General features: G+C 45.2%; 1 long non-coding RNA gene across 1 annotated transcript; it reads right to left on the reverse strand.

The window, feature by feature from the left end:
* Nucleotides 1–1015: 1015 nt before the first annotated feature.
* On the reverse strand, nucleotides 1016–88455 carry LOC142008046 (uncharacterized). Its single transcript, XR_012644064.1, has 3 exons — nucleotides 88346–88455; nucleotides 1689–3926; nucleotides 1016–1414 (listed from the first exon to the last, which is right to left on the reverse strand). It is a non-coding gene; the product is annotated as an uncharacterized LOC142008046 (long non-coding RNA).
* Nucleotides 88456–101781: the final 13326 nt, after the last annotated feature.

Below are 101781 nucleotides of genomic sequence, written 5' to 3' on the forward strand. Positions count from 1 at the left end.
CTGGGCCTGCAACACGGTGGAGCGGGCATTTGGCTGCTTGAAAGGGCGCTTCAGATGCTTCCTCAAGAGGCTGGAAGTGGGCCTCTCCAGTGTTCTGGCAGTGGGTGGGGCCTGCTGTGCCCTGCACAACCTCGTGGAGGCAAAGCACGAGCCATTCGTGCACGGGGGGGCCATTGAAGCAGGGTGCAGGAATGAGCAGCCCCCTGCTGCTCCACGCCACCAGACCCAGCGGGATGGGGTGCGGGTACAGGAGGCCATGCACCAGGCCTTTGAGCAGGGACCACAGTAACCACCCCACCCCCATGCAAGCAACCCCACCTGTACCCCCATGAACACACACCCCCCCCACACACACATACCACCACACACACACACACCACCACCACCACACTTGCACAGGGGACCCGGATGGAAACACAAAATAAACACTTTACTTAACTGCTACTACTGCTTTGCCACCTGTGTACAGGAAGGGGTATCACAAAAAAGGGGACTGGGGAGGAACTATATACAGGGACATTGCGGCCCCAGGTGGTCATCCTCTGGGCCCTGGGAGGGCCGAAGGTGAGGGCGGAAGGCCCTATTCATTTACACGGGTCAAGGGATGGGATCCCCATTGCCCACATCCACACCTTCCCCCCCAGGTCCGGGTGGTTTATTGCAGCTGGGCTGGGGAGGGTGGCACGGGGAGGTAGGGGTGCTGCTGGGGTGGGGCCCCTGTGGGCTCCCTGGGGTTGGCATGGGAGGAGTTGGGGGCAGGGGAATAGCCTCACCCTGGCCAGCCCTGGCCATCAACATATGGGCCAGCTGCATCAGGGCAGCTGGGGGCAGGTGGGTTGGGACAAGGGCAGAGAGGTTGGGCTCGTGGGGTGTGGGGGTTCGCTGCAGGGGGTGGGGTGGGGGGAAGACCGGCGAGGCAGGGGATGTTGGGGATGGGGAGGCTGACCAGGGGACTAGAGAGGTGGTCAAGGTCAGGGATGGGGAGGCTGACCAGGGAATTGGGGAAGTGGTTGAGGTCGGGGGTGGGGAGGCTGACCAAGGGACTGGGGAGGTGGGGGGGCAGCTGGGTGATGGGGGGATGAGGGATGGTGGGGTGGGGGCAGGGGGGATGGGTGCAGGAGTGGCTTGCAATGGGGCAGCAGCTGGGTCTAGGTGGCCCACCATGGCCCGGGTCAGGGCGTACATGTTCTCCGCGACCCGGTCCCAGGCCTGCCGCTCCATGGCAAGCCACTCCCGCAGCACACCAGTAAGGTCCCACAGAGCTGCAGTATGGGCAGCTCCCCCCACCTCCTTATCGCCGCCCTGGTGGTGCTGGCAGATGGCCCGGCAGCGGCCCCGCACGGTCCCTGCTCAGGATCCGGGCCACTCCCCTCGACCACTGTGGTGGGGCTCATCCAGCCTCTGGCTGCAGGAGCTGTGGAGGCAGAAGGGGAGGGGGGAAATGGGCCATTAGTCCCAGGTGCCACCCCCATGCTGTTCCCTGGTCCCTCCAAGTCTCGCCAGCCCCTGGTGCTGTCCAATCTATGTGGTGCTGAGTGCCACACATCATCCCCCTGAGAGGCCGGGGAGCATAGCCATTCAGGGCCCACATGCACCTGGGCTGGTGGCCGTGTGGGATGCCTGTGGCCACCCCAGGTGGGACCTGACACTCCCTCCCTGGGCACTAGGGAGGCTGGTGTGCACATCACCTAGCTAGGGGTCCCTCCAGGAAGGCAGGCGAGGTACGGTGAGATGGGGCCTGGCTGGATGGCCCTGATGGGAGGTCGATGATGAGGGTCCCCTTGCTTGAGCCCTTGTCATCGCTGGTGGGGTTGAGTCACCATGCTGTCCACTGTCGCCTGGAGCTGCCTGACGGTCCCGGGTGTTCCTCACCCTCGGTCGCCATCTCTGGTTCAATGTCATCCACAGATGTGTCGAGGAAGGGGGTCCAGCCTCCTTCGGCCTCAGGAAGGCCTTTGTAGTAGGGGCAGCTTGTGGGGGCCGCCCCCAACTGCCTGGCTGCGTCCCGGGCCCTGCGATACTCCTGCTGCAGTTCTTTCACCTTCGACCAGACCTGGTCCGGTGTGCAGGTGGGATGGCCGCAGCCAAGCAGCTGCTTTGCCAGCCACTCGAAGGCGACCGCATTGCGGTGATGGACCCCCGTTTGTTGGAGGACCTCCTCATTCTCCCAGAGGGAGAGGAGGTCCTGGATCTCGGCCTCTGTCCAGGAGAGGGCTCAACACTTCAGGGCCTGGCCCGCCTCCTGGGAGGATTCCCTGCTGTCTTTGGAGGGCCCCTGGGGTGGAAGAGGGTCCGGGCGGCTGGCCATGGGTCCGGGTGGTGTGGGGGACTGGCTGGCTGTCGCAGTGGCTGGCGAGCTGGAGAGCAGTGTGGCCTCACTCCTGGCTGCATGCTCTCAGCTTCCTGCCTGGGGGTTTCTGGGAGCCTGCGTCCTCTTAAGCACAGCCAGATGCTGGAACCATAGAGCTCCGTCTGTGCTGTGAGTGGCGCTGATGCCTGCCAGCTGATCGCCGCCATGGAGGACTCCCTCTTTCGAATGAGCAGGCCGCGGAGCATCTACATTTGCTCTCTTTCAAAATTATCTTTCAAAGGAAGGTGCTCTTCCCATCCCGGGAACGGAGGACCGACTTCGAAAGAACGTGGGAGTGGTGTGTATATGGATGCTCCACAGGTTCTTTTGAAAGAGCTCGGTTTTCCAATGCTAATTTCGAATGTACTTGCTAATGTAGAAGCAGCCTCAGGGCTTTGTCCCTAAATAGTCTTGTCAGATAACTGCTATACTTTGTTTCTAGTAAAAAAACAAAAAAAAAAAACCCACAAATGTTGAAGTGCTTTTACTGAATGCAGTAGTTCATTTACTGAACACGTGGCCAGATCCTCAGCTGGGGTGAATCAGCACTGCCCTCAGACACCAGGAAAGCTACGCAGATTTACACCAAGTTACAAGTCGGAGCTGTTGTTTTTATGTACTTTGTCAGTGAAGGATTTGCTTGACTAGGCTATTAGTGATTTACTGGGTAAATTCTGCTTCTGAAATACATCTGCAGCTTTCATATAGGCTGATATTTTCCTTCTTCATTGTGATATGTTGTCTTATCCTGGGTTTGTCTTGAAAATTCAATACATCACATTTGGCAGCAGCTATAAAACAGAATTTTTTTTTCAATACGTTACTTTTCCTTATTTGAATGAGTATTTTGGAGATGAAGCAAAAGTACTGCTGACCAGTCCTGTTTCATGACCTGATCCTGCAAATTGCCAAGTTCCCCCTACAAGGTGCTCGGCACACTTAATCTTGACTCAAGAAAGGGAGATGTCATTACAGGACTCTCTTATCAAAGCACTGGTTGCCACCTAACCATATCAGTTCCATAGGATAAAATAATAATGTTAAAGTTCCATGAAGTTGTATTCATCACACCATTTGATCATTAGGTCAAATGTGAAAAACTAGGCTTGAAGGATATGATGGGTGTTTACCCTAACTCTGCCAGGAATAGGGTTACACTGAAATGCAGACATGTTCCTCTTACTCAGCTTGGGTGGATAAAAGGCATAAGGTTGGAGGATTTAGATTCTTTATTGTTCATTTGCCAACATATATCTCCAAATATATATTACAGTTGGTAACTCTCTGGTCTGGCACTCTCGAGACCTGACCAGTCCCGACTGAGGGAATTTGCTGGAACAGGGGAGGTCCCCTATCACTGGGCTGCTGGACACTCGATGCCAGCCCTATTGCTGGTCAGCTGGATTCGGGCCCCAGCCCCACTGCCACCAGGTCTGTCCTGGTCCAGCCTGCCACTTGCTGGCCCCACTGGCACTGGGCTCCTGGCCCTGAGGTTCTCTGCTTCAGGAACATCTTGTGGTCCTGCCTGACCGAGGATGTTGAAGGAGCACAGAGTCCTGGTTTAGGGAGGTACAACCTGTAATATACATTAATTAACATATATTAATTAGTTCCAGTCAGTGTTTCAGTACAGGGATTCTGTACTTGGGTAGGATAAGGGATAAACACGACTTGTTTAACAAATGCATTAATCAAAGCTAACAATAGGACAGGAGGGGAAGAGCAAAGGAAAAGCAAAAATTAATTTTTATTACAACAGTGTCAGTCACAGCACTTTAATTCTTGCTGTTTCTTCATTTTCTTTGTACATGACTGTCAAGGTTCTACAACTCAGCTATCACATTTCTTTCTGTGCTGAGATTTACTGTCCAAGGAGGTCAAACTTTTTGTCTACACAAACAGTTAATGGAAAAAATAACACACTTAGTAGGATTTCTTCAGTGAAATTACCACAAGAGTGTGGAAGATAATTTACATTAAATGCAATGCTTCTTAATGTATAAAATTTAACAAAGTTATTCCATTTAAACGAAATGATCCTGCCATGTGTTGTCGAGTCATATTTCTCAGTGGTTTGGAAACAAGGAACTAGCAGCTGCCTTCCTAAGCGGAGTGAGAATCTCTGTTTTAAAGTAAGCACACACTTGAATTAGACGCTGGAGACTAGACAGGGTCAGCTGGCTCAGGCTGTGTCTACAGTTGTATTGCACCCATGTAGCTGCGACATTGTAAGCTCTCTTGAATGACCAGTCTCTGCCAACAGGCGAGAGCTCTGCTATCACCATAATTAATCCACCCAATGAGCACTGGTAGCTGCAGCTCTCTCACCAACATAGAGCTGCACACTCTACTGCTTATGCCAGTGTAATTTATGTTGTTCAGGGCCATCGAATATTCACACTTCTGAGCAATTGTGCTGACATAAGTCTCATGGGACCTGGTCTAAGGGACTGCTTAATTGTCATGGAGACATTCTGGCTTGAGCTGCAGGCTGAGCTCTGGGACCCTCCCAGTGCGCAGGGTCCTAAGAGCCGGGGCTCTAGCCCAGGCCTAGAAATCAGTACGGCAATTAAAAAGCCCTTTAGCCTGAGTTAGCTGACAGCAGGCCCACCAATGGGGAAGTAAAGGAGCCAATCGCCCCCAGGCCTGGCATTTCAAAGGGGCCTGGAGTTCCAGTCCCCATTGCTGCCAAAGTAGCAGATGCAGGGGTGGGAGTCCAGGCCCCTATGAAGTACTGCAGCAGCACTGCTGCACACAGCTGTGAGGGAGGGCAGGGCCCAGCACTGTGGTCAGGGCAGCACTGAGGGTCAAATGCCCCAGGCCCTGACCTTTCTGCCCTTGGCTGTGCCCCTTCCAGGGTATGGAGCCTAACTCCACTCCCACCTAGCCCTGGGACCTGTGGCACCTCTCAGCACCACTAGCTGGCCTGGCTGCAGTGTGCATTTGCAATGTAGACCTACCCTTAGTTGCTTATGAAAGCTTAAATGAACCCAACTTTTATTTCATTTCAAGGTGAGTTTAGCCTGCATAAAGGCATGTGGGATCATGCCCTGTGTGAATGAAATCTGTAAAAGCCTTGGTTTAATCGAGCCCCTTTCAGGAGCACCATCCAGATGAGAAATGATGGCTGAGAGTTGACTTCTGCAGATGATAACTGCCACACTAACCATCTTCACCAGAGTCACTGGTGCTGCACCCTGACACTGCCCTGCCCTTTCAATATTAGTCTGATGCCATCAGTGTCCGGGTGATCGTCTATGTGTAACATCACAGCAGCATTTTTGAAAACAACCATTGGTTCTTAAATTTATGTCATATGTTTTTGGCACTTTGCCCTCTTTCAGAGCTAATTTTACATTTCCTGGCCTTCTTTTCCTGCTGTATGACATTTTTGATTTACTAGCCCAAGATATAATTACACAATTGAGCTAGTCAATATTTTTGTGCTCTGATTCATTGAATAGCCATTTTCTTTGGTTATTAAAAGTACCCTATTTGTTTAGTTTACAGGGTTCGGAAACAATATCTTAGAGTTTTTGAGGCACTGTTTAAATTTATCATATGTGTTATATTTTAATAACAGTATACAGTAAAACAGGTGTGGACTGCAGCTCAGCTGAGAAAATAAAAACCTGGGGTTACATGCAGAGGTAAGTTTAGTACAGCCAAGATGGAACAAAAGGGCAAGTCCACACTAGACTGGAAAGTCAGTCTTATGATGCCTACATAGCTGGAATTGAAGTGTCAAAGATCGATTTATCTGGTAATCTACACAGAGGGAGGTTGATGTAGAAATGTGAGAATGAGGAGTAGCAGGGCCGACCATCTAGCACTGACGGTTCTATTTAGCATGTCCCCATAAGCACCTTAAATTGAACCCCAGAAGATTGACCCTGAATGAGTCAGTCTTCTGGTAAGTATAGACATACCTTTAGCAAGCAGTACCTCACTCCTTCTACCTGTCCCCTCAATAGTTACAGAGTATTAAAGATCAGAAAGGATCATTAGACCATCTACTATCACAGTTCATTAAATCTCACCCCATTGCCCCCATTATGAGCCCAATAACTTGGGTTAGACTAAAATATTTCAGTCCTTAGGAGATTAAATTACACACACAACTGTTTATTTTTCCGACAACCCCACGTGATGTGTGCTTGGTGTGGGGGGCAGTGGGGAGCGGCAGAGGTGGCAACAGGGGTGCACAGGGTGGAGAGGATTGTGCAGTGGATCTGCTGGGGGTGGCTGTGGTGCCACTCAATGGACCCCATAGGCAAAGTACTCGCTCAGTGCTTCCCGTATGTGAACCACCTCGTCGTGGGCCTGGCGGCTATGGGAGGCAGCTGGCTGCGGGTAGCCTAGGCTGGACTCGACCACCCACCCCCATATAAAGGCCTCCCCCTTTCTCTACACAATATTATGGAGTGTACAGCAGGTGCCTTTGACCTGGGGGACATTGAGGACTCTCACCTCCAGGCATGCCAGGAGACAGCGCCACCGGCCCGTGAGGTGCCCCAAGGTACACTCAACCATGTTGCCGGTGTGGTTGATCTGGGTGCTGAAGAACTCCTGGCTGGGGGTGGGATGGGGTGGGGTGGCCTGTATAGGGGCACATGAGCCAGGGCTGGAGTGGATATACCACATCAGCCACCAGGCACAGGCACACCAGGGTATCCCCCTGTGGGATCTCCCTCTGGGGGATGTAGGTCCCTGCCTCCAGCTGGCAGCACAGGCCTGAATTTCAGAACACTCACGCATCATGGGTGCAGCCAGGCCAGCCCACACAGATGTCCAGGAACCAGCCCTGGCCGTTCCCCAAGGCCTGCAAGACCACAGGGTGATAGCCTTTTCAGCTGATGTACTGTCCTCTGCTGTGCTCCAGGGTGCAGATGGGTTAATGGATCCTGTTGAGGGCCCTGAAGCAATCTGGGGATCCAAGCACCACGAAGCCCACAATGGCTGTGTCCAGGTCCTCCATGCAGATCACCCTCTGGAGAGCATTGCATTGAGGGCATGCAGCACCTGCCCTGGGGGGTGGGGAGGCATGCACACCCAGGAGGGTGTGCGGGGCATTCCAGGCCCCTTGTCCTGGGCCCACCTCAGCTCCACCCAGGTCCCCTGATCCAGGCCGCAATCCAGCCCCACCCTGCCCCCCTGGCCTGGGCTCCCTGCCTTCATGGGTTCATGTTCTGGGCCTCCTTACCTCCATCATCATGGCCGTGACTATGGCCTTGCCGACACCAAATTGGTGTCCCATGGAGCAGTAGCTGTCTGGAGTGGCCAGCTTCACGGGGAGGGTGCACCACATCTGGGTGTCCTGATAGCTCAAGGTGGGGGTCAGCCACTGGCAGAGCTTGAGGAAGGTCTGCCATTGCACCCAGAAATTCTGGAGCCACTGGTCACCATCCCACTCCGCAATGATTAGGTGGTCCCACCACTCTGAGCTGGTGGAGTAGCTCCAGGGCTGGTATTCTTAGGTTAAGTGATGTTCAAACACTCAGGAAAGGTGGTTGCTGCTCCAAGGAGCTCACAGTTATAATGGCAGGAAGCACCAGACATGAGGTAGGGGAAAGTGAATCATAAGAGGTAATTTATACACAAGTCAACATGAATCATTGTAAGCAGGTAAGTAGTACAGCACAAGTCAGACTTTACGAGGAACTTATATATGACCAAGAACGGTGCCTTACCACCAGTCATAAAATGAATCTCTTCCAACTCTGAATCAAAAGCACTGTGGGATAAATGCTGTATCAAGCTTGTTGGTATTAGTCTAACTGATAAAGAGTACCTTCCTCCCCAGTTCAGAGCTTTAATTTAGCTTCATGTAAATTTGATACAGCCACTCTTCCTGCACCTTCAAGTCACAGGAAGTGCATTATGCAGCTGTGTGTAGTGGATCTGCTACCTCAGGAAAAAGATGAATTTCTTGAGCTTACGGCTTTGTTTCTCTTACTGCAGGCAAAACAGACACATAATCACAAACAGAAACATCAGACTGATCTCTTAAATGCAAGCAGACTTTTCAGAGGAATTTGGAAAACAGAGTTAATTGCTTGGGTTCTTCATTTTAACATTTTTCATTCCTTACCCTCCCTCCCCGCCACCCACACACTTTATTACACTTTCTTTTTTTCTTTTTCTCTTTTTCTTTTTCTTTTTCTTTTTTTCTTTGGCAAAGAAAAGGAAAAAATAGAAAGGAAGGTAAGGGATAAAAAGGTAAATGTGGACTCACAATCTAAATAACAAATTGAAAAGAATTTTCTATAAGTATTTCTGCAAATAAATTAAAGTAAATTCTATTAAGTAAAGTAAGCCTCATTTATAGTCAATGTTCATAGGCTTATTCATACCTTTGAAAGCTTTACCTTATATATTTGTCCTATATAAAGAAAGAAAATAAAGAGAAAGCATAGATATTCATTCTCTGATTATTTCAGCATAGGATTTACATGATATTTTACGCTATTGATACAGAAGATAAACTGGCCTCACACAGAATGTGTTCTGGGCTATTACTTCAATACTTGTAACACTGACATCTACTTTCCAAACTGTTGATAACTGATACCAAATTACCAGCTAGTTGGTTTGTTTTCTTTTGCAGGTTCCTAGGGTGATGTTCTATATTAATATCCAGAGACACTACCAGTAACAAAAATTTGTGAAGCTCCCTATTCTTATTTATCTCAGTTAGGCTCATGGATGGCATCTCCTGAAAGGCTCCTCGCTCACCATTTTTCTTAAGCCAGGTGATTTAAAAGTCTGCAGCAGAAAAGTATTCCTGGCATCACTAGACATATTCTTTCCCCTCTGTGTTAGATCTCAGACACTATTCCTGTTTGACAGGCAGCACAGCTTCTGGGTGCTAATACAAATAATAATCCATATTTCAGTTAGTTTAAAAAATAAGGTAAAATAATTAAAAGTTTCCAATCAGCAGTCAAATTAGGCCTAAGAAAAAGATTTCAAGATGCAGGATATGTCTACATTTGGAGATTAGGTCAAGGTTAGTAAGGTCGATATTTTTAGCATCAGATTTTGTAAAGTTGAGGGTGCATGTCCACATTGGCATATCAAGTCAAAGGAGTGTATCCCCATTAGGGTGGGCAGCTCTGACTTTGTCAGTAATGCTCTGTGGGTACCTATCCAACCATTCCTGATGCCTCATTTCCATTTTTTCCTCTTGCATTGTGGTTAAGTTCCCAGTGTATGACAGAATAAAAAAGTGCTGCCAGTGATTCTTGGTGAGTGTCATCCACCCCCGACAGTGCACTTCTCTACTGCCCCTCCTTTTGAAAAACAACGTCAGAAAGTATTTCCATGTTTTTTTCCACTGCGTATTTGTGCAGATGCTGTCGCAAGGCTACATGGAACCAGTCCAGCTTCAAATTGCTGTGGCAGGTATTGTGAGCACCTCACATATTGTGCTATGTGCAGAGCCTAAGCAGACATCAACATCAATGAAGACTCTGAGGTGAACACAGACTTACATGAATGTAAACACTGGAGAGGAGGAACAGGAAGATGCTGTATGTGCACCCAATGCTTTCAAAACAGTGGCGCACCAGTTCTGTTGCTGTGAAATCAGTTCAGTTTGGTGGGACTGAACTGTTCTACAGGTATGGGATGACCAGCACTGGCTACAAAACTTCAGCATGCATAAGGCCACTTCCATGGAACTTTACAAATTGCTTTTCCCTGTCCTGACGCGTACCAATTCGAGAATGAGATCTGCTCTGACAGTTCAGAGGTGAAGGCAATAGGTCTGCGGAAGCTTGCAAAATCATGCAGCTATTGGTCATTGGCCACTTTGGAGGATGCAAATCTGCTGTGATCCAGGTAGCTAAGGCAATCAATGCCCTTCTGCTGTGAAGAAGAGTTACTCTGGGACATGTGCAGGATATCATGGATGATTTTGCCACAATGGGGTTCCCTAACTGCAGTGGGGTGATATCCCTGTCTTTGCACCAGATCACCTTGCCACAGAACACGTAAACCGCAAGGGGTGTTCTCCATGGTGTTGCAGGCATTGGTGGATCACAAGGGCCATTTCACTGACATCAACATGGGATGATCAAGAAAGGTGTGTGATGAACAGCTCTATAGAAACTGGAGTCTGTTCAGAAAGCTGAAGAATGGAATTTACTTCCCAGACCAGAAAATTACCATTGTAGATATGGAGAAGCCAGTAGTGACGCTGAGAGACCCAGCTTACCCTTGATCCGTTTCTTCATGAAGCCACACACGGGCAGCCTGGACCTCAGTGAGGAGCAGTTCAACTACTGGCTGGGCAAGTGTAGAATGATAGTCAAATGTGCATTTGGACATTTAAAGCCAAGGTTTAGGAACCTTCTAACTCAGTTAGACCTCAGTGAAAGCCCCTCTGGTAGCAGTTTGCTGTCTTCTCCATAACTTAAGTGAATGTAAGGGAGAAAATTTCATGCCAGCTTGGAGGGCCAAGTCAAATCACCTGTCCAGTAATTATGAGCAGCCAGACACCAGATCAATAAGGTGAACACAGTCACTGCTAATCAGGAAGGTTTTGAAAAACAGCTTTATGAATGAACAAACAGTGACATGACAGTCATGTCTGTTGCTGTTAAGAAGGTGGCCTATAAATCCCTGCCCCCTGCAACCCTGGTGCAACACAAGCAGTAAAGACACTTCTTGGGAGCACATGCATTTTTACTTAGGGAACAAAATGAAGCACACACTAAAGGAGTTCATGGCAGGGGCTTTGAAGGTGAGTAAGCAAGAGCAAGAGGTGTTTTGCAATCACAGGCGGGGGGTATGTCAGTCTTGTGCTCTGAGAAACATCCTTTGGAGTTGAACGGAAGGCTGAGCTAGACTGCTGCATTCTGCGACACCATGGGGGGGTCGAGGCAGGGCAGAGGTGACAGGAGAGAGGCTATGGAACATGGTGAGGAGGACATATGGTGCAGCATGGGCTGTGTTTGCTCTGTGCTCCTCTACCAGGCATCTCAGGAGCACTGTCTGTTGCATCATCTCCTCCTGGGTCTGGACTTCATGTTCTCTGAGCGCTCTCCTCTCCACCTGATCATCCCTACTGTCCTCCTGTTCCATCCTCCTGTCATCCAGCATGGTTCTCCTCCATGCATTTAACTGTGCCCTATCAGTGCAGGCAGCTTGCATGGGCTCCAGGAACGTATGTTCATTTTGGCATTCTCATCTGTGCCAGTCTAACAGTTGGAGGTGGAGGGTGGGGGTCATCAAAGCGTCCACTGTTGCATGCACAGCAACAAAACAGAAGTGAAGGTCAGACATTAGGGAGATACATTTACCGTAGATGAGATAAATTTTACAACACATAAAGTAATTTCATGAAAGAGCATATATGGGGAAAAGGTTTGCTTTTAGTGCCTTCCATGCAGGCGGTACTACACAGAGATCTTAAGGGAGCTGTTGACTTGGTTCACATCCAGTCATGGTAAGGCACAGATTGGAGCATGCTTTCAACCCATGTGCTGCAAGGTGGGGAAACATAGTGGCTTTCAGGACAGTGGCAGTTGCAACTGCTGCAAGTCTCCCCCTCTCTTCCCCACCCCAGGCTGGGTCATTAAAGGTTTTCCTGCCCCCAAAATCTCAATGAATTGCAGGGCAGGGGGGCAAGACTTGGCATTGCAGCCTGTGCTATTGGGGCTGTGCAGCTCTCGCAGTCACTGTGTGCCTCCCCTCTCCACTTTGCTGGGACAGTGAAAGTTTCCCTTCCCCCAGAAGCCCAGGGAAGTGAAGGGCGGGAGGTGGGCCAAGAATTGTGGTGTAGCTTGTGCTATCATAGCTTAATACCCTTAAGTTACATATACCTTCTTCTAGGTTGCAGTGTGAGATATCAGCCTCCTTAGAATAACACACATGGGCTACGTCTACACATGCAGCCAACATCGAAATAGCTTATTTTGATGTTGTGACATCGAAATAGTCTATTTCGATGAATAATGTCTACACGTCCTCCAGGGCCGGCAACGTCGATGTTCAACTTCGACGTTGCTCAGCCCAACATCGAAATAGGTGCAGCGAGGGAACGTCTACACGTCAAAGTAGCACACATCGAAATAGGGATGCCAGGCACAGCTGCAGACAGGGTCACAGGGCGGACTCAACAGCCAGCCGCTCCCTTAAAGGGCCCCTCCCAGACACAGTTGCACTAAACAACACAAGATACACAGAGCTGACAACTGGTTGCAGACCCTGTGCCTGCAGCATAGATCCCCAGCTGCCGCAGAAGCAGCCAGAAGCCCTGGGCTAAGGGCTGCTGCCCACGGTGACCATAGAGCCCCGCAGGGGCTGGAGAGAGAGCATCTCTCAACCCCCCAGCTGATGGCCGCCATGGAGGACCCAGCAATTTTGACGTTGCGGGACGCGGATTGTCTACACGGTCCCTACTTCGACGTTGAACGTCGAAGTAGGGCGCTATTCCTATCTCCTCATGAGGTTAGCGACTTCGACGTCTCGCCGCCTAAGGTCGAAGTTGGTGCCGCTACTTCGAAGTAGCGTGCACGTGTAGACGCAGCTTTTGATATGGAACAGATGTTGACTGAAAGTGGACAGAAATCTGCACTACTCTGTCATGCAATGAAACCAGATTGCTTACTGCTGACTTTGCATGGAGAAGGGTCCTGTGGTGGATGCTGGAATAAGACAGGCCTCCTGAGAAACCTCATGAGAAGGATAAAGAGTACCTTCCTGAGAGCTTTATGGAGATGTGCAAGGAGGCCCAGCACTCCATCCCCAGATATAGTAACAAGTTTTTCAGGGGACCCCAGTCTGTGTAAGTACAGAGCTCACTACAGATCACACCCAATCGCCTTAACCCACTAGTAGCATGATTAAAAAAGAGACCTCACCAGAGGTGCCCTTCCTGCCATCAGGCTCTGGCAGTGAAATGACTTGGGAGGAGTGGGACAAGATTCAAATTTTAAGAAAGTGCCTGGCTGTGGGTAAGATCAGCAGCTCCATTCACCTGCTCACCCTTGTCCTCCTCCTCTACCATGTCTTCCCTGCTGTTGCCAGAGGTGGCCTGAGGAATCTCTTCAGAGGTATACACAGACTATCTGGAGACAGTGGTTGAGTGTCTACCTAGAATCCCCACGCAGCTGATCATAGAAGCAGAGGACCCAGAACATCTGTTTTCTTCCTTGGTCTTCTGGTATATGTGCCTGGACTCCTTTATTTTGACACAGCACTGTTGGGCATCCTTTTTCCACCCTGCCCTGTGAGATCTTGGCATAGCTGTCTGCATTTCCTTTGCTTCTTCCTGGTTCTGCCAGCACAGCTTCATCCCCACCTCCACGCCCTTCCACCCACCCACATGAATAAGGTCCCTGGGAATTCATGGCCAGATGTGCTGCTGAGGTGTGCCGTCTGCTCCGCTCACCATGCTGGTCAAACAGGAAATTAAATTCAAACTTTCCTGGGCTATTTCCTTAGCCCCTGGAGAGCAGAAGAGCTGAAAGTGGTGGCCAGAGTGGTCACATTAGGGCACTGTGGGATACCTTTAAGAGGCCAAGAACATCAAATTTCAGAGCGCTCTGTCTTTACTATGCTAAAGTTGACCACGCAATGCCAAATTTGCCATTACTCTTTGTGAAAAGCAGGAGTACCAAAGTTGACCTTAAGAGCCCTTGAAGTCAGCACAACAGATCACATTGTGTGGACTGATCTTTTAGAAGCTCGACCTATGTCAGCTAAGTTTGACCTAACATCCTAACACAGACCAAGCCTCAGACTTGATTCCTACTCCTATCTCTCATCCCTTCCTTCTAACCCTAAAAAAAGCACCACCTCTCTGTCCTCAGTCCTCCACAAGGCCTGCCGCATTCCAGCTACTGTTATTTTGCTATTCTTACACTCATTCCCTTTAACAAAAATGTTCACTTGGAATGTTTTGTAAGATTAGCAGAATTTAGCTAAGATGACATGGATGAAATCATGATTCTATTGAAGTCATGGGAGTTTTGCTATTGACTTCCGTGTCATCAGGATTTCATGTCCTGTTTCTATAAAACCCCTATGAGAGTGACTTTAAATATGTGACAGGTTTTAGAGGTAGTCAGGTTAATGTGTCACATAAAAAAACAACAAAGAGTCCAGTAGAACCTTAAAGACTAAAAAAATGTATTATAGCATAAGTTTTTGTGAGTTATAATTCATGACATCAGATGCATAAAAAGGAAAGGAAAAGAAACAGGAGTGGCACACAGATTGGAGTGGTATGTCTAAACTAGCTCAATTAACATGAATGTGGATAAGAAGGTGAGAAATAACTAAAATGGAAAATAACTTATGGTAACGAGTGAGCTATCCTGAATCCTTATTCAGACCAATTCGGTTGGTGTCAAATTTACATATGAATTCCAGCTCAGCAGTTTCATGTTGCAACCTGGTTTTGAAGATTAATTTGCTTGAGGATGACAAAAAATATCCAAGACCAGTGGGAGAACATTTTAATCTACCTTCAAAAGCAGACTATATACCTCAGTCCTCCAAACCCTCAGAAAATATATATACAGCCTGTCAAGTCTTGTTGTTGATATATCTGTATGGCAAGTACATAATGAAACCTCAAGTTGCACTGGAATTTTGATATTGTGGTATCTTACACCTCTTGCTGACAATTAACAGCAGGCTCAGCAAAGGAAACTGCATTACATATAAAGCTATAATTTTTCCAAAATCATTTTCAGAGAACTGCAATCTTCCATTTTTAAGATATTTTTTCCCACACAAAAAGCATGCTGGTTCAGTTAGGGATTTAGTTAAATTGAATCTGGACAGCTCTGATGCAATACACATTTTTGAACTTAGATATATTTTTTCTTTTTATAAAATATTGTTACATCTTCAGAGACATTTTACTATTCAAAGGATTTCATTTGAGACATCTTGTTTTTATTTATATATTAATTGCCAGTGTTTCACTTTATCATTTGAAATTCATTTAATATTAATTTAAAGGGTTTTTTTTCTAATTTCTTCTTCATTAAGCTTCTTCTTTTCAGCAGTAGTATTTACTTCAGTCCCCCACCCCACAGCAGCAGAGACTTAGAGCTCATCTAAACAGGACATAAGGTCGTTATCTTCTCCACCAAGTGTTAAAAGAATTGGTTTGGACTTCTTTAAAAAAATACCTTGAGTTTGTATTTATTAAAATCCTTTATTTCTCCCACATCTTCATTTCTACTTTCTCAAGACTTCTTTATCATCTCTGGTTACATATTCAGACTAATATTAAACCTTTCTCCAGCCTTTTGAAAAATGTATTCTGATTTTAGTAGGTTTGAAAGTTTATAGTTAAGTTCCAAAAGTACACTAAAGCTTATTTTACATTGAATGTTTTCTATTCCCAAAGTGGGACTGCTCAATATTCCATATTCTAATCTTTCCAGCTTCCAATGTGTAAACTCACTGGAGTTATTCTGGATTCGGTTTCTGTAAGTGAGATCAGAATCTGACCTAGCTTGTGCTGTTGGTTGGAAAGAGAGGGAAGAAATGCATATGCTGTACCAACTATATCCAAAGTTTACCACCTAACATTTACTATTCAGCTCTTAAATATTTAGCATCAGGTAATGCTATAAATTGCAAAGGGCAACTCATATTGATCATCACTTATTTACACGAGTAGACCCAGTGAAGACTGTAGGACTACTCATTAGCTTAAGAATTGTCCAATCTAGCTCAAAGGAAGACATAATGTAGAAATGTAGCTCCTATTAAGAGTGAAATCAAGTAAACACGTTTTCTAAGAAATTAGGTTATTTTTGTTGATGACAACAACTGAAACCAGGCCGACAATAAATGGGCAACTTTTGAGCCACATGGGATTCATAGACCTATTTGAAAATGTAGAGGTGGCACAGTCTCAGGGTCCCCGACACTGATTTCCTCTCTGCAAACAGTCCTCCCAAATACCAGTAGCAATTTCAACACCACATGCTTTCTGTACAAGTCCTTGTCTCTGCCCATCCCTCCTCAACTTTTACCTTCTCTACTGGCACAGGGCAAAGAGAGGAGCAATACCTCCCTAATACCTCTTACTAGTCAAAAGATTTCATTTGAGACATCTTGTTTTTATTCATATATTAATTGCCAGTGTTTCACTTTATCATTTGAGATTCATTTAATATTAATTTAAAGGGTTTTTTTTTCTAATTTCTTCTTCATTAAGCTTCTTCTTTTCAGCAGCAGTATTTACATCAGTCCCCCACCCCACAGCAGCAGAGACTTAGAGCTCATTTAAACAGGATTTTTTATTTATATATTCTCTAGCCTTCATTCTGACTTTCCCATTTCTCCTTCTTTCTCTTCTTATCTCTTAACTGTCCTCAGCTAACGAGTTGAATTACTTGTTAATCAGTCAGTCCTTAACCAATTCTCAACTCACATTGGCCCACGTGGGGATGCTTGCCAAATACATGGAGTGGTGAGTCTGGTTGAAGCTACTTACATGCTGTCATAAGAAACATTCAGTTTAGGGCCTATTCTCTTCCTATAGTAGTCAGTTTCAAAATATCCATCAACTAGAATAGGTGCCAGCCTTGGGCTATGTCAATGCTTCTGCTGTATAGTAGATCACTGTACAGATTACTTTGAATGCTGCTTCTCTAGCCAGGACCCATTGAAAAGTCCCCTGTGCACCACTTCCACAAGTCCAGTCAGGCCTTCAGATCAAGTCAGTTCTGCACCAGTGCCCCTACAGTCTAATTCCACAGTTCTACTTTACCTCACAGGATAAAGAATCCTCGTATGTGAAACACAAAGTCCCTACTCCATGGGACAGAGTTCCTAATCACTCAACCAAAACCTTCTCCTGTATTCTCTGTTGACCTAGAGCTTTGTTATCAAGCCAGTGACTATTACTTGTACTGCCAGGGTGAGCCACTCACTCCTGTGGATACCCTGCACAATTTTCTGCCCTTTTGTGAGTTCACCAGTAATAATCTGTTATCACTGGTCTAATTAAAACAAACAAATTGCAGCTAAAGTAAAAATTCAGTGGGCAGCATTAAGGGTAAGAAATACTATAACTGCAGTAAATAAAGCTAGCCAGCGGTGGCTTTCCTCATTCTCTCCAGAAAGGGAGCCCTTTAGAGCCTATGAGCCCAGAGTTCCAAATTGTTCATGAAGTTGTTGTTATCTGAGGAATTCTAGTCTTTAGGGTTTGCTGTCTCAGTGTTGTTCATTGTCAAGCTTTGTTTAATTAGATATGTTTCTAAAAGCCCACTCTGTGATGTACAAATCCAAGAAGGGGATGACCAGAGTCTATGAAGACTTGAATAGGTCAAGCGAAGAGCTGACACCTGAGTCATTACTACGTGAATATAAGCAGGTTTATTTCTATTATTTATTTTCTTTTGATGTTCCAATTAGATGTGGGCTGCCAAGGTGGGTTGTAAAAATGCCTTGTGCCCCTTATCCCTCTAAGCAGCTGCGCTAACTGAGCCACAGTTTGGCTACTAATTTTCAAAACTTCTGTTATCAAAATGTAGCTACTCAGACCTCTTTCTTTATCTATATTTACCATTAAGTTTGCCCTGTATCTATTTAGCCACCTGTTATACACTGTAAGGTCTTTGGGCTAGAATATGTCCTTGTTTTATGTGCCTGTATAGTTCTGATCTTATTGTGGATGCTACCAGAAAAAAATGTGCATTCTTCTGTTTGTTTGTTTTTCATAAGTCATTAGATAAACTAGTGTGTATAGTCACGGCCATTTTTATTTGCTAATAGATAACTGCAGTATAGCCATGAAATGATAAGTTGCACAATGAACTAAGAATGATGCATTTGTCATGCAAACTCAATATTCATAATCACACATATTGCAAGCATGATTACACATTTGGTGATAATGGATATCTGGAAATCATATCTGATTGTAAGGGATGTGATAATTATGTGCTTCATCTAATAACAAGGATCTGAATTGGAGTTTCCAAAGAGTAGGGCCTCATGAAGCTGGTCAGTTTGGGATTTATTCCAGGACTGAGCTATAAGAGCTGGAGCTGGGATGGCAGAGCAGTCAAATCAAAAAGATTTTCTCTCTCCCTATCATTCAATGGAATTCCAAAAACTAGTTCATGATTAACATTGTGAATACAAATGGCAGAAGAGAGAATGGCTATACAGGTCAGATCAAAGGTCCATCTAGCCCAGTATCCTGTTTTCCAACAGGGGCCAGTGCCTAGTGTCCCAGAGGGAATGAACAGAACAGGCAATCAAAATGATCTTTCTCCAGTCATCTGTTCCCAACTTCTGACAAAGAGAGGCTAGGGTTACCTCCTCCCGCCCATCTTGGCTAATTACCATTGATGGATCTATCCTCCATGAATCTAGGTTTGTTTTTTTTAGCCCTGTTATAGTCTTGGCCTTCACATCATCTTCTGACAAATAGTTACCCAGGTTGACTGTGTGTTGTGTGAAAAAATACTTCCTTTTGTTTTAAACCAGTGGCCTATTAATTTAATTTGATTATGAGAAGTAAATAGTTCTTCCTTATCTATTTTCTCTACCCTGTTATGATTTTATAGATCTCAACCACATCAGTGCTTAGTCTTCTCTTTTCCAAGCTAAAATGTCCAAGTTTTATTAACAGATGACATATGTCTTCTCATATGACAGCCAGTCCATGCCCTTAATCACTTTTGCTGCCCTTTTCTGAACCCTTTTCAATTCTAATATATGTTTTTGAGCTGGGGAGACTACATCTGCATGCAGTTTTCAAGGTGTGGGCACACCATGGATTTATACAGAGGTTTGGTAAATCTGCAGATGGACCGTTTAGACAGGAGAATAAAAAAAAAAAAGAATGCTGATATCACAGCTTTGTTTCTTCTTGGGTTTGACTCTAACTAGAGAATTTACTTCTGCTACACTGAGACTTCTGTTATTGTGCCAAATTCTTTAGCAGGATACTGTTTGCAGGGAAGTACTACTGTTGATGTTTTCTGGTGCACTGGTTCCGTTAAAGAGACTTGAATATTTTGAGTTATGAAAACCCAGCAGTGTTTGCTACTTGCTAAAGATAACATGCAGCTACAGGAGCATTCCTTTCGGCACTGCAGCCTCTTTATTACAAGTAGTCTTAATAAGACAATTGTTTGTGTTACTACAGTACATCATGAACAATGGAATATGCAGGTAAAGACAAATTTCATGAGAGTTGATCCATGTACTGTAGCTTAGTTCCAGTATATGCCAAGAAAAGTTCCCCAACATAAGGCAGTCTGCCAATTCAATTCTCATAAAAAAGACACTAGATTGCTTTAAACAGCCATGTGAAAATCTGTTTGAAAAATTATTTAGCATAAGACTATATCATTATAACTTTTGAATTACATATTTTTTCAATAGTCTCAGAAAGGTACCCATGTTAGTCTGTATCTTCACAAAACAAAAATGCTGTCCTGTAGCATCTTAAAGACTACCAATATTATTTGTTAGGTGATGATCTTCCGTGGGACAGAGCCACTTCTTCACATCTGAAAAAGAAATAAAATTGTTTGTCTAATAAATAATATTGTTAGCCTTTAAGGTGCTACAGGACTGCTTTTTTGTTTTGTGAAGATACAGACTAACACAACTACCTCTCTGAGACTATTTAAGGAAAAAGTGGGTCTGTCCCATGAAAGCTCATCACCTAATAAATAATACTGTTAGTCTTTAAGGTGCTAGAGGACTGCTTTTTATATGTGCTTATAATATAATATAATATAATATAAATCTATTTGTTCTTTCTAGGCTTTTAAACTGTAATTGCTTCATTTTTTTTTCTCCAAGCTACGCATAGACCTTCCAATGTCCTCTAATGTTGCAAATGAAATAACATTTATAACCATCATCTTTCTGTTTCTCCACTCCTAAGGTAGGTGCACAAGTGGGATGAGGGGATAGAAGTAATTTAAAGTCACCTTTGCCCCTCCTGAATTTTCTGGTTGTCTAGGGCTAAAATTGGTTCTTGAGTAAATTAGAGTAGCCTAATGGCAGCACAAGAATATTCTTGGACTCCCTGTTCTTCCTTAGGAAACTCAGAATAGCCAAATGCTGTATCTTCCAGCCTTGCTCCTGACAGTCTCTATGCACCTGTGAAATACCTTTGCTGCAAACAATGAGGGGAAAACCAAACAGCAGTTCTGGCAACTCAGCCTCAGATGGGAAACTTTCTCATCCTATACTGGAATTCTTTTCAGGGACAAATTCCGCCTACAGAACAATTTCCTTATCTTACAGCAACAATATAAAGAAACCTGAATGGCATGAAAAAAATAAGGCCCTATAAAAATGGGAAATAAAATATTACATTACAGACTTTACCCACATGTTGTTTTTTTGCTTGGCTCTCCCTTGAAATCATAGTTTTAGGAATGTGTCATATTTTGCTCCTGATACTGCTGTCACCTACTATCAGAAGTCATTACCTTCATAGAAGGAGAGCCAGAAACCAGAGAATTCATTGTTTAATTTTCATTTGGATCACTGGCATGCTGAATAGTTTGTGCACTGCAAAAGCAAAAATGCATTAGGTAATCTGCTAGATGTCAAGCCCCAGGAATTGGGCATTCTCAATACCTCCCTTGTTTTAATCCCACGAGATTATTTTTCATTCAGCCTATGCCAGACTCTGGAGTCACAGCACCTTTCAATACATAAATCACAACAGGTCAGTCACATTTTTTCCCCTAGTCTCTGAACAGTAAACTGGGAAAAACGTACCCTGTAAGGGCTTGTTTGAGGAGGCTCTGGATTTCTTTTCATTTTCTTCCCTTTGCTTCACATTTTAATTGTATAGTAACAGGACTTGAATAATCATCTGTGTTACTGAATTCATCCAGAAGAGAGGGAGAGAATGACATAATTAAAAATAAATGCAGTTCTATTACTCACCCTAAGAAATATTAAGCCATTTGCAGATGTCCACGCTAAATATTTCAAGGATAAAAATTCTTGGTTGAAGAGAACTAAATTTTCAATAAGAATTGAATTTTTTTCTCATTTCCTTTCTTTCTTCTCAGCACAATTTAAAAACACCTTGTACCACTGCTTTGAGCAATAGTAACCTTAAATTATATAAGACTTTCACTATCTATTTTAACTTTTCCATTTGCTGTTTTAGAGCATTTCCTATTCTCTGTTCTTAGCAATGTGTCTCAGAGCTAATGAAATGTGGCAAGGACAGAAATCTGGGTGGATGCAGTATTTATTAACAAAAAAAAATAATTGGAGTGCCAAAACTTATGAAAGACAACTTTTCAAATTCAACTCTAATAAGATTATTATGGTTTTCTTGCCTAGCAAACTCTAAATGGGGCAATTTATTATGTGCACATCAAAGTACTCTTGCTTTTTCTCCCCTGCTAGGTAGTTTGCTATTAAGAGCTAAAAGAAGAAATTAGTTCTTAAGATGTCAATGAGACTTTATTGCTACTCACAAAATTAAATAGTCTGAGCATTGTGAGAGTGTGAGGCCAGTGGAGCAACTTACAAGGGGAAAAGCAGCTCCAGAAAGCAGAAACAGCCCCAGCAATCAGAAAGAGTGAGAGCATCGGGGAAGAAGCTGCAATAAATCACTTAGGGACAGCTTGTCCTACTTGAGTATGCCACTGACTTTTTGAAAGCCTCCCCCATTCCAGCAGGGAGGAGGGAGAGAGTGTAGGAGGAGGTTGGAAAGAGATGAGAAGCCAGCCAGCCAGAGTGGCACCAGCAGCCAAAAGTAACAACAGATACAGCAGAGAAGGTGAGCAGCTCCTGCAGGCAACCTCAGGGCTCAGCCAATGACTGAGGTGACTGGGTACTTAGCTTGATCAAACCAGGGTCTCCTACCCACTGCCCTTTGAGCCCAAGGTCCAAAGCCCAAACCCCCCAGCAAGGGCAACCAGGCCCCATGCTGCACGACTGTGGACTGAGCAGAGGTCTGGACCCCAGGCATGACACCAACCCTGCCATGTGTGGTGTCAGAGGTGGGATGCACTACTGCTGTGAGGCCTATTGCAGTGGACCCCCACCCCCAGTGCAGATCAAGCTGCCTCTGTGACAAGGAGGAAAGACAAGATGGAGGATGTAGTAAAAGCATTTGTACAGGCCACTATAGCACAGCAGGAGGCTACCAGGGTTCAGATGGCTGCCAAGCAGGAGTTCAGGTGGCTACAACAGGAAACTAACCAGCTGCTGATGAGCCAGGCTGCCCAGGACCAACCCTGCAGGAGGTAATGAGGCAGTTGGAGACTCTGACAAGCCAGGTTCATGGCCAAGATGGGACTTGACCCCTGTGGGCCAGCCATTATGTCTAGAAGATGACCAGGGTAGATGATGTTGAGGCATGCCTCTTTGCCTTTGAGAGAACAGCCATTTGGGAAAGCTGGCCCCAAGCCCAGTGGGCCAGCATCCTGGCCCCATTCCTCTCTGGTGAGGCCCAGAAGGCCTGTTTTGGCATGCTTGAGGAAGCTGCAGCTGACTACACTCAACTGAAGGCCAAGATCCTAGCCAGATATGGAGTAACAACTGCAGTCAGAACCCAGACGTTCCACAAGTGGAAATACACTGATCCCTCACTATATGAGCACAATTCGTTCTCAAATTTCTGCTTGTAGGTGAAAACTCATAAAAGCGACACTAAATTCCCATTAAAATACATGTAAAAGTCTCCAATTCGTTGCAAGGGCTTGTAACTTGACCTAAAGCAGTTGAGTTCAGGCACTTTCTGATGTATTTGAATAGTTTGGCATCAGAAATAGAATGTAGTGTATGTATGCAGAGCAGGGATTTCCAACCTATGGGTCAGGACCCAAACATCAGATTTGTTAAAGGTGCCAGCTGAGCAGTTTCCAGCAGCATGTGGCTGTTGAAGAAGCCATTTGCAGTTTCTTAATACTGCTGCCTCAGGCAGATATCTATCAACAGCGATAACTCCTGGAGAAAATACAGCTATCTCTATCGCTAGAGATAGCAATTACCTTATGCCTTGGTGCTGAAACCTTAACACTTGAGTTAATTGCTGGGGGAACCACCCAGCCTAGCAGCCCTGGTGAAGAGGCTGCAGGAGGAGGAGGAGTAGTGTGTAAGGCTGGGGCTATTGAGGGATGCAGGGCAGGTCTAAGACTGGGGGAAGTTTGGGACTACAGTGAGAGTCTAATGGTGGGGGTGGTTTGAGGTTTCTGCGGGGGGTGTAAAGATGAGGGCAGTTTGGGACCATGGGGGGCAGTTAAAACCTGGCTGAGGGTGAGGTCTGCGGGGCAGGCAGGGGACCTAATACAGTAAATGCTGGAGTTATCCAGGGGTTGTTCCTGCAACCCTTGCATAACTTGAATTTTCCTGCAAGGGGAGTGGAGCCAGGAATCACCAGGGCTGGTCAGTTTCTTGGCTCCCACAGTGGCAGAAGCTGGGAACCAGGGGCAGGCTGGTTCCAGTCTCCCCATGGCTTGCTGGATCAGGAAACTGATCAGCTCATGGCTGGTCTGTTTCACGTTCCTGCCATTGCAGGGGAGGGAACCAGGCTAAGAGCCTTCTCCTGCTCTTCCCCCAGCTGCAGGGCTGTCAGAAAGCTGCATGTCTGAGGGAAGGGAGGGAGAAGGCTCCAACCGATGGTCTCCCCTCCCCCCCGGCCAGTGATACTGCACATATAAGCAGGGGAAGTTCACTTATATAGGGTGCATCTACACTAGCTGGCTACTTTGAAGTTGCTGGCACAACGTCGAAATTGCACGCGTCACGTGTACACACGCTGTGCGCTATTTTGACGTTGAAATAGACATTAGGCGGCGAGATGTCGAATTCACTATTCCTATCTGAAGATGGGAATAACGCCCTACTTCGACATTCAGTGTCCAAGTAGGGCGTGTGCAGACAATCCATGTCCCACTACATCGAAATAGTGGGGTCCTCCTTGGCAGCCTTCAGCTGAGGGGTTGAGAGATGCTCTGCCCAGCCCCTGCGGGGCTCTGTGGTTGCTGTGTGAAGCAGCCCTTAGCCCAGGGCTTCTGGCTGCTGCTGCTGCTGCTGCTGCTGCTGCTGCTGCTGCTGCTGCTGCTGCAGCTGGGGGTCCATGCTGTGTGCACAGAGTCTGCAACTGATTGTTGGCTCTGCGGACCTCATGCTGTGCAGGCTGAGTGTGTCTGGGAGGGGCTTTTTAAGGGAGAGGCTTGCTGTTGCCCCAGAAGGGCTAGTCCACCTTATGACCCCATCCGCAGGCTTTGCTGGCCCCTTATTTTGATGGGGAGCGCTTGTGTGTGTGGACGCTCCGCATTTCCTTCCAGGGCAGCTCCTTTCAATGTTCCCTGTCGCTACTTCGATGTTGAACATCAACAGCAACAGCCCCGGAGGATGCGTAAACGATACGCATTGAAGTAGCCTATTTCGATGTTCTTACTTCGAAATCGGCTCCTTCGATATAGTGTGCTAGTGTAGACATAGCCATAGTGAATAAAGGTAGGTATATATGTTCCTTGTTTTAGCAAGTACTCATAAGTAAAGTACTCATTAAATGAGGGATGAGTGTACAAGTAGGACAAAGCACCGAGGTCCCAACTATTTGGCCTGATCCATCTCATCCAAAAATGTCTGCAGCCCAACTCCCACAGCCCAGAGAAGACTGAAAATTATTGTCCTGGACCGGTATATGACGGGGCTACTACCTGGCCTGCAAGAGTGGATCAGACAGAATAACCCCTCTTTGTACAATGACTTCGTGGCCCTAGTAGAGAGACAGTTAATAGCTAAGGGTCTCTTATGGCCCCTTGGGGAAGAAGCCTGGTGGGGTAAGAAACCAGCTCCAGTTCAAGGTCCCACATCCCTGAGCCCTCAGGTAGGCTTTGGCGTGGGAGAAAGGAGATAAAAGAGTGGCCCAAGACAATGAAGGGACTTTGGGACCAGGGGAAGGAAGGCCAGGGGATAAAACCCAGTAGCCCAAGGAATAGGGGGACACTCTACTTGGGGTATTGGCACTATGCATACAGGAAGATAGAACATATAGCAGCACAATGCCCAATGTGCAGGAGCCAATGCAGTGTGACCTCAGGGATCTGTGGGGCCCCTGCATCCTGATAAATTTGGTAGGCACAGCAATGGACCCCCATAAATACACTATGCTGTTCATCTTTACATGCTGAGAGACCACAGCACTGGTGGACTCGGAGGTGTTGTCATGTTGATCTCAGGGCAGCTGGTGGGGCAAGACCAGCTTTCCCAGGCCTAGCACACTGGGTTCTCCTATCTGCATGGAGATGTAGGATATTATCCAGTTGTTCCTGTACAGATAGAAATCCAGGGGAGTGTCTCAAGGATAGCAACAGGAGCGGTCCCAAGACTCCCATACATAAGAACATACCTGGTTGTAATCAGACAGGATTTCCCCAGGTTTAGTGAGCTACTCACTATGGGTGAGGTGACAGGGAACGGGCCACTCCTCATCTTCTATGAGCTTTCCCAGGACCTGTTTACTGAGCCTGGGAAGCCCCGGAATTCCACGTGTGAGAGGAGGGCAGCCAAGAGACTGGGAACTTGAATTCTGGCCCAGAACTTAAGACAGTTCCTGACTAGGAAGGAGGTAGAACTGGCTGGCAGGAGGGCAACACAGGAGGAAGGAGACCCCAAGGCTGGACCCAGCTCAGCAGGGCCTCCTGGGATGGGACAGGCAGAAGACCCCATTGAGCTAGGGAGCCAAGGGACCCCACTGGATAATTTTGGACAGGATCAGGCCAATGACCTGATGTACCAGAATATATGCAAGGAAGCAGCCAGGGTAAATGGGGTCCCAGTACAAGGAAGGACCAAGAGCCCAAGACTCTACTTCATGATCAAGGGGGATCTACTGTATCGAGTAGTGAGGGTCCAGGACCAGGAGATGGAACGACTCTTGGTACCCCACAAACAGCGGAGAGCCATGCTGAACCTGGCCCACAGCCATTTGTTTGTAGGCCATTTAAGGGTTGATAAGACTCTGAACTGGGTCTTATGAAGGTTTCACTGGCCTGGGGTGTACACGGAAATATAGTGATATTGCACCTCCTGCCTGGAGTACCAACTGCATAGACCCTGACCACACCTGAGAGCCCCACTGGATTATGGCACCCAATACCTGAAAGTGATGCCCCTGCGGACTGCTCAAAAAACATAACCTGGGAGTTAATCCAGATTTTTTTCAAGGAGGGGGATACCCAAGGAGACCTTAATGGGTCATAGTACTCCCTTTATCTCTAAGCTGATGAAAGACCTGTGTGTACTGCTCCACATACAGACCCTGAGGATGTCAGTCTTTCACCAACAGACAGATGGCCTTCTCAAGAGATTCAGCTACACCCCGATGAACAGAAGGTGGTAGGCAGGATGGCAAAAGCCTGGAGTACCCTACTACCATACCTCATGTTTGCTGTATGAGAAGTTCCTCAGGCGACCATGAGGTTTTCCCCATTCAAACTCTTGTGCAAGTGGAACCCCTGGGGCATCCCAGACCTGGCCAAACAGGTCTCTGTGAAACAACCGAGCCATGGGTACAATATCACTGAGCATGTCCTCTAGGTGAAGAACAGGATCACCTGGGTTACCCCCCATCATAAGGGAGCACCTGCAAAAGGCCCAAGAAGCCCAGCAGACCTACTAAAACAGTCAGGCGACAGTCCAGAGATTCCAGGTGGGAGATAGGGTGACGGAGTTGGTCCTGAGGGTGGAGAGCAAGCTTCATGCCTGGTGGCAGGGGCCCTATAAAGTGGTTGAGTCCAAGGAGAAGCAAATTATAAGGTACAACAACTGCGACGCCGGAAGATGGAACAAATCTACCATACTAATCTATTGAAACCCTGGCAGGACTGGGAAGTGCAGCTGGCAGCCCTGGGGATGACGACACCAGAAGAAAGCCCACAGAAGCAAGTGGGGGTCTCCCTGGAATTAACCTTGTACCCATGAGCAGAGGTCCTTAATATGTTGGAGTGACACACAGATGTGTTCTTGACCAAACCCAGGAGGACAACTGAGGTTAAACATCACATCATCACAGACTCAGTAGTAAGGGTGAACGTGAGACCCTACCTGATCTAAGAGGCAAAAAAATCCAAAAGGAAGTGAGGAAGATGTTGGAGCTGGGTGTGATTGAAGAATCTCACAGCCAATGGTCCAGTCTTGTTGTCATGGTGCCTAAGCTGCACTGCAGCATCTGCTTCTGTAATGATTTCAGGAAGAGGAACAAAGTTTCCTGGTTTGATGTATACCCCATGCCCCAAATAGATGAACTGATTGATTGGTTGGGAAAGGCCCGGTTTCTACCCACCCGCAACCTGACCAAGGGGTACTGGCAGATCCCCTTGGTCAGGGAAGCCAGAGAAAAGACTGCTTTTTCCACACCAGGGCCGTGTCTACACATGCACACTACTTCGAAGTAGTGGCGCCAACTTCGAAATAGCGCCCATCACAGCTACACGTGTTGGGCGCTATTTCAAAGTTGAAATTGACGTTAGGCGGCAAGACGTCGAAGTCGCTAACCCCATGAAGGGATGGGAATAGCGCCCTACTTCGAAGTTGAATGTCAAAGTAGGGCATGTGTAGACGATCCGCGTCCCGCAACATCGAAATAGCGGGGTCCGCCATGGCGGCCATCAGCTGAGGGGTTGAGAGATGCTCTCTCTCCAGCCCCTGTGGGGCTCTATGGTCACCGTGTGCAGCAGCCCTTAGCCCAGGGCTTCTGGCTGCTGCTGCTGCAGCTGGGGATCCATGCTGCATGCACAGGGTCTGCAACCAGTTGTCGGCTCTGTGGATCTTGTGTTGTTTAGTGCAACTGTGTCTGGGAGGGGCCCTTTAAGGGAGCGGCTTACTGTTGAGTCCACCCTGTGACCCAGTCTGCAGCTGGGCCTGGCACCCTTATTTCAATGTGTGCTACTTTGGCGTGTAGACGTTCCCTCGCAGCGCCTGTTTCGATGTGGTGCTGCCCAACATCGAAGTTGAACGTCGACGTTGCCAGCCCTGGAGGACGTGTAGACGTAATTCATCGAAATAGACTATTTCGATGTAGCGTGCACGTGTAGACGTAGCCCAGAAGGCCTAGATTAATACTCTGTCCTGCCTTTCAGGCTGAATGCAGCCCCTGCAACAATCCCGCTGCTCATGGATAAGGTACTGCAACCATACCTGGAAAAAGTGGAGGCAGTATTAGACACCTTGAAGAAAGTGGGCTTCACTGCAAACCCTGCAAAATGTGCAATGGGGTTAGGGAAGCCAAATACCTGGAGTATGTCATGGGATGATGTGTAGTAAGGCCCCAGCAGAGTAAAGTGGCAGAGATACAGAAAAGGCCATGGCCCATCCAAAAGAAATAGGTCTGGGCATTCCTGGGTCTACTGGAATACTACCGGAGATTTATCCCCCACTTGGCTTCCAGGCCTTCCCCTGACAGAACTAATGAAAGCCTGTGGCCCAGATGTGGTGAAATGGAATGCTGAAGCAGAGGAAGTATTAGCCAACCTGAAAAAGCTCTGTGCCATGATCCAGTGCTCCTAGCCTTGGACTTTGACAGGGAGTTCCTGCTCCAGACCAATGTCTCAGAAGTTGGACTGGGTGTTTTACTGTCCCAAATGATTGGGGATGAAGAGCACTCCATTCTGTATCTGAGCTGGAAGCTCCTCCCAAGGCAGTAAAACTAAGCTTTCAGAGTGAAAGAGTGCCTTGCAGTGAAGTGACCCAAGGAGAGTCTCTGATATTACCTTGCTGGGTGACAATTCACTCTCATTGCAGGCCTGATAACAAACACAAATGAAACTGTAGTTTTCCTGGATGGCATTTTGATATATGGATCATTGGCTACGTCTCCACTAGCCCCAAACTTCGAAATGGCCACGCAAGTGGATAATTTCGAAGTTTACTAATGAAGCGCTGAAATGCACATTCAGCACTTCATTAGCATGCGAGCGGCCGCGGCACTTCGAAATTGACGTGCCTTGCCGCCGCGCGTCTCGTCCCGACGGGGCTCCTTTTCGAAAGGACCCCGCCTACTTCGAAGTCCCCTTATTCCCATCAGCTCATGGGATAAGGGGACTTCGAAGTAGGCGGGTTCCTTTCGAAAAGGAGCCCCGTCGGGACGAGACGTGCGGCGGCGAGGCACATCAATTTCGAAGTGCCGGGGCCGCTCGCATGCTAATGAAGTGCTGAATATGCATTTCAGCGCTTCATTAGTAAACTTCAAAATGGCCATTTGCGTGGCCATTTCGAAGTTTGGGGCTCATGTAGACACGGCCCATAGTAGGGGCAGGTGGCCATCCCTGGGCCCAACCTCTGCTGTGCTTCCTGGACATGCATGTAGCCCTGGTGGAGTGCCTTCACCTTGACCCACATCTGTTTCAGGGTGCAGATAGGGTGGCTGTGCTCTTCCAGAGCTCTGGTGAGGTGGGCATAGCCCAGGGCATTGCAGCACTTCTCCATGGGGTTCAGGAGCACAACCCCATCACCCAAAGGGGCGAGCAGGTCCTGGAGCTCTGGGACAGACCCTGACAGATCCTGACCCTGGTGGCCTAGAGTGGTTCCTGGGACCCCTCTCTAGCATCCTTCAAGGGGCCATGCCTGTCTTGGGCAGCCTGAGACATTTTTTATTTGTTCTGGGAGTGGCTGATGGGGTGTGGTGCTGAAAACATCCTGTCAACCTGCATACAAGCCTCAAACTTCCTGCATGGGGTTTCTGAGGATCCCTTTGCCTTTAAAAGTGACTGGAGGCACACACCACAGATGTCTGATTGCAGTGGGGAGTGCACCTCCCAGCTCCAACTGGCCAGTGCCATGGAGGACCCCTGTGTTGACAAAAGGGCCCCTGGAGCATGTACATGGCTCTTTTGTCAACAGTAAACTGTTGACGAAGGTATTATACCTGAACACAGAGCGGCACAATGCTGCTAGCGGACGTGCTGAGTTTTGTTGACAGACAGTTAACAAAGCACATTTTGCATGGAGACACACCCTGGGTTTTTCCAACAAAAGGCCAGAAAAGCCCTCTCAGGTAGACATAGCCATAGAGTAGAGCGGCCCCAGACTGATCCCTGAGGAACTCGACTTGTTATTTTCTTTCAGCCTGACTGTGAACCTTTGATAACTACTCTGTGAACGGTTATTCAACCAGTTATGCATCCACCTGATAGTAGCCCCATCTAGGCGACATGTGCCTAGTTAACTGATAAGAAGGACAGGCAATTCTGTATCAAATGCTTTACAAAAAACTAGACATACCAGCTCCACCACTTCCCCTTTATCCATAAGCCTTGGTATTCGATCAAAAAACACTATCAGATTCATTTGACATGATTTGTTCCTGACAAATCCATGCGTTACCTATAACCTTATTATCATCCACGGCTACGTTTACACTAGGGGAAAACTTCAAAATGGCCATGCTAATGGCCAAATCGGAGAATACTAATGAGGTGCAGAAATGAATATTCAGTGCCTCATTAGCATGCTACCAGCCACAGCACTTCGAAAGTGCTACGTTTTGCTCGTGCGTGGCTCGTCTACACGGGGGTCCTTTTTGAAAGGACCCTGCAAATATTGAAATCCCCTTATTCCAGCTGATAGGAATAAGGGGATCTCAAAGTCTGCGGGATCGCTTTGAAAAGGGCCCCGTGTAGCCAAACCACATGCGATCAAACCGCGGCACTTTCGAAGTGCTGCAGCTGGCAGCATGCTAATGAGGCTCTGAATATTCATCTCAGCGCCTCATTAGTATTCGCCGATTTGGCCATTAGCATGGCCATTTTGAAATTTTGGCCAAGTGTGGCCACAGCCTTAGTTTTGCTTTCCATGGGACCTTATCTACTAGCTCTCTGAGTTTGCATTTGTTTTTTTCAATCACTCTACAACAGGTTTTTTTCCCCTTTAAGACCTTTATATTTGCAAATATCAGGCACCATGCTGTGTGTTTTAACACTGATCTCTTACAGCTGTCAGTAAATTTATTTAAATACCAAATTTAATACATTTAAAATTAAATAGCTAGTGAGGGAACAACAAAGAAATTCTATCTTTATCTGCCTAGCTGCATCCTAACCTTGCCTCAGGTCTGCAGGGCTCAGGGAGTAAATAATCCGTCAGTAAATTTGACAGACGAGCGCTGCCCAGTCATTGTCATTTCACAATGTCCAGCAAGAGAAAGTGAAGTATCCAGGAGGGATAACGGAATGTTCAAATACTTTTACACAAAGATTGGAAAATGGAATAACCCAAAGAGATTTGCAGTGTTACAGTATCAAAAGACATCTACCTAATAAACATTGGGAAAAAATCTCAGATTTATTCTTTTCACAGTATCGAATCATGTAGTTCTGAACAATAAAATTTTTACTTGAGTTAAAATTCCCAAATAAAAAGAAAACTGAGGTCCTGTCAATTCAGACTCACCTGCAAAGGAGTTCTGAGTGCAAGGAAATCAAAGTTATTCTGATTTATTTATATATCACAGAAATTTAGAATACTTTCCTCCAAACTCCCCTCCTATAAACCAAATCATCTAAATATCCTGGCCTGCAGTAACCTATGCAAGGAAAAAATGCCACTGATTTCTGTGTTGATCTTCAGTCTGAAAATACGTCCATTCACTAACCTGGAATTTTTCCCTGAAGGCGAAGTTCAAAATCAGGCATGAACATGGTCAATTTTCATTAGCACTATGATTCTGACCCTCTATTTCCATATCATGGGCTACTGCCGAGGTTACCTCATTCAAAGAGTTGCCAACCTCTATTAGAAAGGAAACAGCTATTCAGTCATCTCTCCCCTTTTCTGCCAGAGCGAGACTGTTTCCCACAGTATAGCTACTAGTATCTTGCCAGGAGTGAGTTAAAAATTGGTCAGGCATGGGGCTGCATTAGTTTCACCTTCACTGCACTGCAAATTCTTTATTTGATTTTCACTCTTACCCCTCTCTTTTGGCAGTACAACTTTCAAAATGTATCCCTCTTTTTAGATACCTGCATTTCATTTATCTCCTGCAATAGGCTGCCTTATTCCAGTATTCTTTTATCTCCTGCAGTATTCATTTATCTCCTGTCATTTCTTGCTTATATCCCCAATCTGATTGCAGCCATTTATCTCACTGGAATGTTCACCTTCTCCTTAATATAAGGCCAAATTGAGTCTTACTCCATACAGGTGTTCACCATGAATACTGGCCACCTCCAAAGTGGCAAGCCCCAATCCAGCCAGCTGAGGAGTATTACACTGGCTGCACTCCCTTGGAGATTTTGAAGGTACGATGCCTTCTGGAGTAGCCCCAGTGCACTGCCCCCACCCCTGCTAACTACCCCTCTCTCCAACTCACCAATGCAAATGTTAAGGCTGGAAATAATAAGGACCCTGTAGACACCTTTCCCAACTCACTCTAGGAGCAGCAATTTACTGTTCATTTCCAAGTCATTTGGAATTATTTTTGGAAGTGGACTTGAAAATATGAGCAGCATTTGTAGTCCAGAGTAATTGCTCCTTACCTCTGGGAATTACTCTGCTGCCTAAGATTTACACAACATAGTGGCATTTCTATGGAAGTGTAATGTTCACAGTCTAGTAGTTCTTAACATTGGGGAAATTTACTCAGGCTAAATTCCATCAAAGTCACTTGGATCTAACATTTGAAATGTTTCTAATTATTCCATCATAAACATTCCGTTCAACAAGTGGAGGGGGACAATATTTCTTATTCCCCCCCAACCCTTACACCTACCAGCTTACTTGGGCTATGCGTGGGAAGGATAAATCTCACCCATATTATTTAAACTGGCAGTGACATTGATTTGCTTTTGAAGCTATTGGGGCAACTTTTCTTAATATTTTTGGCTGGGCTATAACAGAAGATAAATTAACTGAATTAATTAGTGCTCTAAGTGCTAAGGGTCAGATTTTGATCTTCTTCACACTGAATCGTAGTTATTGCACAAATCCTTTCATTGATTTCAAGCATATTACTTGTGGGGTCAGGTGATATGAAATAGCTGTAAGGATATCAAAGTCTGGCCCTGATGATGATTCTGATGATGATTATTGATGATGATGATGATGATTGGGTTCCATGTTTAAAATTTTCCGATTCAAGTGGTAAAATGCAGAACAAAATATTATATGTAATACTAATTACCAGTGTACCACACAATTAGGCAGATGGAAACTACTCTATGGCTACATCTACACTTACTAAAAACTTCAAAATGGCCATATCGAAGAATACTAATGAGGCCCTGAAATGAATATTCAGTGCCTCATTAACATGCAGCCAGCCGCGGCACTTTGAAAGTGCCATCGTTCGCTCGCTCACGGCTTGTCTACATTGAGGTCCTTTTCAAGAGCACTGTGCCAACATCAAAATCCCTTAGTCCTATCAGCTGATCTTGTGCATATACTGGGGTCTACGGTAACACAATAAAATTACAGCTTGTAGCGCAAATGTTTTTGAAATTTACATGTCTATATTTTCTGCAAATAAATTACATCCTTTGTTCAGACTAATTTTGAAAACCCTACCGTGTTATGTCTAACAATTTACAAAAAACAATAATGCTGTAGAGAAAGGCTGTCCAGTACATGTGCAGGGTGAGGTGGGTTATCACTTAGTAAAGTGACTCAAAGGAACCCCAGTATTTTCCTTGTAGTTTTGATCTGAGCGATCTGCACGCTATATTTTGCATATTACAAATTTTAACTAATAAAGTATTATATCATCTGATGAGTGAACCTGAGTTCTCCATGAGGACAGCGCAATCCTCTTAAACATATAAGAAATTCTTTTTCCCGTGGTGGAAAAAATGCTGACAAATGGAGACCCATTATCAATCAATGCTTTCATTCTGGAAGTGGCACATGAATTACATCCAAGACCAGAATCCATGCATGTCAAAAGAATATGCTGCCTTAGACCCATCTGCCTGCCTGAACCTATTACTCTTCAAGGAATGTTGATCTGTTGGGAACTTGATTTAATTGGAATACCTGAGCTAACTTTTTCACTATAGGTGTGTCTACATGTGCACAGTATTTCAAAAAGACTGGCCCTCTTTCCAAAGAATGAAGGGAGTGTCTGCATATGCCATGAACTCTTTTGATTTGAAATCGAAGAAACGCAGCTGAGACATTGAAAGCTGGACTCTGATCACGTATGGGAAGAGTGCCACCCATCAAAAAACAATGTCAAAAGAAGGCACATGTAGACACGCCACGGCCTGCTTTTCGAAAGAGGAGTCCTCCATGACGGCGCCCAGCCCAAGCATGGAGACGTCCTGCCCCTCCAAGCGGAGCTCTATGACCCACGCGTCCAGCCACTCTTAAAGCTGTACAGACCCAGAAACCCCATGGCAGGAAGCTGAGAGCGGGCAACCTGCGAAAGCACGAACTCCAGGCAACATGCCCTCTCAGCCACCCCTGACAACAACTACAGGCACATGGCCAGCACCCGGCAATGTCCTGAGCCCCAGTCCGCCCCCGGCAAGAGCCCCCACAGGGCTCCCAGGGGTCTGTCCCTGTAAAAAAGAAAAGGGGCCGCTCCTGGATAGACCGCGAACTCAGAGACCTCGTGGGCCTCTGGAGGGAAAAGGAGGTCCTCCGGGAGATGGGGGTAAAGTGGAGGAACACTGCTGTCTTCGCATGCCTTGCCCAGGGACTGACCAGCCAAGGACACCTGGAGTGAACCCTGGAGCAAGTCTGGAGCAAAGTTAAGGAGCTCCTGCAGGGCTATGCCCAGGTCCGGGATGAAGCCGGGTGCTCAGGGGCAGGCCCCTCCACCTGCGCCTACTATAGGGAGCTCCACAGCATCCAGGGGCCCCGGGACAGCTCCCCACAAAAAGCGGTCCTGGACAGCTTGGCAGACCAGCCTGAGCCAGAGGAGCTGCAGGAGCCAGGACCAGCCAGCCCAAGCCAGGGGGCTGACACCACCCGGGACTGGTCCAGCGAGGAGGGTGATCTCGTAATCAATGTCCCCTCACAGTCGTCCAGCCGGGCCACTGGGATCTGGGCATTACCAGAAATCCTCAAGGTCCCCCCTAGTAAGTGCACAGTGGGGCCAGCACCCCAACGGGCAGGGCAGGGGTAGCACCCCTGCCAGTGGACCAGGCACAGCCCTGGAGGCCCAGGGCCACCCACCCCAGCTGGCCACAGCCCCGAACAGCGCCATCCAGCACCCGGACTCATGGACAGTTCTAGGCACTCAGTTGCCCATTGGGACACCTGCAGGACAGCCCACATGTGCGGGGGAAGCCCCTGTGCACTTGACACCACAGGGATGCCATGCCCACCATGGCCAGGCCCCGGGGTGGGGTCGGGGGAGGCAGTCGGGGGGACAGGGTCCTGGGGGTAATGGGGTACAAGGTCCTGCTCAGACACTGACATCCTATCTATCATCCCTTGCAGGAACAGCAAGCGAGGGCCCACACAGCCCATCAGCATCGGTGGTCCCTGAGAGCCCCCCGGAGGCATCGGACAGGGGCCAGGCACCTTCAGCAGCAGAGTCATGCCATGTGCACAGCCGGAGGTCACAGCGGTGCACAGTGGATGACACCACCAACCTCCGCTTATGGAGCACCACCTCCAGCTGGAGGAGTCTGACCTGGTGTGGCGGAGGGAGGCCTGGGACCGGCTCATGTCCCACTTGGACGCCATCCATGGGACTTTACAGGAACATGTGAGCCATGTGGCCCGGCTCCTGACCCTCTGCACCCCCCTCAGCTGCCCAACCCCCTAAGCCCCCCACTTGGCAGTCCTCAGCTAATGCAGGGCAGGGGAGGTGAAGGGGGGCTGTTTAAGGTGGCAGCTGGCTGCGGGCCCCGGATGGACTTGGTGGCCATGCAACCCCATCCGCAGCATCTCCGCCTCCCTTCTTTCGAAAGAGCACTCATGCACGTGTGGACACTCTCTTTCGAAATAATGGGACAGGGTCTTTGAAAGAGTGGGTCAGAACTGTGATCCGCCTTTGCCATGTGGTCGTGTTCTTTCAAAAGACAGTATATCGATTTCTGAATTTTGATTTTGCTCTTTTGATGGTGGGCTCCTGTGTAGACACAGCCTATGTGAACAAAATATTTAGTATAAAGCATCACATTGGAGTGGTCTGTCTGATGATTCCATAAAAGCCTAGATATTAAATGTTCTATATGAACTGATGTTTAAAGATCAGGCACACAGTCACTTTGGCATTTGTGGGACAGAAATCCTCCAATTCACAGGTGTTCAGAAGAATTAAAAACAAAGCCTTTATTTTTTGGGACATTCAGTGACTATTAAAATATCCATGCAGCTCTTTAAAAAGATAAGCAGATTTGTATTTTAAGCCAGTAATTTAATTTACAAGATTTTTTTAAAAATTAAAATGGGAAAGCTGATGGAAGAGCAAATTTCCTATTAATTCTCATAATGAAAAATGAAAAACCATTAACTTTTCAGAAGGAAACATAGCTCCCATTGGTTTCCTGTGGGCTGCCAAACACACAGTAGCTTGTTTGCATACCAAGTTTTTATCATCCGCGCATGGAAAATTTAAAATATTATTAATTTAGTTCTTTCACTGTGGGAGGTTTAAGCAGTAGAACCATTTGGGCATAGTTCTCCCCTTCCCATATGCACCCGCCCTGACAACCACAACCACTTTTATATCTATGTAATTAAGTGTTGAAATGTAATATTTAAGAAAGGTACTGAAGTACATGTAAAATGAAATAGGGATTGACATTTGTATTGTAGTCAAGATGGCTTCTGAAGTGTAACAAAACAGCATTCTTTCGTAATAAAGGAAAGAAACATAATTGTGCCATATAATAGGAAATGAAAAGTTATACATCTCATTCTATTAAGGTGGCCCATCATTTTTATAGAGACAACTAAAAAATAAATTAAATGTGCTATGCTCTCTTATTCTTCATTTGAATTTCAAATTTACAAACCATTCACTTTTCCAGTCTCAGCATTTCTGCAGCACAGGAGACCAAAATAGCTGCTTATTTCAGCCTCCCTTAATTTTCTCCCGATAGATTTTCAATGCAGCTCCATTTTTCTGCAAGTGAAAACAAATTACCCCACGTATTCCTCACCCTTTCTTCCTGCTCTACTATCGATTGTAATGAAGGCAAGGCATTTCCCTTGTATCATTTTCATAAAACCCACTGAGCCACAATGACACGAGTAGCCAGTCTAGAAAGACAAGACCAACTGTTAATACTGTGAACACTGCTAACTAGGCATCAAATACTTAAAAAGAAACAAGACCTCTTTCAGTATTTTACACCAAAAGGTTTAAGACCCAGTTTTACTCCCATGGAAAAGTAAAATTCCTACTTGCTTCAATCTGGGCCTGCTCTTCATCCACGCGTAGACAGCTATTGTCTACACTGGGCAGAGTGCATTTGTAAGCATCAAGAGGTGAATGGGCTGTTACGCTGTCAAAAAGAAAAGCATTCAGAGCTTTTAAAAATATACTGACTATCGTACCCGAGCTGGAATTAAAGCAAAAAGAAATGAGTTATGAGGAGTTTATCAACATTTTGTCGTAACAGATATGCAATGTGGGACTGTGCGTGCTGGAATTCACAGACTACTTGATGTAAATACTATGCAGGTTAAAAGTATGTTCACCAGCCCTCAGGGTAGCTCAAATTTACTTCATTAGCAATTATTTCTGCTCCTGTATACAAAATCTGGAGAAGTTTATGACTCACCACCTATGGATATGTTAAATGTTCTTACTGGACATGTCCCAGCGATAATGACCCACAAGACAATTTACTTCTTCTGTTTGACCACTGGAAATATAACAGAGTTGCTTTCTCTTAATAGTACTGCATACCTCTGAAATGAAACGAAAAGCAGTCCTGTAGCACTTTAAAGACTGACAAAATAATTTATTTGGTGAAGAGCTTTCATGGGACAGACCCACTTCAAAATTTTCTGATATGAAGAAGTGGGTCTGTCCCATGAAAGCTCATTGCATAATAAATTATTTTGTTTGTCTTTAAAGTGCTACAGGACTGCTTGTTTTGGTTTGTGAAGATACAGACTAACACGGCGACTTCTCTCTGACCTCTGAAATGGGAGGTTAGCATTGTACTGACCAGCCACGACTATTTAACATAAAAGAAAGATGTGCTCTTTTTTCCCATTGATGGTCGGCCCCCTTGTTCAGAGGGTACAGTCCTTTTAAAGAAACATGCTTCCTTTTCCCTTCCATAATATTATGAGATATTTGTCAGGTATTCAAATGCATGAAAATGTCATCATATACTAGCTTGAGGAAGAGAATTGCCTGTCTTACATATATTACACAATTACATAAATGGTGTTATTTTGGAATGCTATATTGTTTTCCAATGTGCAAGCTTTTTTTGCTGTTTTATTTTTCCTATTGTTGATGGCTTGCTGTCCCACAAAGGTACTAACTATTCCCAGTGGAAGTATCTTAGCGTAAACACACCAATGCCATCGTAGCAAATCTCAGTTCCCCAAACAGGCACATTTTCAGAAGGCACCAGATTCTTAACAAGACATATAGGAGACTGTCTAATGATGATAGTTAACTAGATAGCACTCTTCCAAGCATGAGTGTTCTTTTACTGACCTCCTACCACACTAAATAACTTGAACAGAATATCACACGGCTAGTCTAGAGATATGTGAAAATGAAGTGTTTGAGTTATCCCACCAATTGCCTCACTAGCTACAGTGATAGATATCGCAATCTTAGGTGCCCAATGTATTAAAAATGCAGATGTTCCTGAGTTATTGTAGAATTGTTGTGACCCCAGCTTCACCCCAGAGCCAGAGGGTGAGAAGGTCCCTTGTGTTTAGCAGTCTCAGCCAGTCTGACCACCTCCCTTGTCCACAACTTTGTCATGATATTTAAATGGCGCCTAGTCATTAATATGCTTGCATTATGTACATATTATTAAAATGCAAAAATATACAGATGTACTGGAAATATACCTGAGCCCAGCTGGTCCTACACAAAGGAATGTTGTTTCTCAGGCTATGTCTACACTTGGCAAAGTAAGTTGAATTCAGATAAGCAGATTTAGCTACAGCAATTGCATAGCTAGAATCGATGTATCTGCACTCAGCTTACTTGGTTGTCCTTACTGAAGAAAGTCAATGGGAGAATTTCTCCCACTGACCTCTCTTACTCTTTGCCTCTTGAAAGGAGTACAGGGGTCAACTGTGACCCCTAAGAGGTCAATTTCATGTGTCCCTACCCAAGGTGAAAAATTGAACTCTGGAAGATCGACCCTGACTGGGTAATTGTCTGAGTTAGTGTAGACCTAGCCTCAGGCTTGGCTGTGCCTTCAATGTAAATTAAGCAAGGTATGGCTTTAAACAATGAAAAGTATCTTTACATGTAAAGTTAACTAAGCAGTCAGGCTAGCAAGGGAGTGAAAATGGCCACAATCTCAAAAGAGAATGGAAACTTCACCACCAGAGAGCCTCCCTGCCTTCAGAAAGAGGTCACCAAACATAGGGAAAAAATACGATTTTATCATCTTTCACCTAAGGCAGGAAAGAAAAACCAAGTGCTTTGGTTCTGATTTAGATCTCAGCTAAAAACTGGCCAGCCAGGCTGGAAGAATGACTGTGGTGCAAAAAGTTGAACAAAAGACTTATTTGTTAAGTTAGATTTTAGTCCTAGAAGCGTATTTTTACTTTTGTTTATTTTAAGCATGCTTATTCTGAGTCCTTCTGGTGGTATTACTTAAAGCTTTGTTCTAGTCTAGTGTTAATAAACTTGTTTTACTGTTGCTATAAACCATTCTAGTGCTGAGTATTTGAATGAAGACTGTGTTAATCCTAGGTAATATAACAGGCTGCGGTGTCTCTTTTTAAAGGAGCAGCGAATTTGGGAAAGTTTTGCAAATGCTATGTGGAGAGAGACTGCACACTGCAAAGAAAATGCTTCTGGGGAGAACATGGGACTGGACGTTTGTTGAGGTCCCTCTGCAAATAGTAATAGGGGGCTGGAAGCCAGGGTGAGGCCTCCTTGCTTGTATGCTGGTTGTTGTTACCAAGTCTGTGAGCCAAGGCACTCAGAATTGGAAGGCAAGTGTTGACTGAACCCCTTTACTGGACTGGGTGAATCCCAAAACCTCCCAGTTATATGCAACGTTTCTAACAGATGTATCTAATGTAAATCTTGGAAAGAGCTATGAGCTTCAAAGGAAATTGCTAGACCAAGTTAAGCTGGATTCTGAGGAAATCCTTGAGAGGAAGGGAAGGCAACTTTTCACCCCTGGACCCAGCCTTCTGCAGCCATGCCTTGCGGAGAAAATCACTAGTTGCTGATCACCTGTTACATGGGAACCAGACCAGGTGCCCAAACTAAGCAAAAGTGAGAATCTGAGGCCAGGCCTCCACTAGTCCTTAAAATTGATCATAGATATGCAATTCTAGCTACAGAAATTGTGTAGAGGACATTGACTTATCTATGATAGACTTATCTGGCTGTTCTCGCTGAGAGAGATCGGTGGTAGAAACTCTGTCATTGACCTCCCTTACTCCCCACAAGATTGAGGAATACAGGCATCGACTGTTGACCCCTGAGTTTGATTTCTCCTGTCCATATTAGGCATGCGATATTAAACCCTAGAAGATCAACCCAGAGTGGGTTGATCTACTGGGTAGTGTAAATGTATCCTCAGCTTCATTAATGTGCTTCTTTTGAGCTAACAGCTGTATGAACCGGTCACTGGAGGAAAAAATTGGGTGAGTTTTAAAGAACTATTCACTGGACACAGTCCTTGCTGGAGCTGGTTGATTTCTAGTAAGCTTATTAGCTTGCAGGTAGGTTTTTAAGGATTCTTAAGGTTTTCTCTAATGTTGTTCACTTATGAATAAATAAATGTACTTGCTTAGAAAAAAATAGTGTAGCGGCTTATAACTATTGCAATTACACTATTCATAGAGCTTATGGCGAAAAGCAGAGCAAGCCTGATTAGGCAGTCTGACCTTGGGGGGAAATTCATGGTGTAGTCAGGAAACTGTGCAGCCTGGAAATACTCTACTCAGCAGAGAGAGGGAGATATGGTATGGGTTCAAGAGAGGGGAGAGCTGCAAAAAGGGAAACCTGAGAGTGAATGCGTTTGCTAGTTTACAGGGGAGGAGAACAGGTGCGGCTCCCCTAATTAGCATGTGTGCACTGAGCACCAGGGAAGGCTGAGTGTGTCACATAAAATCAGAACATTAGTATCAGTTCACCAGAATCTTCCAGTTCACCCACAAGTTCTAATTTCAGGAGGAGTTAGACAAATAATAAAATAAGCCACTCTAGAGTGTGTATTGAGCAGGATGCAGGTCAATACCCTGGGATTTGTGCTTTCAGCCCCCAGAAAAATATACCATGGTCCTGAGCCAAAATTCAACAATCAAGAGGAATCATCACATTGACTTCAATATGCATTGAAGCACACCACAGTATTCTTGATACCCTGGAATGGTTCACTGCTGGAAGTGTTTGTCATTAATTTTACATTTCATTTTCCTTAAATATTGTATCCTTCCACCACTATATAACCTCTGCATAAAACTTCACACTTATTAAAAGATTACATCACTAGGATAACATCTATTTGGCTATTGACAGTTCTTATATCTTAAGGGTTGCTTGCTGTCTTTGGCAGAATAATTAGGTTTTATTATGTGATGATCAGATTATTTAATGAAGATGTTAAAATCCCCTTATTATTAGTTACTCAGCCCACCACACTGAACTGAACCATGGTAAGGTATCTTGCGAGTGTGAAAAGAAGGCCCACATAAGCCCTGTTGTTAAAAGAATGGGAAAACTGTTCACAAAACTGTTCACAGAACATAAAGGAAGCAGCAACACACAGGTGAGAACTTTCCTTCACCAGGAAATATTCCCAGCTATATACTTTCAGGTGATGCCATTTATCCTTTCCAATGAGATCCTTGACAGTGATCCTGCTCCTCACCTACCACTTTGTGCAGTTATTTGAAGAAGGGACCATCTGTGACATGAAGTGTTTCCTCAAAGAAAATAGAGCATGAACTGTCAGAGGTTTGTTTGGCTGGTTTTTTAAATGTTGACTGAAAGAAGAGAGTGCATACAGGAAAGGCAGCAAAAGTCTATAAACATAACTTTATAACAGACACACAAGCACTTTCCCCTCATGAGATAAGAAATGGTTAGAGTAGCTGCCTGATGCAGAGTTATAGAGTACTTTATAGGTTATTTATTTTGTCACAAAATGTCATACCAGGAAAACAAAGTTCAAAATTAAACAGCTAGCTTCACTTCTATGTGTTCTATGTGTTTTTAATATTTTGGTTCTTGTGGTTGAAAAGGTTTCTATATTTTTGGCTTCACCTTTCTGAATCTTATCAACAGATGGAAGCCAGATCCTGTGGTCCTTCCAGCATTATTTGAATTTTCCATTCTCCTTTCAATTCTTTACAAGTGTTCCCACCTCCCAACTAAATTAATAATTTTGTTGAAAAAAATATAGCCAAGCACATCAAACAGTAACAGAAGAACCTTGGATTACTGAAATAGAATTTCCAAGGCCAATCAATTCATTTTTAAATCTAAATTATTTGTGATCTTTTGGTCAAACCTCTAAAACATAAGCAGAGTAAAGATGTTCCACCTAAAAGTCTTTTTGTTGTCTCTGTAAAACCACTGTTTCTTTTGATTTATTATTATTATCATTGTTTTATTATTTTATTATTTCTGCGCTCATTGAAATCCCAGACAGTCTCAGAAAACAGAAGGTAAAGACACAAAACCCTATGATATGTAGACTTCACTTTGAAAATACCAGTTTCTACTTTTACTGTTATTTATTGTTTGAATGGGATTAAAAAAAAAAAAGCCCTCTAGGATAGAATATGAACCATTTTCTTTTAGATTATTTTCCTTTACTCATAAGCTATTCTAGACTCACCAGCAATATGTTAGTGTCCTTAGCACTGTAAAAAACAAAATGTAAATTTTTGTCCCACAGTTGCAGACTGTATACTTGAACTTTTTAAAGAATAATTCACTTTTAGTTCAGTTTTGGTTTATATCAGTGTTAGCCGGTGGCCAGGAAATGTGCGGTGAGGTACTCCCCTGGGTCCTAAACAACCCAGTTTTTTACTGTTAGAGCAGGCAGCTCCTAGCACTCTCACCCACGGCCAGGCTGTAGTAACCAAATGGTTAAAGTTCTTTTTGTTGTGCCGGCTGTCTTGCAGTGACAAAAGGATAACTGGGTCAGGCTCAGAGCTTAACTAGTTACAAGTTTATTAACCTACAGTTATAAGCGTGCGGTTACAAAAGGCTATTGTTCACTTCTTATATGCTAGAAAAGTATAGATGTTAACAAGTTACATTACAACACCATACAAAGATATCTGTTACCATCTAACACAATGATATCTTGATACAACGACGTCTAGTTACAGAGCTCTAATTCTTTAGCTGTGCACAAAAAAAGATCGGAGACCTAGCACGGGTGTATCTTACCCTCTCTGCGTCTCTCGATACCAGCGTAGCCAAGCCGGATCGGTCACTCAATTCCGCGGAAAGACGAATACGAGGTTGGGCGTCCCCAGTTGTGGACCTCGGGAGGCAATCACCTGACCCGACCAGCAGGTAGTTGGTGGAATGCACTCAGAGTTAGAGTTCTGCTGGGCCCATCTTTTTTACCCCTTTTTGGGTTACGTATTCTCTTTCTTATCTATGGTGCCAGATCATACTGGTCTGTCTTTGTGACGCCAGTTTGTTACAAGGGCATTTCCTACTTAATTTGCACTTGTAAGACAGGAGATAAGCAATTTAGGAGTACAGGACATTCTTTTTGTGTGGGCGGGGCGCTTCCCCTTCTGGGATGGTTGTGTGGTCATCATATCGATCAATGCCAGCTGGGGTGATTTCTTGAGGGTCCCCCCCCATCTCTCTTGTTGACAGTTTGGCCTGTTAGCCTTCTATCTGTACTTTCTGCTTCTCAGGGTCACGATAAGCTAGCATATCTGGGCCTCAATGAGGGCACCAAAGACTATGCTGTCAGCAGCCGTTTCCGTGCCCTGTGTGCTCCTCAGTGGTGGGGGGGGCAGTGAGCAAGCTGGCTTGTAAGGGGGAGATTTTGTCTGGCTACAATCAGAAACCCTACCTGTGTAATAAAATAATTACAAACACTGTTAAGGTCTCCTAGCAATTGCATTTTATATTCTTGGGTGACAAGCCTCTTTAAGGGCTTGTCTGCACTGGCTAGTTACTATTCTGTAATCTTCTCACTCAGGGGTGTGAAAAAACACACACACACACCTCTGATTGCCACAAGTTGTAACGGTTTAAAGCACTAGTGTAACCAGGCCCCCAGAGCAATCATCTACTCCCCTTGTGGGAGTGATTTACCTGGAGCACTGGGAAAGCTCTCTCCTAGCACTGGCGCCATGCTTCCCCTGCCATCTTAAAGCACTGATGCCGCAGCACTTATACTTTGGACATACTAACAAAGCCTAAGGAAGTCATGAGGAGAGGTTTTTTTTCCTACTAAAACCAAAACTCCTCCATCTATCAGTGTAAGCAAACAACAAAAATATAGAATAAAAATGTGCTAAATAACGTAACAACCACCCAACTTCTACCCACATCCTTGGCCTGAACTTCATTCAATTTTACCTAAAGACAAAGGATAAAAGAAAAGTAGTACAGTTTTTAAGTACTACAGTTAATAGCAAGTAAAGCATTGTATTTTACAGCACACGACCTTCGTGTCATGTTTATTTACAGTAATCTTTACAATAAAAACACATTCCATACCCTTATAACAGATTCTGGGATCTCTGCTGAAAGTGAAGAGGTTCCAATTAGGCAAGTATAGATTTTCTGCAAATCTCCCTACAGCTCACTGTTAAGTTAATGCATGTGGCTTTCAATGTCCAGTCTCTTCTGCCATTAATGACCATTAATTCTGTGCTGTCTTGCGAGTTTGCGTGGATCCCAGAAGAGAGAAGAGAGAGGAAGGCACTGTCTGTGGCCCCATGCCTCTGTCCCTCTGAAGGTGTGCCTTTCCATGGATGCAGGTGGCCTGACCTGTGACTGTGCATTGTCTCACTCATACAGCAAACAAACTCTGATAAATTGCTGGAAATTTAGTAGTGCCTAAGCTTCTGCTTGCTGAATTTAAGGATTTATGGATGAGTTCTAGGGGAAACTACTATAGCTTCCAAAGCACAAAGCCATAGACGCAATGGGGTTGGGAAGAACCACAGTGGTTGGGAGACAACATGGAACTGTGGCACCTCAAGGTAGATTGACACTGTTCCCTTAGGGAGCCATTAGAGCTGTGTGGATCTCTGTGGATCCAAAGATCACAGCTCTAGGAGCTGGAGATTTAAGAAAAATGCCAGATATTGTGAGAGTGGTAACAAAATTGTGAAACTTGGTAAAACTGAAGACTTTGTGTTGGCCTCTGGGTAGAACATAGACAGCATGGCATGCATATTACCACGTTGTTTCTGCCTGTGAAGCAGGAGTGTATTCATCCTATCACACAGAGATGTGAGGAGTTCTGAGTAAGTTTGAAAACTTCTCTCTCCCACCAACGGAAGCCAGTCAAATGAAACAGCTATTTTTAAAGTAGTACATTTAATAGCAAGTAAAGCATTGCATTTTCCAGCATATGTGACCTTTGTGGCATGTTTATTTACTGTGTAATCATTTTAATAAAAACATGTTCCATTCCATTATAATGGAGTCTGGAATCTCTGCTGAAAGTGAACGTGCAAGCTATTGTACACAAAGAAAGAAAAAAACACCCCAATGTGTTCCCCTGTGGATTGCTGTCATGTTTAAAAAATCAATAAAATGTAACAAAAGAAAGAAAAGTTGAAGCTCAGATCCACAATAAATTCTACTGATTTTCTCTGCATGACCAGTTAGACAGGACAGACTAATAAGTCCCAGAAAGCTGCTAAAAAGAGGAGAATGTGGTGTTTGCAGGTGTAATTGTGGTGACAATGTGGTCAGATGTTAGGGTTTGCCCCGTTTTCAGTGTTCTGTTGGCTGATTTCAAAGTAATTACTGGAAGCAGTTGCCTTTGGGTTTGATTATGGGCGCAGTATCCAAGGCTATGGCTACCCTAGAGACTTTTGTTGACAAAACTGGCATTTTGTCAACAAAACCTGTGGATTGTCCACATTCCCAAGGTCAATGCGGAACTTTTGTCAAGAGCGTTCTGCTGCTCCCCCATGAGGCAGAACATCTCTCTCAACAGATATCTGTCCACAGAAAGCCAGTCTGGATGTTCCAAGGGGCCTTCTGTCAACCAACAGGGCTTCTGGGACACCGGGAAGTGCTGTCTGCTATTCTTCCAGATGGCTATTTTACCAAGAGAGCGGCCAGGCAGTCCAGCCTCTCTCTGTCGACCAAGCAGATTGCTCTGGTGATCCGCTTGGCAATTTGGCTGCAATCTGTCAACAGAAGTTTTGTTGGAAGATAGCTTCTAACAAAAACTTCTGTCAACAGATTACTGTGGTGCAGACATAACCCACGAATGAAGAGGTCTGGCTAGCTTGTAAATGAATACTCACCCACTGTGTTAAGGGGAAATCATTTTGGTTAATTTATTTTTCTAGTTATTTACAACCAGGGAATGTTTCTGAAGTTACGTAAAAAGACATATTTCTCCCCCTGCAGTTCCAGATGTAAAACAAAATTTCAAGTTCTTTTGGCATTCAAGGGAAGAAAGCTTTACACCTTGAGACTGTGAGCAATAAGGAAGGCAGATAAGCGACAATGAATTCTTTAAAAGTTTGGAAGACTATTTGATTTGGGACCTAGGGAGAGCACTCAGGTCAGACTTCAAATAATGTGGGTGCCATGAAGAACCAAGAGGGGAAAAAAGACCAAAACATGTTAAGGTCTAGCTGCAAAGGAAATTAAGGGAGATGTGTCAGTGGTGTTAATCTATGGAAAAGAATGATTTCAGCTGAAGCAGCTATGTAGTAATATCCATGCTGCTATGAACAGAACATTCTGACAGAGGCCTGAAATGTAAGACAGGTGGAGATGAGGACTTCATGGCCTTGGAAATGAAGAGCAACATTCATGGTGTATGGAAGAGGTGGTGGGAATGATAAAAGCCAGCAACTTATGTTGACTCCCGGCTATAAGCTGCGTCTACACTAGCTGGCTATTTCGAAGTAGCCGGCCCAACTTTGAAAGAGTGCGTATCACATCTACAAGTGCTGTACACTACTTCAGAGTTGAAATCGGCGTGAGGCGGCGAGACGTCAAAATCGCTATCCCCATCAGAAGATGGGAATAGTGCCCTACTTTGACATTCAGTGTTGAAGTAGGGCAAGTGTAGATGATCCATGTCCCACTACTTCAAAATAGCGGGGTCCTCCATGACATCAATCAGCTGAGGGGCTGAGACATGCTGTGTAGCCCCTGCGGGGCTCTATGGTTGCTGTGTGCAGCAACCCTTAAAGCACCATGCACCTGGATATCCTGTGGCAGGAAGCTGAGAGCATGCAGGCAGCAGCACATACATGTGGTCACCCTGCATGCCCTCATAGGCCCCGAGTCAGACCCATGCCAGCCAGCCAGCCCCTGAGCGCACCCAGGGCACACCCCTAAGGGGACCCAGGCCTCCCAGTTGTCCAGACGGGAGGGGTAAAAGGTGGCGGAGCCCCTCCTGGATGGATGCTGAGCTCCAGGATCTGCTGTCGCTCTGGGGCGAGGAGGACGTGCTACAGATATTGGAGAACAAGTAGCGGAATGCAGACAAGTTTGCCCAGCTGGCCGAGGGCCTGGCCGCACGAGGTCACCCTGCCCACACTCCTGACTATGTCAGGAGTAAAGTCAAGAAGCTGTGGCAGGGTTACGCCCAGGCCCAGGACATGGCCAGCCAGTCTGGGGCCACCCCTGCCGCTTGCCCCTTTTACAGGGAGCTCAGGGAAATCCTGGGCCCACGGTACACCTCTCCCCCTGCCCCCGGCCACCCTTGACACTGTGGCTGAGGAGCCCCAGCTGGCCTCGGAGCCAGAGTCCAGCCCGGAGGCCAGCCCTGCACCCCAGGGGCCCCCGGAGGAGCCCACCCCAGGGACAGTGGAGGAGGAGGGGTCCAGCAATGGGGAGCTCCTCATAGACCTCCCTTCCCACAGATCCAGCAGGGCGTCTGCCCAATGGGTGTCCCCCAACCATGGGAGTGGACCATCAGGTATGTACCCCACAGGCACGCACCTTGGGTTATGGGGCGGGGCAAAGGAAATGACCAGGGTCTCCCCACCCATCCAACCATGGCCCAGCCAGACCACAGCCACGGAATAGCGCCACAGCCACCGAGGCCCCTCAGCGCCCGCCCCCACGGACAGCACCATGCCCCATCCCTGGGAGCGTAGGGGGAGCTGAACCCCCGAAGGGGTTCGCCCACAGGGACACCACACCCATGGCTGGGGGACAGGGGCCCAGAACTGGGGCGGGGGGCGTGGGCCAACGGTCACAGCCCAGTATTAATAGCTGTCCTCTCTCTTCCCCGCTCTTTCCACAGCCACACCATCCGAGGACCTTGACAGCACTGCCGTGTCTGTCATGCTGGACAGCCCGCCAGGGACATTGTGCCGCTGCAGCCGGCTGGAGCAGGGACTGGCCCCAGGATGAGCCCTCCACCACTGGAGCCAGCCCCGGGTGGTAGCTGACCCCCAGGTCCTCGCCACCCTCCGGCGCCAGGTGGAGGTGGTGGAGCAATGCCTGCAAGTTGAGGAGCGCTGCTTCCAATTGCAGGAGCGAGCGCTGGCCTGGTGCCAGGAGGCCTGGGGGTCCTTCATGCGGGCGTTTGACCTCATCTCCAGGATCCTTGACAGGATCGCAGACCGGCTGCTGCCCCACCCCCACTCCAACTGTCATCCCTCCCAGCCATCCCCCTGCACTGGAGCCCGCCGAGGAGGATCGCGGGGCTCAGGAGCCAGCCTGGCCATATTGGCTGGTCCTCCTGGCCCCCACCCAGTCTTGACGGGTACTCCAGCCCAGGCATGGGTCATGCCCCCCCCACACCCAACGAAGGACTGTAGGGGCCAAGGACTGGGCCACTCAGCCCCCTCCTATTGTACATAGTTCCCCCCACCTTATTGTAAATAGTTGTGTCCCACCCCACTTTGCGGCTGTCCTCCCCAGGTACATCATTCCCCCATGTTCGTTTCTGTTGAAATTGATGTTTGATCAGCAGTTTGGTTGGTTAAATAATTTTCAGGTTTATTTTTCAAAAAAAAATGTGTTTGTCGTGTGCTCTTAGGGCACAGTAGTGTGGGTGGTGGGGGCAGTAGTGTGTTGTGGGTGGTGGGGGCAGTGAGCGGCCCGCCAGGGATGGCTGCACCGGCTCTCACCCCACAGCCTGGTTGAACCGAACCCACAGGGCCTCCTGGACCCAGATGCCCTCGTGGTTGGCCTGGCATCTCAGGGCAGTGGTTGGCTGGGGGTAGGCCTTGCCGGCCTCCCCAGACCACCCCTGCATGAAGACCTCCCTGCTTTCTCTCCACCAGGCTGTGGAGCACGCAGCATGTGCCCATAACCTGGGGGATGTTGTGGAGACCTACATCCAGGTGGGTGAGGAGGCACTGCCAGCGGCCTCTGAGGCAACCAAAAGCCTGCTTGACCACCTGGCATGCATGGTTCAGCCAGGTGTTGAACCCCTCCTGGCTGGCACTGAGGTGGCCTTTGTAGGGGCACATAAGCCAGGGCTGGAGGGGGTAGGCCGCATCTGCCACAAGGCAGAGGGACCCAGTCGTGTCCCCCAGAGGGCTCTCCCTCTGGTGGATGTAGGTCCCCTCCTCCAGCCAGCAGCACAGGCCCGAGTTCCTAAAAATGCGGGCATCGTAGGTGCTGCCAGGCCAGCTAACATATATGCCCTGGAAGCAGTCCCAGCTGTCCACCATGGCCTGGAGGACTACCAAGTGGTCCTGTTCATGTTCATGAAGAGTCCTCCACTGTGCTCCGGGGTGCAAATGGGGATGTGGGTCCCGTCCAGTGCCCCAAAGCAGTTGGGGAACCCCAAGCCAGCAAACCCCGCAATGGCCTGCAGGGGGAGGACATGGGCACCTGTGAGGGTGTGCAGGGTGTGCCTGGACCCCCTGAGCTACCCCCCTCCCCCATCCCCCCACCACTCTGGGCTCCCCCTACCCCCGGGCTCCACCCACCCCTCCAGGGGCCCCAACAGTGGCCTTGCCCACACCAAACTTCTGTCCTATGGATTGGCAGCTGTCTGGAGGGGCCCGCTTCCAGACAGTGATGCTGACCCATTTCTCAACCGTGAGGCCATGTTGCATAGGGGTGTCCTGGTGCCGCAGGGCAGGAGTGAGCTACTGACAGAGCTCAAGGAACGTCTGCTGGCTCATCTGGAAATTCCAGAGCCAGTGGTCATCATCCCACTCCTCGAAAACCAGATGCTCCCACCACTCTGTGCTGGTGGGGTACCTCCATAGCCAGCAGAGCTCCCGGCAGGAGGAGTGGGGGGGTGGGAGGGCCCCATGATGGTCTGGGGCGGCCCCTTCATCCCCTGAGGAGGTCTCGTCTTCCAGGAGGTGCTGGGTGGCCTCCTGCGCAGTGCTGAGCAGGGCAGCCCCTGCCTCGGTGATGGCCCTGAGGGCTTCTGGCTGGTGCAGCTGCTGCTGCTGCTGCTGCTGCTAGGGGTCCATAGCTGCATGCATAGGGTCTGCAACCTGATGTCAGCTCTGGAGACCTCGTGCTGTGCAGGCCAAGTGTGTCTGGGAGGGGCCTTTAAGGGAGTGGCTTGCTGTTGTCCCGGAATGGCTAGTCCGCCCTGTGACCCTGTCTGCAGGCTTTCCTAGCCCCCTTGTTTTGAAAGGTGCAGCTTTTCTGTGTAGACACTCCCCTGAGGGGCCCCTTTTGATGTTGCGCATTGCTACATCGATATTAAACATCGATGGCACCAGCCCTGGAGGATGTGTGGACACTACGCATCGAAGTAGCTTATTTCCATGTTGCTACTTAGAAATAAGCGACTTCAACGTAGCATTCTAGTGTAAACATAGCTCTAGTGTTTGGTCATTTTTAAAAGATGGATTATGGGAAAAATTGCATTGTGCATAATTTTGTTTTGATAGTGTATAGACTAGCGCAGCTTCCTCTTTGTTACTATTCATCATGCAAGGCACTACATTTAGCCGTTTGGAATGGAGATCCATCAACTACATGAAAAAACTCGCCCAGATCCAGACAGACATCATCTTTCTCTCCAAATGCAAGAAAATGGACGTTGTACCCAAGGGATTGACAGTGAAAAACCCATTACAATCAACATACTACATTGAAAATTGTGATGGGAACTTTCTAAATCACTATAGGGGCTTGTCTGCATACTTGGCTCAATCTAATTCTTGACCTTCCCCCCCCCACCCCTCCACTCTCTGATTTGCTCCCCTTGATTATCTTTTTCTGATTTGTCCTCCTTGCTTACTGTTTTTGGTTCTTTGTGCCTTAAATATTGAGTCTGTTCTGGTCTGGCTATGGTCTGAAGAAGTGGGTCTGTCCCACAAAAGCTCACCTAATAAACCATTTTGCTAGTCTTTAAACTGCTACTTGACTGCTTTTTGTTTTGATAGTGTATAGACTAGCACGGCTTCCTCTTTGTTACTAATAAAAACCAGGGATTCTAAGGGAAAATCATATGAGGAAGCAGATGGACATAAAACGGAATCTAGTTCTTTATCAACCTGAAGTAGCAGGGGATACTCTTAGTTAAAGAACAGCATATTTATAATAAACGTTTAGAAAAAGAAATGTCCTTTTCATAGCAGGAGAAGAAGAGGTCAGATTTTAAAACAGCAAAAGGTCAGTCTTGGACAAACACGCCTGATGTTCAAATCGCTCAGGTAAGGGGCATTTGCCTTGTGACTGCAAACTTTATTTGAGTTTAATGTCCCAAACCAAGAAAGAATGTTTTCCAGTGAAAGGGGGTGATATTTTATATGAGATATATTTTACCTATTGAATTCACTGCTGCAGGAGATCAGACTCACATAATCTGGTGAGAGTTTGTGACTAAGTTCTGGACAACAGCAGCTACTCCAGCTCTCTGGTTACTGCAATTCCAATTAGTTGATTCAGAATAGGGCTGATTAAGAGCAGTGTCTGAGTAATGAATTGGGATGGGCTGAAGAAAGCTAAGAGATGAACTAGCCTACGAGGTAGACAGCAGAAAAGACTCAGAAAGGCAGTTCATTGGGCCAGGGAGGAGGGAAAGGGAAACAGAGGCTTTCAAAATGTAAATAGATCTTCAAGGAAGATCTGTTCCATCTCTCTCCATGCGTGGTCAAGAGAGTTAAGGACTATATATTATTGTAAAAAGAAGGCTGCTCAAGTTTGCGAAGATGGTGGGGAAGAACGCTGTGAAACAAACTACACAAAGTGCTTACCAAAGGATGTCTACAGGCCCAGTTTAACCTGAAAACAGAGAGGAACAGGACCCTGCCCTATCACAGATCTACAAGGATAAATATTTTCATAGGTACCAAAACCAATTGTACTGCTAAGCTGATAGTCTGCAAGGATTAGGAAGGTGATTTTTTTTTTAACTTTGTGCTCAGTACCTTGCAAGCCGGCTGAATATATCATAATTAGGGCAAATTTTGCCTTCTGTCGAAATTATCATGTATTAGCTGTGCTTGAGGTTGGATACTGGACTAGGTTATATTGTTGATCTGAGCCAATGTGGAAGAAAATTGGATTTTCAGGATTTCTAGTGTTTATTAATTACAACCATTATATATTTTTAAATTGAAACAATGCCTTCAAAGGATCCAGTTCTCCAGTGGATTTGTCAAAAGGAGCTTTACCCAAATACTGACTTCAGGCTTGGCCTAACACAGTCCCTTCCATCATATGAATTTCAAGGCAGTGCAGGAGGAACAGCCTTTAAAAAGCTATATATTCCAAAGCAGCAGTCAAATGTTTGACTTGCAAGGACCTAATCTAGGTCCACAAAACAAAACAAAACAAAAAGCAGTCCACCTAAATAAATGGCAGAAAGTCCACTGGCTCCAATGGGCTCAGGATCAAGTCATGATGCTTCCCGAGATCATGAGAGTTGTAAGGCACCTCACCCTGAAATCTTATCTGTGTCAGCTATGGATCAGCTCCTATAAATCACCAGCCCCTAGAAATACAAGCACTGCCTTCTAGGCCTCTGCAGGCTTCACACACTCTCTGTGCAGGTTAGTGATGGACACACCCCAACCTCCAAGTCCTCTGAGTAGCCCACTCAGCCCCATTTCCACTCAGTGCCCACAAAACTCTCAGATTCTCTCCTCCCAAAGGACTAGTACATGCCAGCTTTGCAAGATTCAGCTCAGGACAGCTAAGTCTTTCGATATACGGCGCTTTAGATGTATACTTGGATGTAGAGCTATAATGAAAGTGAAATGAATTGATCAAAAAACAGAAAGCCAGCTAAGAGAGTGAGAATACTGGAAACCAATGGTTGCATGAAAGCAAAATCATAATATGCTTTCTGCTTTCTATAGCCTAAACTTAAATAACAAAGTATTCCCCTATGTCCTACAACATAACTTGTCCCATGTCCTTTTCCCAGCTTTTTTGACTAGGTTGGCAGTAATACTTTCTCTGAAAATCAAGCCCACGGGTGACTTCTCCTCACAAATAGAAGGAATAACTGGAGGTTCATTTGCAGCCCAGATATAGTTTCAGAAGATCCTTGTTTTACACTTAAACAGAATAACCCCACCTGTTTTATTTTTCTTGTGACCTCTGCAAGCTGTTGATTAGCATTTTGCTGAAACTGAATGAGCAGCTGTTGTGAACCACACAAAAGTTAATCTGCACATAACCATTCATTTTGGGATTAGAATCTCTTTCCCCTTTCTGAAGGGATTATTGTGCAGGGGCACTTTTTTGGGACTAGCCCTGACTCGTGACCAAGACTTTTTTTTTTTTTAAGTATGTATACACATATTTTCCATACATACATGTCACAATGCTGTGTGACACAGACTTTCTTTAGAGACCTTAAATGACATGCTTGAGTGCACCAGTAGGTTGAAGATTAACCAGGGATCTCTGTAATCCTCACGTTCCCCATGTCCTCTTCCAGATGGCATCAAGAGGATCTTGAGGCAAACAGTGCCTCCAGTGCTCTGCAGTACAAATGCCACGTTAGGACTGCAAGCCTTGACAAAATTATCTTCCCCTTTGGCATATTTATAAAAAGTTCCTTATCATCATTTAGTTTATTAAATCAATGTATTAATTTACAGAAACCATTTACCCCTTACAGGAATACCTCGTTTAGAATGACTTTCTTCAGGAGCACAGTATGCTTTATATTAGCCTGATTGCTCAACATGTCTAGAAGGAAAATATATCCACATTTTAAATTTGATTGAATTGTTCTTTATGTTTGAGAAGACAGCTGACAATGAAATATATTGCGTCTGCTGTTAGCTGTTGTGCTATTATCTCATATTAATGTTATTTGCTTCCTTTTTCTCTCCTTAATATGTTAATTTTGATTTTGACAGACTGATCTGTGCATCAGTATCTTTATAAATCAACAAGAAATAATCTTGAATACAGGCTATGAACCTTTCCGAGAAAGAGAAGAAGATAACACAGTGTTTTTATTTACAGATGGCCTTCAGAGAGAATGAACAATATGGGTAGTCAGCATGCACAGGTGCCATTGCAGGAAAGTATATTTAAGGCTATATGTGAAAACAAATATTAAGCATCATGTTCTGCCCTCAGATGCATATATAGAGAGCCTATAGACTTCAGTCAGGGCCTAACGTCCAAATCTCAGAGCAAAATCTAATCCAAAGAATAACCAAACATCCAAAGCAACCTCTTCAAACTGTAAACCCAACTGTGCCTTCATATACATATGCACAGCTCTCCTCAGCTTTGCCCCACTGGACTGGTCCAAATCCAGTCCACATATTGTATGTGCACAGTCTGACAGTGGTACATCATCTGCAAATGCAATCTAGTATTTTCCCAAAAGTACAAGGTAGAAGATAATGTACTGAGTAGTGTGAAATGTACTCCCGCCCTCCTCCAGTCTGTCGTCTCTTTGTAGCTATGCCCAAACCACGAAGACTCAGTGAAATATTATCCCAAATGCCACTATGGCACATCTCAGAAAACAGCATGATCTCAGATGAATAATAAAATGGATTAAAAAAAACAAGGAGTACATTCTTTAAATGCATAAATTTGGCTGAAATTTGTTACAACTACTCTCAACTGAGTGGTAATAAAAAAAAAAAGGACCAAGCAAACTCTGTTAATGTGGTTTAGCCACCATGTGTAGGGATGAAAAACATATATAGTTTCCTAGTTATGTAAAGAAAATATAATAAAAGAAAAATCTAATTATTCTGTAAAATGTAAGCTCAACTTTTCGCCTGAAATTTTGCAAGTGGTTCATCTAATTGACAACACAGTTGCCACACAAATTAGAAGAAAAGCATGGCATTGTAAGTGATAGAAAAATGAGTTGTGTATGGGTACGGAACAAAATTTAGGCTTGTCATACTATCAAAATTACTGTGGAGCAATGTAAACAGATATTTTTATAACTGTTGATCAAGAACACCATATCCAAGTGGCAGTGTTGGGTCCAAGTTCCCTTTTACAACCAAACACATATGAATAATTAGGATGGGCCCTGTCTGACACTATTCATTTGCATCTGGCCATGTGCTTAAACTCCTGACAGGGTTTACTGTTGTCAACCTCATCTTCACAACCCTTGTATCTGGGCACCTTTTAAAGTACACAGAGTGATGGCACATCAACACCAAAGAATGGATTGCGGGCAGTAAGAGGGAAGTGGTTGAATTGTGTGGAATGCCAAAATTCCTCGCAGAATGGAGGAACTGGTAGGGGAGGCTAACTCTGCAGCAAGAGTTGTGGTAGTACATGGACTTCCTTCAGCAGGAGGTGGCAATTTGTGGGGCAGTGGGGTGGGAGCCAGACATTTACACGCATATCCATCCAGTGGCATGATGCCAGCAGTGCCAGCCCCACTCTTCCTCCTGCTGCTCAGCTTTATGAGCAGCCATTTGCTGCTCAGGGACCTTGGGCACCTGGACTGATTTTGCCCACACATCTGCCCTACCCAAAGAATGAACTATCCCTCTACGCCACTTTCCCTCAGGAATTCCTGTGGGAGTGGGCAGCAAGTTTGCTCAGGATGCCATTTTCCCAAAGGGCAGACCGGCTTGCAGTAGTGATAGTCACAGTGTCTGTGAAAAACGAAAACAAGATTTGAATACATGGCCATAAAAGTCTTGCCACGCCCATGGGAGAACTACTTTAGGAATCCTGGAAACAGTATCATTTAAATAAACCAGCGGAGACAGCAGGTGTTAGCTAATTAGTCCCCTCCAGGTGCATTGACCAGTTTATTGATGAGACTCTCAAATGAACTAATAAATTTATTAGCTTTCCAAAAGAAATGTGGCACAATCACCTACTTCTGCATTAATTTTATAGCATTTAATCTACAGCTTTTCCATCTGTCCCAGTTGCTATCAACTCTGCACATGTGCCTGTTTATGCATGATCACATAAACTATATTTAGGAACAGAGAATCATTTAACTCTGTAAATATGCAGGTGGCATGCAATTCAAGGTAGCGAATAACAGATGTGATAGCTAAGTACTCAGGATCATGTCATGAGTCATTATTTGAAGACAGACTCATAATTCACAGCTTTGGCGAAGGTAATATTCAAAGGAACTAGCTTTTAGGTCACTATTTTTTAAATTTAACCATAAACAACATTAATTGTTGTGCTGTAAATCTTTCTTTATGCCTAGAACAGAAGTCGCCCACACAAAAACTGTCTAATTACTTCCATTTCAACATCCCTAATCTCCCACAGAAATAAATTAAAATTAGTCCCATAATCTTAGCCGTTTAGCTAATGAAAGAACTTTAGTCTTCTTAAAGACACAATTCAGATGTCTAAACATATGGTGGAATGCTATTATCCTGCCCTCGAAAAGTCTGGCAGATATTCCCAACATACTATACTTTGCATAATATTGCCATCAAAAATAGTCTATCTAGGCAGAAAAAGTAATGAGTAAAAAAAAATAATTTATCAAAGTCAGAGCAGATACATTTGACCAAACAAGGTAATTTACCATTAAGTCTTGTTAAAGTACAGCTAGACTAGCAGAATACTTGTTTAAGGTTTTGCACAATTGGATATGAAATCATAAACATCGACCTTAATTTTTCCAGTATCAAATAACATATATTTGGAAAACTGTTTTCCACTTTTACTCTTCAGAGACAAAATGCCTTACTGTGAATCTTTGGTGCAGAAAAATATTTGAGCCAATATCACATCATATTTCTCTTCCCAATTCTGTTTTGTAAAACCTCCCCTTGTAAATGTTGAAACTGATCTAGTCTCAGCATTTTTTACTTGTGGGAGGCATTTGTCTGTTGACCGTGCTGTTCAGAATAGCACAATGAACTTTGTTATTGGTAAATGTCTCAAATGTTAGTCATGGGATTAGTGGCACTATGAACGGAGTCAGTACATTTATATGAAATTTCTCTCAGAGGGGTGGGGGTCTGGCTGCCGCACACCATGGGTAGCTGGGCTCCTGCATGGCATGGACCCCACCTCCTCTCTTCTGTCTGGGGCCCTTGATGGGGGATGTTGCTGCAGTGCAGCTCTCCACTGCCACCACCACATGAGCCCTCCTCAGACCCACCAGTATTTGAATGCAGTGGCTTGGAAGTCTGGAGGTCCCAGATCCTCCATGTCAGGAGGTGGCACTGGCATACTATGGACAGACACTCTGGCCTGCGACTGCCCCCTGCTCCAAATAAGCCCCCTTGGTCTGGGTCCCACAAAGCATCTGAAGACCCAGTTCCTCCTGACCCATCCCTTCTACCCCAGCAGCACCTCTGGGACAGGCCCCCAGCTCCCCCTGCACCAGCCCTCCCCTGTCAGTAGCCCCACCTAATTCCCCAGGTGTCCACTCCCTCCGCTCCTCACCAGCACCCCTGGAGGAAGAATCTCAGTCCCTTCACCAGCACCCATGGGGGGGACCTGTATCTGCCCCATCCGCCACCATTACTAGTGACCCTGAGCAGGGGAGGGATGTGGTTGCGTTCAGTATGGTCTGGAGAGAGATATAGGTTAGGTCCAGTTTGGAGGGTTGACCTGGCTTTTGTGGGTACAGCTGGTTGTGATCCTGGTCTCTGTGCCTCTCTGCCTGAGGGGAGGGACTAGCAAGACTAGCATGAATAAAGAGAATGTAAATGAAATGTATAAAAAACTTTTCATATTTGTAGTTTTTAACAGCTTTTCCATTCATCCCCAATTTCATAAAAACATGTAATTCAAGTCTTGGTAGTGTCTATGAGCAATACGAAGGATGAGATATGATGGTTCCCTTTTACTGGGAGCAGCAAGTAGCTGGGGTTTGGCCAGCTTTGGCTGTTGTTAGGTGTTTTTTACACACACACACACACACACACACACACACACACACACACAAGCCGCGTCTACACGTGCACGCTACTTTGGCTACACGTGTTGGGCGCTATATCGAAGTTAACATCGAAGTTAGGCGGCGAGACGTCGAAGCCGCTAACCCCATGAAAGGAATAGCTCCCTACTTCGAAGTAGGGAACGTGTAGTCGTTGCGCGTCCCGCAACATCAAAATTGCGGGGTCCTCCATGGCGGCCATCAGCTGAGGGGTTGAGAGACGCTCTCTCCAGCCCCTCAGCTCAATGGTGGCCACGTGGAGCAGCCCCTTAAAGCTCCCCGCCCCCTCCCTTCCTGTGCAGGAAGCTGAGAGAACGTGTAGTCCCTCTGGGGCCATCACTCCAGGCCAGCTCCTCGGCGGAGGACCAACCGGCCCCACGGCGGGCAAGACGGCGGACCCAGCACCAGCAGCCACCGGTGACGGACCCCCAGCTGCTGGGCCTCCACCGCCGGCAGGTGGAGGTCGCCGAGCAGCAGCTGCGGGTGGAGCAACGCAGCCTCCACCTGCAGGAGCAGCCAGGGCTGCAGCTGAGGTGAGGATCCTGGCCACTCACCCCCCAGCGCTGGACTGTAGGGGCATGGGGCCCAGGACGTGGCCCCTCCCCCTTTGTATATATTCCCCCCACTTTTAAGTTATTTTTTTGCTGTAAATAGTTTGTATTTGTGACCCCCATTTTCCAATGCTGATCCTTACCCCCACATGTAAATGGTTCTCCCCTTCCTTGTCTTCCCCTTTCATGTTATCCCTGTTTTTATAATATATGTTAGAATTTCCGTTATAATAAGAGTTCAAAAGATGTTTGATTTGACAAACAACTGTCTGCTTTTATTTTTACAAGAAAAGTGGGGGGGAGTGTGCTGTTGGGTGCTCTGTGGTGTGGGCGTGGGGCAGGGAGTGTTGTGGAAGATGGGGGGCGCAGTGGGGGGCCTGCCAGCTTTCACCCCGCGGCCTCGTCGAACTGGGCCTGCAGGGCCTCCCGGACCTGGGTCCCTTCGGGGTCCACCTGGCGACTGGGGGCAGCAGCTGGCTGCACATCGGCCCTGCCGGCCTCCACAGCCCAGTCGTGAAAGAAGGCCTCCCCCTTGCTCTCCACCAGGTTGTGTAGGGCGCTGCACGCACCCACAATCTGGGGGGTGTTGGTGGGGCCCGCAGCCAGGTGGGTGAGGAGACACCTCCAGCGCCCTTTGAGGCGGCCAAATGAGCACTCCACCACCTGGCGCGCGTGGTTCAGGCGCTGGTTGAAGCGCTCCTGGCTGGCAGACAGATGGCCCATGTACGGGTGCATGAGCCAGAGCCGGAGGGGGTATGCCGCATCTGCGATGACGCAGAGGGGCAAGTTGGTGTCCCCCACAGGGATCTCCTGCTGGGGGATGTAGGTCCCCCCCTCCAGCCGGTGGCACAGGCCCGAGTTCCGGAATACCCGGGCGTCATGGGTGCTGCCAGGCCAGCCCACATAAATGTCCAGGAAATGGCCCCAGCTGTCCACCAAGGCCTGGAGGACCACTGAGTGGTAGCCCTTCCTGTTTATGTAGCGTCCTCCACTGTGCTCCGGGGCGCGGATGGGGATGTGAGTCCCATCCAGAGCCCCGAAGCAATTGGGGAAGCCCAGGGTGGCAAAGCTCGCGATGGCGGCATCCGGGTCCCCAAGCCTCACAAGCCTGTGGAGGAGCAGGGCGTTGATGGGGCGGACGACCTGCAGGGGAAGCACATGGGAGAGCACCAATAAGGGGTGAGCAGGGTGTGTGTGGCCTTCCCCTGCCAGGGCCCCCCTCCCCTCCCCTGCCCTCCCAGGGCTGCCTCCCCCTCCCCCCCGTGGGTCCTCTTACCTCCATGAGGACAGCCCCGAAGGTGGCCTTGCCGACGCCAAACTGCTGGCCCACAGATTGGTAGCTGTCTGGAGTGGCCAGCTTCCAGACAGCGATGCCGACCCGTTTCTCCACACTGAGGGCACGCCGCATGGCGGTGTCCTGGTGCCTGAGTGCGGGGGTGAGCCACTGGCATAGCTCCAGAAATGTCTGCCGGCTCATGCAAAAGTTCCTGAGCCAGCGGTCGTCGTCCCACTCTCCGAGCGCCAGCCGCTCCCACCAGTCGGTGCTCGTGGGGTAGCTCCACAGCCGGTGGTGTAGGAGGCGGGGTGGGGGCAGGGTGCCGCAGGGTTGGGGGTTGCATCCTCCTCCCTTGCGGGCAGCTCCTACTCTGTGGCAAGGAGGTGCTCAGCTGCCTCCTGCATGGCATGGAGCAGGGCGAGCACTGCTCCTGCAGGGGCGTCTGGGTGGACCTCTGGCTGCTGCTGCTGCTGCTGCTGCTGGGGGTCCATCATGACTGCATCGCTCGAGGTGTGCGTGCCTATGGCTCTGCAGACTGTGTGCTGTGCAGGCTGTGTGTGTCTGGGAGGGGCCCTTTAAGGGAGCGGCTAGCTGTTGCCCCGGCAGTGCTAGTCCGCCCTGTGACCCTGTCTGCAGCTGTTCCTGGCACCCTTATTTCAATGTGTGCTACTTTGGCGTGTAGACGTTCCCTCGCAGCGCCTATTTCGATGTGTTGCTGCACAACGTCGATGTTGAACATCGACGGCACCAGCCCTGGAGGACGTGTAGACGTTACTCATCGAAATAGCCTATTTCGATGTCGCTACAACGAAATAAGCTATTTCGATGTAGCGTGCACATGTAGACGTAGCTACAGAGTCACCCACATCCACACACCAAGGATACCTGCACCCAGGTCACTTTCCCCACCTGGGCTGTGTTCTGAGACATCAGGAGTTGCTGCTTCTTACCCAGCTCAGGTCAATAAAGTGAGCTGGATGCAGGGAGCCCTGGTGTTCCTTGCTGTCCTCTTACAGCTCCCTAGAGCTGTGTGGGGCAAAGGAGCAGCAATCCCTGTGGGAGAGAGCAGCTATGCTGGCTGCTCTGGGCATCCAGGTTACTTTCCCCATATGGGTAGAGTCAGGAATGCACAGGCTAGCAGTGAGTGCAGGGATTATGGGGGGTACAAGGAGAAATAGGCTTTTCTGCATGTAAGCTGCCAGCCACCTGTTCCCTACCTGCTCCCCACCGGCCCAAGTCTATGTGAGGGGTTTCATCCCTGCAAAATTCAGCTGACAGCAGGCAGAGGTTGGTGAGGTGGGGCGCCAAGCTGGGCCAGGAGGCAGGCAAGTGTGGCTGTGAGTCAGGGTGTGTTGAGTCCACTCACCTGACACCTCTCTCTATCCCTCTCTCCCTGCCCGGGCTGTGGGGGATTGCTCTGGCCAGCAGATGAGGGATTCTTCCTGTGGGGCAGGCTGGCATGGAGAAATCCAGCTTACACAAGCTCTGTTCAGGGGCTGTGCTTCCTCAACACACTGACAGTGGGGCACCATTTTATAATCCAACATTGGGCTCCATAAATCCTAAGGATGGCCCTGGGTGCATATTACTGGAACAGCAGGCAAATCTCTAAATTAGCTGCCCACAGCTTTTCTTGTTCCTGGGGTAGAGCCAAGTCAGAGTCATTTAAAAGGAAGACCTACAGAGGTGGAGCCCAAATTACCAGCTTTCACTCCTTTTTCACTATCACCACACTATTTTTCTCCGATCCCCTAAGTCCATTCGGGAAATGTAATTTGTCCATGTGCCTATGCTAATATGTGAGCCATTTGGAATGCATCAGAATAAATGAGGGATTTAATAATAATAAAAAGAAATCTATGAATACTTCCTGTTAGCGACCTCAGCATGGAGCCGATGTCATATTCTAGAGTTCTCAAGGAAATATCCACAATTTCCATTAGGTTTGGGGACTTTTCTTCACACATATCATGCTGGTTTGGTTCTACGAACTGCAGTATTTTAATATGGTTCATAGGGATTTACAACATTCAAATCCTAGTAACAATAATGAGCACTGAAATGTGAATTTGGGTTCTAGTTTGGTAGGAGCTTTTGGTAACTACTAAATGGCATTTTTGAAACTGAAAACGGCAATAGATATGTTAATCTGCAGGTTGTGTTATTTCATCTCTCTCTTTGATGTATTATGCTTCCTACTTCTCTGCTGACCATAATGCTTTTCCTACCCTCAAGCACATAGACACTTCTACAGTTTTAAACGTTCTGGCTACTTTAATTCACACTAAAGACTGTTAGTGAATTTTAACACAGCATGGGTTCATTTTAAATCCTACCAATTTTAACAAGCTATAATTGAAAATATTAATAGATTCAGTTTTCAATTTATTTTGAAACACACAAACAAAATGCACTGCTTTATCTTATTGGGCATTCGTAGTTAAATACATTTAGATTAATCCATATTCACAGAGCAAACTACAGTTTTACAATTTAAATAACAGATGACAACACCTCAACAGATCTGCAATAAAGAGGCTTGTTAGTCATAACTGACCATTTGGCAATGAGGCAAAAGATGCCTGTTTTGTTTTGTTTTTTTTCAGTAATGATGATTCAGGGAGACCATTTTGACTAATGTAAAGTTGGTTGCTTAGATGAGGTTTAAATAATAATACTGGAAATGCACCATTTATATAAGGGCAGCATAGCCAGCTAACGTCAGTAATTGAAATGCTGTCTCCAGCTCTGTTGTAAAACTAACTCATAAATCTCTTGGTAGGTATGAAAGAACCTTCAGAGATTCTATATCGTGTCTGAGGTGGGTGCAGTTTCTGCCACTGCTTTAGGGAGCTCAAGCCAAAGTAACTTTTCTGCACCATTTGACAAGTTTACATCATGAACTCCACGTGGCACATGGCCTTTACACTATTGTGTGCTGAGGGGGCTGGGGCACAGGCTGCGGTTGGATAAACTAATGGTGAGAAACTGACAGATCAAATACATAGGACTGAAGGGGGTGATGGCCCAACAGTACTCTAACATTTTTATGGCCAACTTAGAACAACGATTCCTTAGCTGTCATCCTGTTACCCCTCCTTAACTTACGCTACTTCAATGACATATTTATCATTTGGACCCACAGTAAAGGGACTCCGGAGGAATTCCACAGAGATTTTAACAGTCTGCACCCGACCATCAATCTCAGCCTTGACTATTCCACACGAGAGCTCCATTTCCTAGACACCACAGTACAAATCACTGATGGCCACATCGACACCACTCTTTGCCAGAAACCCACTGACTGCTACACTTACCTATATGTCTCCAGCTTCCATCCAGCACACACTACACGATTCATCATTTATAGTCAAGCCCTTAGATAAAATCGCATCTGTTCTGATCCTACTGACAGAGACTGAAAACTTCAAAACCTCTACCAAGCATTCACAAAAGATTGAGAGGGTCAGACAAATACCAAGAAACCAGCTACTTTAAGATAGGCCCAAGAAGATCAATAACAGAACATCACTTGTCATTACCTGTAGCCCCCAGCTCAAACTTCTGCAGCGCATCATTAAAAACATACAACTTATTCTAGATCATGATGCTACACTCCGGAAGGCCCAAAGTGATAGGCCTGCCCTCTCCTACAGACAATCTTCTAACCTAAGAAAGATTCTTACTAGGAATCACAGGCTATACCACAGTAATACTAATCCTGAAACTTTTCCTTGAAACAAACCCCACTGCCAACTTTGTACACATATTTATTCGGGGGATACCATCACTGGTACTAACCACGTTAGTTACAAGATCAAGGGCTCATTTTCATGTACCTCAGCCAATATTATATATGCCATTACGTGCCAGCAATGTCCCTCCACTCTGTATGTTGGACAAACTGGGCAAACTCTCCGCCAAAGAATGAATGGACACAGAGCAGACATCAGGAATCTCAATACACATAAGCTGGTCAGGGAACACTTCAGTGGAGTGGACCATTCTGCTAAAGACCTGAGAACTTGCATCTTACCACAGAGACTTTAAAAACAGATCGCCCAGGGAAATTTGTGAATTGGAGTTGATAGTCAAATGCAACACATTAACATGTGGTATGAACAAAGACAACAATTGCCTCACACATTACAAGAACTGCTTCCCTTCTTCGATGTTCGTAATTATCTCAGGCAAGACATTTAACATCCCCCACCTCTCACCCCCCTACTTCAGTCCTATGTACTTGATTTGTCAGTTTTTACTGCAATCTTTTTTTCTGGACCTCTGTACTTATAGATATCAGCCTGTACTGGAAATGCTATTAATCTGATGAAGTGTGTCTGTCCCACAAAAGCTCACCACTGAATTAACCATTTCGTTAGTCTTTAAAGTGCCACATTACTGCTGTTTTGGATTTTTAGAATACAGACTAACACGGCTCCCTCTCTGTTGCTAATGGTAAGAAAGAAGACTAGGCACTGCCAGTCACAAGAAGCCAGGAACTTTAACTGTATTAATAGAGTTCAGAGGAAGCCATGTTAGTCAGTTTCAGCAAAAACAAGGACTCTGGTGGCACCTTAAAGACTAACCATTTTGTTATGGAATAAGCTTTCATGAGTTGCAACTCACTTGATCAGCTGCATGGTGGAAAGGAAAAAGAAACAAGTAGTAGGATGCAGCCATGGCGATGTTACATCAGAGCAAATTCAATCAGATTGGATGTGGATAAGAAGGTGAGAATACCGAAAGTGGACAATTACTTATGATAACGAGTCTCAGAGAAGTAGTCATGTTAGTCTGTAGCAGGGGTGGGGAGCCTTTTTTCGGGTTGGGGGCCACTGACCAGGAGACAAATCAGACAGGGGCCACACAAGTGACAAGAGAAAAAAAAAGTCTCAGTGATGTGGTCCCCAGCTGTAGAAGGGCAAGGGCTTTCGGGGCTGGGTGGGAGGGAAGGTGCAGGAACAGGCTGGAAATTGGGGTGAGCTGGGCAGGAGTGAGACACAAAAATGGGCTGGAGGTGGGAGCTCTGGGTGGTAGGGGTATACAGGAGTGGGCTACAGATGGGGGATCTGGGTGGGATAGAGATGTAGGAGCAGGCTGAAGCTGTGGATCTAGGTGGGAAGAAGGGTGCAGGAGGGTTGGGGTGCAGAGTCTGGGTAGCAGGAGTCAGGTTGGGGGCAAGGGTTTTGGTAGGAAGGGTGCAGGAAGGGGTAGGAGTGGGGGGTCAGGATGGGACGGGGTCGAGAAGCAGTCGAGGACTGTGGGGTCTGGGCAACAAGGGTGTGTTTACCTGCTCACCCCTGTATGCACATAGCTCTATACTCCCTCCGTCCATTCCCAGGCACTGCCCTCTGCTGCTCTGATTTGCTGGAATTCGAGCCAATCAAAGGAGCAGTATGAAGCCTCTAGGCAGTGCTACCAAGGCTGCTGCTGCTCCCCCTCCCGTTCCCCCACTCGGGGAACAACAGCAAGTGGCAGTGGAACCCAGAGAGACTTCGTGCTCCCCGGCCCTCAACAGAGCCTACCGTCTGGATCCAGACCGTGGCTTACCTGATCCAGCCCATGATGCTCAGGGCTCCAAAACCTCCACCCCTCCATGGGCCAGATGCTATGGATGGGAGCCCCAGGCCTGGGGGTCAAGATCCAGACAAGCTGCAGTAGGAATTTGGACAGCAGTCTGGGGATTCCCCACCCGGGTCCATAGCTTCTCAAATAGCAAGCAGTCCTGTAGAACCTAAAAGACTAATGAATTTATTTGGTAATGATCTTTCATGCAAATACCTGCAGACAGCAGCCCAAATGCAAGAAAATATTCATCTGTACCCACACAACACACCACAGAAACATTAACCCAGGAACCCATCCCCTGCTGTCACTTATGGTAATGAGAGAGTCATTCTAAGTCCCTATTCAAACCCATTCAGATTTGACACCCTGGTTATGAAGGAGAGCTTTAAGATGTGACTCAAAAGCTCTCTAAATTCTCAATACCAGAAAGCAAAGAGCCCAATACTTATGGTTTTAAGCCAGTTCATGATTTGAAAAGTCCTCACCATGTCTGATGAAACACTGGACACTAAAATCACAGTTTTTAGAAAAGTTATTTTATATCATTTTAGAGCTTTATATTGTTTGCTGTAATCTCTCACAGCCTCTCTCCCCCAACGCCTGCAAAGTTTAACACACGATACTAATACAGTTTGTTTTATGGGCAGTGGAATGCAAATTATGACACCATTTATGTGCATGTGTATGTGTGTTACATGAAAACTGGTTGAAAATGAAGGATTTTTCCATTCAAAAAATTCCTATCTGAATGACTTTGCAATGCAAACATTTATAAAACATAGTTCCCACAATTTTCTGCCATATTTCCAGCTTTGCTGGATGCAAAAAGGGATAAACTGAGAAAAATGAGTCTACACGAGGACACGCACACATACTTTGAGTCAAAGGTGATGGTGTCCTATTTTTAAAGGGATAGTTTGTATTTAAGTCCTCCTGTAGATTTGCCATACTTTTCCTTTAAAAAATCCACCCCTTCACAGACATGGTCAAATTAACATTTGGGCTGTGCTGAGCCTGTGCTGGGTGGGACCCAACAAGTTGTTCTGGCACAGCAAGGCCTTGCACATGTCCGCCAGGTAGGGTTACTAACTGTCTAATCGTGCAAACATAAGGAACCTTTTTCTGCCCCTTCCCTTTACCACCCTCTCACTGAAGACTCACCTTCCACTCCCGCCAGCCCCTGTCCCTCTGTCACTCATTCTTTCCTACCCTCCCCACTCACCAGGCTGGGTCAGGGGTTAGGTTTGGGGTGCAGGCTCTGGGGAGGGAGTTTGAGGTGCAGGATCTGGACTGGGAAAGGGTGTTAGGGGGCAGGAGACCACAGCTTACCTTGGGTGACCTGTCCTCTCTCTGTGCTGCTCCCTGACATGACTGACATGTCCCTGCGGCCCAGGGTGTGCATATGTGCATCTCCAGGTGCTGACCTCACCCTAAGTGCCAACTCTGCAGCTCCCATTCACTGGGAACTTTGGCCAATGGGAGATGCAGGGGCAGGGCCTGCCAGCTGTGGAGTATGGAGACTCCCTGCCCCTACTGTCTAGGAGCTGCCCCCCACTTTTGTCATCTCCTTCCCATATAATCAGTGGAGGTAGGATTTTGTCTTTCATGTATTACACCTCTAAATTTCTAGTGATGTTGTATGCAGTAAGTGGCCATTTTGTGAGGGAGAACGGAGAGGAAACTTTTTGCTGTCTCACAAGGACTTCAGTTCTTTTGTGTACTTGTTTAAGTTCCTGTGGCTGAAGGTGTATGATTGCTCTTTTGGTGTAGAAAGTTCAACCTATTCCACTGCCAATATTAAAGCAGTTAACTACAGATTTAATTGCATTCCCTCATTTTGCCCAGGAGTCTTCTAAACCTATAAACTCACACTACATTGTGAAATAGCTGAGTTCTCATTTTTTCAGTGAGCATCATTCACTAAAGAAACTAGAGGTCAACATGTTTTGAAAAGGACAGAGCAATATAGAGTTTATTAGCTACGTATGAAAATAGTCACTCACACTGATAGCCTGGAGTGTTGTCTATTATTTTCTTTGAAGACTGATATGCATTCACCCGCATGTAGACTAAGCTACAGAGGTATGGACACTGCAGAATCAGATAAGTAAGATGGACTTAAAAGGATATTTTATCATTATTAATCACTTCTTAAATTTTCTGCAACATCTTTTATTGCCAAGACTGTTCTATACCTACTGAATGAGGTTCATTTGTTTTGTTAAATTCTGCATTTATGAGTTTAGTTCTATTATTACACCCTGGAGTGCGCCCATTACATTCAATAATTGTGCTAAATCTACATTCAAGTCCATTTCACAACAAGTAGGAATATCTAAAAAGTATGTTAAGGCACTATTTAATTTGTTATAAAGCAAGACAGTAGAGAACAGTCTGGTAAATTTGGTTTATTAAGTGTCCCTGAAAGCTTTTTGTCTGTTTGGATGCAAGATTAAGACTAGACAGAGAAGAAAAGAAAATAAAGAATGACACTCTTGGTTTTTCTTTTTCCCATAACTGTTTGCATTCACGGGAGACTAAAGGGTGCATTTGCATTTTCAAATTGGTGTGTGTGAGATCCTTGTAATGATGATAGATGAACCTCAGCATACTGGAGTATCTGATGCACACAAACAAAGGAAATAAATAATTCTGAGTGGAACAATCAAGTATGTCTAAGACTAATGGGTTGAAAATAAAAATTAGAAAATTAAAGATATATATTACAAAAAATAGAAGGCAATTTCCCACCTGCGTATATTTCAGTGAGGGGCTGAAAACAACATTGTGTGAAATGTCTAAATTTAGACTGGACTGAGTATGAAAAAACACAAAAGCCGGGATAGTCACCCACAATTGACTTGTTGTTGGGGTACAGTATGCAAGAACATTCCCTCCACCAGCTGCAGAGTATCTTTTCAGCACCATTTCTCCCATCTCCCGTTGTGTCCCCTGAAACCTTCACTGCATGGTCCAAGGTTCACATCCGGCAAGCAATGGAGTACATACCAGAGAAGAAAGAGGCCAAAGGGACTGGTAAAACACACTGGTGCCATTAAATCTGTACTTGGAGAGTTGTGTCAACAGCTGATGGTGTTGTTAATTCTAGAATAAATCCCGCATCCTTACCCAGCACAGCTGTGACCAGAGATTGTCTTTGGCAGTGCAGTTTCAGGCTTTGCTGGCCAGGACTGGAAGCCTGTTTCAGTATGTCTTGCTTGCAAATAGCCTTGACTTTCAACAGATCCGAGGATGGGTCAGCAACCTCTCTGAGACAGAGTGCTGAAATTTGACCTTTTGACATCTATGTACAGTCCAAGTGCTGGAGATACTTTTTAAAGTCACTAATAGTCCTACTTACAACAGCTTCATTAATCAATTAAGATGTAGAGCTTTACCAGTTCAGTCTTTAAATCTGTCTGGCTGGGTTTTTTAAATTTCAGAAAATGTCCAGGATTTGAATACAGGTTGAATGTCTGTCTCATCCTGGATTCTCTGGTCCAGGAACATCCATGGTCTCAGCAGGTCTGGCACGAAGCCCCACAGGATGGGAGCAGAACTGCTGCCAGCTCTGGGCAGGGACCCCCAGTGGCCAGGGGCATGGAGCTGCTGCCAGCCAGGGGCGTAGGGAGCCCCAGTGGCCAGGGGTGTGGGGCGCCTTGGCAGTGAGGGACAGGGTGCCCCAGTGGCCATGGGAGGGGAGCTGCTGCCAGCCATAGGCAGGGGGAGGGGTCCACCACTGGCTGGGGAGGGGCAGTGATAACAAAATAAGGGGTCACCTCTTCACCCAGCCTGCTCCTGCCCCATTCTTCTGCCTAGACCACCTCACCCTGTTCCTATATCCCCTCCTGCCCAGACCCTCATCCTCAGCCTGTTCCTCCACCCTCCCTCCCACCTACACCTGTCACCTCCAGCCTGCTCTTGAACCCCCCCACCCACAGCAGCACCTTACCTCCCACCCAAAACTCCCCACCCCAGACCATTCCTGCACCCTCCCTCGCATCCAGACCTCCCACCCTTAGCCTGTGCCTGCATCCTTCCTGCCACCCAGATCCCAAAAACCTACCCACTCAGAGGAGGAAAGAAACCAACCTGTGGCAGGTTCTGCAAGGCTCCGTGATGGGGGCTCCAGCTCACACCCCGGGGAGATTCCAGGGGAGGGGAAACCTCTGGCCCCAGCCCCACAGCAGAGTACTGTGTGGCAGGAGCCATGGCAGTAAAGCTCCATCCCCAGTGAGGGACTCTGGCCCCAGCCCCTTCATCTGGCCCCCTCCTGTTCTGCATGTGGGCATGAGGGGCAGGGCTGAGCTCCCGCTACATGCCATTTAAAATCGGCTCACATGCCAACACTGGCACATGTGCCCGGGGTTGCTGACCCCTGTCCTAGGCGATCTTCCAGGTTTGTATGGGTCTGTCCCCTGACTAGAGCAGTGGGCATGGAAGAAGGAGAGTCTACATATAGAAATTGTGCCGCTCAGGTCTTCCTTGAAGATTTTTTGACATTGATGGTCTCTTTTAGACTTTTTCATGCACATTGGGACGGATCCTTACCTGACAAACATGAGGAGGCAGAAGGTAAGTGAATACGGCTATGTCTACATTAGAGTGATCTGTTGACAGAAATTACTGTCAAAACTGACAAAACTTCTGCTGACAGATCGTAACCAGACACCTAAATGGATCAAAAAGGCAACCTGCTCTGTGGACAGAGAGCAGCCAGACTGCCCAGCTGCCCTCTTGATAGAACAACCAATTGGAAGCACAGCAGATAGGGCTCCCTGCTGACCCAGAAGCCCTGTCTGGTGACAAAGGACTCCCCAGAGCTTCCAGATGGCTTTTTTGTCAACCAATTCTCTTGAGAAAGTCTTCTGCCTGTCCCCCATGAAACAGAATGCCTAGAACATAAGAATATAAGAATGGCCGTACCAGGTCAGACCAAAGGTCCATCCAGCTCAGCAGCTTGTCTGCCGACAGTGGCCAGTGCCAGGGGGATCGAAGACAATGATCGAGCGATTTGTCTCCTACCATCCATCTCTAGCCTCTGACAATCAGAGGCCAGGGACACCATTCCTACCCTTGGCTAATAGCCTTTTATGGACCTAACCTCCATGAATTTATCTAGCTCTTTCTTAAACTCTGTTATAGTCCTAGCCTTCACAGTCTCCTCTGGCAAAGAGTTCCACAGGTTAACTAGGCACTGAGTGAAGAAAACTTTCTTAGTTTGTGTCTTATTGAAGAAGAATTTTCACACTGCTTTGGAAAGAGAGACTGCAGAACTCTCTTTCATATTCAAATTTGACACATTAACACCTGGTTTGAATCGGGATGCAAATTTTCTGGGACACTATAGGGGCTTTTTTGCATACTTGGCTTAATCTAACTCTTGACTTCCCCCCCACACCCCTCTGCTCTCTGATTTGCTCACCTTGATGATTTTTTTTCTGATTTGTCAACCTTGATTACTATTTTTGGTTTTCTATGCCTTAAATATTGAGCCTGTTCTGGTATGGCTATGGTCTGAAGAAGTGGGTCTGTCCCACGAAAGCTCACCTAATAAATTATTTTGTTAGTCTTTAAAGTGCTACTTTACTGCTTTTTTTAAATTTTATTAGTTTTAAACCTGCTACCCATTAATTTCATTTGGTGTCCTGTAGTTCTTGTACTATGGGCACAAGTAAATAACTTCTCCTTATTCATCCTCTTCACACCTGTCATAATTTTATATACCTCTATCATGTCCCCCCTCAGACTCCTCTTTTCAGTTTAGAAGAGTCCTAATCCTTTTAGCCTCTCCTCATAGGGACCTGTTCCAAGACCCTAATCATTATAGTTGCCTTTTTCTGAACCTTTTCCAGTGCCAGGATATCTTTCTTTAGGTGAGGAGACCACATCTGTACACACTATTCCAGATGTGGGCATACCAGAGATTTATATAGGGTCAGTGAGATACTCCTTGTCTTATTTTCTATCCCTTTTTTAATAATACCTAACATCCTATTTGCCTTTTTGACAGCCTCTGCACCCTGTATGGATATTTTCAAGGAACTATCAATGATAACTCCAAGATCTCTTTCCTAATTAGTTATAACTAAATTAGCCCCCATCATATTGAAGTATAATTGGGGTTATTTTTTCCAATGTGCATTATGTTACACTTATCCACATTAAATTTCATTTGCCATTTGGTTGCCCAATCACTCAGTTTGATGAGATCTTTTCGAAGTTCTTCACAGTCTGCCTTTGTCTTGACTATCTTGAACAATTTAGTGTCATCTGCAAACTTTGCCACCTCACTGCTCACCCCCTTCTCCAGATCATTTAGGAATAAATTGAACAGGATTGGTCCTAGGACTGACCCTTGAGGGACATCACTAGTTACCCCTCTCCATTGGGAAAATTTACCATTTATGCCTACCCTCTGTTTCCTGTGCTTTAACCAGTTCTCAGTCCATGAAAGGACCTTCCCTCTTATCCCATGACAACTTAATTTACATAAGAGCCTTTGATGAGGTACCTTGTCAAAGGCTTTCTGGAAATCTCAGTATGCTATACACACTGGATCTCCCGTCTGCATGTTCGTTAACCCCTTCTAAGAACTCTACCAGATTACTAAGACATGATTTCCCTCTGCAGAAACCATGTTGACTTTTGCGCCTCAAATTATGTTATTCTACGTGTCTGACAATTTTATTCTTTACTATTGTTTCAACTAGTTTGCCCAGAACTGGCATTAAACTTACTGGTCTGTAATTGCCAGGGTCACCTCTAGAGCCCTTTTTAAATATTGGTGTCACATTAGCTATCTTCCAGTCATTAGGTACAGAAGCTGATCCAAAGGACAAGTTACAAACTAGTGTTAATAGCTCTGCAATTTCCCATTTGAGTTCTTTCAGAACCCTTGGATGAATGCCATCCAGTCCCGGTGATTTGTTAACATTAAGTTTATCTATTTGTTCCAAAACCTCCTCTAAAGACAATGCCTGTTGACAAAAGTGCTGCATTCTGTCGATTTACTGCCGCCAGAACGCATTTTTAGTGTGGATGTTCCACGAATTTTGGCGAAAAAACTCTCTGATGTCACCGTAGCTTATGGTTGGGGAAAAGGATATGCAAACTTAGGCACAAAAATACTTAGGAACATCTTATTAGGTCATCTAGCTTAGGGCTATTGTTCCAAAATAAGCAATGAGTGTTGGTGCCTCAATTTCTGAATGCCCAATGTAAGACATCTGAAAAGGGATTGAGACTGAGAAATGCAGACAACTCATCAGGCATTTTAAGGTTTCTTAGCTTAACCTGAAAAAAATTGAGGCATCCAAAATCATTGGTTACGTTTAAAAATTCAAGACCCAATATTCATGGCAGTACAAGAGATTTGGGGAGGTTTGATTCTGATTATCCCCTAAAAGTTTGGATCAGTCTCCTGAGATCCCTAAGGACTATCTCAAAGCTTCTGCATTTGCAAAACTGATCTGGAAAATTAGCTTGGACTGTGCTGATCCACAGTTGTTTCTGGAACTAGTGCAGCAGAGAAGGCTTACAAAGTTTTGTATACCCTTACTCATTAGACAGTCACAGTGCTTGTGGTCTTCTGAACAAATTGGACTCCTGCAAACATCCTTATATTTTTCAAAGGCCAGCAGAACCATTCTGGGGGAGGGGAACACACTCAACACACTAAAAGGGCCTTACAGAAACAGTGTTACATTGTGATATCTTTCTTATGACACCATCCTGCTGCAGTCTGTACTTGAAAGGCACAATGGGCATCTAAATCTGTATTTGTCTTCCTTTTTTTGTCTGTTGAATTCGATGGTTTACTTTTATTCCTCATGTTACCCTAGTGAATTCAGTGATGTCACACCAGCGTGAATTTGGCCTATTATGTGTATCATTCTTCTACTTAAAGACCAACTTTTTCTGTAGAGGTTTGAGACAGTAGTTTAGTCTTCTGAAGAGAAAGCTTCAAGAACAGCCAGCAAGTTTACTCTGCCTACATAAACAGTGCACAGGAAGCTGATCACATTAGGATGCTCAGTTTCACAAAGAGCACACAGAATTTTCTGCATGCTTCTTAGAGATTTGAGGCAAGTATGGAGGATGTTTTTATGCTATAATAAATCACTTCAGATTATATTTGGGATTATTTAACACATGCATTCCACTTCGTTAGCCCTAGGACGGAATCCAAAGTGAAGAAATGAAGCTTCTGATTTGACTTCATTGGACTCTCAAATTTATGAGAGCATAGCTAAAACCAACCAAAAGTGCAAGTGGAATGAATCCAGTACCGATATTTCTCTGGTGGTTTTGATTTAATTCCAAATATTTTTCTTATTGTTCACTTTCTTCTTGGTCACTAGTATTTCTGCTGTTTATTACAGTGACAGACAAAGGAATAGGGGAAGATGGGAAGCTGTAATGCTGCCATAAACTGCTTCTTGCAGGCATTTGTCATTGTGCAAAAGAGGAATCAATTCAACAAAACAGAAACCAGTGATTGTTTTACACCAGATGTTTTCTAAGAATGTATTTGACCTCAGATATGGTCTCTGTCATGAGATTAGCAGCATTTTTCTTTTTCAGCCAGTTTCCTGTGTTCCGGTAATTATGCTCTCAGCTAATGCCAAGAAAGTCAAGTTGTGTGCAAAACATTTTGAAAACATGAGTTGAATTGTATTCTTTAAACCTCAGGGAGAAAAAATTATGTACAAGTTCCAGTTTTGGTTTAGATTGGTAAATGTTTTAACCGAACTATTTCATCCATCTGCAGTTGAAAGCATTTCTCCCTGATCAATTCCATACTTTGTTCTTGGTGTTGACAGAAGACAAACACAGAAATATGTTTTGGGTTTTTTTTTTAATTCTGATTTCAAAATAATTAACCAGTTATCTTTTAGCACTTCAACCTCTAAAATTATAAGCTTTTAGTCAGAACTGCAACTGAAGTTTTGAACTTTTATCTATACGTGAGTAAGTGGTGTCCATAAGTGGTGGAAGGATCAAGTAGTGTCTCATGGCACAGTGCAAGTGAAGTAGGCCTGGGTTTCTTCTGAGCATGGATGTGGCTCCATGAGCACGGATGTGGCTCCATGGAGCCACTGGTGCCATCATAAACCCAGCACTGCCCTGGAGCCACACTGATACGGGGGAAAATGAATGTGAGGGGTAATTTCCTTCTTTATCTAACTGGTTCACTAAATTATGCTACTGCCTTGTGTTTGATTGCTAAGGATATTGATTACTGATCCATCTTTTAGCATTTGGTGTCAATAATTAATTTTCCACTCAAAGAATTTCAGTGCAAAACTTTCTGCTAAAAGGATTTTTATCAACCACAGTGTACCACAGAATAGTAAAAGAGTAATTTTGCAGTCCCTCAAATTTCAAAGTGGGTAATGAATTTTCATTCTTGTAGTTTTTCATAATAAAATATGTATTAACTGGCAATATAACGTGAAACTGCTGCCGTAAACCTGTAGAAGAAACAGCTCTCTGCAGTTATATTTAATTTATTCAGAAGGGAAAATACCAGCTCACATAAAGACAATCAGGTACCATAAAAAGTTGATCTTCCTCCTTGCATTTCTGCATTTTGGACTCAGTTGAATATAGTGGTTTAACAAAGGAAATTATCATATTGCAAACAGAACCTATGAAAGAAAAACTGGGGCTACCCTATATACTAAGATGAGCATCAGATGAACTACACAGTTATGTATAGGTTTACGGTAGTGGCTATAGTGATTCTTACAGTTAAAGAGGGTGGCCATGTTCCTAGGCACAATATATACTGTCTCCGAACCGCACTTGTCACTGTCTTCCAGATCAACTCTCCTTGCAAACCCCATAGCCTGGAGAACCTGGAGCAATGTGTAATCTGGCTATCCTGTTTTACATCATACCCTTCTCCTCTGCACAGAGAGAAGTCATGAGAATGACTGCATTCCTGGAGCAGTAGTGGCATGAACTCCAGCTAAGGGCTTATCCAGTGGAACAGCACTGTGAACCTTTGCACACTACAAGCTATGTCCCAAGTTGACAGTGAGGAGGGGATCCATGATTGGTTCCTGGATAAAAATTTAGTGGCCTCTCCCTTAGGTTTTTGGAATGGGCAGGACTTCTTAAAACTTTTAAAGAAGCATCACTGATCTCATGAAGAAACTAGTATCCCAGCTGCTACTTCCTGTACAAGCTGGTATTGCTTAGTATGCTGGGATCTTGAACTTTGCCATAATTTTTAGAAAAGATGATAAACACAGGGCAGCACAAACAATGGGCCCTCGTTCTCTTCCCTTAAACAGAGGCACATGCACCCTCCACCACTAAGATGAACCATGAGCACCAACCCTCAATCAGAGGACCCTCTGGTCAGTTGCAACGCCATCCTTCACCTGTCTGGAGGTGCCCCCCACCCTCCTTCTACTCTCTGCTACCCCTGCCTCAGTCCTGCTCAGCTCTGCCCCCACAGAGGTCCTGTGCCCAGCTCCACTCTTTCTTCTCTCTGTTCCCCCACCCCCAGAAACCACCAGACCAGCTCTGCCCCTCTCCCCCAGCATCCCCACCCATGCACATGAGGGCCCCTGCTGTCCTATCCTGCTCCTCCACTCTTACCTGCCCTTCATGCTGGGGTGCTGGCTGCTACGTACCCAGGGCTCTCCAGCTGCCCCTAGCTCCATGCATGAACTGGGACTCTTCTGATGGTGTGCAAGGCAGGGGAGCAGTGTTCCCTGTAAGATTTTCCATCCTTGGATGGGTTGAATTTTCTTTTGGGTGGGTTAAAATATCTTATGTACAACACCAATACTGGGATACAGTATGGATGTGAACCACCGGCATGAATAAAAAAACCCTAGATATAAATACATATTGTAAAAAGCACACAGATGTAGAAGAAAGCATATTAAAATAAGGGATAATTACAAAGAGCAATGTGTATTTAATGTAAAATCAAATGTAAAAAATGACCACTACTCTTGGAGTACCTGTATTATCGTCCTTTGTAACAACTCAAGCTAGTGAACACACCAAAATGCATATTATCAACACACAGCTCAAGTTTAAGATACCAAACACATCTATGAGTCAATTAGAAATATTCCAGAAACACAGAGGATGGAGTGTGGGAGGGTCAGGGCAGTGGGCTGGGGATGTGGGGTGCAGGAGTCAGGGTTGGGGTATATGCTGTGTTTGGGGTACAGGACTGGAGTGTGTAGGGTGCAGAACTTAGAGCAGGGTGCTGGGCATGTGGCAGTCCAGGAATCTGCATGAGAGGATCAGGGCTGGGGTGGTTGCAATATGTAGGGGTGCAGAAGTTAGGATAGTGTGCTGGGGATGTCAAGCGTTCAGGCATAAGGGTAGGAGCATGTGAGGGACCTAGATCAAGGCATCAGAGTTCATGAGGGGCTCAGGGCAGGGTGCTGGGGTGTAGGAAGATACCGGACATGGGGCTGGAAGTGGGGTTAGGCTACAGTGGGGTGGGGGCAGGGGAGCAACTATGCAACTGGGTTATCTTACCTGGCCACTGATTTTAAATCAGCGTGGTCTTTTGCTGTCTGAAGATCCAAGCATTTAAGGCTGAAGATGAATACTCAGTTTGTGCATCTAAATATCTATGAAAGCATGTTTAGAGCTGTGATATTTAGATGCTTCAGCCACAAACTAATGAATGCGAATTTTAAACTAAGGTCCTGTAGAATACTACACAGCTGTTTTTTGGTCAGTATAGTAATGGCTGGCGCATGACTGTTAAATGCTGTAATTACCACTTACTGTCTCTTTTGCACACTCTGTGTTATGCTAGTAGGTCTGACAGGCTGGAAGGGTTTTCACTTTTAAGTTAACAGAGCCATGTTCAGGGGAAGAGTCGTGAGTCTGCAAGCTGCTTTTGTGTGAGCCTTCAGGAATGGTCAGAATAAGGCTAGGAAGAAGGAAAGGTGGAGCGCTAAGACCCAGGGGAGGTGTTGCCTCTCATTTCCTCTTATACCTGCTGCCCCATGCCTGAAGGGGAAAGGTCAGGGAGGGTTGTTTGTACCTTTCTCTCTCTCTCTCTCTCACACACACACACACACACCCCCACACTCTGCATATGGGCCTGCCCAGGCCCCCTTAACACACCAGACCCCTAAGCAATTTCCCTCTTTGCCCCCCCAACCCCCCCGTTGGTGGGCCTGATTGTTGTTAAAAAATAAACTTAGAAAAATGGCTTATAGCTAGACATATAAACATCCTCTCACATTGCTCATATTTCAGCACTGTATCATTGACAATTTTGGTAACATACAATAAAGCTCTGTTTATTCACCTCTCAGATCTAGATTTGATTCCAAGTTCTCACCGAAATGTGTTTTTGACTATCCCGCAAGCAAATTCGCATAGGAGAACAGCTGGGATTTTCAAAGCCGTTATGCATCCCAAGTGCTTTGAAACTTAGACATCTAATTCACTTAGGTGCCTTTGAAAAGTCCCAGACAACATTCCTACAATATGAGACACGGTGCCTCTGTCCAAACCACCATCTCACCCTTATTCTTTGATAGAATCTGCCCTAAGGAATCTTGAAAGCTTGAACAATTTCCTACAAATTACAGATAGATAGATAGATAGATAGATAGATAAACTCTTTTTTATCCAGAATTTGAGGAACTGGAACACTCAAATAACAGGCATAACGTATAACTGAAGCTCTGGGCAGCAGACACTGGTCAGGAGTGTGGAGAAGCAGCAGCATCGCTGAGGGGTTGTAAATCCCTCTGTGTTGCCTGTATGTGCAGCTGGCAGGCTTGTCTGCTTTCCCACCCCTTCTCTGGCACCCAGAGTGGCTCCCTGCGTGGCATGACAAGCCCCCTGTCATCATCTTCAAGAAGCTCCATGCTGTTGCCACCAACAAGGGAGGCTGTACTTTGTTACTGGGGGCCTCCCCACTGCTGCTCTCTGTTCACTAGAATATTTGCACATCCAGCAACCTCCTGGTCTCAGGGCTGCTGGATATGAAGCATTTACTGTGCATATATATATATATACACACATACATACATAAAAAGAAAAACACCACATTATTTATCAGCTGTGTACAGGCCTCCTAATGATATAGTGGATGTTGCATCAGCACTTCCAATGCAAGGGCTGCTTTTAAAGAGCTGATAATTCAGCTAGAAGCTGAAAATCCAGGTCTCTCAGCCTGAAAGCAGTTGAATTAACTGTATTTTTTTAAAGAATCGCTATGGCAGTTTTTAAGTGAGAGAGCGGGGTTGGGGTGGTTTGACTTTTTGATCTTCTAAATGTTAAACTTTGCTTTTTAAGCTCTATTCTCTGAAATGGCATAAGTGGATCTCCAGTCTATACTAGGACTCAGTGAGAAGACTCGGATGCATACAGATAAGGGTACACTTCAGTATTTGCAGGAAAGAGACCTAAGATCATTGCAGGACTGGTATTAAAGAGGCTGAGACTTTATACTCCATAATTATTCATGGAATGTCTACCTTTCTCCACTCTGTTCAGGGGATCCTCCCTCTGATCCCCTAGAACTCAGCCCTCTCCCACCTCTCATATCTTCTTGCAGGTTCTTGTGTTGGTTGGTGCTGAATGGAAGTGTTACCTAATGGTTAGCAGGTTACACCCTCCTTCAGCAGAGGAGGTTGACAGGGGAGTCCAGACTTTCCCACTCCAGCCCAGGGCACCGTCAAGGTTAGAAAAGGTCCAGCACCCAGCAGTACCTTAAAGTTTCCTTCCTTGGGCCACTTACTGTCATCTACTCTATGGTCCAAATTTTGCGGATAATAAGGGAAACGTCTATTGTGCCTTCAATTTGTCTGAGCCCAGCCCCTCTCAGGAGCAGCCAAGGCAGGTGCTTCACCTTTCTTGATCAGCTGCTCTCTTCTGTGCAGTCTGGCTTCCATTGAAACTCTTCCTCCACCTGGAGAATGTGCTGCAGGTGTGACAGGTTGGCATCGCTTGAGCCCAGCGCTGATCTTCAATCCCTTTGGTTGCAGTGCAGGGTTTATATAACTGAGCCAGCTGCAGGGGCTGAGGGAAGATGGCTTTCCCTCGTTCAGAAAATTCTCTTATCCAGAGCAGATCAGGTCCCAAGGGCTCTGGATAAGGAAATTCAACCTCTTTTTTAAAAATTAACATTTTCCAACCTTATCTTTTACATAATCCCTTTTAGAAGACTTAGTTACCACAGATGGAACATGAAGGTATCTGTCAGCTGTATTATCTGTAGGTGTTTGTTACATGTAGCATGTATAACCATTATCTCTCAGTGCATCCAGTGTGACAGTAAATATGAATGTGTGGTTTGGTCAATGGGTCTTTCCAGAGAGTTTAGGTGCATAAAGAAACCAGAAACGGTTATCCATGTAGAAATTGCTAGTGCCACCTACTGGTAAAAAATGTAATACTGTTGGAAAAACAAATCCAGAAACAAAAGTACAAATAGGAGAACCATCTAGTAAGAATACAGAACTGAACACAACTCCAATTCAATAAGAACTTAATCCTATGTGTGTTGAAAACAGCAGGACAGTTACCACAGACTTCCACCAAAATAGTGGCTGGCCCTAATAACTGAACGGGAGAGATTGTTACAAGATTAAAATTATCGATTAATTTTGACTATTTCATCTTGAGAGGTTCATAAGTGATTTTCCCTTGTTTTCTGCTTTTTTAATGAAAATATGACAACTTAAAATTAGGCTGTAAAGGATTCAAATTGCTAATTAAAATAGGAGTTTCGAATATGTAAGGAACTATGTTTAGTCATGCCATATAGAGGGGATTTTTGGGCTGTCACTTCAATTTTGTGTAATATATTTTGAGAGGTTTTGAGGTTTTAAAAATGAATATATATAATTTTCTTTTGCAACTTTATGAAGTTGATCAGTAGACACGGTGGTATGTAGTACAGTATAGTAGACGTTTAGTTCTGGAGACCTGTCTCTTTGTTGCACTATTTGCATTTGCCTGAATGTATTTGCAATAAAAATCCGGCTGTTTACTCATCATAAATTTTCTTGGAGAAAAGAAAGCTTTTGCTTGAGATTATTGCTTTCAAGAGCCAGGAGTAAAGACTATTTAACTGTGTAGTTGCACTAGTGTAGACTGTAGCATTTCCAAGGGTGCAATTGTAGCCAGAGCGCATCAAAATTTTCCCAGTGATGGTTTGACTAGCTCTAATATGAGCATTTTAAAGCCCTGATCCTGCAATTAGATCCATTAAGGCAGACCCCTGAGCCCAACTGGTTTCAATGTGTGGATGAAATTTTCTCACCACGTGGCTCCAAATACAGGATTTGGGTCTCAAAGCGTATTTCATTTACATGGACGCCCATGAATAGCAAGGAAGATCATTAAATATACGCCACAAGACCCATTTTCAGCTAATCCAGGAAACGAAAGGTCAGGCTGTCAAATGTTGTGCTCTCTTAAGACTGTATTGTACATGTTTTGCATGTGGTGTTTGCTCTGCTTTCAAGCTTCCCAGATATAATTGGTTTATGCCACAACAAATTTACCATTACCTCTATTGTGTTTAATTTGCACTTACAGTGAAATAGCTAATGAAAGACCATTTTTTAAAACAAACAAGCTAAATGTAACGCATCTGCTACTTTTCTTTTTTCTTTTTATGCATTTAATGTATCTAATAGAAGCTAATTCTGTGACGGATGTGGAATTACTATGTGTTAATCCAAGCATGCAGATGTGTAACCAAGTTATTCATATAGTATAGACCATTTGATGGAATGTTTCTTATGTGTGTTCCGCAGCTAGAGTGCTGCTTAAGAGCTAGCAATGCTCTCCATAAACCCAGAAGAATGTACTTTCCCCACCTCTTTTGTGTATCCTTGGAATTACAGATATTTCTCATGGCTCACCCAGTCCCTCAGTCACCATAGATAAGGAGAAAGTGTGGGTTGCATTTCTCACACAATCAGCCACATAAAGACATCTACAGATTGCGGATTGCTTCCTGAGAAATGTACAGACACAAGGGTAGAATCATTGGCCCTTAATAATCTGTTTTATAGCTTCTGCCAAGTGCATTTGAGCGGTTTTCTGGAAATCAGGAAAGCAGTGACTTATAACCATGTGTTGCTCGGGAACTAGGTATGGGTCCAAGTGCAGTAGGGGTGGGGCTTAAATTCATGAATGTAGCAAGACAGGATATTGACAGGAAGGGGAAGGTTGGAGGTTCTTAGTAACTGACATCGGTTACTGGTTTCCTCTACAGCTTGGGGTCCTATCCAGACTCATTAAGGGGTTGGGGGAGGGGCTTCCTCAACCTCCTCCTGTGGTTAGAGTTGCAGAATCACATGCTCCTCAGTCTACAAGTCTTCTGGGGCATCCCTGCTGCCTGCTTGTCTTGGCCCTCTACACCCTACAATTGGACAATGAGTCTGATGGGGTAGGAGAGGGAGTTGTGAGCCTCTTCAGGCTCTGTTCAGAGAACCCTTGACAGTACTCTGCGCCAGGTCATGGTAAAAAGGTCACATGGAGAGGGGCTTCTTGTACGTGCCCTTTTTAATGCACTGTCCAGTCTATGCCCCCTTGCTCCAGAATGTGAAATTTCCCAGTACAAATTAATATAGCTGCTGCTCCAGAAGCTATCTTGAAGGTGTGGTCAGCCAGCTAGCTGCTCTTGGAGCAAGATCTGCATCCACGTGGACTGATCAGTAAAGGACTCAGCAGAAAGCTGTTCTATCATAGTCAGCATGACTGGCTACTACCAGTGAAAGCTGGTGGACAGAAACCTTTACAGATGGGGTAAGGCTGAGGCAGGAAAGGGTTCAGTGCATTTTGGGAGTGAGAGTGGAGAATTATTGAAACTCAAAATCCAGTACACTCCACTTCTCCCCACCCATACTGCAAGCTGGCAAAAGTACAGTTTGGTACCATAGGCCAAGGCATGTAATAACTCACATTTCTCAAGCACTCTAGCTTACTCACCCTATACTCGCCTTCACATGCATATCTGCAGTTTGGATGTGGAGAAGGTGGGGGTTGCATTTCTCACACAATCATCCACATAGTAATATGTACAGATGTAGCCCAGCAGAACAGTGATGATTTGAGGTCCTGCACTACAGGAGCACGCACACAAAAACCCCGGGGGGGCAGTCAGAAATGTAGTTTCCCCAGCAGCAACATATCAATTCACAATAAAATCAAAATCATGAACTATGGTAATTTTGTCATTGCATTAGCTTGCAATGTCAGTGTAGGGTGGCCCAGCAGTTCAGCACATAAAACAGGGTGTCCAATATTTGGATCCCCTGTTCCACCAAGAACACTGTCTCTTGATCAAATAGTCTCAGACGGATAGCCATGTTAGTCTGTAGATTTGCAAAAAAACAAACAAACAAAACAAAAAAAACAAACAATCCCATAGCACCTTAAAGACTAACAAATGTATTTATCTGAAGAAGTGTTTCTTACCCATGAAAGCTCATTGCCTAATAAATGTTTGTTAGCCTTTAAAGTGTTACAGGCCTGCTTGTGTCTCTTGATCAAAGAAAAACATAGGTAACAAACATCCAAATGAAACACAAAACATTTCTTAAATTCATGTCTTCTTATCCAGCCCCAGAGCCCCTTTTAAGGAAATGAAAAAAAGTCTTCTTCCCCCAGGTAGGCTCTCTATTCTGAATGCTCCATCTGTTGTTTATATTGGTCTCTTACTGGAGTACCTGTAGGACATGAGTTATTAGTTGTTTGCTGAGAACAGCAAAGATCACTTCATCCTTGTCACACTCTTATTTGTGATCAAGATTAATATAGTCAGGAGAATAAAGAGGTAAGAGAATCTTCTCTTGGGACTTAGAAGATAGTCAGAATCCAACTGCTGTTGATGCAAGGATTTCAAAGGCAAGGTGGAGCTTTTGTACACAGGACATTAATGCAATCACTAACGTTAACATATTATTCATATTCATACATCTGCTTTATTAGAATATGCCACAGTTGTCCCATTTGTTAAAGCTAAACATATTTGATGGCAAGCGACATCAGAGGGTTGCTTCAAAACCTCAAAGCACCAATGATAAGAACTTCTTTCCTTTCCTTCATCTCAGTCATAAACAAGAAGGATGAACAAAAAGTTTCTCAGTTTCATTATACCTTTCTTCTTCCTCAGTAGCAAACTCAGAAGAACAAAAAGCTACTAATCTAAGGGAGGAACAAAGCACAGAGCAAAGATGAGTGTTTCTCCCCAAGTGAACATACAACTAAATTTATTGTAAAGATGGAGCAAAATTATTCTTTTAAAAACACCAGTGCATAAATCAAGTCTGCCTAGGGAAAGGGGTATTTGTGTATTAATGAGTCAGGCAAATTTTCAACCTCCAATTTATGTACCTGCTGAATAATAGATTGTCATCATTAGAGCATCTTCCTCCGTCATATTACACAAACGCCACCTGTGCAGAGTAGTTTATCTTCAGTGAGGGTAAAATGCTCTGAAACGGTTTAAAGAAGCCCAGTTTCTAGCTCATTTTGCAATTAAAATAGGTATACATATTTTTGTGCTGTGTTGATTTTTGTCATGTTTTCTCATTATGGATTTATCTGCTCTCCTTATATCATCATTTTGAATTGGTAATACAGTAATATGGGGGTGCACCCAGAGCCCCTGGCAATGAGGGGCTGCGGTGAATGACATATACGTTAGTATGAGATTAAAAGGGGGTCCCAGAAACTATGGTCTGAGGAAGGAGATGTGGGGGTTCAGGGAGTCCCTGAAATAGACGGGGCAAAAAAGGAGGCACACAGTGCACTTATGGTAGGGAGCAGAGGCGCCTCTGGTTTGGGCAATGATCTTGGCCTAAAGAAACAGCAAAGGGCATGGCCCTCTAGTTATAAAGCAAATAGTAAAAATGGTTACACTGTAGGGGCAGTGAGTAAAAGTTGCATACAGAGTTCTCCTTTTCCATCTGGATTTTTTTTTTAAATCTTGCTTTGATGATGGAGAAAGATGGCAGCCCAACTGCTACTTCAATTAGCATTGGTCATGATGACCATCTGTGGACATGAGACTTATATTCCGGGCAGGAGCATATGCCTAGAGGAAAACTGAGCAATTTGTATTGAGACTAAAACCCGGATATGTGAAAATCAAAAGGAAGAACCTCCTCTCAATTGCCTGAGTTTTTCCTTGTCACTGTGCTGACCTCATCCATCACTAAGATTTCTTTCCTGCTCGTCAATCATGAGAGCTATGTCTACACTACAGGCAAAACTTATGTAGCTCAGAGGTGTGAACATTCTTCCTTCCTAGAAAAAAACACACCTCTGCAGAACATTTCAGCTTCAACAAATTATATTACGTTTAAATGAAATCTTGGCTTTTGTTCTGCCTTGATTCCATTTAATATCTCCTATTTTTCTCGAGATGGATATCCCCAGTTCACTTTCATATATTAATGAAGAAATAATGTTTGAGCTGAAGATGAATTGATTGATCTTCAAGTTGCTGATTTTTGACAATAAAATCTTGCTTAAGTTGGTGAAAGCAGTTACCATCATGAGAGTTGGTAGCATTGTTTCCTTCTGGATATCACAATTAATTTGCATATGTCTACCAACACTTGTGAATTGATTCACCTCTTGTAATCCTCACTTTCTAACATGCTGCTACAGTTGGGATTTCAAAAGGAAAGGAATGTTCCATAAGAAGGCTTTAACTTGTTACATTCTGAAACGGTTCCAACAATTATATGTTAAAATGAGTGGAATTTTGTAGCTGTTTTGTCTCTGTAGGTCAGGGCAGCTAGTGGAAGGGGATAACCAGTAAGGGTTATACACTGGCTGCATCTACACTAGCCCCCTCCTTTTGGGAGGGGCATGATAATGAGGGTTTTCGGCAGATGCGAATGAGGTGCTGCCATGGATGCACAGTGCCTCATTAGCATAAAGGTAGCCATGCTTGATTCGAAAGTGCTGCTTTTGAAACACACACTGCCCATGTAGCCAGGGGCCTTTCGAAAGGACCCCCTGATTTCATGAGCCCCTTCTTCCCATTTGGTTTTGGGAAGAAGGGGCTTTCAAAGTCTGGGGTGGCCCTTTCTAAAGGCTCCCACCTACACAGGCGGTGTGCATTTTGAAAACAGCACTTTTGAATTGCAAGCAGCCACCATTATGCTAATGAGACAGTGCATATTCATGGCGGTGCATTGTTCGCATTTGCCGAAAACCCCCATTACTATGCCTGTTCCGAAAGGAGGGCGTAGTGTGGAGGTGGCCTCTGAGGCTGTGTCTACACTGCCCGCCCCTCTTTCGGAAGGGGCATGTAAGTGCAGCAGATTGAAAATGCTAACAAGGCACTGATCTGAATATTCAGCCCCTCATTTGCATAATGGTGGCCACTCACTGTGTCAAAAGTGCTGCATTCAAAATGCAAAATCGTTGTGTACAAAGGTTCCTTCAAAAGGAAATCCTACTTTCGAAAGCACCCTTCTTCCTAATTTTTTCAGGAATAAGGGTGCTTTTGAAAGTGGGGCTTCCATTTGAAGGAAACCCATCTTCACGGCTACTTTGCATTTCAAAAGCAGCACTTATGATGCAGCAACGGACTGTCATTATGCAAATGAGACACTGAATATTCACATCAGTGCCATATTAGCATTTTTGATCCACTGCATTTACGTGCCCCTTCCAAAAGGAAGAGGTAGTGTAGACGCAACCTGTGATATGTTAAGCAATCCATCATCTACATGTAATATTTGCGAGCTCCAGCTCCCTTATGATCAATGCATGGGAAATGCTGCAGCTTTACACTACAGCCAACTGATTTTCCACAGGGAAAATAGCTGGAAGCTAGTTATAATCAGTATAGTAAAGGGTGATCACACCACATTATATTTTCTTGTATTTACCAGCTTAGTGAAGCATTCAATATGTGTCTTCTTACTAAAATTTAGTTCCTTCTCCTCCTATTCTAGTCACTTCCCTACTAAAATACAAACATTTCTATTTGTTCTATTACTATATGTTAAAATACAGCTTTAACTTGGCAACCCTGGGCTAGATTCATCTCCAAAGTGCCTCCACAGTTGTTGACTGTAGGAAGTCTTTCTGAAAGCCAGCAGCTACACAAGAGATTTCCTAATCTGAGAAGAGATTTCTGAAGAAGAAATTTGTTCACAGCCACTTAAATCCTCTCCTTTTCTCTCTCTACAGCAATAGAACTCATATAAATGCCACATAGTAACAGAGAGGGAGCCGTGTTAGTCTATATACTATCAAAACAAAAAAGCAGACAAGTAGCACTTTAAAGACTAACAAAATAATTTATTAGATGAGCTTTCATGGGACAGACCCACTTCTTCAGACCATAGCCAGACCAGAACAGACTCAATATTTAAGGCACAGAGAACCAAAAATAGTTATCAAGGTTGACAAATCAGATTGGGTAGACATCTTGCAGTTTTTGGTCTCTGTCAGTTGGATCAAAGCAAATGTGATTGTACCTAAGGGCTTTACTGTAAAGTGATGGGTTTAGTATGCATTCCTAGTGAATCCCTGTGTCCATCTCCCATGATTCTGTATGCTTGGCACACCACAAACAGTCAAAACTCAGTATCAGTAGAAGTCCAGGGTGTGTAGTGGAACACAAGGTAAAACTATTGTTCTAATTCTGAGTCAGTTTCTTCTCTGTGACACTAAAAATTAACTGCAGGCTGAGTGATATTCAACAGGTCTCCTTGGTGAATGAAAAGTCTTCCTTGCTAAGTTGTGAAATGAAGAGGCCCAGTACAACTCCCAAACATTACTATACTACCCCTCTATGCCATGAACAAACTCTAACCGGTGGAGGTTGCCGTCAGGAGCATTAACCTACAGAAACTCCAGTGAGCCCGTGCCCAACACCACACCAACTCCAGCAACAGCACAACCCTCAGAGACATGGCAAAAGGCAGCTTCCCATCTCTTCCCTCATCCCAAAAAAGCTCTCTTAGTTTCTCTCCCCTAGTGCAGAAGGAGGCCTGGCAGTCTAGGATGCCACAGCAAGGGATGGAGGGAGCTTTTTGCAGCAGTGTAAATCACTAAGCCGGGATACTCAGTCTAGCATTCTATGCCAGCATTGAAAGCGACATACACTTACCTTTTAAAAATGATTTCGCAAAATGAAATGGTAAAGGTAAAAATAAGTAATCAGCTCCACCTGCACAGTACCCCTCTGCTTTCAATTATGGCCAAGTATTTGTGTCTTCTAATTCCTTGCCTTAACTCATATTTAAGCACTTGGGTCAACATAATAAGATCACTGAAAGTCCCATATCCACAGATGACTGTGAGGTAATTTCCTCCCTCCAGAAAAAAACACTAAAAGTTAAAAGGGACTTAAGGAGCTGCTGCCTCTGGGAAAAGGTGGTGTTCTGTTCCACCAGGAAAAAAGATGTTGCCTGGTCATTCTCTTCAGTTATCTGGTTCAGAATGTTTTGTCAGTCAGTGACCTTATCTATGTTTGAAGTCTGGCTGTCTGCGTTCTGATTCTACTCATCTGCAGCCTGTCAGCATGAGGTTTTTTTTACACTAAATTTGGAATATATTTGGCCTGGCTCATTTTCCTTTCTGCTCAGACTTTGCATGAGCTTATCTGCGTGTTTATTGCTCTGTATTTGTACATCATCCCTTTTGCAGGCTTCAGTGTACCTTCAGTTTTGCTAGTATTTGCTTAACACTAGGCACATGCATTTATTTGTGTGGCCACTTTTCTCCCATTGTGTTCTCCCATTAATTGTTCTTTGCTACCAGTGTGTGCCTGTCCAACTTGCTCTTTGCTCATATTTATAATGGGCGCAAAACTGCCTCGATTAACAAGGTGTGAAGCACAAACATCTGTTTATTGTTTAATGTAGGATGCTAGTTCATCAGGATGTAATGTAGCTTCTAATCAAATGACTAATAATACAACTTGGAGAACATAAAATATCTTTAAAATATTAGGGCCATGAAGAAGCTGTTAGCAGCTAGGAGGGAAGCTGTAATACAAAGGTAGCGAGGGAAGAAGGGACAAGAGCGGTACATTTTGGTGAGACTGGCTCAACTGCCAAGGCATAGGCATGAATCTCTCTGGAGCTTTAACCTCTGTAAAAGTCCTTGCCCATTTCAACAGTTCATGGGCTTTTGGTAAGTTTTTCTGTTAGGTTGTGGCACACAGGAACAATTACAGTGCCTGGTCATGGTAACTGCATTTGAAACTTACAAATATCTGCTGCTCTGATCAAGTAGTACTGTCAAAGTGCAGTGCCACTGTACGCTATAGGACAAAGATGCTTTGCTCAGTGTCTTTAAGTTGCTTGGCTGAAATGGCAGATGTTATGGCATTGGGGAAGCTCTGTGCCTCTGTTCATGAAAATACAGAGGATCTGAAGAAAATAATACTTCTACTTAATTACTTTTATAGAACTACAGTAGACCCCCCGACTTATGCAACCCCCGCATAAGTCAAATTTCCACACAACTCAGGGGACCCAGAATACTGATGAGGACACCAGCCTGGTCAGTTTACTGGAACCAGTGAGTGGAGGGGAGCTGGGAACCAGGTGGCAGCCTGGATTCCGGCTCCCCTCCACGGCAGACAGCGGTGGCAATGTGGCTTCTCCCAGCTTGGGAAAGCCAGGGAGAAGCCATGCACCACAACTGCCTGCCCAGCTTCCCCCATGTCAGGGAGCTGGTTGGGCAGACAGCCCCCAAGTGGCTTCGAGTTGTGCTAAACTCACATTAACACAAGTTAAGTGCACCTTGAAATTGCACGTTTCGGGGGTTTACCACATGCATTCCTGCAGCAATGTTGCAAGCTGTTTGGCTCTGTAGGGACCTTCGCGGGATCGCCCCTTATTTACTTTAAGAACAAATACACCCATCCCTCATTAAACTAGTACTTTATTTACGAGTACTCACTTAAACGAAGGACACATATACTTACCTTTTGTTCACTGGACAAGTGAACTCCCCCCACTAATACGAGCCTAACCCCACCCCACAGCTCCAACCCCCCGCAGCCTGACACCCACCCACCCCACCAGCCCCTCAGCCTCAACCTGCCGCAGCCTGACCCTCCTGCCGGCCCTGCAGACCCAAACCACATCAGCCTGACCCTCCCACCAGCCCTGCGGACTCAAACCATGGTAGCCAGACCCCTCTGCTGGCCCCGCAGACTGATTCCTGCTGGCCCTGAGGCTCCAAACCGTGCCAGCCTGCCAGCCTCATGCACTTAAACCACCGCAACCTAAACCTTCCCGCCAGCCCCACACACCCAAACTGCCACAAACTAAACCCCCCTGCCAGCTCTGCGCACTTAAACCACCACAGCTTAAACCGCCCCCCTCACTGGCCTCACGCACCCAAACTGCTGCAACCTAAACACCCCCACCAGCCCACACACCCAAACTGCTGCAGCCTAAACACCCCCACCAGCCCACACACCCAAACTGCTGCAGCCTAAACACCCCCGCCGGCCCTGCAGACCCCAAACTGCTGCAACTTTAACCCCCACCCCCCACCAGCCCCACGCACATAAACCTCCGTAGCCTGACCCTGCCAGCCCCACAGACAAAAACTGTTGCAGCCTTAAACACTCCCCGCACCAGCCCCATGCATTTAAACCTCCATAGCCTAACCCCGCCTGACCCACGGACCAAAACTGTCGCAGCCTTAACCCCCCCACCTCCCTGGCCAGCCCCAGAGACCCAACCTGCAGCAGCCTGAATCCCCCCTCGGTGGACCCAACCCACCACCATGTTTTAACCCTCCTTCCCACGCATGTCCCCAAATTGCCCCCAGCATTTAACCCTCTCCAACCCCCACCCCACCCCACCCCAGCTTCACTTACCTTTCGAGAAAAGTGCCATCTCCTGCCACTAAGAGCACTTCGAACTAATCAGAGACTTTTACATGTATTTTATTGGGAATTTAGTGTCCCTCTTACGAATTTTCGCCTATAAGCAGAAAGTTGGGAACCAATTGTGCTCATGTAGCAAGGGATGAGTGTAGTCTCACAGAGCAATGTAAAAAAAAAACTGTGGAGATTAACAGGAAGCTTCACAAAGGCACAAAAAGCATGCTTATTTCAGCTTGAAAGTCAATAGGAGTTAGGTACCTAACTTTCACGTATGCCTTTGAAAAGATCACCCCCTAAATACATTTTGAGAGGTTTATTAAAATCAGAGATACAATTCCAGCAAATATCTGAACTGCCCTGAATTTCAGCTTCCCAGCACAACTGAAGAAAGGCAGGACAGTTCCCCCCCACCCCCCGTAACCCCCCCACACCCTCCCACCCATGCCAATTTTGGATCACTTTGGATATCGAAACTAAATATATAGGATATGTCTTTTACCTCCACTCCACCACCTGTCCTCCTGCTACATACTAAATAATGCTTTAAGAGATAGCCACTCGCTCTGCCTGCAGAGGCCACAGATCACCAGTGAGACCTATTTCACTTTCCTCAATCAGTTACTTCACTGCCTTGATGATTGACTTTGATGAGAAAAATCTTGTTTTCTGTCCCTCCACTTTGTTGTCACTCAAATCTCTGCCTACGGCCCATTTTGTAATAGAAGTAACTTCACAGAGGTAGTTGAGTTCTGTGCCATCCTCTCGCCTGTTTGTTTTTACCATTGATGATAAAAGTAGCATAACTTTCCACAAATGGTTGCAAGTGCCACCCTGATTGTAGAGCTGGCTATGAGCTTTCTGCTCATTGTTCACAAAGCTTCACTGGAAGCCCCTTCAGATGGCCACATGTTGATAGTTTGTTCTAGTAGAGCTTGCAGTTTAGAGTGTTGTTACTGTTTAGGACACTACACTGCAGATCTGACAAATATAAGGAAGGTAGCAAAGTGAGCTTTCTACCAACAGCTACAGCACTTGACCCAAGGTTCAAGAATCTGAAGTGACCTTCCAAAATCTGAGCAGGATGAGGTGAGGCCCATGCTTTCAGAAGTCTTAAAAGAGCAACACTTGAATGCAGAGCAAACTCTTCACTACAGAATCTGCACCACTCAGGTTACCAAGAGTCTAATCACACAAACTCAAGCACCTGTGCCCCAGCCCCTCCCTGAGGCCCTGCCCTATTCTCCCCATCCCACTCCTTCCATCACTCACTCTCCTTCAACATCACTCAGTTTCACCAGGCTGAGGCAGAGAGTTGTGGCACAGGAGGGGGTGCAGGCTCTGGTCTGGGACAATGGGGCCCAGAGCATGGGAGGGAGCTCCAGGCTAAGCCTGGGGTAGCGGTTGGAGTGCAGGATGGGGTGCACCTTGTGGACTCTGGGAGAGGCTCAGGGCAGAGGTAGGGTTCAGGACACAGGAAGGAGTGCTGGGTCGAGGAGGGGATTTAGGGCTAGGGAAGGGGGTGAGGGTTCTGGTCAAAAGGTGCTTATCTCAGGCCACTTTTAAAATCAAACTCAACAAAGGACTTTCTAATGTGGGCAGTGTGGTCCTATTCTGACAAGGAAATGGACTGGATCATCTAAGGGATCTTCAATCTCTTTTCTTTCAGGCTGTTTCTACACGTCACTTCCTGTGAAAGTGGCATGCTAATAAATGGCCCGAAATATGCTAATGAGGCATGGATGCAAATTCCCCACACCTCATTACCTTAAGGTCACGTGATTTGGAGTCCAGAAGACGTTCTGCTAGACTCCAAAACGCCGTTTAGAAGGGCGGCCCCTTTCCTTCTTCTGGACACCCCTTCTTCCCAAAAATTTTCAAAAGAAGTGACATGTATAGAAACGGCCTCAGAGTGCTTCTACAACAATAAATAGCTCAGTGGTTTGTGTATTAGCCTACTAAAGCCAGGGTTGTGAGCTCAATCCTTGAGGGGGCTATGGGGCAAATAAATTTCAATTAAATAAAAAAAAACTGTCAGGGATGGTGCTTGGTCTTGCCAAGAGGTCCGGGGACTGGACTCAATGACCTCCCAAGGTCCCTGAGATATTTATCTCCATATATTAAATATTATAAAAAGCACTGAGAAACACAATTAGTCTAAAATAACAAATGAACAGTGCCAGAGAACTAAGAATTGTGTAAATAATGTGAAAAAAATTAAAAGTAGCCCAGTGTCAAAAACATACTTAGAATTAGAGCTGTGAGTCTGAACCTGCTCCTTCCAAAGCAGTGCTGCGTTCTGTATTCACATACAACAGTGCTCTTTGCCAAGTTCAAAAGAATGGCAAGGCCTATTGATCTAAGGCCAAAAAGAAGTACAGGCAGCAACTGTAGAATCTGAATTTATAGCCTATAAAGTGACAGTCTGGAGAGTATTTAATGTCTATATAAACTCTAAATAAGACAGTTAATGCCAAATGTACTTTTTTGAAGCAGCAGATGAGCGGACAAAGGGCATGACTGCAAGTGAAGACAAAATTGAAACAGATGTAACCTGCGGGACAGTTCCAGATTTCCACAACAGGTCCCATGTCTCCCATTTATGCAAAAATGTCCTGCAGGGCTGCCAAGGTCCCCACCCACAGAGCCCCCCCATGGCAGGGGACCCAGGAACAGGAGTGCCTTGGCAGCTGGCTGGGTGTAGCCAGACAAAGTCTCCCCCTTACAAGCCAGCTTGCTCGCTGCTCCCCCCCTCCAACTGAGAAGCACACAGGGCACGGAAATGGCTGCTGACAGCACAGTCTTTGATGCCCTCATTGAGGCCCAGATGTGCTAGCTCATCGTGACCCTGAGAAACAGAAAGTACAGATAAAAGGCTAACAGGCCAAACTGTCAACAAGAGAGGGGGGGCAACCCTCATGAAATCACCCCAGCTGGCATTGATGAATTTGATGACCACACAACCATCCCAGAAGAGGAAGTCTCCGCCCACACAAAAAGAATGTCCTGTACTCCTAAATTGCTTATCTCCTGTCTTACAAGTGCAAATTAAGTAAGAATTGCCCTTGTAACAAACTGGCGTCACAAAAGACAGACCGGTATGATCTGGCACCATAGATAAGAAAGAGAATACATAACCCAAAAAGGGGTATAAAAGATGGGTCCAGCAGAACTCTAACTTTGAGTGCATTCCACCAACTACCTGCTGGTCGGGTCAGGTGATTGCCTCCCGAGGTCCGCAACTGGGGATGTCCAACCTCGTATTTGTCTTTCTGCGGAATTGAGTGACCGATCCAGCTTGGCTACACTGGTATCGAGAGACGCAGAGAGGGTAAGATATACCCATGCTAGGTCTCCGTTTTTTTGTGCACAGCTAAAGAATTAGAGCTCTGTAACTAGACGTCGTTGTATCAAGATATCATTGTGTTAGATGGTAACAGATATCTTTGTATTGGATTGTAACGTAACTTGTTAACACCTGTACTTTGCTAGCATATAAGAAGTAGACAATAGCCTTTTGTAACCACACGCTTATAACTGTAGCTTAATAAACTTGTAACTAGTTAAGCTCTGAGCCTGACTGCTGTTAACCCTTTTGTCACTGCAACACAGCCAGCACAACGAAAAGAACTTTAACCGTTTGGTTACTACAGGCTGGCCGTAGGAGTGCTAGCAGCTCCCTGCTCTAACAGTAAAAAACTGGGTTGTTTAGGACCCAGGGGAGTACCTCACCGCACATTACCTGTCCACCTGCTAACAGTGGGACTTTTTTGTTTAAATGGGAGAAGTAGGACTTGTCATGAAAATTCCCCAACCCCAAGCTGGGGTTCCGACAGCTGGGGATGCCAGCAGAGCCCAGTGCTCCAGCCAGTTCCCAGAAGAGGGGCTTCCAGGGTACCTTCGCCCCCCCAGGCCAGGGATCTTGCAGCTGGGGCTGCCAGTGGGGTTCCGTGTCCCACATATGCCTTATATGTGTCCATTTTTCTACACAAAGAATCATAATGGTTTACTGAGCAAATATACAGAAGCTTAAACAATGGGTCGGGGGGATCATTCAAGAAACAATTACCACAAATGGCATCCTGGGGAATTAAAGTATTAAAATAAAATTAACCTTAATAGTCCAAACAAGTTTCACCTATTTCCTGGAATTTATTATGGTTCTAAACCTTGAAACAAATACAATAACAGAAAGAAAATCTGTAGGTAGTTGTCTTGCTAATGATTTCATATATAGATACTAATAAATATAGATACATATAACAGTGGTCTTCACTTCTGCTGTACAAGGGCAGCACAAATGTACACATATAAACACATCAGGGAAATTTCAGCAATACAGGCAAAATTAACAAAAGCAATCTCTAAAATGTGGGACAGCAATTACTAATAAGAGAGCTACTTTTGGTCTGAAACATCTGGGGATTACAAGAGAAAATAAAATTAAGTCAGTAAGACACTTGCACTCTGGATGGAATTCTGGATGAAAGACATGTGGAGCCTGTGTGATTAGGTTTCCATGTAATTGTTCCACATAGGAATTCAGAGTATGAAAACTTACTCCCTCACACCAGCCTCCTCATGGCAGATCCTTCCTAACACCAGGCTGAGAGTGACTGACTGTCCCTCCCACTCCTCATGGACGCTGGTAGAGAAAAATGACAATGCACATTATTACACTGCAATGTAGGGAACTGAAATACTCTGGAGGACCGAAATGCTATTTAATGACTGAGGAAGTTAAAATAATGTTATGGTATTTGGCATTTAATACGAATTTGATTCCTGCTAGTCCTCAAGCTTATGTTTCCTGTGAACTGCAATTAAAAATTAGCAAAGGCAACATTTAAGGAGTGTTATAACTTAATGGTCTGGACATAGGACTTTGATCTAGTATAGCAACTGTGGCTGAAACATTGGGGATGTAAGAAGTAAGGACATTTTTCCACCTAGATTCCTACATCTCTCCTTGACTTCATCAGGCTCCCAGTGGCATTGCAAATCCTTCTTCTCTGCCCTTGGCACTGCACAGCAGCACTTCAACCTTTACACCAGGATTTACACTTGAGATACAATGAAAATTTGTTCATGACATTTTCTATATAATTCAGTTACTATCAGTCCCCTATGTATACACATACCACAGCTGTTAGAAAGGAAGTGCTCTCTTAACATCATTACCATAAGAAACATTAACACAGTGTAATAGCTTGGTGAGATAAACTTGTCCAGAAAATAATAAATTCCTTTTTAATGAAAATTTACAGAATAACACATTATTTGAACTCAAACAATATGGCCCAGATTCAAGTCCCTTTCATCACCAGGAACTATCCGACTCCAAGGAGCCAGTGAGACTAGTGAAGAAAGGAAATTCCCAACCTGAGCAATCCTACCCAAATGTGGTTCTATAGTTAACAATAGTTTTGGAGCACTTAAAAATGCAGAGGTATTAACTTACTTCATCTCCTTTGTTTTTATTCTCTTTTCGTTCCCTTTTTTTTCCATTTCTAGGACCGGATCCACAGCGGGAGTAAATCAGGAAAGATCCATTGACCTGTGCTGGGCTATGCTGATTTATCCCTGCTCAGGATTTGGTTCCTACTCTTCATCCTCCCCTTCCACTCTCTGTATTTGTGCGTATTTTCTTTCTGCTTTTCAGTCCCTGGCTCCCATCTGTCTGTGCAGTGCTTTTCAGTCTTTTACATTTAATTGATCTTTTCTCTCAGTCAATGGGTCCCAAACTTTTCCAGGCCAGGACCCCTCCTTCAAGCTTGTTATATGTGAAGGGTGGGATCATCATGACTGGAATGCCTCAGTGCTAATTACACCCATCCTTTCAGGTTACTACCTCCAGTCTGAGAACCCATGTCTCACATCAGTTTTTTCACCTCTCCTTTGTCTTTGTAATGGCAACTGAACAGGAATCCTGCAAAGGAGATGACAAGAACTGGCTAAATTTATACAAAATTCAAACACTTCCAAGCTGGTGGCACTGTATTCTACTCAGAGGAAAATCTTTGTCAGCACTTTATTTTATGACTGTACATCGACTGAATATCTTCTAATAAACTATGGTTATTTTATGTCTCCACTGCAAGTAGCGCAATTCTTTGTGTTACTGCTGAAAATTAAAATGTCAGTATTAATTTATATACTTCTTTTTCTATAACTCAAACTGGCCCTAAATGCCAACGGTCATTCTTCGCAGTTTTCCTTCTATTAAATATAATTTATTAGTCTCACAGTTAAACAGAGCACTTTTCATATACTTACATCATTAATCATTTAAAAACTTGCTGTGTTTGTTGTTACTCTAGTATGACAGGCAGAACTGAGCCTCCTCATCTTGTTTTAATCTCTAGCAATTTACATTAGAGCAGTATCCTTTGGGACTGCTCCTATTTGGATATGTCAGCAGTCTCTTTTACAAAACCCCATTTTCATTCTTCCAATTACATTCTGCAGTGGCCTGACACTGCATTCCAGATCTCAGGCAGCAACTCATTTCCCAAACTACCTATGTGTGTTTGTCTCTGTCAATGTGTAACTTGCAAGCAGGCAAAACAAAAGGTGGGATCTCCTGCTGGCCTTACACCAGGATAAGGCTGTAGATCTGTACTGGTATTTGTTAGCTGATATTCCTGCACCTATGCAGAGTCACATTCAACTCAACAGGATTCTGAAAGCATTCAGAGGCCTCTGCTACAGGTTTAAGACCTAAATCTGAAGCAATGCCACTGATTGCCAGCATTTGCCATTTTGAAAGGCAAAACAACCAGCTCCAGAGAAGCCAGCAAATTAATACAATACTTAGATTGGTTAATTTTTAGTTCTTAAAATAATCGTATCTAACGTTTGCTGATGCTTATCCCCAAATCACCCTCTCCCTAAAACATCTTTTGTTGCTATAATGTTCTTGATGGGAACTTCCTCTATTCAGTCTCGACTAACAGATGTTACAGAGTTCATGAAAGAGTAATACAGTTATGTGTAAAATACTCCGCATACCTATGCTACAGATAAAGAATGACTTAAGTAAAGGTTCGACCTCTCTCATCTGGCACCTTCAGGACCTGACTGGTGCAGAAAAAGATCATTTGCCAGATCATGGAAGGTCAATATTGTCCAGCACCATTACCAAAACTTCCACCACTTATTGGGCTCTTAGAAGACATTTACAGGTAAATTACAAATACATAACAGCACAGAACACTGGGAGCCAGGACTGGTAGCTGCAAACAAACTTTATGGGACCACGGGAAACTTGGCCACACCCATGATAACTGGGCGGCCCACTAACTAAAATCATGCCAAATTACAGATGTTGCCAGATGAGAGAGTTCCAGATTTGAGGGTTTCAACCTCCAGCAGTGATCATTGTTAGTCGAACATTTACTTGGCCCGTCTACATATGCGACTATTACTTTTTGGCATTATACTTCAATTGTAGAATACTGAGTATATAAATGTCTTTCAAGGGCTTTATTTTTCTGGCCTACACAGAGTAGTTCACAGTGAGCTGAAGTTTCAGAACAAGCTGTAGGATATTATTCTGCATCATACTTGGAAAAGTTTAAGACGATATAGTTAAAAAATAGTATTGCCATCCATATGCCCTTCTGTGTGGGACTAAGCCATGTTGTCAGGATTAGTGTCCCCAAGCAGAAGATCAGCGAGCAGCTACTGCAAGGAGGGTGCACTGTACCATGGTGTGACAGTGGTCATTGTGGGGGGGGGGCACACTGGGAATGCTCATTCAGGGCAAACTGCAAAGAATGGGGCATGTGATCCCCAAAACTGGTGATTATTCTAAAAAAGTAAAATTACCATTGGTTTGGGATCTGAAAACCCTGGGTAACAGATCTGATGAGCCAGCCAGGAGTGGTAGAGAGGAAGACACAACTGGTACAAACATTTTGCTTGGCTATGCAAGAGGGGAGGATGGCAGGGCAGAGGAGCAACCTGGATTTTCCCCATGTCATAATCCATGAGTCAAGTTATGGATATATTTCATGATTGGGACTCAGGGATGGCCTGATGGCCTGCTCACAAATTACATTACAAGAAAAGGGAAAAATAATTTTGAACAACAGTTTGACTGATTTCATAAAGGAACGTGGTACTGGTTTCAGGAAGCTTTAGTAGCCCTGGAGCATTTCTGAACCTCTATAAGCAAATATTAACAATAAAATTATACAAAAAATCAGCCAAAGACAAAATTAAGAAACCTAAAAAAATAAATTTTAAAATTTAAATTATAAAAACAGTTACCCTAAAGGTTAAATCAGACCCCCTCAAATAGTGGCAATGCAAAAGTAAATATGTAAGATTAGGAAAAAATAAGTTAAAAGCTTAAGCAAAAAATGTCTAAATTAAAGTAGCAAAAAATAAAGAATGAAATATCTATAAAAACTCTACTATAAAAATCCCAGAATAAGACGCAAGCAAATCACATGAAATGTAACTGACAAAGTGATGCTTTCAAAGTTGTGTTAAATGACAGAAGGAAATAGCAGCTATAATTTGAGGTAGTTGTATAATTTATTATTATTGTTATTTATTATTATTATTATTATTATTGTTGTTGTTGTTGTAGTTGTAGTTGTTGTTGTTGTAAGAGAAACAATCCTCATGAGATTTTCTTTCCTTTTGGCTTTTCTAGGCAGTAGAAAAGTAGTATATTCCCTTGTTTAAAAACACCAGCAGAGGTATGGATGCCCTCCCCCCACAACTGTCCACAGTCCACACAGTGAAAAGATTGGTCCTCAGTGGGGTGACCAAGAAGCAGAAGGATGGCTAGATGTCAGGCCCTTTGCCTTGACCATGCTAGATCCACAGAAAAATCAACTGCCCATTAAATTGAAGCCTAGCCTTGCAGTGGCTGACAAGGATAGTTGGCACACCCAGTCTCATTCCAGCAGATGTGGCAGCAACTTTCACTTGCCTCTCAGGGCCAGAATAGGGGCTTGGGTAGCAGATGTCCTGATTGTATAGGTACAATCCCAATATTAAGGGCTTTTTTTCTTATAGAAGTATCTACTCCCTCACCCCCCATTCTGATTTCTCATATTTTCCATCTGTTCACCCTAACGGGCTGGGGAAAGAGGCCCCAGAGACTTTGGTTCACAGAGCCCCACTTCTAGATTTGTTGTTGCATTCTGTACTTTTTTCTTGGCTTAAGTTTTTCTTTCTTCCTAACTGATTCTTTACACACACACACACACACACACACACACACACACACACACACGCCCTCTCCCACTTCCACTTCCTTTCTTCCCTCCCCCATCCCTTCTTTCTCCTTCTTCTTTCTTCACACAAATGTCCTTCTCATCACTCATTTTCCTTTTTTGTTTATATCTTGAAAGTTAAGTGTTAACGCCACAGCTAAAAGTAGTTTAACTTCCTTAAAAATTTGGTTGCCAAGCAACAAGGATAACTTTGCTTCTTATCCTAATTACTGCTCTGAAGCAGTATTGTTTTTAAAGCAGTAAATTAATTAAAAGGATCCAGCCGAAATATTGCCATTTATGTTCATAAAAGCATTTGTGGCTTTGCAGAAAATGATCTTATTTAAAACAAGATCTTTCACAAATAATTTTTTTAAGTCTTGAGCTAAAACGAAAAACAAAATATGTCTTACAAAAGTCAGCTCTTAAGGTAGAAGCCTAAATAAATAAATGGCTTGTCAGCCCTCAGTGCCTCCAATGCACTTCCCATTGTCTCCCTAAAGGAAGGCAGGATATCCCTATCTGCTGTTTTGTGGTTACTACAATGAATTATTATAAATAGGGGATGCAGACTAGGAAAAAACAAAATTCAATATTCGCAGTTCATAAGGCCTTCCAGTGGAAGCACCAAAATGTGATTTAAAACATCTGCATCCCAGCTACACACACTAAAAAACAAAATCAGTAATGTTGAATCTGGCACTGATCTGCAGGTAGCCATGACTGAGCCAAATCACCTGTAGGCACCTCAGTCTCCCCACCATTTAAACTGGGATGATGCCTACCTCTTAGTCATTCACCTCAAATCATTTTGTAAGGGAGGGAGGTATTACTATTCCCAAACATGGTTTTAGCACACAACAAATGCCTACTAAGCCATATTTCCTTGGGAAATAGTTTAGGAAAAATTCCCTTCTCCACACAGCAAGAGCCTGACATTTCCTTCAGATAAAAGTAATATTGGCTATTGCAGAGGGATTAAACTTCTCTGAAAATGGTGGCAGCATGTGGCCAGGTCTTGGGAGAAAGAGGGGAGCTTTCAAGCATCAACTACTCTGAGTCTTTTGCAAACAAAAGAATTAATAAAAAGCAATAGGAGCAGATTATGAAGTTCTAGGGAGACTGTCATCTTCCCACGGACATCCATTTTAGTTAATAATGGTTCTTGAAAGCCGGCTCCTATTCTTTTTCTTCTTTTTGAAAAAAACAATAAAGACAAAGGAAATAAAGCAGCTAAATGAGACTGTTGTATATTGAAGACAACCAGAACATTTGCTTCCTCCGAGAGGTATGCCCCTAGCAATAACCTTGTACAAGATGTGCCTTGTAAAGTATCATATGAAAATTCATAAGTTGATGGGCGGTATTGTCCTGATAAAAATGTGTGGCAACATTGTGGAGTTACAAGATTCCCCTGTATGATGTTAACAGGATTCACAGCCAAGAATTCCACCCAGGCAGAAG

The sequence above is a fragment of the Carettochelys insculpta genome, chromosome 2, assembly GCF_033958435.1.
Source record: "Carettochelys insculpta isolate YL-2023 chromosome 2, ASM3395843v1, whole genome shotgun sequence".
In the NCBI taxonomy this organism is placed as follows: Eukaryota; Metazoa; Chordata; order Testudines; family Carettochelyidae; genus Carettochelys; species Carettochelys insculpta.